This window comes from Pistacia vera, unplaced genomic scaffold, assembly GCF_008641045.1.
Source record: "Pistacia vera cultivar Batoury unplaced genomic scaffold, PisVer_v2 Contig1146, whole genome shotgun sequence".
In the NCBI taxonomy this organism is placed as follows: domain Eukaryota; kingdom Viridiplantae; phylum Streptophyta; class Magnoliopsida; order Sapindales; family Anacardiaceae; genus Pistacia; species Pistacia vera.
The window spans coordinates 971-145,149 of NW_022195189.1; the positions used below are offsets into that span (position 1 = coordinate 971).

At 35.5% G+C, this 144,179-nt stretch overlaps 3 protein-coding genes and 3 pseudogenes across 3 annotated transcripts; 4 read left to right on the forward strand and 2 right to left on the reverse strand.

The window, feature by feature from the left end:
- Nucleotides 1-6,070: 6,070 nt before the first annotated feature.
- LOC116146005 (formin-like protein 7) lies at nucleotides 6,071-7,552 on the reverse strand. Its single transcript, XM_031431420.1, has one exon. It carries the CDS (start codon nucleotides 7,492-7,494, stop codon nucleotides 6,625-6,627), a length of 870 nt encoding a protein of 289 aa, XP_031287280.1. The 5' UTR covers nucleotides 7,495-7,552; the 3' UTR covers nucleotides 6,071-6,624.
- A 1,133-nt stretch (nucleotides 7,553-8,685) lies between these two features.
- On the reverse strand, nucleotides 8,686-17,107 carry LOC116145967 (probable E3 ubiquitin-protein ligase ARI7). Its single transcript, XM_031431390.1, has 15 exons — nucleotides 16,746-17,107; nucleotides 15,193-15,317; nucleotides 15,006-15,111; nucleotides 14,790-14,880; nucleotides 14,234-14,406; nucleotides 13,256-13,360; nucleotides 13,083-13,171; nucleotides 12,852-12,959; nucleotides 12,537-12,627; nucleotides 12,325-12,414; nucleotides 11,074-11,121; nucleotides 10,466-10,537; nucleotides 9,777-9,876; nucleotides 9,550-9,676; nucleotides 8,686-9,222 (listed from the first exon to the last, which is right to left on the reverse strand). Exons 1-15 carry the CDS (start codon nucleotides 16,920-16,922, stop codon nucleotides 9,042-9,044), a joined length of 1,683 nt encoding a protein of 560 aa, XP_031287250.1. The 5' UTR covers nucleotides 16,923-17,107; the 3' UTR covers nucleotides 8,686-9,041.
- An 8,841-nt stretch (nucleotides 17,108-25,948) lies between these two features.
- LOC116145976 lies at nucleotides 25,949-59,107 on the forward strand (annotated as a pseudogene).
- A 9,435-nt stretch (nucleotides 59,108-68,542) lies between these two features.
- LOC116146055 lies at nucleotides 68,543-75,839 on the forward strand (annotated as a pseudogene).
- Nucleotides 75,840-85,640: 9,801 nt separating this feature from the next.
- LOC116145986 lies at nucleotides 85,641-122,543 on the forward strand (annotated as a pseudogene).
- Nucleotides 122,544-142,135: 19,592 nt separating this feature from the next.
- Nucleotides 142,136-143,590, forward strand: LOC116145994 (exopolygalacturonase clone GBGA483-like). The gene is made up of 4 exons (XM_031431415.1): nucleotides 142,136-142,180; nucleotides 142,323-142,631; nucleotides 142,743-143,258; nucleotides 143,360-143,590. Exons 1-4 carry the CDS (start codon nucleotides 142,136-142,138, stop codon nucleotides 143,588-143,590), a joined length of 1,101 nt encoding a protein of 366 aa, XP_031287275.1.
- Nucleotides 143,591-144,179: the final 589 nt, after the last annotated feature.

Sequence of the window (144,179 nt, forward strand, 5' to 3'; positions counted from 1 at the left end):
AAAATAAGAAACGTGAGTCTATAAGAAAGAAACAAGAAGAACTTCCCTCTATTGCGAATCAAAGCTTTAGAAATTCTGACACTTTTCTTCTCTACAGGTTTTCCTTTTCTTATTGTCCCCAAAGAATTCACAAAATAATGCTAAAAGACTTCTATTTATATCCCACAAGGGTTAGAGTTTTATTTTCTTTAATTCTATTTAATTTAGGACTCTTAACCCTATTTTCCTAATCAAAAGTGGAAGAAAAATTCCTAACTATTGTGACTGTGCCCCAGCACTATGCTACGATGTGGTCGATTCTGGTCAAAGTGTGCTATGGCACAGTGATAACTTCCTCTTCTTTACTTCAACTCTCGCATCATTCCTCAACACTCTAGAGATGGTGATTTTTGAGTATGATAACTATGGAATCTGGAGAAGTGGTAAACGTATTAAATGTAGCCCTTTGAATCAGCTTTCCAACAGTTGAAGAATTGTCTTAATTTGAGGTCTACAGTTTGATTTATTGCCAAAATACCAAGGCATGCTCAAACTGGAGTGTAATCTAGAATCTCCTCTTTACTTCAAAGCTCCATAACTTTTTCAATTCAACTCCAATTCTCGATCCGTTTGTTTCTACTCGTCACTCATTCCATTGTCAACATGATTCTTCATCCGAGCATAACATTTAGCACTAATAGCCTGAAAAACACTCAAACACACCTATGATCCCATAAAAGACAATTATGAAAATATTAAGCAACTTTACCAAATTAAACCTAATTTCTCACAAATAATCCCAATGAACCACTATGTAAATGTGTATTTTCAAGCTCTTACCAGTGTACGGGCACGACGTGTGAACGGGGTCATAAAAGGGGCTTGTTGTATGAAAATATCTTCCTACTTGGATAGATCATCTTACCATGTATAAGCTACACACCATGATTAGCGACATGCGGAAATGCAAAATCCACGTGCTCTCCATGCAGCTCAGTTAAGAGGAGAACTGTAAAGACACTTGTTGTCAGAGGAAACACCATTATTAGCTATGGCATAGGGGCATGTGAGTTTCAAACTACTGTGCGATATCAGACAACGTGGCTGATGCACTTATCATCATAACATTCTGAAGCTCTCTCTCTCTCTCTCTCTCTCTCTCTCTCTCTCTCTCTTTAAAAGTGGCAACGGCCAAAGGGAATGAGAAGAAGAAGAAGAAGAAAAAAGGACCAAACAAGGAGAAAGAACAGAAAAAATTTTCTCTAGTCCAAACATCAACTCCAAAGAAGAGAAACAAGATGGAGAAATCCCCCCCAATCATCGAGGGAAACCCATCTTTTGTATCCCAATATCGTATAGTCAAATAAAATATCAGTGGACGTAGGCCTTATTCATTTCTAGGTCAAACCATTTTAAAAATGTCTAGTTTTCACGCCTTCCTTCGGGAGGCGCATTACCACCTTGGCCATCACCGCATGCAAGTCAAGTCTTCTTTGTTGGTTTTGATGAGTGCTTGAAAGTGCACTTAAACTTTTTGATTTTAAGGTTATGTTGTGTGGGAATTAGGTTTAATTTGCTAATTTTACTTAATTTCGATACTTCTTTTGTTTTCTAGAATCACACATATGTTTTATGAATTTTCAGACATTTAGGTACTGAAAAATGAGGATTTCGAGCATGCACGTTGAAGAGTAAAGAATCATGCAAGAATAAACGGTTTGAGAATCGGAGCTCAAACGAAGAAGCTATGAATATTTAAAGATTGTTCACGGTAGAGGATTTTTGTGCCACGGCGTGCATGAACATGCAGCATGAAAATGGATGTAACTTGAGTTACACAACTCCGATTGACTTGATTTTGGTGGTGTTTGAAAAATAAGAGACAAAGATATAACTTTCATGGTTGTGATCTAGTTCAACATGGAAGATGGTTAAAAATGGATCTAAAAGTTGCATCAGTGCATGGAAGACAAGCAAACACACATTCTAGAACATGCCTTAGTGTTGCTAAATAACTTGAGCTAAAGACCTCAGATTGTGATTATTCTTGGACCATTGGAAATCTAATTCGAATATCTACTATTAATGTGCTCATGTCTTCGTCATATTCAGAATTTTGCATGCTAAAATGTGGAAGTCTTTCGGCACACAATTCTAACAGCAACTGTTAACGAGAAACAAACAAAAAATGGTAAATTTGCGAAGCTACCATAAATTTCTCAGTACAAACTGGGAGCTTTTACACATATTTTTGTAAAGCTTTGGAAGTATAGTTTATGTAGAATTTTACAATTCATATTCTGAGCTTTCTAGAGGAAGATATTCTAGTTTTAGTACCAAAGGGTTGGCATAGGAATCCTAATTCTACAAGGACTCTATTTGAGATTAATCCGAATTTTATTCTCCTATTTTGTATAGGATTTTTCCCATTACTTTCCCACAACCCTAGCACTATAATAGGATGTCTTTAGGTATTTTTTGGAGAGACTTCAACTTTGAGAGAAGCAAGTAGAGGAGATCTTACTTATGGTTTTCATCTTTTCTCTTGTACTTCATGTTTTTGAAGGTTTTGAGGTTTGATTTCTCTATATTTATGTGTAACTAATTTCCTTTTTAAGGATTCGATGTAACCTAGCATGAAGGTTTTATGCTTTGTTTAATTTTATTATTCTATTGATTTAATATATTTCTAGTTTCATTTATTATACTTATTTCAATCTTAATGTTTTGTATGAAATAAGTATGCTAAATATCATATGCTAACTTTGAAATACAAAACAATTGATGGTTTGAGACAAGGTAAGGTAAACATCATATGCAAACCTTGAATAACTCTTTTGAATGATTGGATTGTGTTGAGGCAAACATCAAGCTAGATACAATTTGGTTCATATTTTGAGTACTTCTTGTTCTTAATGGATTCTTGATTGTTAGGTTTTACTAAACATCCTAGTGAGTTTAATGGTTAAGAATATTTGGTTAAACCCGAACATCAAACGATAATATCATAATGATGGAAGACTGAACCCTAGGAATTGGATTGGGATGACAATAAATAATTAGTAGAGAATCGGATTGTTATGGTGAAATTGGATACCTAGGTTTTTCTTGCATTGGTTTTCAGTTAAGTTTTAATTGTGTTATTTAATTCAGTTGGTTAAGAATTTATTTTGCTTTCTTAGTAATTAGTTCCATTTCTTTTGTTTACAGTTTTGTTTATTTTATTTGTTTAATTAAGGCATTGTATATTAGGATTAATTGAGTGCTTACAAATCTTTATGGGATGGACCCTTGCTTTTGCACACTATACTGTGCTATCGATTCATGCACTTGCGAGGAATTAAAATTGTTCATCAGGTTCCCAGAAATCACACACCCATCCTACTTGGTTCTCCCCAGAGTCAACCAAGTATCTCTGGTTGATGTGTGTCTTCATCTCGACGCTTTAGTTAGTGCAGAAATTCGCATTAGCACTAGATCTTCAATACATGACATCACTATTTTAAAACCTGGCCTGGCTCGGCTTGGCCAGTTTAACCGATCAGGAGCTTCACCCGACCGGGTTAACAATTTCTCTATTCACCCAAAACCCTAGAATTTGGGATGATGATCGGTGAACAAGTGAAGGCTGGGATGTTGGGGCTTTTGAAGAGAAAGTGTTGGTGAATGCAATGGTGGCAATGAAGTTGATTTCCGGTGAGTGCAACAACCAAATTTTTTTTTTTTAAAAAAAAAAAAAATAAGGCAACAGCAATAGCCTGCTTTTGCCGGCGATTGGCGAGGTTAATGGTGATGGGGTGAGGTGGGTTTGGTTCAGAGGAAGAGGGGAGTATTTTCGGGGTAATGAGGGAGGGTTGTCGATGTCGGCCTCAGTGAGATCTGGCCTAGAATGTCGATGTTGATAAGATCTGACCTAGAATATCGACGCCAGTATCGCTATTGATTTCAACCAAATCTTGGTTAGATTTTCTAGGGAATTGGCTCAAGAGATGATTGGGATTGCATTTGGGGTGTCGTCGTCGCCAACCAGTTGCCAGCCGATTTGTATTTGAGGTGTGTTTTCTAAATTTCAAACTTGTAGGGACTTAACTTAATTTTTAGGGGTGTATTTGCTGAATTTAAAAGTCTTGTCACCCGGTTAAACCAGTTAACTCGAGACCTAGCAACTTTGTCGAGTTTCACCCCAGATTGGTTATTAAAACGTTGTATGACATGTCATATCACTGCCATTAATGAATTTTTTAATCAATCACTTTTCTTTGAAAACAACATTACTCTCTTTTTGACTTGTTACCCTTGGTTTATTTCTTGGAAAACATCACTCTTTTTTTTACCTTATTACCCTTAGTTTATGATAGTAAACCCGGAAATATACAAAGGTTTTTTTGTCATTCAGATACGATGATGTCATTGGTCCAGCCCACCAATGGGACTGGTTGGACTAATCAACCCGAGACCCAAGCCTTTGACAGAGTCAAGGCCCAGGCTGGGGCACTTCCAAGTTTTGACAAATTAATATTTTCATCCCAACATATAGATTCTATCGGTAAAAATATTATTGTTTAAGGGAAAAACAAAAAAGATATTTCGAATAAATATCTAACCATATTTCATATTTAGAAAACAAAAAAAGTAACAATTTTGCAAACCAATAATTGTTTGGGCAAACAATCACTCGTTTAGTAAAAATAGACAATCAATTAAAACTTTCAGTCGCTCGTCCAAAATTGTCAATTATTTATTAAAGATAATTTTTCTAACCCTTACACTATTATATTTAACTAACAAAAACATCATTCAACTTTAATACCAAACCTCTTAATAATAAACCAAAAAGAGTGATAATATACTTGTAAAGTCTATGTCCCAAAATCATTTTATAAACTTTATAGTTAACTCCAGATTTTGACTTAGATGCATTGTTTTAAAACTCGGATCGGACTTGTTGGTCCAACTGGTTCTACCAAGACCCGGTCGCGTGTCCGATCTGGGTTAATATAAAACTCGGTTATGCTCCAAAAGCCGCTTTAACATGCCATTAAACCTGATGAACAGTGTAACTTGATAAATCGGTTTACTATTTCACAAGTAAAAAAAAGCCCTAAATCTATTCATTTTTCAGTTTCTCTACACAGCCACTCTTTGAAATCACCCCTCAATCTCAATCAACTCCACCCTCCAAAATCGATGATGCCTCCCTCCCTTGTTGGAAATTGACGATAACGCTTCCCTCCTTCCTCGACGACGACAACAATTTGAAGGTACATCTGGTTTATTTGATTCTCTTTTTATGGATTTGGAAGTATTGTTTTGATTATTTGATTGGAAGTTTTGTTTTGATTATAATGCTTGGTTTATTTGATTGGAATTTGATTTTTTCTTTTTTGGCATAATCCTCTAGATTTAGAAGTTTTGTTTTGATTATTTGATTGGAAGTTGTAGAATTATTTTACTCGAATCTGCAAGAGAAATTGAAGGTACTCAGATTATTTGTGTTTTCTCCCTCTGGTTGAATAACCCAGATTTGTCCAAACCTGAGAATAAAGGGATATAATGCTTAAATTAAAAGTTAAGGTGCCTTTTGGAATAGCATTCTGTTTCCGCATTTCAAGCATGTTGTAATCTATAAAAGTTTTTGTCATTTATAAATTTTTGGTGGAACTATAACATATAATATTATACATTGATTTGAAAGTTGAAACATGAAGACTAGTAAAAAAAAAAAACAATTGCACCAAATGTTTTGTTATTAATTATTATGTGACTATCTTTTCAATATCTTGTCATTTAATTTGTAATGGATGATCACGACATCATGTTAGGATTGTTATTAAATTTGAATCATGTCGTTGCAATAATTAAGTTGTTACTGAAAATTTGAACCTTGTTCAAAAATGAAAAATCTGAATTTTTTTGGAACTGCTTAAGTCAGCATGATGACATCATCGATCCAACCAGTTGGATCGGTCGAGACCCGGACAGCAAAACGATTGCCCTCCAGTCTCGGTTTTAAAACAATGCTTAGGCACTAACAGACGCACAAAAGAAAATGGTAAGAGTGCAAGCTGTTGCATCATATATTACAATTGCAACAGTCAGTATTCTTATTTTCTTCCAGCATGTCGTTATAATTTACCAAACAGCTAAATCCAAGAAAGCAGGATGAAAAAGGCATTCAAGTTCAACATTTGAAGCAATTGCTGGATGCAGAGAAAAAAGGTGCCTAAAACAAGATATAGAGGTGCCTGCAAATATTTTACGGCTAGATATGATGACCCCCCATGCTACTAAACACGTACATTATTTTGCGTTAAACAGTATAGGGGTCGTACTGTCAGGTCTCGTTTCCGTCAGGTAATACACAGATACAATGCAACATTGCAAGTAATCATGGATTTGGGGGGTATGATGAATCCTAAGGTGGGGTGTCAGTGAAAGGATTTCATATTAAGTCTACATGCACATCTAACTAAATTTCTATTAATTTACACAATAGCACAGATCATGAAGACCCGATGAGTTTCATGATTTTAAGAAAAACTCCATGCCGAGGTTGGATAAGTACTGGTTGATGGCTTTGCCTGAAAAACCCAATACACAACAGCCTCTTTAAGGACCCTGTCACCCGTGAGTTTTGAGGGTAGCTTACTGCCGAGGTACTGGAGGCGTTGAAGGCTGGCTCTGCCCATAAAATCCAATGCCTGGCGGCCGATAATATCCTCCTCCAGCTGGTTGCTGCTGCTGCTGTTGCTGTTGTTGCTGCTGCGAATGCTGGGGCTGTGGCTGTGGCTGAGGCTGTAGTGACTGGGAACCAGGTCGTCCCAAACCCATTGCAATATGTGGAGGCAGCAGAGGTGGTGGTGGTAGTGCATTTGCTCCATAACCATATGGCATGACACCAACCATCATACCAGCAGACTGAACATATTGACTAACTGGTGGATTTACGGGTGATAGAGGGGGTGGAGGAGGTGGTGGCGGAGCTGGAGCAAATGGTGATTGCATCTGGTTTGATTGGGCCATTGGTTGCATACTTGAGGATGGTACAACTGGCATATTGGTCATTGGTTGCTGTTGTAAAGAGCTAAAATAGGTTGAGTTGCCCACATCAGAATTGCTGACATCAGAAATGGCCATTGGTTTCTCAAGTTTGGGCCGTTTTTCTGGCGGGAATATGGATAAACCTGCAGTGAATCCACCAGAGTTTAAGCTACCATTCAATGAGGCAGCTTCTTCTGCAACAAGAGATGAAAGAACCGAGGTAAGCATCTGGGCAGAGGATGTAGAGGCAGCAAGCTTAGCAGCAACAGCAGCTGCCGCTGCTTTCTTGTTATCTTCTTCAGTAGCTTTCAATGGTGCAAATGAAAGGACAGGTTGGTTGAGAGAGTGAGGTGGAGCGCTGGTTGGCTGAATAGAGGGAATAATGGACTCTACCACCTTTGCAGACTCTGTTGCTGGAATATTATTGCCAGATGGAAGACCAGGAACTGGAGGAGATGTTAGCCTTTTCCTCATATCACTTGCTCGCTCAATCTGACCTCGAGCAACCTGTGCATTATAACCAACAATTATACTTCATCTCAGCAAAGCAGCCACTAAATCTTAAAGTTATTTACTCCAATCATTAATAAATACAACGAAATAGAAAAATCTTCAACATTAATAAGAAAAAAACAACAATAGAAGTATATTGGCATACTTAAAACAACCGAAAAATTCATGAGGCATAAAAAGCCAACATTTTAAAATCCCTATCTTGGGAAATGGATGTCAGGATCTAAAACATGAAAGAATATTCAACACTTCTAAATCCCAAAAAGCCAAAGGCCGCTATTGTGCGTAGGCATCTAACATACAGGTATATATATGTAGGCAGCATTTGAGCACCGAAATTTCTGTTTTCCTTCATTTTTCCTCTGTTTAGTGAGTCGTCATGCAAAATTTTGTAAGCCATGGTGTCCAATACCACTCAAAGCAAAATTCTCTTTGACTCAGAAAAACTTCCAACATAAAATGCCCCAGTTTATTTTGCTCTCTTTTTCCAAGATATATTAAAGATTACAGATTAGCAACCAGAGGCACATGTCTGACTCTAACAAGCAGTTAGTTGTCTCTTCATTAAAAAAAAAAAAAAAAAAATACACATGCTCTGTCCCTACATCACCAGCAGTCCAAATGAGACAATTTCAATCTGCAAATCCAGCCTAAACCATCTAAACCCAAGTATANATCAGCAACACTTTCTCTAATACAAATTATGCAACAATCAATAAACAATAATACTATACTTATAAAAAAATCTTATAAAGATTTTCATACAAAATAAAATGATAAAAAATAAATAGAATAATAAAACTTATTATATTCACTCTTCTATTCATTTTTTATCACATCACTTTTTATAATAATTTTTATAAAATTTCTTTGTAAATATAACATTATTCAATTAATGAACAATAGATTTGTAATATTGAACAACCACTAACTAGAACTTTCATGGAAAAGTATCGTTTGAGTATTGGAACAAAATCCTTCATATAGAATAGGGGAAGTACAACCATATACAATAATTCATTGGAAAGCAACATGTATGAATGCAATACTTATAAATCTAAAACATGTAAGGGAACAAGGATTATAGAAAGCAGATAATTTAGGCTATTTATATATATTATTTTATACATATGAGTAGTTTCCGGTACGGTCAAATATATAATATATTAACACAACTTGCTGAAGCTCATTATGTAGATATATATACATGAGAAATCACAGATTATGGTGCTCTCCAACACACGATTGAATAGAAAAAGAGGCTCATTTTCTTCACTCCGTTCATGCCTACATACTTCTACATGTTAAACAGCCTCCGGAAAGAAGGAAGAGATCAAACCCAAGAAAAAAGATACACAACAAACGATGGAGCCACCATTACCTACACCAAGAATTCCCTAACTAGAGAATCGCCGGAAAGGTTTCTTTCCGAGTAGAGCACGCAAGATGGGATGTTCTAAACAACTGCTGACACAACTGGGTATGTTGAAGGTATAACAGATATAAGATTATCTACCCGCATCGTGAGAACCACTGCTTCTACCACTCCCTTTTCCTCTCCCACTTTTACCTTTGCTAGCCGGTGGAGGTTTTGAGATACCTGCCTTGCTGCAAGCTGCGTGGGAGTCGACATCTGCTAGGCCATTCTCTAGGGCTCTGACCAGGTTCTCAAAGTAATTTTTAGTCACACTGTTGCAGTTGAAAATGAGAAGTGCGTAATCAGAAGGTTTTGACACCAAGTAATAAAATAATTCACGCAGAAAGAATAGATGTAGGGATTTTCTATTGGCCAAAATAACCTCTGTGGTGCTTTTTAAATGGAATATTTCATGTTATACTAAAACTGAAACCCAGTTCTAAGAAGAAAGAAACAAGAATAAAATAAAAAACAGTAAATGTTATTCACGATGATGGAATCAAAATTAAAACCAGTTACACATCCTTTATATGTTATAACATGAAACATTACATATCTATATGTTGGTAACATTAGCATAGTTTCAATGTGATAGGTACCTGGTCAGCCCTGCTAACTTTGTACGGAAGTCATTAAACTCTTTTGATGGGCTATCATCATTGAGGAATTGTTGTAGTTCCTTCTCCGCACATTGATGAAGCCTTTCCAAACCTGATTCCGCCTCACCTATATAGAACCAAAGGTCATTGCATAGCAAAGTAGTCAAAATAAAGCACAAAGACAATTTTCATTCAATTCCCACCACTGTTTTTAGAAATATAGATACCTTGCAAGTACTCAAAAAACTGTCTCTTAGCATGCTCATGCTCAGGTAGATAATATCCATATGCATAGGTCCATTTCAGAACTCTTCGACATTCGACTATCTGCAAATGTATATTATAAGATCGTAAGTTTAACAACACATTTAACTATTTGCGTAGTAGAAGAATGCTTTGATAAGTCACTCCCACTTTCTTAATACCAATTTCTAACCATAAATTAAAAATATTGCTAATATGTGTATCAATATTCTCAAGTGCAAATGTCCTAGTCGCTGAACTTCGGTCCACTCATCAAAAACTTCAAGAAGTCAGCACCAGAGATTGACTATATATATATATATATATATATAAAACAGATTGTTCGCTAGAGAAATAAGGACTTGGGACAGTTAATTGTGTGTGGTTCAGACCAGGTTCTGAGGAAATGACCAATGTCACAATACAAATATAGCATATGATATATGATACAGAGGCCGAAAGCCCAAAAATGCCCCAATTCTCTAAGAACTAACAGTATCTAAAACCAAAACCAAACAGTATTTAGACAAAAATTTTCAAAATTATGATCTTTTCATATTTTCTAATTCAATCGCAAGAATACAGAAAGTAATTGAAAAATAACACCTTCAATTTTTGCAGAGAAAAAGAAGCAACGGTTTGCACATGACTGATGATGAAATGCTAGATTTACCTGAAGCCAGGCCTCAATGATGAACTTCAGCTGTGATTCAGGTGTGCATTGGGTGTCACTCAGCTTCTCAAGCTGGCAAAAAACAAACATTTAGTCATTAGAAAACCCTGTGGAACAGAACATCCAAAAGTCTAAAGGGTCAAACTATTAAATAGTATAAAGGACCCATCTGATGCTCCTTGATAACAGAAACTCAACCCAATGTTCAGTAAGATGCATCCATCATGAAAATTAATGCTCCATATAAGTTTCCATTGTTTTTTCTCTTGACAAATCTCAAAATTTCTGCACAAGGCATCTCCCCATACTACCATAAACAGATGATAATAAATTCATTTTGGAGTTCAAAGATGAATACCATGAATTGGCTAAGTTTTTATTAGAGGGAAAGCAATGATATACACCAAAAACATCTATCATAGATCACTTCAATCTACAGAATAATTCCAGAATATCAGTAATTTTCAAAAGAGACAAAGACCTTTATCAGAAGTTGACACAATAACAGATGTCGGGACCACAAAAAAGGAGGAACTAATCTTGATTGTGTAGACACCTTAACAATATGAGGTTGATGATTGCAACAATTATGAAAATTAGATACTTACATGCACAGTCTGCATTTGATGTAAATCCGCTAGAGCTTTTTGCCTCGACTGTCAGATCAAAACACAGAACCGATGTTAGTTAGATAAAATTCAAATGCAAAATCAAATCCCAATACTAACAGGGAAGAAGGTGATAGACAAGGAAATTTTCACTTAATAAAAACATTGTGTAATGTACGACTCTCTAAATGTTCTAGCGAGAGGGAAGAAGGTACTAGATGAATATATTTTACTTGACCAAAATATCAGAAGTCTAACAGCCTACAAATTTACACTACTAATCGTGTAAGATCTTAAAAATAAGTCATCTTCCATATGTATAAATATTGTTTTATTTTATTCTACCAAATCTCTTGTCTATTAATAAGTTTCAATCAAAAGTGACATTGAATGGATTTTTACAATTTAACTCACAACTAAATCATGCAGGTTTGGTAAAAAAGAACACTCCCAAAGTTTCATAACTTTTGGAGCATATTCTTCTATGAAATTTCCCCCCTTCCTCCATTCCCGATAATTTTCAACTTGATATGATTACACATTTAATATAATCTGGCATCAAGTTTTAAGTATGCTACCAATAAACTATGAACACATTTGACGAACTCACACTTGTAGGATGTAACACAAATACTTAAAGTGAATTTCACAGTTTTTCAGATATCTAGTGTTTGAAAGTATTTTTCAACATTGTTTACCCAAAAAAAATTTCAACATTAAGAAAAGGAAAAGTGATTTTTAAGAAAATTTTATATGTACCTTCTTAAAACTCACTTAGATAAGAAAAACACTAGAAATGATGATTTAAAGAGCACCAACAAGATGATTTTCCAGAAAATATTTTAGAGGTTTTGAAGAAAGTACTTTTTTCAAAAGGCAATGTCTAATAAAGTGCTCCCAATCCTGAAGGCTCCCTCACTTATTTACGTATATTTGAAAAGCACTACATCAAACAACAAAAACCTTCAATACAAGAAGTGTACATGGTGGTCTTCTGTGGACCCAAGAAGTTTAGTTCTATTGTGATATACAATATGGGTAGTAATATATTTCCAGTTTAAAAATTTGCATCAAAAACACTTTATGACAAGAACAATACGTTTAGGTGTCAAGAAAACTTTGGTTGGGAGAAGTAACGGTGACAACAAAATAACTTAGAAAAAAGAGAGAAAGAGAGAGAGAGAGAGAGAGAGAGAGAGAATCAACTCATATCATAGCATAGAAACTGAATCAGGAAGAAAATTTACTTACTGATTGATTGCTCGCCCACCGTTCATAATAATGAGTGTATTTCTCCAGAGAATTCTTTGCCATCTCTCTTCTCCTCTCAGTCTCATCATACTAGAAGCAAAGATGTGAAAATTGTAGGTCAAAGAGCACAAAATCAGCCACTTTCAAATTGCTAGCTCATATTTGCAGATACGATAAGCAAATTATTAAAAAGAGATCAATATTTCTCTTACATCTCCCTGTTGCTTAGCTGACTCATAACGGTTACAAGCATAGAAACCACCAGTCCTTTCACCATGGTCTGACCATGCACCAAGGCAGAGCCTGCATCCAAATAACAGGAGTCAAATAATATGTGCACATAACAAAATGGTAGCTATAAATGGGGAAAAAAGGCACTCTTTTTATATTTATGGTTTTCTAGTATATACAACATAAAGTGCCGAATATTTCACAAATAAATTTCTTGATATGTCCAATTCAATGACAAAAATTCATTAAAATAGAGGCAAGCATACTTATGAATTAGCTTTGGTTTAGAAGCTTACCAACAGAATTCAAATTTACAAGGTGGTGAGCATGTCATGTGCATGCACCCTTGATTTTTTTCAATTGGTCGCTTACACTTTGGACAGGGCTTAGAATTGGCTAGTATCCTGAAAATTATCACATCAAAATTAGTGTAGTGCAACAAAAGTTAGACATCAATATATCAATAATTCTATCTCACTAAATTTCCAATGAAACAAACAATTCTTAATGCATTATAAATGCTCAACCAGTTCATGTTCTCAGACTCGGCACAGTTCTTCAGGATCCACTTCGACACAGTGCCACAGTCAACTGGACGATGAGCTTCTTCAGTGCACTGCAGTTCAATAACATACATCCAATAATTCTAAGAATATAATCATAGTGATTTTTTGAGAGGAAAAAAGAAAATGAAACTTACATTCCAGCAAAAACTATGAGAGCATAAGCAAGAAACATCAAAAGTTCCACCTCCAGCAGCAAAATCAATAGCATAGTCACACCCTGGAGCAGGACACCACTTGGTCTGGCAGTAAACAAAGTGAATATAACAGCAGTCAGAACTACATGGAAAACAATCACAGGAAACATGGAAAGAAGCAAACTTGGGTTATATTTGGGGCGAAAATAGACAGTAAGACAGGCTGAAGATTAATGTTAGATTAATATGATGCACAGAAATAATGTAGATACATAATATTTGATTGTAGTATTGCTTATAGCAAATAAGGCTCATGCTTCAAGCGATATCTAAGACAACCTTCCAGATTTAAATGTATTGGAGCATCCACTATCACAGAGGATATCAAACATTCAGAGAACAAATTGAGTTGATATTTTAGATTAATCTGATGCACAGAAATAATGTAGATCCATAACATTTGATTCTAGTATTGCTTAGGGCAAATAAGGCTCATGCTTCAAGTGATATCTAAGACAACCCTCCAGATTTAAACATATATGAGTATCCACTATCAAAGAGGATATCAGACATTCAGAGAACAAATTGAGTTGATACTTAAATGTACATGATATTCAAATTGTAAAGGGGAAATTCTGTACACACATGAGTACATAATCAAAATAAGATAGAGTAGAGTTGGTGATAAAGTTACAACAAATTGAGTAAAGAAGAAAGATAGAGAACCACCAATGACTAGTAGTATAATACAACAGAAAGTGAGACACAAAGATCCACATATATGTTTCTTTGAGTTCATGAACTTGATTGTTTGATGAAAACTAAAGGGGCTGAATGCTTTTCCGGATCAAAGTAAAAGGAGTCACAGTGTGGGCTAAATAAAATAAGTTGCTTCACTTCCGATCATTCAGAAGTCAACCAGTACTTGTAGAGGGGTTAGTGATAATAAAAATGAAAAGCTTCTAATTCCATGCATACCTTCCTGTTGTCTTCAACGTAAGATCTACGAAGGTAACGAGTATACTTCTCCTTATCATCAGCAGAAGCCAACATGTTGATCATGTCTTGACCAACAGCAGCTCGGCAAGATGGATCAGGGCATCTCAACATCAAACATCCAGGACCATCATTAACCGTTGCACTAATATAACCTATCACAAAATACAAAAGTAGCATAAAAACCCATAGGAAAAAGGACTACAGGAAGTGGAAAAGACTTAGAGAAGGATAGAAGAAAGATTTGAATTCTACAGCAATCGTTTGATTAGATGCATCAACTAACAAAATGTAGTTGATACATGAATATGACTAACACCAGCATGTTCATGATAAGACAAAAGAAAAGAAAAAATCACTAAGGCAGAAGTATAAAGTTGCCTACAAAAGCAATTTGTAAGAGAGAAAACATTAACGAACAATTAGAAAATATATATATGAAGATTTGATACCGTAAAAAACATCATACAGATTTGTGCGGGAAAACAAAGAATAGAATATCAGCAACAGGATTTAAATAATGGCATAAAAGACAAACCTTTCCAGCATGTACAACAAAAGGGATGACCACAAGCAGCTGACATGACTTTGTCACGAGTATAGGGCTCAAAACAAATCCCACAAGTTAGCTGACCAAAGAAACAATTAGTGTATTGTCAGTAAGGAACAAAAAAAAAAAAAAAAAAAACAGAGCAAGAAAGTGAGTAACACAATCAAAGTAAAAACTTCGCACTCATAGACACAGATGGCATACTTCTTTAGCATTGGAAAATTGAAAAACTGGTTTGTCCAACAAGCCAACTGATTTTCGCACTCCATCTTCATCAGCAAACCATGCATCATGCACCCTACTAACACTCCTGAAATGACCACCACTTTTTTCAGAATATCAACCCAAAAAGAAATTACAGCTGACAAGCACCAAAAGGGGCATGACCTACCAATTATATTGACGTAGTAAGATACTAGCATCTACCCTTGATATTGAAAGGACAGTAGAAACTCTTGTAATGTCATCCTCCTGACGTTGTTGTATATCCTCTTCTTTTAAGACTGTGTAACTTTGCTGAAACAGAAAACCACACGTGTAAAATTTGAAAGAGACAAAAGGAATACAGCAGAACCAATCAACCAGGGTCAAGCATTAGAGTTTAAACGAATAAAAGTTATATTGCATAATTTACAATAAAAAATTAAATTCGTGATTTTATCTAAATCAAGGTTTTCCTCTTAATACATACTTCACTTTTTCAAGATGTATCCAAAATAACTCAACTGAACCGAAAAAATCATTCCTACTGCTCCTCATATTATGAAAGATATTTAAAAAGAAAAAATCCAATGCCATTTTCTCTTTCTGCTTCTTTCTTTCCACTGCTTGGAAACAAAACAAACATTTTGAAAGGGCAAATGTAAGGGAGTTGTAGGGTGACGAGATATAACCCCAATTCAAATCTCTTTGTATCTAATTTATGTTTGTCAGATTCTACATTCACCCAATAAAGCTTGAAACAGAACAATTTGAATACATAGAACTCAAAATCCTCATAAAGCAAACAGAGAGAATTAGTCAATACAGTTTCAACTCCAAACCCAACCATATTACCCACCTAATCCAGAACTTCTTTATAACACTCAAATCAAACAAGGCACACCAAACCAAACTTACACAAAGCAGATTCACTAATCCAGTTTCTCATTCCATTCCATAAACACTGCAATAGAGATAAAAAAACAATTGCTCTTCTACCGCAAGCTCTTTTCACTTGAAAGTACTCTCTGCTGTTTTCCCCAAGACCGAAGCCCTCACCCAATTTTCCATCATACAACAGAAAAACAGCCATAACAGACACCCAACAACCCAAATCACAAGCAAATGCTATCTCAATCCCAACAAGTGAAGAAGAAAAGGAATTTCTCCAAAATTCCTTGAAGTTGAGACCCAAAGAATGTCCAATTTCCAATAAGAACTGTTTCTGTTTACCTTAAAAGACTCTCCGGCTTATTTCCTACCAAATACCCAAAGAACAGCCACAACCACACACATTCATGGCACAGTTACCTTCTTTCCTTGACGAATCCTCTAGGCTTCTAAATCAGCATAAAAACACAAGAGAACAGCACAACCCAACTCACCTTACCAACTCAAAAAGCAGAAATCACAAATTCCACACAATGGAGCAATAATAATAACAATAAATAAACGATTTCCCCTTGCATCCTCCACATATCAGACCACCATGATGCCCTTTCCCTTCGAATCAAACAACAGGAATAATCTTTCCACGAAAAAACCATCAACGAAAAACCAAAAAAGTTAAAAAGAAGAAAGAAAAAAAATATATTCAACCACCACTCAAATACCTAAACCAATTAAACTTAAAATTCCCGCAATCATAACCACCAAAGCAACACTAAGTTCAAAACCCTCATTTTCTCAGCAACCAAACAAGAAATTCGAACTAAATAAAAAATTCAACAAACCAAGCCAAACCTGCTGACGACTGACGTATTCCTCATCGACCTCCTCCATGAACTCGTAATCATCATCGTCGTCGTCCTCATCCTCATCATCGTATCCGTCTGCGTAAGCGGCGTCGTCGGTGTTGTAGTAGTCGTTCTCGTCATCCATTGCCTCGCCGCTGTAGAAATCGTCGTCCTCGGAGTCCATGGCGCGCACGATCGGATAAACCCTAGAGAAATAGTCTAAACGAGTGTTTGGATGGCGAGAAAACAAGAAGGGAAAGAAAAAGAATTAAAGAGTAACATTAAGAGAATGTTAAAAGTTTGGTACGGTTGTTTAAAATAATTAAAAGGAGTTCGTGATTTTTATTTTTTTTTATTCAATTAAAATTTATAATTATTAATTAATTTATTTGTTATTTGTTTCGGAATTGAGTGTCCCGAGTGGAGGGTTGGTTGGGGGGTTTATATATGCTCAACGACGACTCAACTACGAATTTGAATGGGATTGAAAGATTGAGCGAAGATTTGAGGGCGGTAGAAGAAATTACCAAACAGGGCCTGCCGAACGTTCTGCCTTAAAAGCCCATTAGGCCCAATAATGCAGACCGGGTTGGCCCCCTGTGGTCTTTTGACCTTTTTTTTTTTCAGTGTGAATTTATATATAAATTTTAAGAAAGTGTGTTTAAAAAGAAAAAAAACATTATACAAATATGATTTTTATTATGAAAGTGAATACTAATTTTAAAATAAAATGTTATTTAAAATTGATTTCCTAGTGACGTTAGTATTAGAAATCTCATCTATTCAAGAACAAAAATAAATTATTTTGAAATATGTTAAATTATGATGTTCTTGTGGATGTTATGTTTCATATATCATATGTTATTTATTTATTTCATCTGTTATTTATTATGTTTGTATAGATTTAGAAAAAAAAATGTACCCTCATGATAAGCTACTAATATGGGTGTTACGTTACAATTTATATATATTATATATTACTATTTTAGTATCAAAATAATATCAATTCTTTATTACCTTGTATATATCATATATTTTATAAATACAGTATAATGATTTTATATAAAATTATTTCATGCTAATTTTGTAAAAACCTATTATCTGATACATGTTACATTCAACCTTATAATTTTACAAGTCAAAATGCATTCGGTTTATGTCTTTACACGTTGAGGTGGTTGTCAAAGCTAAGAAAATAGGGGTTTACACTTTTGAGCTCTTTCTTTTACCATATACGATGTTTCTTTCTCTGTATTTTTTTTTTTAACCTCCATTTACGATCCTTGTTTTCACTCTTCGTTTACTCTATTTCATCATCCTTCATCCATAGCAAATCCATTCGTGAACCTCTAATAATCGTGGATTTACATAGCTTTTTTCACATGTTACTCTTGAAGTGCATAGGTTACAAAATGGTCTATCACATATTCTCTATTTTTCTAGAAATAACTTATTGAAACAGTTTCATTGGGAGTTATTTTACAAAAATAACTGATTGGAACGAATGTTTTATCTGCGTAAACGATCATTTTACCTGAAAAACTATATTTTTATTTTGGTTATGACTTATGTCATATATTTACACACTTGTTAGTTCTTTAAACATTTTTTTGATTAGTTTTTGTACATCAAAATACACACGAAGGTTCAACAAGTATTGATTTTGGATGAACTTATTAAACTATATTTATATTTGAATAATGAACAAACTTCTTTTTTTTCTAATCTTATTTTATTCTAAATTAATGGAAGGTTTCTTATTTTTCTTTCAATGTTGACTTCCATGATAATTCAATCAAATTGCACAAAATAAAATACCTTTTTGAAAATAGATGGCGTGCATGACATTTTTCAATAATTATTTGGTACAATTTGTGTTGCCTATTACATTGTTTTCAATCAAACTGCATAAAATAAATACTGCTTTTACTCGATAATAAAGAGAAAAAGCTATTACATTGTCTTCTTTATTTCTAGAAGTAATTTTCTTCAAAATTTGAAATTATTATAAATATTACTAAGTTATTTATATTGATAACATTATATGTTTTCCTTTAAAAAAAAACACTCTACCAAGCACGTCTCTTTGTTTTCATTTTAGGTATCATTATCAAACATTGAATGCCTAATCAATTATTGAAAATAAGATGACAGTCTAGATGAGCAAAGGTGAACATTATCATTATATAATTTCTTTTTGTTATTTTTAATATATAATAATCACTTTAATAAGGGTTATTATCAATTGGAGAACACCTTTTTTTAAAACTAAATAAAAAGGATACAAGTTTTAATTGTATCAATTAATGGACACTTTTATCTATCAACAGATACTTTTCTAGTAATAAACATACATGTTTTCAGAAATTATATCAATAAACAAACACTATTTTACTAAAAAGTGTCATTAGGGAGTGTTTGTCTGAGCTTATAAGCTGGTCAAATTAGTTTATGAACTCTAAAATTAAGCTGACATATTTGTTTATAACTTTTTTGAGCTTATAAGTTAGCCAAAAAAAATAAGTTGGGGGAAGGTATTTTTTTTTTTTTTTTTAAGCACTTTGCTTATAAGTTATTTTGACCAAATATATTACTACATTATTTCTATTTTATTTTAAAATTCCATATTATACCCTTATTTTTATATTTAAAACAGGTTATTTTGCTATAGTATCATTTTTAGTCATTGTAATAATAAAATGTACTTAAAACCACATATAGAGTGATGCTTTTGATATTTTATTCCAACATAGCAGTGTCATATATTGATATGGATCAAACACTACACCAAGTATGAATAGCCAAAGCTAATCAACACAGCCAAATGAAAACAAGGATAACAAAACAATGAAATTAAAATAAAGGGGACTTGCCTAAAGTTTATACCATTATAAATAATAAAATCAAAGGAAAAAAAAAAAATGACAACAAAAAAGATGATGGCTCTGTTTGGTTCACAATTTTGTGTTTTTGGGAAAAGTTTTTTTAAAAAAGTTAAAAAAAAAGTTGAATTGGGCGGGTATTACGATGTAGGATTTACAAATTTTAAAATACCCCCTATGTTTATTTTTTTACAAAACACCCCTTATAATAAAACATTAAAAGTTAATAAAAACACCCCCAATCTACCCTCAAATACGGACAGCCGGCCACCACCACCGAAGGGTGACCGGAGTCGCCGTAACAAAAACATTAAAAATATTTAGGGGTATTTAATTGAATTAACAAATTTAAGGGGTTTAAAAAATGTTGAATAAAGTTGAATAATATTGTGAGTTTTTGGGTATTTTACTGTTTAACTTTTTTGAGAATACTAAAAGTAGCATTCCCAAAATCCAACCAAACGAAGCCGATACCATTTACAATAACAAAGATAGTAGATCCCGGCAAACATATCAAGCTAGTTGCCACCTCAATGAAATAAACCCCACTGCACTGGAAAATGGTAAACAAACAAAATTTTCCATCATTCTATCTTTTTTGAAGGCGTTAGGCCGTTGAAGATGCGCTTCAAACTAGGGCATGCTGCAGGTAACCTCTAAAAAGGCCAAACGACATCCTCCCACCCAAACTTTGCCTTAAAGACATTTAACTACCCCAAAAGTTTGGAAATGACAAACACCTACCTTCAGTCAGGTTTTGTTAGTGAATTTCATCTCCCAACAAGATATAGTAACGAAAAAGACTAAAATGCCCTTAAAAGTTTGACTTCATTTTTTTTTATTAATTTATACAAGTCAACTAATTCAATTACATAAATACCCACCTCCTTTAAATTAAATTACTGGTTTGAGTGAGTTGAGTTGACACAACACAAAACGCTGGTTGGGGCATTTTATCAAACAATTGGGCACAGGTGGTTGTGGTGGGCCAATGGTGAGGGTGGAGGTTGTTGGCGGCACGTGGTGGTTGCGGGTTGTCTTAAAAACAAATCAACAACAATCAACCTCCAATCCCAACTGCAAATCAAAATCCAATCTCCAATCCCAACTTAAAACAATTAACCAAATCAAACCTTAAAACGCTTTTTGTATTGTATGTACAGAACAAAATACAGAAGAAGAAAAGAACAAAATACAAAGAAGAAAAGCACAAAGAAAGCTCAACTTTTATCAAAATGTGCAAATGAAGAAGGTGAGGATGAAGTGGAAGTAGAAGACAATATGGGCGGTGATTGATGATGACAAGTACATTTAGGATCGTGAACAATCCTTTTCCCTGTAACGTCGAGTTTTGAGTAAAATACGCAATACCGCCTGCAAAATTCTTCGGTTTGCTTTTCATCGAAATCATCGTCGTCTTCATCTATGTTTTCATCTTCGAAATCTTCCTCTACTTCGATTCTTCTTTGATGAGATGTCTTGTACATCAACCCAAACATTGGGATCTCCCTTAGAAATTTGTCGATGATATTATCATTGTACCACTGGTTTACTTTGTCTTAAAACATCAGGGATGCAACAACTACTGCTGAACCTATCCCAAATGCAATTCCAATAACTATGAACTACCAACAAATTCTTTACTTAAAGTTGGTGTTGAACATTCTGACTTCCTGGAATTTGTTGTGCAATTATTTGTCAAAAAAGGGCCATATAATCATTCATTACCCATGAAAGATGTTGATGAAAATAATTTGGAGCTGAGTACCTGATGGTATCTTTCCCACAAAGTGATTATTTGCGGGGCGGTTGTTGGCAAGCAGATGACTGAAAAGGCGGGGAGAATGGAAGGGTTGTTGACTAGGAGATGTCGACTGTCAAAAAGGCAGCGAAATTCCGACGGAGATGCTGACGGCAGAGGAGGGGGAGATGAAGAAGAAGAAGATGGGAGGAGGAGGGGAGATGAGAAGAAGAAGGCTTTTTTTCAAGATTTTTCGGCTGATTGGAAAATGACCATATTATCCTTTATCAGACAAAATTCACTAACAGGACCTAACAGAAGGTGGGTCTTTGTCATTTCCAAACTTTTTTGGTACTAAATTGTCTTTAAGACAAAGTTTGGGTGGGACAAAGTCGTTCGGCCTACATAAAAAAGATAAATAAGCAAACACTGCTTTTACTTACACACACCACTTCCCAAAAAGTTTAATAATCACTCATGAACAATAAATAAACGAAACTTTTATTGCATGAAGAACTAATTCATTAATAATACACACAAGTTTAATCTCACCTTTGGACAAAAGCGCACATCCAAAGTCTCAAGCATGCTACATTGCGATATGACAATTTCGACCGCTTCCTCATTGATGTTACAAGACTAATAGAGGCCCCAATTGCAACACAAGATTAAGAATCAATGTCAAATGGTAACATATCATGCAATTCATTAAGATGCAATGAAAAAAAAATTAAGAGCACCGATTAAGAATAATGAACGCAATGAATGAATCTTAATAATGACTGAAATAAGGCTGAAGTAAAAATAATGCACATAAGTATATAAATATGACACTGATAGTAAGATAATTGAGAACAAAACATAGCACTTTTCACAAACAATTAGAATCAAAGTCAACATAAATTCAATTGCAAGAGGATTTGGGATCAGTATTGAGAGACTCACACTTCTCCGGCGAAAAGCCATGACGGAGGTAGCAGCAGAATTTCAGAGAATCCACAGCGGTCACTCTGTTCACTTCTCTCTTTTGGTTCCTCTATGAAATTCTATAAGCTTTGAAATGACATGGTTGGACTCTCTATGATTTTGGTTGTTAGGGTTAGGGTTTGGTTTGTTAGTGGGGAGAAGAGCGCAATGGAGATGAAGAGCTGATAGGAAAACTGAGTGACGGAGATGAAGAGCTGATAGGAGAACAAAGCGATGAAGATGAAGAGAGCGATGGAGGTGAAGAGAGCAATGGAGATGGAGATGAAAAGAGCGATGGAGACGGAGATGGAGAAGAGCTAACAAGAGAACTAGAGAAGAACGTGGAAGAGAATATGGCAATGGAGAAGAAGATTGAAAATTTGAAATTTGAAATGATAAAGTAAATAAAGAAATGAAAAAGAAGAAATAAAAAATTAGAATAAAAAAATTAATATTTAATGATGACATGGCAAGTGATGATGTGTTAGCTGATGTGACATTACCACGTCAGCTGCCACGTCACTTTGTACAGCCCTCTTTGTATTTATGTTTGTAAGACTAGTATTACTCTTTTAAGAATTCAGATGAAAACAATTTAGGGATGATTTTTTTCTATCCTTAAACTATATGTAATCATCTTTGCCCCTCTCATATTGGGATTTTGTCCTGTTTGATTCCAATTTAATTTTACATGCCAAATTTTGCCTCTAAATCAAGTTACAAAATGTCATAGGATGTGTTTGCGGTATGTACTTTATTGGATTGATTATTTTGTACTGGATTGAAGTGAATTAAATACAAATATTGGAGTGTATTAATTCTAATATAGTCTTGTTTTTCGTGTGCAACACTGGACTATATGTATAATTAATTATCTAAATGAAGATATGTTTGTTTAAAAAATTAAATTCTTGAAATATTTAAAAAAATTAGATAAATAATAATCGCTATGCCTAAAAAATGAAGATTGACGTAAGCTTACATCAGCGAGCACCGGTCAGAGTTCAGGAAGGCTTTGCGCCATCTGGAATCTGCCACGTTGCCTCAAGATAGAGTGAATATGACTGTTACCAACTTAGCAAGTTCAAGTTTTTTCTATGAATGAATAAGATCCGCACACCTGTCCAAGCCTCATATAATTTAAAGATATTTCCTAAGTTATTAGCCAATGGAATGCAAGGAAAGACTTACACGGTACCTACCTACTTGCAGACTTGTAATCCTTACCTTGAACTCAGCAGTTATAAATAGAGGACTCCCCCTCACAAAATCGCGATCTTTTGATTTTAACAACAAAAATAGCAAAAACAACCCACGAGAAAAAGACTAGCTTAATATTTTCTTTGAATACCAAGCTCTTGTAATTCTTTTCGCAGTAATATGACTATCACCAACTCAGCAGGCTCAAGTTTTATCTGTGAATGAATGAGATCCGCACACCTGTCCAAGCCTCATATAATTTAAATATATTTCCTAAGTTATTAGCCAATGGAATGCAAGGAAGGACTTACACGGTACCTACCTACTTGCAGACTTGTAATTATTACCTTGAACTCAACAGCTATAAATAGAGGATTCCCCTTCACAAAATCGCGATATTTTGATTTTAACAGCAAAAATAACAAAAACAATCTACGAGAAAAAGACTAGCTTACTATTTTCTTTGAATACCAAGCTCTTGTAATTCTGTTCGCAGTTTGTGACCTCTTGTAACTTGGCTAATAACCAAGAACACTCATATAAAAGAAAACAATAGATGTATGAATCGTTTTAAGTATCTGAACCACTATAAAAATTTACACTATTTTATTTATTATTAAGTCTTTGCATTCAACTGTGATCGTAATCCAAATCTCAAATTAAACTCGTATAATTTCTAAGATCTACTTAATATTTTACACATGAGGTTGTGATATGAAAATGAATCATCAACAATAATAAATATTTTAGACAAAAAATGGATCATGAGAGCTCAATGATTATCTACCCAACAATACAAATGGGGAAGCCGCCAACGACAGTATTTCGCCAGAAAACTTTCCAAAAATCTTCTTTAGTTCTTTGACGTTTTTTGGGGAAATGTCGCATCGACGACTTTCTGGTTTGCATCATTGGACAGATCACCCGACGGCCTATCCAACGACATTAGCGATAGTGCCCAAATGCCAAATCCTACCGTGGTGGCTGGTCAGTAATTCTATTGGCTAATTTTTTATTCTTTAAATTTTATTTTATAAAAAAAATTATAATTTTCTTTTGCAGTGCAAAGAAACCCGTCGGTGAATAAATTTATTTTTTAAATTTTAATGCACTACCCCTCTCTTAAATCAAACCAAAGTACCAAACACACGACATTTCCATAAAAACACAATTTGCTCGTTTAGTACAGTACTGCCAACCAAATATACCCTATATTGTTCATGACTAAAGTCTAAAACTAAAAGTATAATCGTAACCCATGCTTAAGCCACAAAAAATGAGAAACAACTCTGTCTTGTTATATATAATATCGTTTTCATTTTGTTGGTTGGTAGAAGCAAACATAAAAGATATATTCGATTATTTCAATCTCTCAAGTATAAGTTGACTTGTCTACCAATGAGTCTATTAAGTATATGTATTAAGGGCTTAAGGGAATTTGTGTAATTTCTCTTTTACTTGTAAAAAGTCTATAAAGACTTCATTGTATTTACACGGTGTCTGTGTGATGAATAAAAAAATGGAATTTTCCCCTTTCTTCTCTCCAAACACGAATCCAACATGGTATCAGAGCAATGATGCGATTCTTCAATAATCACAATAATCGGTCCTCATTTCTCTTCTTTTTCATAGCCCTAAAACACNTTTAAACCAGTTAATTAGGATTATATGACTGCATTTTTTTGGCCCAATTATGCATTATGGGCTACATTTTTCAGCCCAATTCGTTTGTTTTCTCTTTTTAACTGCTAATCAAGCAAACTAAACGTCCTTGTTCTGCCCAAAAACAACAAGAATAGCTATTTCTTTTCGCTAAATATTGTACTAATCAAGTAATTTTTCTATCATTTAATCTTGTTTTGCAATTTCCTTTTTGTTCTATTTGCCACACAAATTTGATATTAGCACTGAGAATTTCTATATCTACATATTCTATTGGGAGGTTTTGCATTTGCAGATGAAGAAACGAAAGCTTAAAAGCAGAGCAGAAGAGAATGGAACTTGAAGTAGAGAAAGACTGATGGTCCCAATACATATATTTTCCATGCATCATTTATGTCTGGCCGTGGCAGATGAGATTAGTGGTGTTGTGTTTGCTACACAAAATTTGATATACATTATACAAAATGTGTTGATGCTTCAATTTCAAAACCCAGCCATCAGTGCATATACAAATTAAAACCAAAATGCTTCAATGTCATAACCCAGATCTGAAAACAGACGACGTGACAACACATATCTGAAAACCTAGATCTAAAACCCACCAGAAATAGACGACGACGACGACAGCTGAGCGATGATGACGTGAGAACACAGATCTGAAAACGGAGAGACAGTGAGAGTCCGATAGAGAGTGAAAGATAGAGAATGAGACTAAGACTGAGCGTGAGAGTGAGAGACAGAGACTAAGACTGAGAGAGAATGCGAGATTTACTGAGGTCTAAGGTGAGTGAGCCGAGAGGTGAGTCCGACAGAGAATGAGAGACAGAGAATGCGGCTGCGGCGTGCAGCGTGCGGCGTGTGGCAGTGAGAAGTCTGAGAATCAGAGAATGAGTGTAGTGTTAGTCTGTTGTGTTAGTGTTAGACAAGAGTGACAAGAGTAACAAACGTAAAAACAATACCACATAATTTTTTTTAATATTCGGTTCAGAAAACCGGTTCCGGGTAACCGGATTTTATTTTGCCAAAAATCGAAACCGAACCGGATTTTCGGTTTTCTTAATAATCGAACCGAAACCGGGAAAAAATTGGATTTTCGGTCCGGTTCAGTTTTCGGGTTTTTTTTTCCACCCCTAATCTTTAGGGATTGGTTAACAATTGACAATATTATACAATATGAAACTTAAAATTTTTAATTATGGTGTTGTCAGTTTAGATGTTATAACTTATAATATGAGTGATGTAAATTAAATTAATTTAGTATTGTTACGTAAATAAGTAAATAATATATCATTAATATGATAATCACAAATAAGTGACAATTGAATCCCAAATAAAACAGACTTAATTTTGTTAATATTATGAACTTGGATGAAATTATAATTAATTTCTAAAAAAGATGGAAGCTGTTATAATTTCTCAAAATTAAAAAGTTTTATTCTCTTTCCAAACTAGAATGCATGTACAAACAAAGAGGCACGAAAAGGCGCGAACCATGCCGTTTCATTTTTAATTCTTCGTCAGCTCCTACTAGACGACCAAAACATTGTCGTTTTGGAAGCCATTGTTCTTACATAAGTTGCTTCAGTAGTGTTCTTGGAGATGTTCCCGGAGAGGAGAATGTGGTATTTTAGTGATTCGTACGTTCTTGGATTGACTGTAACTGCCGGCATTGGTGGATTCCTCTTTGGCTACGATACTGGTATTTTAGTACTTTTTCTTTTTATTAATTTGCTTCAATATCAGTAACAGTACCGGACTCTGTGAGTGATCCAAGTGCTCTTATTTTTTACCCTACTGGTACGTAATATTATGAGATACTATTTAGGTTTTGTTTGATATGACTTATTCGAATAAAATCTATTGAAGTAGAACTTATTAGAGTACAACTTATATATGAAAATATAGTTTTTTCATTAAAAAAAAAAAAGAACTGTTAATTGTTTGGTTAAAAAATGTAAAAGAGTTTTCCAAGTATTAATTAAAAAAAAAAAAAAAAGCTTTAATTTAGAAGAATAAACTAATTCATATATATAAAGTTAATATAAACATTGCTAAAATAATAATTTAAATAAACCTTAAAGAACTTATGAAAAAAGTTCAAAATTTGAGCTTCTCCTATAAACTACAATAGCTTATTTAAGATTATATAATATCCACAAGGACATGTTTTATGAATATGATTTTAGACTTGTCTGCATGATTTCCTTCTAAGAATAGTTTATGATGTTAAACTTTTGAATATTGCAGGTGCTATATCAGGAGCCCTTCTGCATATAAAATATGAATTTGAGGTGGTAAATCAGAGTTTTATCCTACAGGTGACAGACTAATATTAAACTCTCCCACTTTCTTTTTACATTTGATGAATATATATATTTCCTTCATTTTCTTTTGAAACATTCTCATTCTTTTTATTTCTCAGGAAACAATTATAAGCATAGCCCTGGTTGGTGCTATAATCGGAGCTGCCTCAGGGGGTTGGATTAGTGGTGGCTATGGACGTAAAATTGCTACTCTTATTGCCGATGTTGTATTTACAGGCGGAGCTATTATCGCGGCTGCCGCTCCAGATCCCTATATTATAATATTGGGAAGGCTTTTAGTTGGAGTGGGTGTGGGCGTAGCATCTGTAACTGCTCCACTATGTATAGCTGAAACATTCCCATCTGAAGTACGAGGTGGATTGATGAGCACAAATGTTCTTATGATAACTGTTGGCCAGTTTCTTTCCTACCTAGTAAATCTTGCTCTTACAGAGGTCAGATTTATCATGCTTTATTTACTCTGCTTTCATCAACATGCAGTATTCGTGTAGATTCAACAAGATAACCTGCAGAAGAAGAAATTACTTTGCTATATCACTTGATGTGTTTTTTCTTTTATTCAAACATGATTTTTTTTGGTAGAGAAATTAGGTTGGCAGTAATTGCCACATCCCACATTTTTAGAATAAGTTTGGAATTCAGTTTATAAGATTGAGTCCCCCTAATTAAGTAAACACGTTTGGTAATTAATGAGGCAGAGTTTAAATGCAGTTTTTTGTAAACAAAGGATATCTTATGAAAATGCTGTTGGTAAAAATGAGTTAAAATATTTTTGAATTCAAATTAACTTGGTTGGTCCTCTCTACATTCATTTGTCTATCTTACCACCCAATTCTCAAGTTTAATTTACTTTCGCGTAAAATCAAATTGCCTAATTTGGTCTCAGTTCTAGGGAGCGAATTGCTTAAATCTGCTTACCAGTATTTAGAAATGGGCTATAATATAAAAATTATTTGCTTAATTTGATGTATTTCCACAAATACTGTAGATTTTTTTTTTTAATTTTTTTTGTGAAAAGAGTTATTCCCTACTTCTCCCCTTGTGATCGGATGACAAACCTTTTAGTTACTAAAATTAGTTATACCTAAGGGTTTTATATATTTGAGTCGCTGGAAATGTAATTATCAGGTTTACCTAAAATGAGTTATTCCACAACTTCATAATCGTGTTCTTATATATAAAATTACACAGACATGTTAAGGCCATTCTTCAACGATGTAGAACACAATTAAAATTGTTGGATGCCTAAGTGATTATTAACTCACTTGCCAAATCATTCCTTAGTGATTATCAACTCACTTACCAAATCATTCCTTAGCAATATGAGACTCAATTAGGATCATTACAAAAAGTTTAGCGAGCGAGGTTAATTTTGAGACGAGAATCCTTTAAGGTTTTGACGCTCTTTGGGCTGAGAGAAGACCTGGCTGGATGAAGGTTTTGATTTGAGTAGAATTTACACTTTTAAGAAATTTTAGGCCATGATAGATCTAACATTCTTCGTTTTAAGGAATTTCACATATTGCTTTGTAAAGCCTTGTAACATGTTATTGTCTGGACAGATCCCAGGAACATGGAGATGGATGCTTGGAGTATCAGGTGTGCCCGCTATCATTCAGTTTGTCTTGATGCTTTTTATGCCTGAGTTTCCCCGGTGGCTTTTCATGAAGGTACAAACAATATCTATCAACTTAAATTTAAAAAATTCTGCTGCGGATTCTCTCGTTTTGGGATACATTATCGTATTAAGAATCTTAATCTACAGAGAGATAAAGATAGAGCCATTTCTGTACTTTCTGCTACTTCAGAGGAAGATAGCCAAAAAAAGAAGAGAGTCAAATTCTTGGAATTTCTCAAATCAAAAGAGATCAGAGTTGCTTTTCTGGCTGAGTCTGGACATCATGTATGAATATGTGTTGGCTCAAGCAAATTGATACAGCTTGTTTTAATACTGAGGTATACTTAGCTATCACTTGACCAAATAAAAAAAAAAAAAAAAAGGCATAATAAATCTAGATATCGTTATAGAATACAATTGAATCCACGAGCATTGAACAAAGGTATTCCATTTAAGAATATGTGTTGGCTCTTTGCTTTCCTTTTGGGTAGAGTTTTGCTGAGATTAATCATTGTTCTTATTTATTTTTCTTATGGGTTGTGATTATCAGAAATTTTCCTTTTGGGCATAAGTGTCTATGTATTAAAGGCGAGTTTGGTATTGTTGTGATTCATGAAATAATCATGGTTAATTGTGCTAAAAGAATAATCATATTCGACTAAAATTATGCTTTAATAATTGTTAAACGGCATCTTAAAAGTATTACTTAAGTGTTTAGTTATTTTGATTGTTAATTGTTGTGAATATTGTATATAATGACCAAATTATCTAGACATTACTATGTTCAATAAATGTTTTGATAATACTATATGTTTGCCAAAATATATCATTTATCTTTAAATCAATAAGGAAAAAAAATCATGTTAATTTTACCAAATAATCATATTAAACTTAAATAACAGAAAATATGTAATAAGAATATCTTTCTAATAAACCCAAAGGTGGAAAATAATAGATATATATTAATGTCAATAAAAAATATACTAGGTGTTAAAAAAATTGTATTTAATATTGATTTATTTCGTAATCAAAATTTAATGGAATAATTAAGTAAACTCCCATTGCATCAAAGTCTTTCAATTTTTGTGAAATTACCATTTTACCCTTAGAAAATCCTAGCTCATGCACTTTGTCATTGTTTGAGGATGAGTTTGGCCTCGCTATCACTGTAAGGAATCATTTCCAGCCTCAAAAGAAGTTGTTAGACCATCTCTAATCACAAACTTGGTGTAACTTTTACAACAAATTAGTATAGCTTTTGATGTAATTCACTATTGTATCTTCAATTCATTGCATCAAATGTTACACTAAAAAAATACTCTTTAAAATATTCTCTTTCTTTTTCTTAAAAAATACTCTTTAAAATATTCTCTTTCTTTTTCTTTCTATTAATAATCAACAATTAATTTATTTTATTAATTATTATTATATATATATATATATTAATAAAATATTGCGAATGATATTTTTATTAAATAATAATAATTTTAAAAATTATACTAATTTAATAAAATTAAGCATTTATTGGGAATGATATTTTTCTTTTAATTTTAGTATTTTTAAATTATTGTTAATTTATTTTGAGTTATTGTAGTTTAATATTCGTATTAATGAAGTTTTGTTTTTAATTTTTTATCATTTTTTTAATTATATAATTATTATGAATTTATTATTATAAATACTAATATAAATAATAATCAAATTAACATAAATACAAATTAAAAAATTAAATAAAAAAATAAAGAAATAAAATATATTCTGTGGTTGATGAATAGTAGCACACCAAATTGGTGTGGATGAATGGTGCTTGGTGTCCGGTTGGAGATGCCCTTAGAGATAGGAAGAGGCATTGCAACAACCATTTGTGATCATATTTGACCTAGTGGCAACCATGAGAAGTAGTACCAGGCCTCGTTGTAGCTAAGAGGGGTGAATTCAACTTCTTGCAAGTCAAGTCTCATTGTAGTTGTAAAAGCCTAGATCCGACCACCGTTCATGAGAAGGTCGACTCTAGTAGAGAGACACGATGATGGAGATGGAAAAGCGAAACAAATAGGGAGGAGCAAGGGAAAAAAAAAAAGTAGGGGAAAAGGGAAAAAAAACCATTGGGGCTTTGCTTGAAAATTTTATGAAGGTAAAAAATGCCCTCACGAAAAAATTAAAATCTCAGCTATCCCCCCTCCACCGGTTAACTTTAATAAAGAAAACTACGTTGCGTTTATTTTGTTATTTTGAGTAGTATTTTTAAAAAAGTTGAGTTGAGCTGTCATTTTGACTTTCTTAGGCCAAATTGACACACAACCAGCCAAATTCAATCAAACGTGCGCCATTACAGCAACTTTCGACCACCCTTCAGTGATGGTGGTCGACTACCGACATTAATTAATAGATGGAGGTGTTTTTTGTTAATTTTCAATATTTTATTGTAAGGAGTGTTTAGCTAAATTAACAAATCTATAAAATTTAAAAATAGTTAATAGAATATGATTAAATTTTGAAAATATTAAAACAAATATGTATATTCGCTAAGATAGAAATAAGATCGTAAAACAATCACACCTAGGGTGTGCAAATTTGTCGGGTATAACTTAATCGATGAGTAGTCAGGTGTCAGTTTCGTTTCCAAATTTGGTGGAACCAGTCCCATGCGGTTCGGTTCCACCATTCAAGAACCGGAACAAAAAAAAAATCAAACAAAAACACAAATCACAAAACCTCCTCTTCTTCTCTCTCTTCAAAAACCCAAAACAATCGATAAACTCCCATAGATTTCCACAAGCAATCAACTCCCACAATCAACACACAACAATCAACTCCAGCAGTAATTAACTCCCGCAACTGAGTCTAGCAAACAAATTTCCATAAGACAGTCATTCAGGCAACAGAGACGACTGCACAGTCACAAATCATGCGACAGTGCAAAGGGTGAGGAGTGTCACGGCTAAGAATAGCAAGGGATCCAGTCGCGCGAACCAATCACAAGCAACCCATGAATAGCGCGAGGGAGCGCAGATTTAGGCCACACGTGGGGGCCAACTGTGGTCAGTTGGAGAGGGAAAGTAGAAGAAGCCGAAGAGGAGGGAGAGAAGAGAAGGGAAGAGAAACAAAACTAGCACAAGTTTATACAAAAAGAGAAGACAAAGATTTAAGGAGGAAGCGAAGAGAAGGTGGAGAAATCAATGAGAAAGAAGAGAAGAAACTTATGGAATAAAGACCGAAGAAAGTTTTGAAAAGAACGAGAAAATGAAAGAGAAGAGAAAGATGGGAGAAAAATTAATAAAATATATACTTGTACAAGGTACATTTGTAATTTTGTAAAAAGACTTCATGGTGTATTTGTAATTTTCTTTAAATAGCTAGGGGTGTCTTGTAATTTTAATAGGGTATATTTATCATTTTTGTGAATAGTAGGGATTGTGAATTTTCCGGGAACTTGGAACAAGAACAGGAACCTAGGTATTTAGTGTTTATAAGAAGATTTTTGATAATTTCATGTTCATATTGGATTAAATAACCCCACCTGTCACAAAATATGAGTCATAAAAAATTCCTAATTGTCCCTAGGGCTGCAAACGAACCGAACAGTTTGCGAACATTCGTTTTTCGTTCGATTACTGTTCGATAAAGTTCGCAAACATTTGTTCGCAAACAGTTCGATATTCGTTCGATAATATGTTTGATCGAGTTCGAACAGGGGTTGTTCGTTTGATTATGTTCGTGAACACTATACGTTCGACTAATCCATCCGTTTGTGAACAATCGTTCGATTGTTCGTTCGTTTATGTTCGAAAAACATGTTATGTATTATTATAATTAAAATTTTTTTTTCATTTTTATATTATGTTTGATTTAGTTTGGATGAATTTTTTTTAATGGTAATCAATAATAAAATATTATGATACTTTTGTTTTTTTTATATATATAATATGTTTGGATTTTTTTTTTCCAAAGGTCATCAATAATGAAATATATAAGTATATAAAATTTTAATTAAAAAGTAATAAATTATTATGATAACTAGCATGACAAATTTAATAACATAATAGATTGTATAATCAAGTGATATATAATATAATAAATCCAATAACATAATAGCTACATATTTTTCTAAATGTAATCAATAATTAAATATCATAAGATATCATTTCAATTAATAAATAATAAATATAGTATGGTAAATTGATAAATATAACATATTGAATAATCAAGCGATGTATAGTATAACAAATTTAATAATATAATAGCTTAATTAAACCTAAATTAATCACACATTTGTATAAATCATATGTTACAATAAACTCTCATACCACTATGAATTTATAGGTGTTGGTACAAAATGTATATGTAGACAGTAATAATAACATATGTATTGATCATATATTACAATAGACTTTATTCCACTATAAATTTATGAGTGTTGATACAAAATATATATGTAAACATTTAAAATATTTATGATAATTTATGTAATGGAGATAAAATATGATAGGTAATGCTACAGTTACCGACTGGTGTGTACCGATTTTGTACACCGAATGACGTGGCACAATCCTGACCGTTTATTTTTATCAGTTAATTTATCATGGCCAGGATTTTACCACGTCAGTCGGTGTACAATCGGTACACACCAGTCGTAATTCTATCATTTTCCTATATGATAACCTATAATTTGGTAATTTCATAACAATATTTAACCTAATATATATATGTATGATAATAATTTTGTATATACACAATTATACATTATATAAACAATTAATCACACATATATGTTGATCATTATTTAATAGACCCTATTTCACTATGAATTATGTGTTGATACAAAATATGTATATGTAGACTAATAATATATATTATATATAACAATTAACATACATATGTATTGATCATTTTACAATAGATTTTCATTTCACTATAAATTTTGCGCGTTGATACAAATAATATGTAAACATTTAAAATATTTATGATAATTTATGTAATGATAATAAATATATATGTAACAAATTCTTTTTGTTTTGTCAGTTTGATATGGAACTAAATGTGTTTGAACGATTTTTGTTCTGTTTAATTTATTTTGAATTTATTATTTATGATGGTTAGTTTTTTTTATTTACTGAGTTTTTATTGATTTGTTTAAATATAAATATAGATAGAGAGCTGGTTTTTTTCAAATGTTGATTAATAGGTATAAATTATAATTGTTGCATATTTGTTTTTTAGAGCATCAATTGGAAAGTTGGTGCATATTTTTTTCAAACAGCTATTCAAACGAGTTATTTGAACAAGTATTTACAGTTATCGAACGAGTTTATTCACAAGTATTCCAAATTATCGAACGAGTTAGTCGAACGAACACGAACGAGTTACGAACGAACGCAATGAGCTTTTTGTTAATCGAACGAACCAAACACACTCCTGTGTTTGTTCGAACACGAACACGAACAATCGATATACTTATCGAATAATTTTTGATGGACCTGTTCATCATGTTCGGTTTAATTGCAGCCTATTTTCCCAACCAAGAAAATATTGTTCTTATCTTATCACCAACGTGATAGAATGAATATATGAGTTTGTCAACTTCCTTACTCATATGTTTAATCTCTTTATCAAATTTATGCTACAAATCTTGGCCATGTGCACTATTGAGCCTCAAACGTATTTCAACAACAAAATTTTCAAGGTAGACCATAAGACAGAGTGAAAAACATGAGCAATTTTGTCCTGATGTAATCATTCCTTTTAATTTTGTTGGTAGGTAGAAGCAAACACAAAGATATGCATGATTCTCTTAATTTGTGAATGGAAAATGCCACTTTCACAAACGTAAGTTGTCTATCTACCAGGAGTCATTAACTACAATGGTTTTAGTTCTCTAGATATTCAAGAGTTTTGAGTCTCTTCTTTGGAGAATCATTTAATAATATGTTAATGTCACAACTATAATGGGGAAATCCCAATTTTAAATAATATACATTGATTCTAGACCATCTATTTATTTTAATCCAATAATTAAGGGGTTGTTTGAGTCCACAATATATAATATAATATATTTTTATTTAATTAAAACATTGATAGTTTGACGATCACTTAAGATTCTTACATGTATTATTAACTTGTGGTTAATCTCCATAACTACTGATAAGGAATAGCTATGAGGCTTACTTGCTCGTTAACTTCAGGGCTTTGAAAGACTAATTAAGCAGTGCTAAGCTGATCCGAACATTTCCAAATACTGAAAAAAAAAAAAAAACGTTTTAGTTATAACAATTTAAAAAATTGCTAGTATTGAACTTATAATCTGTACTAAAAGAAAGAGTAAATAACAAGAAGGAAAGCCAACAACATGAAATAATTGAACCATATAACATGTGATTGTGGATTGAAGCCAATAAAATGGTGGCCAGTATAGGACAAATGCCAAATGGATTGTGAATTAGTGGCACTTTGGCATGCCATGTGCAATGTACATCACAGCAAAAGCTAAGTTCTCAACCTCTGTTGTTCACTTTTGTTTCGTAATGATAGAAATAGAATCATTTTAAAGTTCTAAATATTATAGGCAAAAGTGGAGCAACTTTATTCTTTTAGAATATGATTTTGACACAAGATATAGTGACTAACATTAATTTAACGCACTCAAGTTTCTATCATCTACAACATGAGAGATAAAAAAGTTTCAAACACCCATAGGGTTTTGTGAAAGTATTATTATCTCACCTCTCCTCTGTGCAACCTGATGGTAAAGACTGTGGTATTTTACCTAGAGGCTCTAATTTTGAGCTAAGATAAGTAGTCACTACATTTTGTTAATTACTTTGATTATTGAGGTTATAGGACGTTTCGTGGCCTTGAGGATCGATATGCTTCAATGTGAGCTCAAAGACCTCAAATATCTTTTAAAAAAAAAATATTGTATACCTCCTTGCATTATCATTTATCTCCTTAATATACATTTACGTCTTTAGGATTATCATTATCTCTCCTTACAAAGTATCAAAACACTTTCTCATAGCGGATATGTATTACTTTTCATAAACTACAAGTTTTAACTTAATTGGTATCTAGATTTTTAACATGTGTTTATATATTTTTTTCGAAAGCATCAAACATTTTTTTGCTATTTTTAAGATATATGAAATATGTAATAATATTATTTATAGCAAATGACATAACCCCCTAAGGTTTGGCTTAATCTATAGATGAAAAAAGATATTGAAGTTAATTGTTGAAGGGTAAATTGTAACTTCAATTTCAATTATTTACAAATATCTCATAAATCTAAAACATATGCTGTATAATTTTTCCATGTCACCATAGACATACCATATGTGATATAGTTCAAAAATTTTATTATTTTTTTTTTTAACTTCTATGGCACAAATGTCATTACTTAATCGATACTGTTATTATTTCTACATCAACAGATGCTAACTGTTGGAGATTAAGTAAATATTTGGACTTGTTTTCATTCTTTTAATTAAACTAGGTTAAGTTATTGTAACACAATTTTTGACACAAAACAAATTTTAGCCATTGATTCAATATAATCCAATAGATTGGGATGAGAAGTTAGAATTTGTTAATTTTAATGTCAACTAGACAATTTTTTAAGTCATTGGATCATCATGAATTATGTCATGAATTTGTGTTACAATATTGACCCTTAAACTATTCTTAAGAGATATATTGGTTATCAAAAACTCTATGAGATTATATTATATATATTATATATATATTATTATATATATATATTATATGAAAATGTCAAAAATATCCTCATGGTTGAATATTTAATAAATTAAAAGATTGTGACATTTGAAACTTATCCATCTCAAAATTTATGATAAGTTATGAATATTAAATATTTTTCCTTACGAAAAAGGTAAAGGCAATCAATGGAGATATATTGGTTCATGCGGCTTTGCACTTTGATCAATTTATAACATTCACTGTATAAAATAAAGATGTTCATATAAATACTTAATAATATGACCCACAAAAACGTACCATGACAATTTTGCCACTATAACAATGCGAGACTAACACACAACGTTAAGTACCAGACAGTATACTGAGGGCCATTTTGTCTGCCTTCACTGCCTACTCTTCTAGTCTTCTTATCATCTCCGCAGATGCCTAAAATTAGCGCGTGTACTTCACCTTCTTCTATGTTTAGATGTTATTTTTGAGTAAAAAAAAAAAATATTAAAGGAAGGACTCCATAGGAAAATTAGAGGTAAATGTAATGACTTTAGTTCTTTGATGTTTTTAAATAATAAAAATTCTCCACTGTTATAAGTTGTAAGTAAGTTTTAATTTATATTATTATGAATTAGTAAATATTACAAAATTGTCCTCTATTGTTTATTTAACACAATAAATTTCATTGAAGAATTTATTTATTTCAAAAACTTTAAGGGGATTTTGTTATTATGTCATACCTTAGGGATTAATTATTACTCTAAAATATGATAAGGTAAAATGATTTAATTAGCATTTTTCTGAAATTTGTTATGAATCAGCACATCATTTTCATTTTAAAATTGACTTTAGTTTGGTAAATATAAGAAGGCCAATAATAAAAGCTACCTAGTTTATATTTTTCAATATCAAAATGATCTTGAACGAATAATAGATAATATTTAAAAATTTGAAATTTGAAAAGATGAAATAAATATTTAATGTCCGTTTGGTTTGTTATTTTGGATAGGATTTAGAAATAATATTGGGTAGGGTGATTATTACCAGTAAATTTAAAAATTACAAAAAAAAGCCATAGGTTTGCTAATTTAACTAAACACCCCAATATCTAAAATTTTGTAAAATAACAAAAACACCCCCACTACCCACAGTGCCAATTCCGGCCACCATCATCTGAATCGGTCGAATATCGTTATGACCTAGACTGGTCGGATCTGGCGGAAAAGGCCGATCTGGCCGTCTTATGGCCGCAAAAGTGGATCTGGGCGAAAAAAGCCAGATCAGTGAATTAGTGGCCAGTTCCGTGTCGTTTTGTACACCGTTATGACAGATTTCGCCTACCACTAGTGGTGGTTGTCGATCTGGCAACTATGGTGGGTGGGGGTGTTTTTGTTAATTTTTAAACTTTTTTCTGGGTGTTTTAATTAATAATAAACTTAAGGGTCTAAAAGTAATTGAATAAATATAAAATATCCTATATAATGAAACAAACAGTTATTTTGAAAATATGATTGGAATAGGGTATGAAATAATAACCAACCGGACCCTATTTATTGTAAAATCTAAATTAAGCGTGTGTACTTCACCTACTTCTTTTAGACAATAGATTTGCAAATGAAACTTTTATATCATCATACATTATACAAATTATCCTCCACGGAATTTGATGTTTGAAAAGCAATATTGTTGGTACCCTCAAACCCATCAAATAACCATAACATAACGCCTATAAAAGTACTAATTTCTTAAAGATAAACTAATTCAACAAACCAATTAGAGTAATTTTAAGGTAATACGGAACCATAATTATTAGTTTAGGGAAAATATGAGTTTTATAATTTTTCTTAATATGTAATGAATTAATTAAATTTGTATAATATGGTATGGATCTTATTTATTTATACTAACTATTCCATTTATCTTATTTTTGCCATTTATCTTATTTTTGGCTTGTCTTGTGGTGATTTCTCTATCAAGCTCGGAGACGTCAGAAGTTAGTGAGATTATAGCTCGATCCAATCAGTTCGACTGAATTGATTGTCCGACCCAACATAAGCTCGCCGGATGTAGCTCGACCTAGCACAAGCTAGTTGCGACCAATCCCTATAGTTTGTTCAACCAGCTCACAGATAACCTCGGATCCGAATATCTCGAAAGGGTTCAGATCGACAGTAATCTCGACGCAATCTCAACGCTTAATCGCGAGAATATCGGAGTTGCATTTCAATCTTAATTTTAATTCTTTTATTTTCGCTCTTTCCATTGTACAAAATCTGTATATAAACCCCCTTCAATGATGAGAAAGGGGTCAGCAAATTATTCTAGGATCATTATTGAAACTCCACAGCAAGTACAAAAACATTGCATGTAGGCTCAAGAGTAAACCACTGGCCACTTAAAAACTCTTGGGTCACTTTTTTACTGCTTTGGTTCATTACATTGTTGGTTCTCCATAATCATGCACAAATGAGTTCCAATTCTGTTAAGATCATCGGATTGCTCTAGTTAGTGCAAATCTTGTATCAACTTTTGGCGCTAGAAGAGGGCCTCCGTCAATTTTAGAATTTCCGGCGAACAATCCCAGTGACTCGATCACTCAAGGCCTACAATTTTTTGTACAAGATTAAAAACAACCACCAGAACGACAACAACATGGAAACCGCTCACTAGGAGTTGCTCAAGATGCCACTAGTCGACCACTAGTGCCGCTGGTGCACAGGGGCAAGGACGTTGAATCCCGAGAATGGTCAACTGGTGGAGATGATCAGAACATGGTTGCACAGCGTGTAACAAAACGGGGTTAAGTTAGAAACCAGTAGCCACACCCCAAACCTTGATCGGTCGCAGTTCACCGATGTCACCCCAATAGGTCAGAATTCAGCCGTTGACTAAGCAAACAACCCATAAGGAGGATGAAATATGGTCACCGGAGGGATACTCGACCTGTTCGACAATATCCCCAATGTTAACGTGCCGATTTTAACCCATGCCAAAGGCGAACTAAACCTCGCAAGCTCGCGAGATGAGTCATACGCACCAATCCGACAATGATCGACGTTTCGATTTTAACTAACGTGCGCGAGCAACGCACTGATGAGTATGATACCACCTACCATCGCCCATCATGACTCAACCTCGCGCATCAGTGTGCACAATAACTCACAAGCAATGATTTGCAAACTCACCTGCTCAAAGTGAGGCTGAATAGAGCTCTAGGGCAATCCCCATAACGAAGACTTACATCGGTGCAAAGAATGCTCGAAGTTCTAAAGAGCCTAGAACAACAGGGTGAAGAAATAGTGAGCACCTCCATTCACAGACGAAGTTCGCCAGGCCCCGCTTCCTCAGTTTAAGATGCCAAAGAGCAAGTTTGACGGGAAAGGGACCCAAAGACCACTTAGACTTTTTCAACAACTTGATGGAGTTACATCAGGTCTGTGACTTGGCAAAATGTCGTTGCTTTGTTGTCACATTGGTAGGGGATGCCAATAGGTGGTACAAGAGGCTCAAGGTAAACTTGATTAGTCTTGGCAACAATTCTCTTCGTTGTACCCATAATATTCCAACGAGGAGACGGTTCGCAATGCCACTCAACCTACTTGAGCAATATTCGTCAGGAGAAAGATGAAACGTTGACCTCGTATCTAACGAGGTTCTAGAATGAACAGACAAAGGTCATAGATGCATTTGAAGAGTCAATCTAACTTTGCTAATTGCGGGTATCAGGCTATAGACGGAGATGTGGAATAGCTCCAAAGTGAAGACCACGTGAGCCTGACAAATCTACCAAATGGCTCCTAAACATTAGTGAGTGAAAGCTCGCTAGCGACCCTAGCAAAAGCTCGCCACGAAGAGCACCAGATGGAGACAAGATTGCTCATAGATAAATGAAGGGGCTAAGACCGCAATGAAGGGCTAGAACAGGTTCCAAAAAAGGCAAAAAAAAAAAAAAAATCATGGGAAAGGCAACCTTTTCCGCGATATGCAGAGTACACCCCCCTCACTTAAGACATAACTCATATATAAAGTCTCTTGTGAGGTTAAGAGATGAGAGGGGCTCAAGTAGAAGAGTTGATAGAAAACTTTCGATATCACTGGGACATCGGGCATATCACCAATGAGTGTTGGGCTCTAAAGGATGCCATTGAAGATCTGATCTGAAGAGGCCACCTAAAAGAATTTGTCAAGGAGGCACCAGCTCGTGAAAGTACAGGTGAGCAGAATAATCAGATCCACAAGCCCCGATCAACACGAAGTCTTGATAGGCATGATCTAGAGGGTCCCAACATTGCGGAAGCTCAGGCGCTTTTATGAGCAATATGGGTAAAAGGCTAGCAGACTCGGTCTCTCGAGTAATGAGCTGTGAACAGAAGCCGCCAAAGCCGCCTAGGAAAGAAAGTGAGGTGTAGGATTCCATGTGGAAGAGTTGTGAAGAGTCTCCTTGCTACAACCATGATCGATCGCGATCGCAGCAAGGATCGCAATGCCTGAGTACTCAGAGTGTGGCGTAATGGCAGTGCAATGAACATCATCTTCTTTGGAGCTTTCCGAGAAATGGATTCACAGAGCGAGACCTAAAGACGTGTCCATCTCGCCATGGATTCGCCGAAGATAGCCTAGTCCCAGGAACAATCGCCTGCCCTGACCTTGGGGGCAAAACCCATCAGGACGGTGATGATGGAGTTCATAGAGGTGAATTACCTGACTACTTATATTGTCATTCTTGGAAGACCGATCCTAGATGATTCGAGTGTAGTCCCTCTGTACGTTGCCAACATGAGGTTTCCAACTCCAGGCGGGTCAAAATGATCAGGAGTTACAAGATAGAATCTCGGAATGCTACACTGGCTATTCATGCTATCCTAAAATGGTCGCTCCGAGAACCATGGTCATCATAGTCATCCAAGCCAAACCTCGGACTTTGGAGGACACCATAGATCATCACATACAAGAAGAGCTGCGAGAGTATCTGTCAATGAGGAAGACCCAACTCGCGTGTTGAAAAATTGGCAGCAGTTTAGCAATGAACTGACAAACAATTTGGTGGGTTCCTAAAGAAAAACCTTGACGTGTTCGCCTGGGTACTGCAGATATAGTGGATAAGGTCCGAGTTAATGTGTCCCATAGTAAATGTCGACCTAGCAGCTCGACCAATCAAACAAAAAAGATTATCTATGGATGCAAAACGGTCCAAAGCGCTCAAGATGAAGTTGACAAGTCTTAAACATCAACTTCATAGGGAGTGAAATACTCGGATTGGCTTGCCAACCTACTCTTGGTGAAAAAGTCGAATAGCAAGTGGCGACTTGCGTCGCTGCACAAATTTGAACAAAGCTTGTCCCAAAGACAGATTCTCGCTACCTATATCTACCAATTAATAGATCGATAGCTGAGAACGCACTACTAAGTTTGATGGATGCATACTCGAGTATAATAAATCCTGATGTAGTAGCCTGATGAGGAACACACACACATTTATTACTGATCGAGTATTTACTATTACTGGGAATGCCATTTGGCTTGAAAAACTTGGAGCGACCTATCAGCGTTTGGTGAACAAAATGTTTGTCGAGCAAATGGCAAGACAATAGAGGTGTACATGACGACATGCCGTCAAATCAAAAGTCACCGAAAGCCACATTGAGCACCTTAGGAAATGTTTGACATCCCCAGAAGGTACAGAAGAGACTCAACCCTTTAAAGTGTGCTTTTGGAGTAAGCTCAGGAGTTTAGGGGTTTTCTTTCAATCAACGAGGTGTCGAAGCCAACAGACAAGATTCAAGCTCTCTTGAACATGAAAGCCTGACCAACATAAAGCAGGTTTAAAGCTTGACAAGGTGTGTAGTCATACTTAGCAGGTTCGTCCTCCGAGCATCAAACAAGTGCTTACCTTTTTTCAAAACCCTAAAGGGAAACAAAGCTTTCAAATGGTAGAGAATGTGAGAAAACATTCTAGAAACTAAAAGAAGCACTTGGGGCAGCCCTCTTGGCCGTCAAAGCCTATCCAGGCGAGCCTTTACTTCTGTATTTATAGTATCTAAGTCCGCATTAGTGTGGCTTTGGTATGCAAGAGGGGGGTGCAATGACGGTGTATTATGTGAGCAAGAGGTTGCTCGACACTGAGACAAGATACCCTGAGAATGGAAAAGCTTGCCTATGCACTGGTCATCATCGCTTGGAAGCTGTAGCCCTATTTCCAGGCGTACTCATGCATGTGTTGATGAACATTCCACTAAGAAAAATAATACAGAAGCCCGAGGCATCGGTAGATTGATTTAGTGGACGATGGAGATGAGTCAGCATGATTCAAGTACATCCCGATGATAGCAATAAAGGTCAAGCTTTGACATATCTTATTTCAAAGTTCCCCTATTAGCTCGAGGGAGAAATGAGCCCGTCAAAAGCGAGCACCTTGGAAGCAAGTGACTCTAGAGGACCAAGGCTTGATAGTCTATGTCAGTGGACTCTATATGTAGACAGGTCCTCGAATGAGAAGGGGTAGGAGCGGGCTCTTGCTCGAAAACCCTAATGGGAACCTAATTCGAGTTGAAGTCGATTCACGTTTGCTGCCTCAAACAATAAGGCTGAGTATGAAGCAATGCTCATGGGGATCCGTCTCACCAATAAGTGGGGGTAGAGTCCATAGATCTATAGCAACTCTCAGCTCGTGGTCAGTCAGATTCATAGGAATATCAGCAAAGGGGGCACTAATGACATCCTATCTTCGATAGGTTTTTTCTGAGCTCAAACAATTCAAATCTTTTGTTGTTTTTCAGATCCTGAGAGAGAGAATTCAGTGGCTGATGCGTTAGCTCGCCTAGCTTTGGTAATGAGTCAAGAAAAGACTGATTCAATACCTGTCAAATTTCTCCCAAGTCCTAGCATCCTCGCTTCATAGGAATAAGTTTTAGTACAGGATAGAGATACAATTGAATGGATCAATAATTCTTACCTAAGAGATGAAATAGTGCCTGAACGAAGAAGTGAAGCCAGACACTTCGAGCAAAGTCAGCTTGGTACACACGCTCATCAATGATAAACTACAAAAAAGTGGTACATTTGCTGCTCTTCGGTGTGTTGATCACGAGGATGCACATATGTCTTGAGAGACATCCACGAAGGCATTTGTAGAAATCGTGCAGGGGGCAGATCTCTAGCATGCAAGTGCTCACCAGGGTTATTATTGGCCGATAGTCTTTGACGACGTAGCAGACTTCGTAACAAGTGCGACAAGTGTCAAAGATTGTAATCTCTGCAAGCTCCCTCTAAGAGTTGACCACGTTGACAAATTGTGGCAATTTCCAATCTGGGGAATCGTCTAATAGGCCCTTTACCTCAAGGAAAATGAGGGTTAAGTTCGCAGTGTTGTAGTGTACAACTTCTCCAAATGGGCATAAGTTAAGTCTTTAGCACCATTTGCGTCGAACAAGCTAAAGGATTCCTCTACAAGAAATCATTTGTATTTCGAAATTCCTCATACTATAATAACTGATAATAGGAAGCATTTTGATTGCGAAGACTTCAAATCTTTCTACAAAAGGCCGGCATCAAGAAAGCTTCAACGTTTTTATCGGCCTCAAGCGATGGCCAGTAGAGGCTGTAATAAAATGATCAAGCACAACATAAAAAAGAGCTTGATGCCCTTAAAGAAGATGGGATGAGGAATTGCCCGAGACCTTATGGTCTTACAAAGGACAACCGAAGCTCGCCAGGAGAAACCTCGTTATCAATTTCATACTGGTGTGAAACAATGACCCTAGTTGAAGTGGGGATTAGTTCGTTTCGGAGAGAGGTCCTTAATGAAGAACAAACGAAGATCTCTCCCTGAGACTAGAAACTAATCGAAGAATGTTGAGTCAGTCTCAGCTAAGGCTCACCTTCTACCAGCACGAGCTAACATACTTCAACTCCAAGGTCAAAACAGGGACTTTAGAGTGGCACCTGATCCTCAAAAAGTTTTCCACGGAACACAAAACCTGAACTTGGGGTACTTGGGCCCAATGGGAAAGTCCTTTCAGGATCTTGGAAAGCTCGCACTAGGACTTTCCACCTAGAACACCTTAATGGTGAAGCGGTATGTAAGTATGGAACGCCGAGCACTTACGAAGGTATTACCAATAAGCAGTTTGGGTTTCAACTATGTTTTGTGTTTCTTTCATATTCAATGTAAGGTCTTTTATGGCAAATTTCTTTCAATAAAAAAGGTATTATTCATGAACTCTATTTTATTCGTCACTTTTTATTTATTGTATTTGTTCTCATTTATTATCTATTGTTTCAAAATCTCTTCCTATACGACACATCCAAAACTCAAGTCAAGAGTTAGAAGGCAGCTAGCTTATAAGCCCGCCAAAATTCATCTCATGATGGAAATCCCCCAAATCAATGAGTTAACTTGGAAAAACTCGAGTAAAACACGTGAAGAAATCGACTATAACTAGTGACCAAACTCGAGATAGACAACTAGGCTAAACTCGGAGTTGTCGCACATAAGATTTTCTCATATGTTTGAAAAGTTCCTCAAGTCGCGGCTACACATAACTTGAGCAAATTCGAATTTTCTGTTAAGTCCAATTAGGACAATTGAAACGACTCTGCAAAATAAAAACATTGCTCGATAGAAATGGGCAATGAATTTTTCATTAATTGATTTTGTTTAGTTACAAACTAAACTAAAAACAAAATAATAATAATAAATAATAATAATAATAATAATAATAATAATAATAATAATAATAATCTCTAAGTAGTAGGAGCAGGGCTCATCGCCAGCAAGACCGGAGAGATCATCGCCAATGGGGAGTAGGATTATCAACAGGGGAGTCTTGGCGACCTCTTAAGGGGCAGGAGCTGACATTCCTTTGGAGTCTCGACCTGGGGAAGGTCGACAACATAGGCAGAGAGTAGCTAAGGAGGGGATCCTCAACCTTTTGCTTAACATCCGCATCTCCTCTCCCTCCTTTCCTTCTTCTTCATTTTCGCTGTTAGGCTCAAAGTCACCGAATAGACATACTCCATGCCCCTGGTCCTTAGTTTTCATCCTGTCGACCTCTTTCTCATAAGCTCTTGAAGGAAGGAAAATTCGAGCGAAGGGTGAGCTTCCCATAACTTTTGCATAGAAAGACCGACGTTCCCAATCACGACTCATGATGGTCGAGTTCAGCCTCCCCGATATGGCCTGAGTTGTTCAACCTCCACCTCGGCCTTTTGCAACCTTCCACCTCCTTGGTAAGCTCGAGCAGGCCTTCTCATACTGCCTCCCAGTCCGAGGTAGCCTTCTTAGCCGAGATAACTTGGAATTCAGTTGTGTTGTTGGTACCCCGTTGTTTTGCCAAACTTTTTCAACCTCGTCCGTTTTCACTCAGCCTTTGCTCGAGTGGTTCGCTCGCGCCTTGATTCTCAAGGAACTCATTTCCTTGACTTCAGAGGCATTGACCTCTTCCTTGAGTTGCTCAACACTTGGCCTGCTTTAAGTCCTTCTCTTTCTCTACCACATCGACGTGAGCTAAGGCATCCTCATTGCTTCTCGCCTTTGGCCACCTAGGTGAGTACCCTCCAAGGGGGGGTAGTCTCATCGAATAGAAGCTTGGTCGCCACGCAAGCCTGAAAAAGAAAGGAAAGTCAGTGAGAAGAAGGAAAACATATAAAAAGGAAAAGAGGCGAACTGTTTACACCTTGTCACGTAGCTGCATGCTCTGCAGCTGCTGGTGAGGAGATGAATCTTTAGACCCATGAAGTCCGTGGGTGATGACATTCCTGATCGTTGTGTGGCCCCAACACCAATGTGCCGAGGAGCTTATTGATTAGTGTGTCGAGCGGGACTTGAGTTGCCTTATCCTCATTTTTCCTTCTTGTTGAGGTGAGCTTGATTTACTTTCCACGGGAAGGGCAGCTTCACTCGTGGAACAAACTTCTTTTTGGCCAAGCCCTTGGTCACAATTTCTTAGGGCCTACGCTTGCCCACGACCTCCTGCTCGAGCCACCTTCTTTGCTCGACGTCCTTTTACTTTCCCAAGCCCTTCGGCGCTTGGTCAATTTCTTTCTTCCTAGAGTCTTCTTGCTACTCCAACACCTTTTCTGTCTGAGCCATGCACTACTGACATCTTCTGTTTCCCCTAGCCTCCAATGGACTTGGGGTTTTCTTCGCCAGACCCTTTGGAGCTCGGGGCAACCCTTTTCCTTGACTGCCTTAGAGGCAGTCGCGGGCTTTTGGCACTTGGCTTTCCTCAAGCTCGCCACCATTGCACTTGAGGACTGGGCGTGAGACACCCTACCCAAGTGTTTGACACAGCATCAGGGCTGCTTCTTCACCAGAGTGACCGACAGTTTTTTCTTGTAGCCATAGACGTTGTTGTCTTCTTCTTAGGCCCTGGGGATTTTTGGCCCACATATCTGTGAAAGGAGAAGCAAACAACAGTCAGCGACCTAATAGAGCAAAAAAAAAAAAAAAAAAAAGAGCAATTAACCCCTTACCTTTCTCAAGAATGGTGTTGAATTTGGCTTCGCCGGCACAGAAGCCGCACTCTCTCAAACGAGGAAGCATGATAAGCTTAGTAACGCTACCCTATCCTTAGAGAGAATGTTGAAACTTTGAAGTCGCTTAAGCTTGCTTCGAAGAAAGTTTGTCTCGACCTTTACTGTAAAACAAAGGAATTTGGTTAGTTCAGGTCGAGCTTCAAAGACATTCTTTACACGAAAGGGTCAGAATCTACTAGCTTCTGGAGCAAAAATGTCGGTCTCCCTGGCCTCGTAGAAAAAATATTGAGAGTCTCAGTGCGAAACTTTCTTTGGACATTGACCAAACGTTAAAATATGCTTTTCTCTGTCTTGGAAGATACTACATTTGTGTCTGACTTTTTTCAATCTATACAATGGACAAGCTCCTTACAATAGCTCGCCAAGTTAGCTACTCGTACACTATATACATTCTACTATAATTTGTACGAGTTCGTGACAACTGAAGGGGAACATACCGAACCGTTCCAAATGTTAGCGACGAAGTAATGAGAGGGAATGAACATTCCATACTCAAGAGGTATCAAAGACCCCACACAACTGGCAGGGGGATTTTGTGGGAGAAGCCTTCGGACCTTAGGGAAAGTTGAGGCCATAAACTCAATTATGTGCCTTATATCCTCGGCCCCAATTGAGAGTGGTTCTTTCGGGCCTATGGGCTGGAGATTTCTGCAATTGAGAAATCTCTGAACGTGGTCAGAAGAGCCCCGCATCTGGGGTTCCAAGCTTCGTGCAACAACATCCTAATCTAGGATTACATCCCTAGAACCGTTGAGCCCTGAGAGTCGAAATGCGATCAATACTATGACTACTCGACGAAGACTGGTGAAAGCTCGCCTTGGGTACCTGAAAAAAAGAACAAGTCTCAAAGCTCAAAAATTCGGCACTATCCACACTTTGCTTTCGTTCAGGCACCAAGGTAGCTCGTGTCAGACAACAGGAACAAGCAGCTACCAGATTCCGATGATTACCATCGTAAACCTTCCTTAAACCCCAAAACCGAGGGAAACACACTCAAAAACCTAAAAAGCTAAAATTGGCCAGACAATGGCCACCCTCAACCGCAAAAAGGTTAAAAACAAGTAAAGGAGGAGAAAGAGCCTTACTGAAGTGTAAGGTGGAAGAAACTCATCTGAAAAAGCACCGTGAAATCGAAAGAGTAGTGACAGAGTAAGAAAGAAATCTGGAAACTTTTGCAAAGTGTGTAGATTTCTCAACGAAGTTGCCCACTTTATAGTGTTTTTGGGAGACTAAAGGGCGGATTCGACTATAGTCGTCAATCTAGTATACTCTCACCTCCATTCGTCAAGCAATCTGGCCATTGGCGTGGCCACATGTCAATCATCCATGATGGTCGATCACACGGTCACTGCCAAATTAACCGTCATCACACGTCACTTACTTCGCGGTGGATAACTGTAGTTGCCCTGTGCGATGAAAGTAACTGCCAAGACTGCTGCATTTAATGCGACATGACGTGTGGAAGTTACACATATGCCCTCATTTCAAATTCTGAGTTTGTTAAGAAATTCACAACAGAGGAAAACCAAGTGTTGAGTAGTGACTAGAGATAAGTCAACACATGAAGCTTGATAGATCTGCATTCGCGCACAACTAGGGTCAAAAAAAAACCAAAAAAAAAAAAAAAAAAAAAAAAAAACTGAAACGAACTTAATGGGAAACCGGACAAACTCGAATAAAAAACTGTTTTCGGATTAATTGGTTTATTTAGTTTTCAAAAGTAACCAAACGAATTTCGATTCAGTTAATGTTAAGGGCAATATTAAACCGTTTTTAAAAAAAAAATATCCCTTTTTTTTCTCCACTTTTTCTTGGGTATTGGTTGCATACTGCATTCTGCTTCTCCTGCACATTTTCTTAGGTCTGCTTCTCATCATTATTTTCTTTTCTCTTCTTCTCCTTTCACTCTTCTCTTTCTTTCACTTTTCGTTTTTCTTTCTTTTCTTCTCTCTTTCACAATTCCTTTTTCTTTTTCTTTTCGTCTTCTTCTCTCCTCTCTCTTCTCCATTTTTCCTTTTCTTTTCATCTTCTTCTCTTTCACTTTTCTGTTTCTTTTTCTTTTTCATTTCTCCATTTCTTCCCTTCATACTTTTCTTTGGATTTGGATAAGAGGCGGAGAGAACGCCATGATTCGGACTTCAGTTGTTCTTCTCGATGGTTTGGAAGCTCTACGTCTGCGTTTTTTGTTATGAGATGTCTCAATCTAAGACTAAGTGAGACTGATTCTATGTGTCTTAGGTGTTGGTTTTTGTTATGTAAGCGTTGGATTGTGATTTGGGATTGTTTGATTCGACAGCTGTGAGGCGCCCATTTGGTGTCCTTGCTATTCTAAAGAGTCCAACTTCAAATTTTATTAAATCGTTTATAAACGGTTAAACGATAACTCAAGCGATAATTCGTTTGGTAATAAGTTCAAGGATAATATGGTTCGGTTACTGTCGGTATCTCTTTGAACCGAAAAACAGTTTGTTTGAAAGTGTGTATCTGTTTTGTTAACCGGATTTCCATACCCCTACGCAACGACGAAGTTCGAGCTTGTATCAAATCAAGCAATAGTCTTTAAGCTTGAAATGCACCAAACACTAGGGAGCAATGTTGTGTGTGATTTTTCATCAAGCTCGAGAGAAGTAAGAGGTCAGCGAGGTTATAGCTCAATCAGAATCAGTTCGATCAATCGATTGTCTACCCAACATAAACTCGTCGAGATGTAGTCTCGACTAGACAAGCTGTCACAGACCAATCCTATAGTTGTTCAACCACTCATGATAACCTCAGATCCCGAATATCTCGGAAGGGATCAGATCAACAACAATCTTGGTGCAATCTCAATGCTATCGCGAGAATATCGGAGTTCATTTCAATCTTAATTGTAATCCCTTTTTTCGCTCTTTCTTTGTAAAATCTTATATAATCCTTCCAATGATGAGAAAGGGTTAGCAAATTATTCTAGATCATTATTGTAAGCTCTCACAAAAATACAAAAACAGTGGAGTAACTCAAGATATATTCAACCGACCACTTTAAAAATCATTGTGTCATTTATTTTACTGTTTTTGCTTCATTACATTGCTGTTATCTGTAATCACGCACACATCAGTTTTGATCCTTAAAGTCAATCGCATCGCTCTAGTTGTGCAAATCTTGTATCAAGACTGCTCATTGGATCGAATAATTTATACATTTCTGATTGATTAGGGTATAATTGTAATTTGTAAAACTTGTACATTTTAGAAAAAGTATAAATACAAATATTTCAATTAATAAAAAGTGTTGGAATTCAATTAATATTCAATGTCTCATTATTTTTTATATTTCATAGTGATTATATTTTAATAATACAATTACAAATGTCATAAATATACATATAAAATATTTTTATAATAATTATTAATAATAATAAAATACCATAATGTATAATAGTAAAAAAATTGTAGGTCACCTACAAAGCACAGGCCACCTCGTGTGCTAGGCCCAGTACGCTGTATAGCGGCCTGCCGTGGGCTTTAGATTTGATGGGCGACATGCACGACAAGACAAATTTCTGCGGCATAACACAACACGACGAGCCTTAATTTTAGGCAGACAACCCCCACACGCTCTAGCTAGTGGAATTTTAATATTTTCTAGAAAATCTTGGAGACTTTAAATCTCTCGACCAATAAAATTTACCCCAAAATTAATTACTTTGATGTTCGATGGTTCGATAGAGACTCTTGAGTGTATTACCAAGAGTCTTGAGTTCTAGTACTAATAGGTAGCCATTTAGTTCTTAACTATTCGTTTCTAATCCCAAAGATTAGTTGAAGTGTGATACAGCGACCAGATATCCGCTTAAAAAAAAAAAAAATTACCCAAATTTGTAAGTAGAAATTCTTAAAGACCAAGAAAAGCGAGTAAAACAACGACGAACAAACGCGCGTAAGGCTGTTGTAATCTCGTGAAAAATGTTGTAGAACCCTTATCTAGAACGCCACGTTGTAAAATTACACGGGTGAGTCGAAAATAATAATTAAAATGATAAAATCACAAGGTACAGATTCCTCCACAATGTAAGACTTTATTGGTGCCTCGTCACCTAGAACAACCTATCATTTTATATATAAAATTACTTTCAAAATTTCCTTTTAAGTTTTCTCGCCGTCTGGGCTCAGTTTCTCACAACAACCTCTTCCCTTCTTCTTTCCTCCCAGTTCCCCATGAAATTTCCCAAATTTCGGAAAATTCGTCGTCTGATGAATCGAAATCCTTTCTCAATTCATTTCTGATTCTTCCTGCCCTCCGTTCTCTCCTCTAGACACCAAACGTCGTCGTTGGGAAGACATTGTTGCTCTAAAAAAACTGCTTCAGTTGTCTTCTTTCGAAGCTTCTCCACAAAATTAAAATAATCATTTGTTTTTGCGTTTTTGAATAGACTGGAGTAGTAGCTTATTTTGACCTCTTTGACTTCCGTGATTTCTGATAGTTTTAACCGTCGAGAGTCTTGAAGCAATAATCGTTTTTATATCGTCAAGAATCTTGAAGTGATCAGTTTTGATTGTTTGTTTGTTGAAGTTAATTTCAGTGTAAAACGATGACGTGGATTCGATTCCCGGTAGTTCGGGTTACTTGGACGCATTCCCGAGAGGAGAATGTCGTACTTCAGTAACTCGTACGTTCTTGGATGACGGTAATTGCCGGCATAGGTGGACTCCTATTCGGCTACGATACAGGTATTCTACTTTTTCTTTCCTTAATTTGCTTCAGTACCAGTAACAGTACCGGTTCTGAGAGTCTCGTTTTTTAAATATTTTCGTACTGGTCGCGTAATGTTACATAGTGATACTTACGGTAGGATTTACAGTTAAGTTTGTTAGTGATGTTAAGCAACACATTAGCGGTTAGTGTTCTCACTTTGATGTTAATAATATAAAAGTCTACTAATATACATTCCGGTGCTTTATTTTGTGCTGTAGGGGGGTAAGTTTGCCACATTCAGCCCTTACATCAACTCCAAAAAAGTGATTGGGAGTTGATCCAAGGGCTGAGTATGGGGTTATCCTTACCACTCCAGCATGGCAGCTTCCACTTATTTTAGTGATTTCATCAATTAATGTACAGGGGCGACAGTGATTTGGTCAAGTCACTTTCAAAGATGTTGCTAAAGATGGTTTTATACTTTCTTTCTCTTTTTGACTAACATACGGGAGGGAAAGCTAGTCGCCAACTTTTCTGATTTGAAAATGGATTTTAGTTATGTGACATGTTGATAATTTGTGGTTTTTAATGTATTTGATAATGAAAGTAAGAAATTGGTCTCAAGAATTTAACCTAGTTCTGTTTGGACTTTAGCTGAAGGGGCTGTTGGAATAAAATTCTTTGTTTTTAGAATAAGATAGATATTTCTTTTGTAAAAGAACAATTCCGTTGTTTTTGGAGTTCCAAATTACTTTTCAATAATCAAGTAGTTTAATCAAGTTGTTAGCTATATAGAGTCTTAGATAGAATAGTATCTTAATTCCAGATAACTTTTTTCAGATTGTGAATGAACACCCTGACAATTTAATTTTAATATGAATTCTCTCCCTGCCTTTCCAAATTTTGGATTTGGCCAGATTTATGTAATATATATATGGTTCTTGTAGGTCAAAATTTTACGAAATTGGTGTTTATAATTAATGCCATAATTTGCTTAATTTGGGATTTCTCTATAGGGATGGAAGGTGGCTTTAACATGGTAATCCAATTGAACTTTAGACATTCCCACTAGATAAATGAGCAGCCATGATTCTACTGGTGGTGCTCATTTATCATCGACTTCCAGTATTAGTTGGTGATGAGTATTGTCATTCTAGAAATTCTTATTACTTTAAAAACGAGAAGGTAATACCAAGTCTTAGGAATAGATAATAAGCAGACCGAATTATTGTAACTTTGAGTTATTTATGCTTCTGCTTTCTTTGGATAGTGAGACCTTTCTTTCTTACTGAGTAAATTATGAATTTGATTTTAGGTGTATATAGCTCATCCTGGTTGAACTTCTCTTCATTATTTATTCTAAGAATGTTATCCGATTTTAAACTTTTTATGCAGGTGTCATATCAGGAGCCCTTCTGTATATAAAGATGATTTTGAGGTGGTAAAACAGAGTAGTTTCCTGCAGGTAACAAGCTAGTAGTTTCCAATTTTGTTTTTCTTCTTCTGATGAGATGGTAGAGTTTATTTTACCTTTGTGTATATATTGCATTTTGTGGTTATCAAGGAAAGCAGAAAATAATATATATATATATAAAAAAAAAAAAAAAAAAAAAAGTTTTTCCTCTATTGTCTTTGGTTGAGTTGGGAAAGCAGAGACTAAATGATGTTATGATGGCAGTAATGATTGGTATTGATGGGATGATGGCAATTGAAGCTTGTTATCATAGTGAATGCCGCAGGATTATTCTTGCAGGAGTTGGGGTGCTTGGATGGGTGTTAGGCATGTGGAGTTGTGTTTGTTTGTGGGGTTGGGAGAGAGGAGGAAGGCAACCTAGAATTTATCCTGCCAGTTCTATGATTTCCTTATTTAATTTTGTTTGCTTTTTCTTCTTTTGAAACATTCTATTCATTTAAGTTGTCAGGAAACAATTGTGAGCATGGCTTTGGTTGGTGCAATAATTGGAGCTGCATCAGGTGGTTGGATTATGATGCATTGACGTAAGAAAGCTACTCTTCTTGCTGATATTGTATTTACACTGGAGCAATTGTCTGCCGCTGCTCCAGATCCTATGTTCTAATATGGGACGGCTTTTAGTTGCCTGGTTGGTGTGGCATCTGTAACTGCTCCAGTATATATAGCTGAAGCAGCCCCACAGAAGTAAGAGGTGGACTTGTAGCACACAAATGTACTTATGATAACTGGTGGACAGTTTCTGTCCTACCTCTAATTCTGCTTTTACTGAGGTCAGATTTACCTTGGCTTTATTTACTTTGCTTTCATCAACGTGCAATATTTCTGTAGATACAACAAATTCCGTGTATAAATTACTTTGGTTACATGATGTCTTTGCTATCATTTTGTGTTTTTTCTTATCAACCTAAAGAGGTCTAATAGCACTGTAGAAAAAGAAGTGATATTATACTTTTTTTCTTTTTTTGTAGAAATTAAATTGAAATTAGGTTGGCAATGTTTGCTAACTAGTGTTTGGGCATTCATGCTAGTCAGTAAAATGAAATTTTTGTGAGGAGCTGAATAAATCCATTTAGCCAGAGATTGAGAAATAAAAAGACCTTTTGTTCTTATAGATAAACTGATCTTCTTTTAAAAAGATTGTTGAAAAGCTATGTACAAACCTATTTATGGAAAAGGGGAATGTTGAAGAAGGTTTTAGTAAAATAACCTTACACAGTAAACTTTGGGGATATTATATGTTTTCTAATTTAAATGAGCTAGGCAGTAATTCGCTTTCCTATTTCTACTTGGTTCAAATTATCATGCAGCTCCTGGTGCTATATATCATTGAATACTACAATGTGAAAGGGGTTATCTAAATTATTGGTAATAAACATTTTTGTCTGAAACTAGTGTGATAGATATAACTTTTCCTTTTTGCACTTTTTCCGTTATTAGTGATGATTTTCTGCTTCTTGAAGGAATTGGTTTTCTAAGTTATAGATTGTTCTTCTTTTCAATGTGACCATTCTTGCTGGAATTTGTGTCATGTCCCTGCTCATTATATCTCAGCTGTGTGAAAGGTTTCTATTTTGCGTTTTAAGAGGCACTACCAAGATAAAATTTCGGGTTTGCATTTTAAAGAACCCCCCTTGACACATAATTGAAGAATTCTCTCCTGTTTTCTGGCATATTTTAGATTAACATAACATTGTGATGTAAATAGCAGTGCATGGAATGGATTCCTCTTTAGTTAAGTTATTATAATGCTGGCTAATGGCAGTGTAAGCTTTGATTTTAGATAAAAAAGAAAATGACATGCAAGTGAGTTAATTTTCCATATTTTCCATTAAGTTGTTTTGGTTAGCCTTTAAATTTTGGTTGTCTCTTGAATAGAGTTGTACAAAAGCTAGAAAGAGCAGTTTTGTTTCACTGAAGCAAAAGAAAAAAGATTTTATTGCTTTTAAAACCAAAACTTTAATTTGTTGTAGAAGCAATGTTCTACTTGGATTTTGGAGTGAAAATGCTGGTGATACTCTCTTTCTCATTCTTGTTTCACTCTTTCATTTTCTTTTTGACATATGTACGAAAGACTAAGAAAAGTTGCAAGTTGGTACTATAGTGAGAGTTATTGTTTTTCTCTATGTTAGAGAAGGAGAGTGACACAAATAGTGAGAAAATGAGTGTTGCTAACATTTCTCTTATGGTTAATGTTAGGATCCTTGAAAGGAAAGGGTGGGCATGTGGGTTATAAAGGGTTTGGCCACCTCCCTTGGCACGCCTTTTTCCAAGGAGAGTTTTACTCACGCCCACAAAAGGCCCACTACCAGCCCAATTGTTTGAGTTGTTAGAAGGTATCATCAGTTAATAGGTTAATATATCATGATGTGGAAGATTTTTGATCCCTTATCAATTTGTTGAATGTTGATAATGCCGGGTCTCTGGTGCACTGCCTTTATTGGGTAATGGTATCTAAGGCTTGCATTAAGTAAGTATTTGCTTATTCTTTAGAAATATAGCTTGGTTAGTTAGCTCTACATTCATTTTTATATCTTACCACCCCATTCTTAAGTTTTACTTTGCTGCAGTTTTTCATGTTCCAGCTTTGGCAGCTTTTCTGTTTCTTCGCCAACATGGAAAATTATTCTGTCCTTGGTCCTACAAGGTCACACTTTGTTGGTCCTCTGCATAAGTGTCTCGTTTTTGAAATTTTTTCCTTTTTTTTTTTTTTTTTTTTTTGTTTTTGGTAATCTTGTTTAGTCCGAAAGCTGTTCTGGAAATAAAATGAATAACAGGAAGTCATCACTCTGTAGCATAAAACGGATTGCATAATTTGGTCTCAGTTCTAGGGAGTGATTTGCATAAATCAGTGCTATACCACTTATTTAGAATGACTATATCAAAAAAAAAATATTTGCTTAATCTGCTGTATGTCCATAAATTCGTAAGAAAAGTAATGTACTGAAAAGACTTATTCATAGTGTGCAAAATTAATGATGTCTTAACTTAAAATTAATATTTGGAAGTTCTGAGATGTTATATTGACCAAGTTAATTACATAAACAAATTGCTTGCATCCTAGATGGAAGTTTTAACTACGAGAAATGTTGGGATGAATTCCTTTAGGTTTTATTCCTTAGGGTTGAGAGAGGGCCTGGCTGGATGAAGGTTTTGATTTGAGTAGATTTTAGTTTTCTTAAGCATTTTGGCCAAGAAGACATTCCCTATTTTAAACAATTTCACCTTATTATTTGCATATCATTCTCACTATATTGTTTGGACAGGTACCTGAACATGGAGATGGATGTTAGGAGTATCAGGTGTGCCAGCTGTCATTCAGTTTGTCTTATGCTTTTTATGCCAGAGTCTCCCGGTGGCTTTTTATGAAGGTACAAAAAATATCTGTCAACTCTTATAAAGTTAATTCTGTACTTGGGAATTCTCTCTTTTTCGGCACATTATCATATTAACATTCTATATGTACAGAGTGATAAAGATAAAGCCCTTCCATTCTTAATGTACAGAGTGATAAAGATAAAGCCATTTTTCGATTCTTAATGTACAGAGGGATAAAGATAAAGCCATTTCCATTCTAATGTACAGAGTGATAAGATAAAGCCATTTCCGTGCTTGCTAAATTTATGACATTGATCGGTTAGAGGAAAATTGATCACTTTCTGCTGCTTCAGAGGAAGACGCCAAAAAAGAGTACTGTCAGATACTTGGAGTTTTTTAAAAGAAAAGAATCAGACTGCATTTCTGGCTGGGCTGGGCTTCAGTACGAATTCAGAGTTTACGGATTTCCTCATTAATTGTACACCACTGATTTTCTTTCTACTGCTAATCAGAGACGTAGTCAGAATTTTTAGTGAGTGAGTTCAAAACATTTAAGTTGATAAATCTACAAAAAAAAATTTGGGGTCAATATGAATTTAAGTGGGGCCAAATTGTAAATATATAAAATATATATTTTTTTTATTTTTTCAAAGTTTGAGTGGGTTCAACATGAATCAGTGGGGTCAGAATTGTAAATACTATAAATATAAAGGTTTTTTTATTTTTATTTTTTTAAAAGTTCGAGTGGGTTCAATTGAACTCATATGTTATGTGGCTACGTCCTTGCTGCTAATACAGGTTGGAGTTATGCATCATCAGCTGTTAAGATGTATTGCCTCTTTTCTTCCTTTGGGTAGAGCTTTGTGGATGATTCATTGTTCTATTTGTTTTTGATTCTTTTACTTTTCTGTGCAGTATGATGTGAAGCTTTTAATTTATTGCCATCATATCTCCTTGGTATGATGTGTTTATCTCTTGTTATGGACTGGATTATCAGAATTTCCTTTGCATAGTGTTAGATGGTAAGGTTAGGCAAACTCGCATTAAATGGTGTTAGAGTTGAATAAATAGACAACATACTACAGACGATTGTTTTGAATTGTTTACATTTCCATTTGGGTTTCGATTCTTAAAGAGAAGCTGAATGTTTGAAACATTTACTAAGATGAGATGTGAAATATCAACTCAAGTTGGACTAAAGCAGCTCCAATCTTGTGATGTGCATCTTAGTTTACTTCATGCTTCAGGTTCATATTTTTCTCCAAGAAAGATCTTTTTAATACCAATTTGTGAACACTCGGGCATGATTATTATATATGGAAGTGATGGTTTAAATTTTGTGCCAATGCCTGCTATTTTGTTTTTCATACCCTTACGCTACCTCCCAACTCCAATTTTTACGGCTGAGTATTTTGCATATAGGTCACGGTCTCCATTCTTTTTCATTATTAAATTAGTAGAGTATATAAAAAATGTTAACAAAATTGTCAGAATTATGTATGCACTTTGAAATCTGTGATTACTCAGGCTTTTCACAGTTCACGGGTAAATACAGTTATGTACTACAGCCCAACAATTGTTCAAATGGCCGGCTCGAATCAAACCAGCTCGCACTTCTCCTATCTCTCCTATTGCCGCTTTAAACGCAGTTGGAACAATTGTTGGGATTACCTAATTGACCTTTTGGAAGGAAAGTTGGCCCTCTCAAGTTTATTTGGTGTAGTTTTATCCCTTGTCCTCTCGCTTGGATTCTTTTCCGAATCATCTGGTCCTCTAGTGGGCTCTATGGGGGATTGCAGTTCTTGCATTGCACCTATATATTGCTTTCTATTCACCTGGAATGGGACCTGTGCCATGGACTGTGAACTCCGAGGTGTTATCCTGAGCAATACCGAGGGACTGTGGGGTATGTCCGCTACTGTAAATTGTCGCCTCAAACTTGATGTAGCCCAAAGCTTTCTTCAGTAGCTGATGCTGTTGTACCGGAGCCACTTTCTTGATTCTCGCTTGCATTGCTGTACTTCGCAATGTGTTTGTGATCGTATTGTGCCAGAGACTCAGGGATTGACATTTCTTGAAGTGGACAGATTTGGAAAGAGAGAGCTTGGGCACTATTCCAACACGAAAGCCTCCTGAGCATGGAAATGACCCCTAAGGTTCGTACACCCAACCGGTGTTTCGAGTTTACAGTTTCCAACAGCGTAAAAGTTGTGATAAGGTTGAGTAGCATTTTAAAATTAGTACTGAATTTAGATATCCGAACATGGTTATAGATCATTGATTGACATGTTGGATACATAAGTTAGTTTTACTGAAGACCGATCCACGCAGACCATGAAATCACTTTTATGTTCCATGGTTTAAGAATGTCATCATGACGGCATATACCCTTGGGATGTCCGAGAGACTAGTACTGTTGTGTTGATATAAGGCTTGTGTAGTCATGTACTCTCGAAAGTGATTTGTTGTACCCTCTAGTAAAGGTACATTGGATTTGTTTATATTGAATTTGTTATTAGATCCTTTCTTGATACGATTTTTTTAAATCTTAAATCTCTAAACTTTTAATGGTTTCTTCTTAAGTTGAAGAAGCTTTTGAAATTTGAATATTTTGAAGGAAAGATTGTGTTTCTTTCAATGAGATTTGCAATATGTGATCAAAACCTAATTCATATCTATTTTTGGGAGTCTCTTATTTTTGCTCAGTGTTATTATATAACAAAATTTTAATAAAATTTAGGACACAAATTCATGATTATGGATTCATGGTAATTCAATGCTTAGAAATTGTTTTTTTGTATAAAAAAAATATCATTCTAACTTTAAGCACCCCATTGAATCAAAGGTGAAGAATTTGTTCTCAAATTTGTGTTAAATAGTTTGACGATTTGCATTTATGATTTAAACGTTAAAATTCTTAATATCAGTCTGCTAATCTTTTCACGGGATAAAGGAAAAAATTCAATTTACAAAGATAAGTATGGTATTCTTTCTCTTCAAGGGTTATTATCCCACCTTCTCTGAGGTTTCGTTTTAGTCACTCACACCCCAAAGGCATAAAAATTAGCCCTTACTCTCCATATTTGAGAAATATCCAATACCGCTCCTTATTGGCATTAATTGATAATTTCTTTCGTATGGTTTATTTCGTTTAATCTTATGAGATTGATTGATATCAAACCCATCCATTTTATTGCGAAAGTTTAAAAACACCTATATGATTTGTTAGGGTTCATTCCATTTTAAAATTAAAGTCTATTATCCCTTCCATCACTGCCAACTTAAAAAATATTTTTTAATTCCTATACTTTTTTGTTTTCGTAAAACATTAAAAGGTTATCCTACCACATATTTATTATTTATTTATGATTTTTTTTAAAGGAACTTTACCAAAATTCATTTTTAATTTAATTTTTTTTTTTTTTTCCTCAATGTTTGTTTAAATGTGTTTATAAATTATAAACCGTCCATGGGAAAATATAATTATAAGTTTAATGTTGATTTTGTAGATTAATTTGGATATTTCTTGAGGAAGGATTTAGAAAATGTGTTAAGTGATGGAAGGATAAATAGACAGTTAATTTAAAAATTGATGGAACCATAACATATCACTAACACAGTGATGTTTTTATTATATTAAAATAAAGTGGATGAGTGTGACAAAATTAATCTCATAGGGGGTAAATAAGGTACCAAACATAGAAATCCATTGATTAGACACATGAGGAGAGGTATTGATACTCTTTAATGTAAAGGAGGTCAGGGATAATTTTTCATACTTTTGGGGTGTCCTAAACCTCGGGAAGTGTGGGATAACATATCCTTAGCATTCAGTCAATACATTTATATACATCTCATTAACAACTTTTCCTTAAGAGAAATTTTTTTATAATTTTTTTTAATAAAAATAGTTAATTTCTACAGGTTAACCCGTCAGAAATTGTTGCATTTCAATTATCATTTTACATAAAAAATTACCTTAGCTGTATAAATATACGTACATTTCATGTTCAACAAACTTTTCCCGACAGCATCATTAATAATTATATACACACGGCTGTACCTTTGTTCTAGGACACAATACAAAATTAATGATCTCAAAAGCTACAACATCTGAAATCGTTACATCATTGATTGAAGTGCTCCCTGAATAATCTTTGCTGAAGAATTATTTATAGTCACTTCGGTGAAAATTAATCGTTAAGTTCCAAACTTGATGGCTAGTTGAACTGTGTCTGCATTTCCTTAAAAATCTATGAGATTGCACCAGGTCTATTTAACTGGAGCTCGGACTTCGCTACACACTTGCATTTTGAATAAAAGTTCATCTGGCTGTTCATCACTATTACAGAAAACACACTGAAAACATAGAAATAATAATTATGCAAGAAATTATTCAATCCAGGGATGTAGCTAAGAACTCGTTCTAGGGGAGTCAAGACGTTAATTAAACTAAACAATACAATTGTAAATAAACTTATAATAAATAATAGTCTAGGGGTGAGCACGGGTAGCGGGTAAAACCGAAATAGAAACCGAAACCTACTCCGAACCGACAATGTACGGGTAGGTTCCGGTTCCATTTTTTTTTTTGGAACCGACACTGTGCAATTCCAGTTTCTACATGTGAAGGAATTGGAATCGGAACCGGAACCTAGAAAAAAGAACCTGCAACAGATACCTGGCTTGGAACCTGCAGCGAGTATCCTGTTAAGGAACCTGTTTTGGAACTTAGGCTGAAATAAAATATCTTTGAAGAATGAGAGGTCTATGTAATTTTACATATAAAAAAATTAAAATGGAAAAAGTTAAATTTTTACAATAACCTAATTAAATAAATATACAATTATATTTATTACATATAAACTATACCATATAAAAAACTTTAATATATTATAATATATTACGAGTGCTCTTTATTTTAAAGAGCATATTCATATAAATAAAGAGCATCTTCATTAATTTCTAAATATAAAGAACAAATTTTTTATTCAAATCCAATGAACTCTTTAAATTTAATAAAGATGCTCTTTATTTTCAAGAAAGTGACTTAATGGGAGAGAGAATTAATAAATAAAATGCTTAGAAACTTATATTTTATTAATTTAAATTATGATAGGGAGTGAAATTTGACTCTCTAGATATGGAGAGTCAAACTCACTCTTTAATTTATATTTAAAGGATAAAAAGTCTGTTGGACTCTTGTGTTTATGGATAGACTCTTTATAATAAAGAGTTTGAGTCATATAAAGAGTCATTTGGAGATGCTTTAATATTAAAATTTTGATTAATTAAGTGTATAAATGGAATTAAAACCAATTAAAAGTAATTTAATGTTATTAAAAGAATTATTTTTGAATAGAATAGTGTATTTGATTGAATAATAATATAATATTTAGTTATTTACCTCAATTATCAAGTTCTAAGTATATCTGTAATAAATTAGTAATTAATTAATTATATAAAATAAATTGATAAACATTAATAGATTACTAGTTAAATGATTACTTAATTAATTATAACATTACATTATAGTTAAATGATTACTTAATTAATTATAACATTCCATTATAAACATTAGTATAATACTTAATTAAATGATTAAAAATTTAATTAATTATAATATTACATTAAAGATTTATAGTATAATTACTTAATTCATTATAACATTATGAGATCAGGCCTAAGGAGGAGGACCCGATCCTTCCATTGAGCTTCCTCCAAGGCCCGGGCCTGGGACCAAATTTTTTTAAACTTTTTCGTTTTAGTCCTTTGTACAATTACTAAAACCCCATATAAATTTTGAAATAAACATAAATTATAGGGGTTAAAAGAAAATTTTACAAATTATATATATATATATATATATATATTACTTTCTTTACCGGCCTTAGTTCACCGATGTCACCCCAATAGGTAGAATTTACCCAATGACCAATTCGGTTCTTTGGCACCGAGGAATGGTCAACGATCTTGGCACCGCGGACACATTCCGCCCATGAATGAGAATCTCGCAGGAAACTAACCTCGAGAGGCGACGGGCAAACAACCTATAAAAGAGGATGAAGATAGGTCGCCAGAGGGATACTCGACAATATCCCCAACGTCAGCGTGCTGGTTTTAACCCACACTAAAGGCAGACTCAGACCTTGCAAGCTCGCTAGATGAGTCATGCCACACCAATCCAACATGATCGACGTTTCAGTTTTAACCAACGTTGCAAGCAAAGCACTGATGAGTGATAACACCTACCAACCCAGCCATCATGACTTAACCTGCACAATCAATGTGCACAATGGAGGGGGCTTATAAGTAACAGATTTGCGAACTCACCTGCTCGAAGTAAGGCTGAATAGAGCAGCCAGGGCAATCCCCATAACGAAGACTAGAGAGGGTGCAAAGAAGCTCGAGATCTAAAAGCCCGTTAGAAACAACATAGTGGAGAAATAGTGAGCACTCCATTCATAGACGAAGTTCGTCAAGCCTCGCTTCCTCAAGGATTAAGGATGCCAAGAGAAGTTAGATGAGAAAGGGGACTAAAGACCACCTGGACTTTTTCAACAAATGATGAGTTGCATCAGGTCTGTGACTTGACAAAATGTCATTGCTTTACTCACATTGGTAAGGGATGCCAAGAGGTGGTACAAGAGGCTTAAGGTGAACTTGATTGGTCTTGACAACAATTCTCCTCACGTACCCACAACAATTCTAAGCAAGGAGAGTTCATAATGTCGCTCAGCTACCTGAGTATATGTCAGGAGAAAGATGAAACGCAGACCTCGTATCTAACGAGGTTCTAGAATGAATAGGCAAAGGTCATAGATGCATTGAAGAGTCAATCTAGACTTTGCTAATTGCGGGTATCAGGCTATAGACGGAGCTGTGGAAAGAACTCCAAAGTGAAGACCCAGTAAGCCTGACGAAATTCTACCAATGACTTCTAAAACATCAGTGAGTGGAAAGCTTGCTAGCGACCTAGCCAAAAGCTTGCCACAAAGAGCTCCAGATGGGCGACAAGATCGCCCAGCAGATAAAGGAAGGGCCAAGATCGCAATGAGAGGGGCCGAAATAGGTTCAAAAAGGAAAAAACAAAAAAGGCAAGATCACTCTAAGCTTGCTTAAGGAAGAAAGTTTTGTTCGAGGTTTACTACAAAGCAAAGGAATTTGGTTAGTTCGACGGTCGAGCTTCAAAACATCTTACACGTATAAGGGTCAGAATCTTACTAGCTTCTAGAGCAAAAATGTCGGTCTCCTTGGCCTCGTAGAAAAAATATTGAGTCTCAGTGCGAAACTTCTTTGGGACATTGACCAAATTGTTAAAATATACTTTTCTCGCCTTGGAGAGATACTACATTTGGTCCTGACTTTTTTTCAATCTATACAAATGGACGAGCTCCTCTACAAATAGCTCGCCCAAGTAAGCTACTTGGTACGCTATATACATGCTACTATAATTATGTTGAGTTCGCTAACAACTGAAGGGGACAATACCGAACCGTTCCAAAATGTTTGCGACGAAGATATGAGAGGGAATGAACATTCCACACTTAAGATGGTATTAAAGACCACCACACAATTGGCGGGGGGATTTGGGGAGAAGCCTCCTGAAGCCCTTAGGGAAAGTTGAGGGCATAAACTTCAATTATGTGCCAATATCCTCGGGCCAATTAAGGAATGTGGTTCCTTCTGGGCCTATGGGTTGGAGATTTTTGCAATTGAGAAATCTCTATGGAAGTGTGATCAGAAGAGCCCGCCGCATCGGGGTTTGAGCTTCGTGCAACGACATCCTGGAATCTCAAGGATTACATCCCCGAGAACCGTTGAGCCTACTGGAGAGTCGAACATGCGATCAATACTATGATACTCGACGAAGACATGGTGAAAACTCGCCTTAGGGTACCTGAATAGAAGAAAACAAGTCTCAAAGCTCGAAAATCGACGACCTATCCACACTTTGCTTTCCGTTCAGGCAAAGGTAGCTCGTGTCAGACAATAGGCACAAGCGAGCTACCAAGATTCTGGCGACTGCCATCATAAACCTTCCTTAAACCCCAAACCGAGGGAAATACACTCAAAAACCTTAAAAAGCTAAATATGGCCACGACAATGGCCACCCTCAACCGCAAAAAGGTGTAAAACAAGTAAAGGAGGAGAAAAAAGCCTTACTGAAGTGTAAAGGTGGAAAACTCATCGAAAAAGCACTGTGAAATCGAAAGAGTAGTGACAGAGTAAGTAAAGAAATCTGGAAACTTTTGCAAACTGTGTAGTATTTCTGGCAAAGTTGCCCACTTTTATAATGGTTTGTATGGGAGACAATGGGGTGGGATTCGACTATAGTCGTCGATCTACAGTGAACTTAGCCCTCCATTCGTCAAGCAATCTTGGCCTTGAACGTGGCCACGTGTCAATCATCACGAGGGTCGATCAACCGTCAGACTGCAACACATAACTGTCGTCACACGTTACCTCAACTTCATGTGTGGATAACTGTAGTTGCCATGTGCGATGAAAAGTAACTGCCAAAGACTGCTGCGTTTAATGTGACATGACCCGTGGAAGTTACACATATGCCCTCATTCAAATTTCGAGTTTGTTAAGAAATTCACAACAGAGGAAAGCCAAGTGTGAGTACGTCGACTAGAGATAAGTGCAACACATGAAGCTTGATTAGATCTGCATTAGCACAACTAGGCTAAAAAAAAAAAAAAAAAAAAAAAACCGAAACCAAACTGAACTGGGAAACTGGACCCAAACCGAATAAAAAACTATTTTTCGGATTAACCGATTGGTTTTAGTTTTCAAAAATAACCAAATCGAATTTTCGATTCAGTTAACGGTTTAAGGGAATATTAAACCGGTTTAAAAACAAAAAATATCCCTGTTTTTTTTTTTCTCCATTTTTCTTGGGTATTTGGTTTGCAAACTGCAGTCTGCTTCTCTGCACATTTTCTTAGGTCTGCTTCCACTCAATTATTTTTCTTTTCGTCTCTTTCCTTTCACTGCTTCTCTTTCTTTCAAACTTTTCAGTTTTTCTCTTCTTTCCTTTCTTTCACCAATTTCCTTTCTTTTTCGTCTTCTTCTCTTCCTCTCCTTCTCACTTTTCCTTTTCTTTTTCCTCTTCTTCTTCTTCACTTTTCTGTTTCTTTTTCTTTCCTTCTTCATTTCTTCACCTTCACTACTTTTCTGTTTGGATGGATAAGAGGCGAGAAGAGAATGCCATGATTGGACTTCAACGTTCTTCTTCTTCGATGGTTTAGTATATTTTAACTTTAGGTTTGTTGGGAGCTCTACGTCGCGTTTTTGTTTGAGATGTCTCAATCTGAGACTAAGTGAGACAGATTCTGTGTGTCCAGGTGTTGGTTGTTGTTATGTAAGCGTTGGATTGTGATTTGTTATGTAAGCGTTTGATTGTGATTTGGGGTATTTGAAATCGACAGCTGTGAGGTGCCCATTTGGTGTCCTTGCTATTCTAAAGAGTCCAACTTCAAATTTTATTAAATCAGTTTATAAACCGGTTAACCGATAACCAAAGCGATAATTTGGTTTGGTAATAAGTGGTTCAAAGGATAATAAGGTTCGGTTACTATTTGGATTATCCTTTGAACTGAAAAACTGTTTGATTTGAAAAGTGTGCAATCCGGTTCGGTTAACTGGATTTCCATACCCCTACGCACAACTGATGAAGTCTGAGCTTGATATCAAATCGAGCAATAGTCTTGAAGCTCGAAATGAGCACCAAACAATAGGGGGCAGATGTTGTGTGTGATTTTTCCATCAAGCTCGGAGAAGTCAAGGTCAGCGAGGTTATGCTCAATCCAAAAAGTTCGACTCAATCGATTGTCTGACCCAACATAAACTCGTCGAGAGTAGGTTGACCTAGCACAAGCTAGCACAACCAATCCTATAGTTGTTCAACCAGCTCACTGATAACCTCATATCCCGAATATCTCGGAAGGGATCAGATCAACAACAATCTTGGTGCAATCTCAACGCTCAATCGCGAGAATATCGGAGTTACATTTCATCTTTTGAATCCCTTTATTTTCGCTCTTTCCTTTGTAAAAAATCTATATAAAATCCTTCCAAGATGATGAGAAGGCGTTAGCAAATTATTCTATGATCATTATTGTAAGCTCTCACAACAAATACAAAAACAGTGGACGTAGACTCAAGAGTATAACTTGCCGAAGCACTTTAAAAATTCATTGTGTCATTTATTTTACTGTTTTTGCTTCATTAATTGCTGGTTATCCGTAATCAGCACACATCAGTTCTGATTCCATAAAGTCAATCGCATCGCTCTAGTTGATGCAAAATCTTGTATCAAGAGCATGCTCATTGGATCGAATAATTATACATTTCATGAATTGATTAGGGTATAATTGTAACTTTGTAAAACTTGTACATTTTAGAAAAATGTATAAATACAAATATTTCAATTAATAAAAGTGTTGGAATTCAATTATATTCAATGTCTCATTATTTTGTTATATTTATAGTGATGATATTATTTTTAATTATACAATTACAATTGTCATTAAATATAAAATATAAAATATTTTTATAATAATATTAATAATAAATTAAAACTACCATAATGTATAAATAGTAAAAAAATTGTAGGTCGGCTACAAAGCACGCGGGCTGCCCCGTGTGCTAGGCCCACAGCAGCGTGTATAGCGGGCCGTGGTGGGCTTTCAGATTTGATGGGCGCACATGCATGACAAGTTACGAATTTCTGCGGCTATAGCACACACGACGAGCCTTGAATTTTAGGCATGCACAGCCCACTATCGGTCTACAATAGGAGCATTTATATTTTCTAGAAAATCGTTGGAAGACTTTAAATCTCTTCGACCAATAAATTTACCCCAAAATTAATTACATGAATGTTCGAGTGGTTCGATAGGAGACTTGAGTGTATTACCAAGAGGTCTTGAGTTCTAGTTACTAATAGAGGTAGCTATTATAGTTCTTATCAACAATATTCTGATATCCCAAAAGATTAGTTAAAGTGTGCATAAACAGACCAGATAACCAGCCTTAAAAAAAAAAAAAAATTACCCCAAAATTTGAAGTAGAAATCTTAAAAGAACCGAAAAGCGAGTAAAACAACGCGAACAAAACGCGCGTAAGGCGTTGTAATCTCGTGAAAATGTTGTAGTAACCCTTATCTAGAACGCCACGTTGTAAAAAATTACAGGGTGAGTGCGAAATAAAATTAATTAAAATGATAAATCACACGACAGTCAAAGATTCCTCCAACAAATGTAAGTACTTTATTGGCGTGCCTCAGCACTGCAAGAACAACCTCATTTATATATAAAAATTACGTTTCAAAATTTCCTTTTAAGTTTTCTCGCCGTCTGGGCTCAGTTTCTTTCCAACAACTCCTTCCTTCTTCTTTCCTCCAAGTTCCCCATGAAATTTTTTTTCGCAAATTTCCGGAAAATTCGTCGTCTGATCGAATCGAAATCCTTTCTCAATTCATTTCTGATTCTTCCTGCCCTCCGTTCTCCTTAGACGACCAAAACGTCGTCGGGGAAGACATTGTTGCTCTAAAAAAACTGCTTCAGTTGTCTTCTTTCGAAGCTTCTCCAAAATTAAAATCAATCATTTGTTTTTGCGTTTTTGAATAGACTGGAGTAGTAGTAGCTTTATTTGACCTCTTTGACTCCGTGATTCTTGATAGTTTTAACCGGCGAGAGTCTTGAAGCAATAATCGTTTTTAATATCGTCAAGAATCTTGAAGTGATCAGTTTTGATTGTTTGTTTGTTGAAGTTAATTTCAGTGTAAAACGATGACGTTGGATTCGATTCCCGGTAGTTCGGGTTACTTGGACGCATTCCCGGAGAGGAGAATGTCGTACTTCAGTAACTCGTACGTTCTTGGATGACGGTAATTGCCGGCATAGGTGGACTCCTATTCGGCTACGATACAGGTATTCTACTTTTTCTTTCTCTAATTTGCTTCAGTACCAGTAACAGTACCGGATTCTGAGAGATCTCGGTTTTTTAATATTTTTCGTACTGGTCCGGTAATGTACATGAGTGATACTTACAGGTTAGGATTACAGTAAGTTTGTTAGTGATGTTAAGCAACAACATTAGCGGTTAGTGTTTCACTTTGATGTTTAATAATATAAAAGTCTTAACATAATCACACATTCCGGTGCTATTTTGTGCTGTAGGTGTGGGGTAAGTTTGCCACCATTTCAGCCCTTACATCCACTCCAAAAAAGTGATTGGGAGTTGATCCAAGGGCTGAGTATGGGGCGTTATCCTTACACTCCAGCAACATGGCAGCTTCCACGGTTATTTAGTGATTCATCATTAATGACAGGGGCGACAGTGATTTAGTCAAGTCACTTTCAAAGATGTTGCTAAAGATGTGTTTTAACTTTTTCTTTCTCTTTTTGACTAAGCATACGGGAGGAAAAGCTAGTTTCGCCAACTTTCTGATTTGAAAATGGATTTTAGTTATGTGACATGTTGATATTTGTGTTTTTAATGTTATTTTGATTATGAAAGTAAGAATTTGGTCTCAAGAATTAACCAGTTTCTGTTGGACTTTAGCTGAGGGGCGTTGGAATAAAAATTCTTTTTTTTTAGAATAAGATAGATATTTCTTTTTGTAAAAGTAACAATTCCTTGTTTTTTTGGAGTTTCCAAAATTACTTGTTCAATATCATGTTAAGAGGCTTTAGATAGAATAGTATCTTAATTCCAGATAACTTTTTTCAGATTGTGATGAAAACACCTGACAATTTTAATTTTAATATGAATCTCTCCCTGCGCTTTCCAAATTGGATTTGGCCAGATTTATGTAATATGATATATGGTTCTTGTAGGTACAAAATTTTACGAATATTGGTGGATAAGTTAATGCCATAATTTGCTTAATTTGGGATTTCTCTATAAGGAGATGGAAGGGCTTAACATGGTAATCCAAATTGAACTTTAGACATGTTCCCCACTAGATAAAGAGCAGCCAATGATTCTACTGGATGGTGCTCATTTATCATCGACTTCCGTATTTAGTTGGTGATGAGTATTGTCATTCTAGAAATTCTTATTACCTTTAAAACAAGAGAAGGTAATACCAAGTCTACTTAGGAATAGAAAATAGCAGACCGAATTATTGTAACTTTGAGTTAAATTTGCTTCTGCTTTCTTTGGATAGTGAGGACCTTTCTTTCTTCTGATGAAATTATGAATTGATTTTAGGTCGTATATAGCTCATCCTGGTTGAACTTCTCTTCATTATTTATTTCTAAGAATGTTATCCGATTTTAAACTTTTATTGCAGGTGTCATATCAGGAGCCCTTCTGTATATAAAGATGATTTTGAGGTGGTAAAACAGAGTTTCCTGCAGGTAACAAGCTAGTAAAGTTTCCAAATTTGTTTTCTCTTCTGATGAGATGGTAGAGTTTATTTTACCTTTGATGATATATTGCATTTTTGGGTTATCAAGGGAAAGAGAAAATAATATATATATTATAAAAAAAAGAAAAAAGAAAAAAAAAAGTTTTTCCTCTTATGTCTTTGGTTGAGTTGGGAAAAGCAGAGAACTAAATGATGGTTTGATGGCAGTATAGATTGGTATTGATGGTGATGATGGCAATTGAAGCTTGTTATCATAGTGAAATGCCGGCAGGATTATCTTGCAGGAGTTGGGGTGCTTGGATGGGTGTTAGGCATGTGGAGTTGTGTTGTTTTGTGTGGTTGGGAGAGAGGAGGAAGGCAACCTAGAATTTATCCTGCCAGTTCTATGATTTCCTATTTAATTTTGTTTGCTTTTCTTCTTTTGAAACATTCTGATTCATTTAAGTGTCAGGAAACAATTGTGAGCATGGCTGGTTGGTGCAATAATGGAGCTGCATCAGGTGGTTGGATTAATGAGCAATGGACGTAAGAAAGCTACTCTTCTTGCTGATATTGTATTTCAGCTGGAGCAATTGTCATGGCCGCTGCTCCAGATCCATATGTTCTATATTGGGACGGCTTTTAGTTGGCCTGGTGTGGGTGTGGCATCTGTAACTGCTCCAGTATATATAGCTGAAGCAGCCCCATCAGAAGTAAGGGTGGACTGTAGCACAAATGTACTTATGATAACTGGTGGACAGTTTCTGTCCTACCTCGTAAATCTTGCTTTTACTGAGGTCAGATTACCTGCTTTATTTACTTTGCTTTCATCAACGTGCAATATTTCTGTAGATACAACAAATTCGTGTATAAAAAGTACTTTGGTTACATGGAATGTCTTTGCTACATTTTGTGTTTTTTCTATCCAACCTAAAGAGGTCTAATAGCACTGTATGAAAAAGAAGTGAATATTATACTTTTTTCTTTTTTTGGTAGAAATTAAATTGAAATTAGGTTGGCAATGTTTGTGCTAACTAGTGTTTGGGCATTCCATGCTAGTCAGTAAAATGAAAATTTTTGTGAGGAGCTAATAAATCGCATTTAGCCAGAGATTGAGGAAATAAAAAGACCTTTTGTTCTTATAGATAAACTGATCTTACTTTTTTAAAAGTTATGTTGAAAAGCTATGGCATAACCTATTTATAGGAAAAAGGGGGAATGTTGAAGAAGGTTTTAGTAAATAACCTTAGGGGGAATGTTGAAGAAGGTTTTAGTAAATAAACTTACAAGTAAACTTTGGGGATATTTATATGTTTTCTTAATTTAAATAGAGCTAGGCAGTTATTCGCTTCCTATTTCTACTTGGTTCAAATTATCATGCAGCTCCTGGTGCTATTATCATTGAATACTACAATTGTGAAAGGGGTTATCTAAATTATTGGTTAATAAATCATTTTGTTCGAAACTAGTGTATAGATATAACATTTTCATTTTGCACTTTTTCGTTATTAGTGATCGATTATCTGCTTCTTGAAGGAATTGGTTTTCTAAGTTATAGATTTTCTTCTTTTCAATGTGACCATTCTTGCGGAATTTGTGTCATGTCCCGCTCATTATATATCTCAGCTTGTGTGAAAGGTTTCTATTTTGCAGTTTTGAAGAGGCACTACCAAGATAAAATTTCGGGTTTGCATTTTAAGAAACCCCCCTGAGACACATAATTGAAGAATTCTCTCCTGTTTTCTGGCATATTTTAGATTACAATAACATTGTGATGTAAATAGCATGTGCATGAGAGGATTCCTCGTTTAGTTAAGTTATTATAATGCTGGCTAATGGCAAGTGTAGCTTGATTTTTAGATAAAAAGAAAATGACATGCAAAGTGAGTTTAACACTTTCCATTAAGGTGTTATTGGTTAGCCTTTAAATTTTGGTTGTCTCTTTGAATAGAGTCGTACAAAAAGCTAGAAAGAGCAGTTTTGTTCACTGAAGCAAAAGAAAAAAAGATTTTATTGCTTTTAAAACCAAAACTTAATTTGTGTAGAAGCACATGTTCTACTTGGATTTTGGAGTGAGAAATGCTGGTGATACTCTCTTTCTCATTCTTGTTTTCACTCTTTCATTTTCCTTTTGACATATGTACGAAAGACTAAGAAAGTTGCAAGTGGTACTATAGTGAGAGTTATTGTTTTTCTCTATGTTAGAGGAGAGGAGAGTGACAAAATAGTGAGAAAATGAGTGTTGCTAACATTTCTCTTATAGGTTAATGTTAGGATCTTACATTGAAAGGAAAAGGGTGGGCATGGGGTTATAAAGGGTTTGGACACCCTCCCTTGGCAAGCCGGTTTTTCAAGGAGAGTTTTACTCACGCCCACAAAAGGCCCACTACCAGCCCAATTGTTTGAGTTGTTTAGTGGGTATCCATCAGTTAATAGGTTAATATATTCATGATGTGGAAGATTTTTGATCCCATTATCAATTGTGTTGAATGTTTGATAATGCCGGGTCTCTGGTGCTAACTGCCTTATATTGAGTAATGGTATCTAAGGCTTGCATTAAGTAAGATATTTGCTTATTCTTTAGAACTATAGCTTGGTTAGTTAGCTCTACATTCATTTTTATATTTTACCACCCCAATTCTTAGTTTTACTTTGCTGCAGTTTCTCATGTTCAGCTTGCAGCTTTTCTGTTTCTCGGCAACATGGAAAAATTATTCTGTCCTTGGTCCTGACAAAGGTCACACTTTGTTGGTCCTCGCATAGTGTCTCGTTTTTTGAAATTTTTTCCTTATTTTTTTTTTTTGTTTTTGGTAATCTTGTTTAGTCCGAAAGCTGTTCTGAAATAAATGAATAGCATGGAAGTCATCCTCCCGTAGCATAAAAACGGATTGCATAATTTGGTCTCAGTTCTAGAGAGTGATTTGCATAAATCAGTGTCTAAACTATTTAGAAATGTACTATATCAAAAAAAAAATATTTGCTTAATCTGCTGTAGTCCAAAATTCGTAAGAAAAGTGGAATGTATGAAAAGACTTATTCATAGTGTGCAAATTAATGATGTCTTAACTTAAAATATAATATTTGGAAGTTCTGAGATGTTATATTGACCAAGTTAATTACAAAACAAATTGCTTTGCATCTAGATGGAAAGTTTTAATCACTGAGTTAAATGTTGAGATGAATCCTTTAGGTTTTATTCTCTAGGGTTGAGAGAGGCTGGCTGGATGAAGGTTTTTGATTTGAGTAGATTTTAGTTTTCTTAAGCGATTTTTGGCCAAGACAGACATCCTCATTTTAAACAATTTCACTATATTTTGCATATCATTTCACATATTTGTTTGGAAGGTACCTGGAACATGGAGATGGATGTTAGGAGTATAGGTGGGCCAGCGTCATTCAGTTTGTTTTGATGCTTTTTATGCCAGAGTCTCCCCGGTGGCTTTTATGAAGGTACAAAAATATCTGTCAACTCTTATAAAGTTAATCTTTGTGACTGTGGATTCTCTCTTTTTCGCACATTATCATATTAACATTCTATATGTACAGAGTGATAAAGATAAAGCCACTTCCATTCTTAATGACAGAGTGATAAAGATAAAGCCATTTTTCGATTCTTAATGTAAGAGGGATAAAGATAAGCCATTCCATTCTAATGTACAGAGTGATAAGATAAGCCATTTCCGTGCTTGCTAGAATTATGACATTGATCGGTTAGGGATGAAATTGATCACCTTTCTGCTGCTTCAGAGGAAGAACGCCAAAAAGAGTACGTCAGATACTTGGATGTTTTTAAAAGAAAAGAGATCAGACTTGCATCTGGCTGGGGCTGGGCTTCAGGTACGAATTCAGAGTTTACTGGATATCCTCATTAATTGTACACCACTGATTTTCTTTCTACTGCTAATCGGGACGTAGTCAGAATTTTAGTGGAGTGAGTTCAAAACATTTAAGTTGATAAATCTACAAAAAAAATTTGTGGGGTCAATAGAATTTAAGTGGGGCCAAATTGAAATATTATAAAATATAATATTTTTTTATTTTTTTCAAAGTTTGAGTGGGTTCAACATGAATCTAAGTGGGGTCAGAATTGTAAATACTATAAAAATATAAAGGTTTTTTTATTTTTATTTTTTAAAAGTTCGAGTGGGTTCAATTGAACTCATATGTTTAGTGTGGCTACGTCCTTGCTGCAATACAGGTTGAGAGTTATGCATCATCAGCTGTTAAGATTTTAGTGCCTCTTTTCTTTCCTTTTGGTAGAGCTTTGTTGTGATGATTCATTTTCTTATTTGTTTTTATGGCTGTGATTATCAGAATTTCTCTTGGCATAAGTGTTTAGATGGTAAGGTCTAGGCAAACTCGCATAATGGTGTTAAGAGTTGAATAAATAGACAACATACTACAGACGATGTTTTTGAATTGTTTACATTTCCATGGGTTATCGATATCTTTAAAGAGAAGCTGAATGTTTGAAACATTTACTAAGATGAGATAGGTGAAATACTAAGCTCAAGTGGACTAAAGCAGTCCAAATCTTGTGATGTAGCATCTTAGTTTACTTCATGCTTCAGGTTCATATTTTTCCCAAAGAAAGATCTTTTTAATACCAATTTGTGAACACTCGGGCATGGATTATTATATATATGGAAGTGGATGGATTTAAATTTTGTTGCCAATGCCTGCTATTTTGTTTTTCATACCCTTACAGCTACCTCCCAACTCCAATTTTTACTGCTGGAAGTATTTTGCATATAGGTCACGGTCTCCATTCTTTTTCATTAATTAAATTAGTAGAGCTATATAAAAAATGTTGCACAACAAAATTGTCAGAAATGTAGTGACTTGAAATCTGTGATTACTCAGGCTTTTCAGCAGTTCACGGGATAAATACAGTTATGTACTAAGCCCAACAATTTTCAAATGGCCGGCTCGAATCAAACCAGCTCGCACTTCTCCTATCTCTTGCTATTGCCGCTTTAAACGCAGTTGAACAATTGTTGGGATTTACCTAATTGACCATTTTGGAAGGAAAAAGTTGGCCCTAAGTTTATTTGGTGTAGTTTTATCCCTTGTCCTCCCGCTTGGCATTCTTTGCCGATATCTGGTTCCTCTAGTGGGCTCTATGGGTGGATTGCAGTTCTTGCATTAGCCCTAATATATGTTTATTCACCTGGAATGGGACCTGTGCCATGGACTGTGAACTCCGAGGGTATCCTGAGCAATACCCGAGGACATGTGGGGGTGTCTGCCGCTACTGTAAATTGGGTCTCAAACTTGAGTTGTAGCCCAAAGCTTTCTTTCAGTAGCTGATGCTGTTGGTACCGGAGCCACTTTCTTGATTCTCGCTGCATTGCATGGTACTTGCAATTGTGTTTGTGATCGTATTTGTGCCGAGCCAGAGACTCAGGGAGACATCGAAGGGAACAGATTTGGAAAGAGAGAGCTGGGCACTATTTCCAACACAGAAAGCCCTCTGGAGCATGGAAATGACCCCTAAGGTTCGTGACAACCCAAAACCGGTGTTTCGAGTTTACAGATTTCCAACAGTGTAAAGTTCGTGATAAGGTGAGTAGCATTTTAAAATTAGTACTGAATTTAGAGATTCCGAACATGGTTATAGATCATTGATGTACATATGGATGCATAAAGAAAGTTAACTATGAACCCGATCCACGCAGACCATGAATCAACTTTTATGTTCCATGGTTTAAGAATGTCATCATGCACGGGCATATAAACCTTAGGGATGTAGAGAGACGAGTAGACTGTTGGTTGATATAAGGCTGTGTAGTATGCATATCGAGAGTGATTGTTGTACCCTAGTAAAGGTACATTGGAATTGTTTATATTGTTTGTTTTTGTATCAATGAAGTGTTATTTTGGCTTGATAAACAACGACCAGAGATGGGATTGGAGTGACCAATCTTAGAGTAGTAAGGTGAAAAATACTTTATTACGAGAAATTAAGATCCTTTCTTGATACGAGTTTTTTTAATCTGAATCTCTAAACTTTTAATAGGTATTATGTCTTTTAAGTTGAAGAAGCTTGAAATTTGAATAATTTTGAAGGAAAGATTGTGTTTCTTTCAATGAGAATTTGCAATATGTGAAATCAAAACCTAATTCATATCTATTTGGGAGTCTCTTAGTTTTGCATCAGTGTTATTATAAACAAAATTTTAATATAAATTTAGGACACAAATTCATGATTATTGATTCATGGTAATTCAATGCTAGAAATTGTTTTAAGTATAAAAAAAATAATCAATTCTAACTTTCAAAGCAAACCCATTGAATCAAAGGTGAAGAATTTGTTCTACAAATTTGTGTTGAAATAGTTTGACGATTTGCCATTATGATAACAGTTAAAATTCTAAAATATCAGTCTGCTAATACTTTTCACAGGATAAAGGAAAACAATTCAATTTACAAAGATAAGTATGGTAATTCTTTCTCTTCAAGGGTTATTATCCCAGACCTTCTCTGAGGTTTCAGTTTTAGTCACTCACACCCCAAAAGCATAAAAAATTAGCCCTTACTCTCTCCATATTTGAGAAATATCCAATACCGCTCCTTATTGGCATTAATTGATAAATTTCTTTCGTATGGTTTATTTCGTTAATCTTATGAGATGATTGATATCAAACCCATCCATTTTATGCGAAAGTATTAAAAACACCTATAATGATTTGTTAGGTTCTATTCCATTTTAAAATTAAAAGTCTATTATCCCTTCCATCACTGCCAACTTTAAAAATATTTTTAATTCCTTATACTTTATGTTTTCGTAAAACATTAAAAGGTTATCCTACCACTAATTTATTATTTATTTATGATTTTTTTAAGGAAACTTTACCAAAATTCATTTTTTTTAATTAATTTTTTTTTTTTTCCTTCAATGTTTGTTTAAATGTGTTATATAAGTATAACCGTCCATGGGAAAATTAATTATAAGTTTAATGTTGATTTTGTAGATTAATTTGGATATTTCTTGAGTGAAGGATTAAGAAAATTGTTAAGTGATGGAAGGATAAAATGACAGTTAATTAAATTGGTGGAACCATACATTCACTAACAACAGTGATGTTTTATATTATATTAAAATAAAGTGGATGAGTGTGTAAAATTAATCTCATAGGGGGGTAAATAAGGTAGACCAACCATAAGAATTCATTATTAGACAATGAGGAAGGTATGGATCACTCTATAATGTAAAAGGAGGTCAGGATAATTTTTCATACTGTTTGGGGTGTCAATAACAGCCTGTATGTCATACCTTAGGGATTAATTTTAACTCTAAAAATTATGATAAGGTAAAAATGATTTAATTAGCATTTTTCTGAAATTTGTTATTGAATCAAGCACATCATTTTCATTTTAAAATTGACTTTATCACAAGTGCTTGTTAGATTGGTAAAATATAAGAAAGGTCAATAATAAAAAAGCTACCTAGTTTATATTTTTTCAATATCAAAAATTGATCTTAGACAAATAATAGATAAATATTTAAAAATTTGAAATTTTGAAAAGATTAAATAAATATTTAATTATTGATAAAATCTAAAATTAAGCGCGTGTCTTCACCTTCTTCTATGTTTAGACGAATAATAGATTTGCAAATTCCGAAAGTGATATACTTAAAATATTGAAGGGCGTGTTTGGCTTATTATTTCTGCTCATATTCTCAATCCTATTCTCCAAATAATGTTTGGCACATTATTCCAGAAATATTACCCTATTTTTTTAATTACTTTTAGACCCCATAAGGTTATTAATTTTATTAAATACACCCTTGAAAAAAGTTTAAAAATTAGCAAAACACCCCCATGACCCATACTTGCCAGATTCTGGCAACCACCATCGGTGGTAGCCTGAATCTGTACAACGGCCTACTTGCCGACCAGAAATGGCCGAAAGTTCATCGATTTGGCCTTTTCCGGCCAGATCCACCACAGATCTGACTAGAAAAGGCCAGATCTGGCCGTGAACGATGGCCAAAGAAATGGCCGTCATTGAGGTCAACGATAGTCAAATCTTGGCCATCGTTGACCGAAAACGACGGCCATCTCTTGGGCTGACAGCCAAAGATGGCCGTCGTTTTGGCCTTTTCCGGCTGTCACGGCCACAGCAGGTCGTAGATCTGGCCTTTTCCGGCCAGATCCACCTACGACCTGCTGTGGATCTGGCCAGAAAAGGCCATAACAACGCGTTACGACACAGATCCGACCGATTTGTGTCGTAACGCGATTTTTCGGTCAGATTCCGGCGCTGGTGGCCGGAATCTGGCACTGCAGGTGGTGGGGGTGTTTTTGTCATTTTATATATTAGGGTATTTAATTAAATTAGCAAACCTAGGAGCTTTTTCATAAATTTTTAAATTTTACCTCATAATACTCTCCATTCCAACTACCCAATATTATTCTCAAAATCATATCCAAAATAATAAACCAAACGCACCCGAAACATTTATATTATCAATACATTATACAATAACAATTATCCTCGACAGAATTTGATGTTTGAAAAGCAATATTGTTGGTACCCTCAAACACATCAAATAACATAAATTGGTACCCTCTAACACATCAAATAACATAAATCATATAATATAACGAAGCACATAAAAAATACTAATTTCTTAAAGATAAACTAAATTCAACAAACCAATTAGAGTAAAATTTTAAGGTAATAAGGAACCATAAATTATTAAGTTTAGGGAAAATAAGAGTTTTATAATTTTTCTTAATATGTAATGAATTAATTAAATTTGTATAATATGGTATGGATCTTATTTATTTATAATCTAACTATTCCATTTATCTTATTTTTGCCATTTATCTTATTTTTGGCTTGTGTTGTGTGTGATTTTTCTATCAAGCTCGGAGAAGTCAAAGGTTAGTGAGATTATAGCTCGATCCAGAATTAGTTTGACTCAATTGATTGTCTGACCCAACATAAACTCGCCGAGATGTAGCTCGACCTAGCATAAGCTAGTTGCGACCAATTCCTATAGTTGTTCAACCAGCTCACAGATAACCTCAGATCCTGAATATCTCAGAAGGGTTCAGATCGACAATAATCTTGCGCAATCTTAGTGCTTAATCGCGAGAATATCGGAGTTGCATTTCAATCTTAATTTTAATCCTTTTATTTTCGCTATTTCCTTTGTACAAAATCTGTATATAAACCCCCTCCAATGATGAGAAAAGGGTTATCAAATTATTCTAGGATCATTATTGTAAGCTCTCATAGCAAGTACAAAAACAATGGATGTAGGCTCAAGAGTATAACTCGCCGAACCACTTTAAAAACTCATTGTGTCATTTATTTTACTGCTTGTGCTTCATTACATTGTTGGTTATCCATAATCATGCACACATCAGTTCCAATTCTGTCAAGGTCAATTGGATTGCTCTAGTTGGTGCAAAATCTTGTATCAATATTTTGGCGCTAGAATGAGGGCCTCCGTCAAATTTCAGAATTTTCGGCAAACAATCCCAGTGACCCGATCACTCAAGGCCTACAATTGTTCATACAAGATAAAAAACAACCACCGGAAACCACCACAACATGGAAACCGCCTACCAGGAGTTGCATCAAGACACAGCTAAGCGTCGACCACTAATGTCGTCGGTGCAGCAGGGGGCAAGGACGTCGAATCCCAAGAATGTTCAACTGGTAGAGATGATCAGAACAATGGTTGCACAAGCGGTGTAATAAAACGTGGCTGAGCTGAGAAACCAACAGCCGGCCCCCCAAGACCTTGACCGGCCTTAGTTCACCGATGTCACCCCAATAGGTTAGAATTTACCCAATGACCAATTCGGTTCTTTGGCACCGAGGAATGGTCAACGATCTTGGCACCGCCGAGCACATTCCGCCCATGAATGAGAATCTCGCAGGCAAACTAACCTCGAGAGGCGACCGGGCAAACAACCTATAAAAGAGGATGAAGATAATGGTCGCCAGAGGGATACTCGACAATATCCCCAACGTCAGCGTGCTGGTTTTAACCCACACTAAAGGCAGACTCAGACCTTGCAAGCTCGCTAGATGAGTCATGCACACCAATCCAACAATGATCGACGTTTCAGTTTTAACCAACGTTGCAAGCAATGCACTGATGAGTATGATAACACCTACCAACCCAGCCATCATGACTTAACCTCGCACATCAATGTGCACAATGGAGGGGGCTTATAAGTAACAGATTTGCGAACTCACCTGCTCGAAGTAAGGCTGAATAGAGCCAGCCAGGGCAATCCCCATAACGAAGACTTAGATCGGGTGCAAAGAATGCTCGAAGATCTAAAAGCCCGTTAGAACAACATAGTGGAAGAAATAGTGAGCACTCCATTCATAGACGAAGTTCGTCAAGCCTCGCTTCCTCAAGGATTAAGGATGCCAAAGAGCAAGTTAGATGAGAAAGGGGACCTAAAGACCACCTGGACTTTTTCAACAACCTGATGGAGTTGCATCAGGTCTGTGACTTGACAAAATGTCATTGCTTTACTGTCACATTGGTAAGGGATGCCAAGAGGTGGTACAAGAGGCTTAAGGTGAACTTGATTGGTCTTGACAACAATTCTCCTCACTGTACCCACAACAATTCTAAGCAAGGAGACAGTTCATAATGTCGCTCAGCTACCTGAGTAATATTCGTCAGGAGAAAGATGAAACGCAGACCTCGTATCTAACGAGGTTCTAGAATGAATAGGCAAAGGTCATAGATGCATTTGAAGAGTCAATCTAGACTTTGCTAATTGCGGGTATCAGGCTATAGACGGAGCTGTGGAAAGAACTCCAAAGTGAAGACCACGTAAGCCTGACGAAATTCTACCAAATGACTTCTAAACATCAGTGAGTGGAAAGCTTGCTAGCGACCTAGCCAAAAGCTTGCCACAAAGAGCTCCAGATGGGCGACAAGATCGCCCAGCAGATAAAGGAAGGGGCCAAGATCGCAATGAGAGGGGCCGAAATAGGTTCCAAAAAAGGCAAAAAACAAAAAAGGCAAGATCACTCTAAGCTTGCTTAAGGAAGAAAGTTTTGTTCGAGGTTTACTACAAAGCAAAGGAATTTGGTTAGTTCGACGGTCGAGCTTCAAAACATTCTTTACACGTATAAGGGTCAGAATCTTACTAGCTTCTAGAGCAAAAATGTCGGTCTCCTTGGCCTCGTAGAAAAAATATTGAGTCTCAGTGCGAAACTTTCTTTGGGACATTGACCAAATTGTTAAAATATACTTTTCTCGCCTTGGAGAGATACTACATTTGGTCCTGACTTTTTTTCAATCTATACAAATGGACGAGCTCCTCTACAAATAGCTCGCCCAAGTAAGCTACTTGGTACGCTATATACATGCCTACTATAATTATGTATGAGTTCGCTAACAACTGAAGGGGAACAATACCGAACCGTTCCAAAATGTTTGCGACGAAGTAATGAGAGGGAATGAACATTCCACACCTTAAGATGGTATTAAAGACCACCACACAATTGGCGGGGGGATTTTTGCGGGAGAAGCCTCCTGAAGCCCTTAGGGAAAGTTGAGGCGCATAAACTTCAATTATGTGCCTAATATCCTCGGCCCCAATTAAGGAATGTGGTTCCTTCTGGGCCTATGGGTTGGAGATTTTTGCAATTGAGAAATCTCTATGGAAGTGTGATCAGAAGAGCCCGCCGCATCGGGGTTTGAGCTTCGTGCAACGACATCCTTGGAAATCTCAAGGATTACATCCCCGAGAACCGTTGAGCCTACTGGAGAGTCGAACATGCGATCAATACTATGACTACTCGACGAAGACATGGTGAAAACTCGCCTTAGGGTACCTGAAATAGAAGCAAACAAGTCTCAAAGCTCGAAAATTCGACGACCTATCCACACTTTGCTTTCCGTTCAGGCACCTAAGGTAGCTCGTGTCAGACAATAGGCACAAGCGAGCTACCAAGATTCTGGCGACTGCCATCATAAACCTTCCTTAAACCCCAAACCGAGGGAAATACACTCAAAAAACCTTAAAAAGCTAAATATGGCCACGACAATGGCCACCCTCAACCGCAAAAAGGTGTAAAAACAAGTAAAGGAGGAGAAAAAAGCCTTACTGAAGTGTAAAGGTGGAAGAAACTCATCGAAAAAGCACTGTGAAATCGAAAGAGTAGTGACAGAGTAAGTAAAGAAATCTGGAAACTTTTGCAAACTGTGTAGTATTTCTGGCAAAGTTGCCCACTTTTATAATGGTTTGTATGGGAGACAATGGGGTGGGATTCGACTATAGTCGTCGATCTACAGTGAATCTTAGCCCTCCATTCGTCAAGCAATCTTGGCCATTGAACGTGGCCACGTGTCAATCATCCACGAGGGTCGATCAACCGTCAGACTGCAACAGTCATAACTGTCGTCACACGTTACCTCAACTTCATGTGTGGATAACTGTAGTTGCCCATGTGCGATGAAAAGTAACTGCCAAAGACTGCTGCGTTTAATGTGACATGACCCTGTGGAAGTTACACATATGCCCCTCATTTCAAATTTCGAGTTTGTTAAGAAATTCACAACAGAGGAAAAGCCAAGTGTTGAGTACGTCGACTAGAGATAAGTGCAACACATGAAGCTTGATTAGATCTGCATTTAGCGCACAACTAGGGCTAAAAAAAAAAAAAAAAAAAAAAACCGAAAACCAAACTGAACTGGGAAACTGGACCCAAACCGAATAAAAAAACTAGTTTTTCGGATTAACCGATTCGGTTTTAGTTTTCAAAAATAACCAAATCGAATTTTCGATTCAGTTAACGGTTTAAGGGCAATATTAAACCGGTTTAAAAAACAAAAAATATCCCTGTTTTTTTTTTTCTCCACTTTTTCTTGGGTATTTGGTTTGCAAACTGCAGTCTGCTTCTCCTGCACATTTTCTTAGGTCTGCTTCTCCACTCAATTATTTTTCTTTTCGTCTTCTTCTCCTTTCACTGCTTTCTCTTTCTTTTCAAACTTTTCAGTTTTTCTTCTTCTCTTCCTTTCTTTCACCAATTTCCTTTTTCTTTTTCGTCTTCTTCTCTTCCTCTCCTTCTCCACTTTTCCTTTTCTTTTTCATCTTCTTCTTCTTTCACTTTTCTGTTTCTTTTTCTTTTTCGTCTTCTTCATTTCTTCACCTTCACTACTTTTCTGTTTGGATTTGGATAAGAGGCGAGAAGAGAATGCCATGATTGGACTTCAACGTTCTTCTTCTTCGATGGTTTAGTATATTTTTAACTTTAGGTTTTGTTTGGAAGCTCTACGTCTGCGTTTTTGTTTATGAGATGTCTCAATCTGAGACTAAGTGAGACAGATTCTGTGTGTCTCAGGTGTTGGTTTGTTTGTTATGTAAGCGTTGGATTGTGATTTGTTATGTAAGCGTTGGATTGTGATTTGGGGTATTTGAAATCGACAGCTGTGAGGTGCCCATTTGGTGTCCTTGCTATTCTAAAGAGTCCAACTTCAAATTTTATTAAAATCAGTTTATAAACCGGTTAACCGATAACCAAAGCGATAATTTGGTTTGGTTAATAAGTGGTTCAAAGGATAATACGGTTCGGTTACTATTTGGATTATCCTTTGAACTGAAAAACTAGTTTGATTTGAAAAGTGTGCAATCCGGTTCGGTTAACTGGATTTCCATACCCCTACGCACAACTGATGAAGTCTGAGCTTGATATCAAATCGAGCAATAGTCTTTGAAGCTCGAAATGAGCACCAAACAATAGGGGGCAGATGTTGTGTGTGATTTTTCCATCAAGCTCGGAGAAGTCAGAGGTCAGCGAGGTTATAGCTCAATCCAAAATCAGTTCGACTCAATCGATTGTCTGACCCAACATAAACTCGTCGAGATGTAGGTTGACCTAGCACAAGCTAGTCACAACCAATCCTTATAGTTGTTCAACCAGCTCACTGATAACCTCATATCCCGAATATCTCGGAAGGGATCAGATCAACAACAATCTTGGTGCAATCTCAACGCTCAATCGCGAGAATATCGGAGTTACATTTCAATCTTAATTGTAATCCCTTTATTTTCGCTCTTTCCTTTGTAAAAAATCTATATATAAATCACTTCCAATGATGAGAAAGGCGTTAGCAAATTATTCTATGATCATTATTGTAAGCTCTCACAACAAATACAAAAACAGTGGACGTAGACTCAAGAGTATAACTTGCCGAAGCACTTTAAAAATTCATTGTGTCATTTATTTTACTGTTTTTGCTTCATTACATTGCTGGTTATCCGTAATCACGCACACATCAGTTCTGATTCCATTAAAGTCAATCGCATCGCTCTAGTTGATGCAAAATCTTGTATCAAGAGCATGCTCATTGGATCGAATAATTTATACATTTCATGAATTGATTAGGGTATAATTGTAACTTTGTAAAACTTGTACATTTTAGAAAAATGTATAAATACAAATATTTCAATTAATAAAAAGTGTTGGAATTCAATTAATATTTCAATGTCTCATTATTTTGTTATATTTCATAGTGATTATATATTTTTAATTAATACAATTACAAATTGTCATTAAATATAACATATAAAATATTTTTATAATAATTATTAATAATAAATTAAAACTACCATAATGTATAAATAGTAAAAAAAATTGTAGGTCGGCCTACAAAGCACGCGGGCTGCCCCGTGTGCTAGGCCCACAGCACGCTGTATAGCGGGCCGTGCCGTGGGCTTTCAGATTTGATGGGCCGACATGACATGACAAGTTACGAATTTCTGCGGCTATAGCACAACACGACGAGCCTTGAATTTTAGGCATGACACAGCCCACTATCGGCTCTAGCCAATAGGAGCATTTTAATATTTTCTAGAAAATCGTTGGAAGACTTTAAATCTCTTCGACCAATAAAATTTACCCCAAAATTAATTACTTATGAATGTTCGAGTGGTTCGATAGGAGACTCTTGAGTGTATTACCAAGAGGTCTTGAGTTCTAGTTACTAATAGAGGTAGCTATTATAGTTCTTATCAACTAATAATTCTGATATCCCAAAAGATTAGTTAAAGTGTGCATAAACAGACCAGATAACCCAGCCTTAAAAAAAAAAAAAAAAATTACCCCAAAATTTGAAGTAGAAATCTTAAAAGAACCAGAAAAGCGAGTAAAACCAACGCGAACAAAACGCGCGTAAGGCTGTTGTAATCTCGTGAAAAATGTTGTAGTAACCCTTATCTAGAACGCCACGTTGTAAAAAATTACACGGGTGAGTGCGAAAATAAATTAATTAAAATGATAAAATCACACGACAGTCACAGATTCCTCCAACAAATGTAAGTACTTTATTGGCTGCCTCAGTCACCTGCAAGAACAACCTATCATTTTATATATAAAAATTACGTTTCAAAATTTTCCTTTTAAGTTTTCTCGCCGTCTGGGCTCAGTTTCTTTCTCAACAACCTCTTCCCTTCTTCTTTCCTCCCAAGTTCCCCATGAACAAAAATTTTCCCTAAATTTCGGGAAAATTCGTCGTCTGATAGAATCGAAATCCTTTTCTCAATTCATTTCTGATTCTTCCTTGCCCTCCGTTCTCTCCTCTAGACGACCAAAACGTCGTCGTTGGGAAGACATTGTTGCTCTAAAAAAACTGCTTCAGTTGTCTTCTTTTCGAAGCTTCTCCACAAAATTAAAATCAATCATTTTGTTTTTGCGTTTTTGAATAGACTGGAGTAGTAGCTTTATTTTGACCTCTTTGACTTCCGTGATTTCTTGATAGTTTTAACCGTCGAGAGTCTTGAAGCAATAATCGTTTTTAATATCGTCAAGAATCTTGAAGTGATCAGTTTTGATTGTTTGTTTGTTGAAGTTAATTTCAGTGTAAAACGATGACGTTGGATTCGATTCCCGGTAGTTCGGGTTACTTGGACGCATTCCCGGAGAGGAGAATGTCGTACTTCAGTAACTCGTACGTTCTTGGATTGACGGTAATTGCCGGCATAGGTGGACTCCTATTCGGCTACGATACAGGTATTCTACTTTTTCTTTCTCTTAATTTGCTTCAGTACCAGTAACAGTACCGGATTCTGAGAGATCTCGGTTTTTTAAAAATTTTCGTACTGGTCCGGTAATGTTACATGAGTGATACTTACGGTAGGATTTACAGTTAAGTTTGTTAGTGATGTTGCACCCATTAGCGGTTAGTGTTCTCACTTTGATGTTTAATAATAAAAAGTCTAACATAATCACATTTCCGGTGCTTTTTTTGTGCTGTAGGTTGGGTAAGTTTGCCACCATTTCAGCCCTTACATCAACTCCAAAAAAGTGATTGGGATTTGATCAAGGGCTGAGTATGGGGTTATCCTTACCACTCCAGCAACATGGCGCTTCCACAGGTTATTTTAGTGATTTCATCAATTAATGTACGGCGACAGTGATTTGTCAAGTCACTTTCAAAGATGTTGCTAAAGATGGTTTTATTACTTTTTCTTTCTCTTTGTGACTAAGCACTACGGGAGGGAAAAGCTAGTTTCGCCCAACTTTTCTGATTTGAAAATGGATTTTAGTTATGTGACATGTTGATAATTTGTGGTTTTTAATGTTATTTTTGATAATGAAAGTAAAATTTGGTCTCAAGAATTTAACCTAGTTTCTGTTTGACTTTAGCTGAAGGGGCTGTTGGAATAAAATCTTTGTTTTTTAGAATAAGATAGATATTTCTTTTTGTAAAAGTAACAATTCCTTGTTTTTTTGGAGTTTCCAAATTACTTTTCAATCTATGTTAAACAGTCTATTAAAGGCTTAGATAAAGTATCTTAATTCCAGATAACTTTTTTCAGATTGTGAATGAAACACCCTGACAATTTTAATTTTAATATGAATTCTCTCTCCTGCGCTTCCAATTTTGGATTTGGCCAATTTATGTAATATATATATGTTCTTGTAGGTACAATTTTTACGAAATTGGTGTTATATTAATGCCATAATTTGCTTAATTTGGGATTTCCTATAGAATGGAAGGTGGCTCTAACATGGTAATCCAATTGAACTTTAGACATTTTCCCCACTAGATAATGCAGCCAATGATTCTACTGGATGGGTGCTCATTTATCATCGACTTCCGTATTAGTTGGTGATGAGTATTGTCATTCTATTCTTATTATTTTAAAAGAGAGTAATACCAAGTCTAGTGAATAGATAAATAAGCAAACCGAATTATTGTAACTTTGAGTTAAATTTATGCTTCTGCTTTCTTTGGATAGTGAGGACCTTTCTTTCTTACTGAGTAAATTATGATTTGATTTTAGGTGGTATAGCTCCCCCTGGTTGAACTTCTCTTCATTATTATTTCTAAGAATGTTTCCGATTTTAAACTTTTTATTGCAGGTGTCATATCAGGAGCCCTTCTGTATATAAAATGATTTTGAGGTGGAAACAAGTAGTTTCCTGCAGGTACAACTAGTAAGTTTCCAATTTTGTTTTTCTTCTTCTGATGAGATGGTAGAGTTTATTTTACCTTTGATGTATATATTGCATTTTGTGGTTATCAAGGGAAAGCAGAAAATATATATATATATAAATATAAAAGAAAAAAAAAAAAAAAAAAAGTTTTTCCTCTTATTGTCTTTGTTGAGTTGGGAAAAGCAGAGACCTAAATGATGGTTATGATGGCAGTAATGATGTATTGATGGTGATGATGGCAATTGAAGCTTGTTATCATAGTATGCCGGCAGGATTATTCTTGCAGGATTTGGGGTGCTTGGATGGGTGTTAGGCGAGTGGAGTTGTGTTTGTTTGTGTGGTTGGGAGAGAGGAGGAGGCAACCTAGAATTTATCCTGCCAGTTCTATGATTTCCTTATTTATTTTTGTTTGCTTTTTCTTCTTTTGAAACATTCTGATTCATTTAAGTTGTCAGGAAACAATTGTGACCAGGGCTTTGGTTGGTGCAATAATGGAGCTGCATCAGGTGGTTGGATTAATGATGCATATGGACTGAAAAGCTACTCTTCTTGCTGATATTGTATTTACAGCTGGAGCAATTGTCATGGCCCTGCTCCAGATCCTATGTTTCTATATTGGACGGCTTTTAGTTGGCCTGGTTGTGGGTGTGGCATCTGTAACTGCTCCAGTATATATAGCTGAGCAGCCCCATCAGAAGTAGAGGTGGACTTGTAGCCCAATGTACTTATGATACTGGTGACAGTTTCTGTCCTACCTCGTAAATCTTGCTTTACTGAGGTCAGATTTACCTTGCTTTATTTACTTTGCTTTCATCAACGTGCAATATTTTGTAGATACAACAATTCCTTGTATAAGATATACTTTGGTTACATGAATGCTTTGCTATCATTTTGTGTTTTTTTCTTATCAACCTAAAGAGTCTATAGCACTGTAGAAAAAGAAGTGAATATTATACTTTTTCTTTTTTTGGTAGAAATTAAATTGAAATTAGTTGGCAATGTTTTGCTAACTAGTGTTTGGGCATTCATGCTAGTCAGTAAAATGAAATTTTGTTGAGGACTGAATAAATCCATTTAGCCGAGATTGAGGAAATAAAAAGACCTTTTGTTTCTTATAGATAACTATCTTACTTTTTAAAGATTATGTTGAAAAGCTATGGTACAAACCTATTTTAGGGAAAAAGGGGAATGTTGAAGAAGGTTTTAGTAAATAACCTTACAATTAAACTTTGGGATATTTAATGTTTTCTAATTTAAATGAGCTAGGCAGTTATTCGCTTTCCTATTTCTACTTGGTTCAAATTATCATGCAGCTCCTGGTGCTATATATCATTGATCCTACATTGTGAAAGGGGTTATCTAAATTATTGGTTAATAAATCATTTTGTTCTGAAACTAGTGATAGATATAACATTTTCCTTTTTGCACTTTTCCGTTATTAGTGAATCGATTTTCTGCTTCTTGAAGGATTGGTTTTCTAAGTTATAGATTGTTCTTCTTTCAATGTGACCATTCTTGCTGGAAATTTGTGTCATGTCCCTGCTCATTATATATCTCAGCTTGTGTGAAAGGTTTCTATTTTGCAGTTTTGAAGAGCACTACCAAGATAAAATTTCGGTTTGCATTTAAGAAACCCCCCTTGAGACACATAATTGAGAATTCTCTCCTGTTTTCTGGCATATTTGAGATTACAATAACATTGTGATGTAAATAGCATGTGCATGAGATGGTCCTCGTTTAGTTAGTTATTATAATGCTGGCTAATGCAGTGTAAGCTTTGATTTAGATAAAAAAAAATGACATGCAAGTGAGTTTAACAACTTTTCCATTAAGGTGTTTTTGGTTACCTTTAAAATTTGTTTGTCTCTTTGAATAGATGTACAAAAAGCTAGAAGAGCAGTTTTGTTTCACTGAAGCAAAAGAAAAAAAGATTTTATTGCTTTTAAAACCAAAACTTTAATTTGTTGTAGAAGCAATGTTCACTGGATTTTGGAGTGAAAATGCTGGTGTACTCTCTTTCTCATTCTTGTTTTCACTCTTTCTTTTCTTTTTGACATGTCGAAAGACTAAGAAAGTTGCAGTGGTACTAGTATAGTGAGGATTGTTTTTCTCTATTTTTAAGAGAGAGGGAGAGTGACATAGTGAGAAAATGAGTGTTGCTAATTCTCTTATGTTAATGTTAGGATCTCATTGAAAGGGAAAAGGGTGGGCATGTGGTTTAAAGGGTTTGGCCACCCTCCCTTGGCAAGCCGGTTTTCCAAGGAGAGTTTTACTCACGCCCACAAAGGCCCACTACCAGCCCAATTGTTTGAGTTGTTAGATGGGTATCATCAGTTATAGGTTAATATATTCATGATGTGGAAGATTTTTGATCCCATTACAATTTGTTGAATGTTTGATAATGCCGGTCTCGTGCTACTGCCTTTATTGAGTAATGGTATCTAAGGCTTGCATTAAGTAAGATATTTGCTTATTCTTAGAACTATAGCTTGTTAGTTAGCTCTACATTCATTTTTATATCTTACCACCCCAATTCTTAAGTTTTACTTTGCTGCAGTTTTTCATGTTCACTTGGCAGCTTTCTGTTTCTTGTTCTTCGCAACATGGAAAAATTATTCTGTCCTGGTCCTGACAAAGGTCACACTTTGTTGGTCCTCTGCATAAGTGTCTCGTTTTTGAAATTTTTTTCCTTTATTTTTTTTTTTTTTTTTTTGTTTTGTAATCTTGTTTAGTCCGAAAGCGGTTCTGGAAATAAAATGAAAGCATGGAAGTCATCACTCGTACATAAAAACGGATTGCATAATTTGGTCTCATTTCTAAGGAGTGATTTGCATAACATGCTATACCACTATTTAGAAATGCTATATCAAAAAAAAAATATTTGCTTATCTGCTGTATGTCCATAATTCGAAGAAAAGTGATGTCTGAAAGACTTTTCTAGTGTCAAATTAATGATGTCTTAACTTAAAATATAATATTGGAATCTGAGATGTTATATTGACCAGTATTACATAAACAAATTTGCTTTGCATCCTAGATGGAAAGTTTTAACTACTGAGTTAAAATGTTGAGATGAAACCTTTAGTTTTTATTCCTTAGGGTTGAGAGAGGGCCTGGCTGGATGAAGGTTTTGATTTGAGTGATTTTAGTTTTCTTAAGCGATTTTTGGCCAAGAAGACATCCCTATTTTAAACATTCCCTTATTATTTTGCATCATTCTCACATATATTGTTTGGACGGACTGGAACATGGAGATGGATGTTAGGAGTATCATTGTGCCGCTGTCATTCAGTTTGTCTTGATGCTTTTTATGCCAGAGTCTCCCCGGTGGCTTTTTATGAAGGTACAAAATATCTGTCAACTCTTATAAGTTAATTCTGTGACTTGTGATTCTCTCTTTTTCGCACATTATCATATTAAACATTCTATATGTACAGGTGATAAAGATAAAGCCACTCCATTCTTAATGTACAGAGTGATAAAGATAAGCCATTTTTCGATTCTTAATGTACAGAGGATAAAGATAAGCCATTTCCATTCTTAATGTACAGAGTGTAAAGATAAAGCCATTTCCGTGCTTGCTAGAATTTATGACATTGATCGGTTAGAGGAAAATTGATCACCTTTCTGCTGCTTCAGAGGAAACGCCAGAAAAAGGTACTGTCAGATACTTGGATGTTTTTAAAAGAAAGAGATCAGACTTGCATTTCTGGCTGGGGCTGGGCTTCAGGTACGAATTCAGAGTTTACTGGATTATCCTCATTAATGGTACACCCTGATTTTCTTTCTACTGCATCATAGACGTAGTCATAATTTTTAGTGAGTGAGTTCAAAACATTTAAGTTTATAAATCTAAAAAAAAAATTTGTGGGGTCAATATGAATTTAAGTGGGGCCAAATTGTAAATATATAAAATAATATTTTTTATTTTTTTCAAAGTTTGGGTGGGTTCACCATGATCTCAGTGGGGTCAGAATTGTAAATACTATAATATAAAGGTTTTTTATTTTTATTTTTTAAAAGTTCGAGTGGGTTCAATTGAACTCATATGTTATGTGGGCTACGTCCTTGCTGCTAATACAGGTTGAGAGTTATGCATCATCAGCTGTTAGATGTTAGTTGCCTCTTTTCTTCTTTTGGTAGAGCTTTGTTGTGATGATTCATTTTCTTATTTGTTTTTTATACTAATACATATTTTCATACATTTCTCATAATTTGTGGCAAATTGATTGGGTAATTATGTAATAAGATGCTATCTACCATAGGTAAGATGTGTTGTATGTTTCTTTGTTTATGGTATTATCGAAATTTCCTTGCATAGGTGAAGTTAGCAAACTCGCATTAAATGGTGTTAAGAGTTGAATAAATAACAACATACTACAGACGATTGTTTTTTGAATTGTTTACATTTCCTTTGGGTTATCGATATCTTAAGAGAAGCTGAATGTTTGAAACATTTACTAAGATGAGATAGGTGAAATATCAGCTCAAGTTGGACTAAAGCAGCTCCAATCTTGTGATGTAGCATCTTAAGTTTACTTCATGCTTCAGGTTCATATTTCTCCCAGAAAGATCTTTTAATACCAATTGTGAACACTCGGGCATGGATTATTATATATATGGAAGTGGATGGATTAAATTTTGTTGCCAATGCCTGCTATTTTGTTTTTCATACCCTTACCGCTACCTCCCAACTCCATTTTTTTACGTGCTGGAAGTATTTTTGCATATAGGTCACGGTCTCCATTCTTTTTCATTAATTAATTAGTAGAGCTATATAAAAAATGTGTACAAAATTGTCAGAATTATGTAGTGACTTTGAAATCTTGATTACTCAGGCTTTTCAGCAGTTCACGGGTATATAACAGTTATGTACTACAGCCAACAATTGTTCAAAGGCCGCTTCGAATCAAACCACTCGCCACTTCTCCTATCTCTTGCTATTGGCCGCTTTAAACGCAGTTGGAACAATTGTTGGGATTTCCTAATTGACCATTTTGGAAGGAAAAAGTTTGCCCTCTCAAGTTTATTTGGTGTAGTTTTATCCCTTGTCCTCCTCGCTTGGCATTCTTTCCGAATCATCTGGTTCCCTAGTGGGCTCTATGGGTGGATTGCAGTTCTTGCATTAGCCCTATATATTGCTTCTATCACCTGGAATGGGACCTGTGCCATGGACTGTGAACTCCGAGGTGTACCTGAGCAATACCGAGGGACATGTGGGGGTATGTCCGCTACTGTAAATTGGGTCTCAAACTTGATGTAGCCCAAGCTTTCTTTCAGTAGCTGATGCTGTTGTACCGGAGCCACTTCTTGATTCTCGCTTGCATTGCTGTACTTGCAATTGTGTTTTGTGATCGTATTTGTGCCAGAGACTCAGGGATTGACATTTCTTGAAGTGAACAGATTTGGAAAGAGAGAGCTTGGGGCACTATTCCAACACAGAAGCCTCCTGGAGCATGGAAATGACCCCTAAGGTTCGTGACAACACAACCGGTGTTTCGAGTTTACAGATTTCCACAGCGGTAAAGTTGTGATAAGTGAGTAGCATTTTAAAATTAGTACTGAATTTAGAGATTCCGAACATGGTTATAGATCATTGTGTACATGTAGGATGCATAAAGTAAAGTTTATTACTGAACCCGATCCACGCAGACCATGGAATCAACTTTTATGTTCCATGGTTTAAGAATGTCATCATGACAGGCATAAAACCTTAGGGATGTACAGAGAACGAGTAGCTGTTGTGTTGATTAAGGCTTGTGTAGTCATGCACTCGAGAGTGATTTGTTGTACCCTAGTAAAGGTCATTGGAATTGTTTATATTGATTGTTTTATAGATCCTTTACTTGATACTATTTTTTTAATCTTAAATCTCTAAACTTTTAATAGGTATTATGCTTTAAGTTGAAGAAGCTTTTGAAATTTGAATAATTTTGAAGGAAAGATTGTTTTCTTTCAAAGAATTTGCAATATGTGAATCAAACCTAATTCATATCTATTTGGGAGTCTCTTAGTTTTGCTCAGTGTTATTATAAAACAAATTTTTATATAAATTTAGGACACATTCATGATTATTGATTCATGTAATTCAATGCTTAGAAATTGTTTTATTGTATAAAAAATAATCAATTCTACTTTAAGCAAACCCATTGAATCAAGGTGAAGAATTTGTTCTCAAAATTTGTGTTGAAATAGTTTGACGATTTGCATTTATGAATTTAAAAGTTAAATTCTTAAAAATCTCCTGCTAATACTTTTCACAGGAAAGGAAAATTCAATTTACAAAGATAAGTATGGTAATTCTTTCTCTTCAAGGGTTATTTCCCAGACCTTCTCTGAGGTTTCAGTTTTAGTCACTCACACCCCAAAGCATAAAATATACTATCCCTCTCTCCATATTTAGAAATATCCAATACCGCTCCTTATTGGCATTATGATAATTTCTTTCGTATGGTTTATTTCGTTTAATCTTATGAGATTGTTGATATCAAACCCATCCATTTTGCGAAAGTATTAAAAAACACCTATAATGATTTGTTAGGGTTCATTCCATTTTAAAATTAAAATGTCTATTTATCCCTTCCATCACTTCCAACTTAAAAAAATATTTTTATTCCTATACTTTTTGTTTTCGTAAAACTTAAAAAGGTTTCCTACCACATAATTTATTATTTATTTATGATTTTTTTAATGGAAACTTTACCAAAATTCATTTTTTAATTTAATTTTTTTTTTTTCCCTTCAATGTTTGTTTAAATGTGTTATATAAATGTATAACCGTCCTTGGAAAATATAATTATAAGTTTAATGTTGATTTTGTAGATTTTTGGATATTTTTGAGTGAAGGATTTAGAAAATTGTTAAGTGATGGAAGGATAAAATAGACAGTTAATTTAAAAATTGGATGGAACCATAACATATCACTAACAACAGTGATGTTTTTAATTATATTAATAAGTGGATGAGTGTGAAAATTAATCTCAGAGGGGGTAATAATGTGACCAACATAAATTCCTTGATTAGACAATGAGGAGAGGTATTGGATACTCTTCTAATGTAAAGGGTCAGGGATAATTTTTCATACTTTTGGTTGTCCTAAAGCCTCGGGAAGTGTGGGATAACAATATCTTAGCATTCAGTCAATACATTTATATACATCTCATTAACAACTTTTTTTAAGAGAAATTTTTTATAATTTTTTTTAATAAAATAGTTAATTTCTACGGTAACCCCAGAAATTGTTGCATTTCAATTATCATTTTACTAAAAAATACCTTAGCTGTATAATATAACGTACATTTCATGTTCCCGACGCATCATTAAAATAATAATACACACGGCTGTACCTTTTTCTAGGACACATACAAATTAATGATCTCAAAAGCTACAACATCTGAAATCGTTACTCATTGATTGAAGTGCTCCCTGAATAATCTTTGCTGAAGAATTATTTATAGTCACTTCGTGAAAATTAATCGTTAAGTTCCAAACTTGATGCTAGTTGACTGTGTCTGATTTCCTTAAAAGTCATTACATTGCACCAAGTCTATTTAACTGGGCTCGGACTTCGCTACACACTTGCATTTTGAATAAAAGTTCATCTGGCTGTTCATCACTATTACAGAAAACACACTGAAAACATAGAATAATAATTATGCAAGAAATTATTCAGTCCAGGGATGAGCTAAGAACTCGTTCTAGGGGAGTCAAGACGTTAATTAAACTCAAATCAATTGTAATAAACTTATAATAATAATAGTTAGGGTGGCACGGTACGTAGAACGAACCTGAAGCCGAATAAACCGAACCTACTCCGAACCGCAATGTACGGGTAGGTTCCGGTTCCATTTTTTTTTTTGGAACCAACACTGTGCATTCCGTTTTACATGTGAAGGAATGGAATCGGAACCAAACCTAGAAAAAAGAACCTGCAACAGTACCTGGCTTGGAACCTGCAGCGGTATCCTGTTAAGGAACCTGTTTTGAACTTAGGTTGAAATAAAATATCTTTGAAGAATAGAGGTCTATGTATTTTACATATAAAAAATTAAAATGGAAAAGTTAAATTTTTACAATACCCAATTATAAATATACAATTATATTATTACATATAAACTATACCATATAAAACTTTAATAATTATAATATAAGTTCAGTGCCTTTATTTAAAGAGCATTTCATATAAATAAAGAGATCTTCATTAATTTCTAAATATAGAACATATTTTTATTCAAACCAATGAACTCTTTAATTTAATAAGATGCTCTTATTTTCAAGAAAGAACAATGAGAGAGAAATATAAATAAAAATGCTAGAAACTTTATTTAATATTTAAATTAGATAGGAGTGAAATTTGACTCTCTAGATTGGAGAGTAAACTCACTCTTTAATTTATATTTAAGGATAAAAGTCTGTTGGACTCTTGTGTTTATGGATAGACTCTTTATATAAAGAGATTCATTTGGAGATGCTCTAATATTAAAATTTTGATTAATTAAGTGTATAATGAATAAAACCAATTAAAAGTAATAAATGTTATTAAAAAGATTATTTTGAATAGAATGTGTATTTGATTGAATAATAATATAATATTAGATTATTCCTCAATTATCAAGTTCTAAGTATATTTGTAATAAATTAGAATTAATTATATATAAATAAATGATAAACATTAATAATGTCTATTAAATTTCTTAATATATAACATCACTTATAGTTAAAATGTAATTAATTAATTATACATTCTATTTAAACATTGGTAAAATACTTAATAAATGATTAAAAATTTAATTATTATAATATTACATTAAAGATTTATAGTATATTACTTAATTCATTATACATTATGAGATCAGCTAAGGAGGAGGACCCGATCCTCCATAGGCTCCTCCAGGCCGGGCCTGGGACCAAATTTTTTAAAACTTTTTCGTTTTAGTCCTTGTACAATTACTAAACCCCATATATTTTTGAAATAAACATAAATTTAGGGGTTAAAAGAAATTTTAAAATTTATATAAATAAAAATATAATATTTTTTACTTCTTTAAACCGTTGCGTAGTAGCCAACGTCATTTGTTGAAGTCCATTCCCCTACCCTACCCCCCCCCCCCCCCCCCCCCCCCCCCCCCCATTACCTTAAAAACCCTAAAATCTTCATTTTTTCCACACCACTCACTCTCACTCAATCTCTTACTCCAAATCTCCAATCAAATTCTCATTCAATTTATATTATATATATATTTATATTATCAATTTTTTTTTTATTTTTCAATATCATCTCTTATTCATATTTTATTTAATTTCTTTTCATTTTAATTATTTATTATTATCATAAATTCATAATGATTCCCAAATGATGCATTAGAGATCATCCCAAATGAGTTTTACGTTCCATCCACCGAAGAAATGGAAGGGTTCAATCCATTTTCACCTTCCTCGAGGAAGCAATTGCAATTCCACACCACATTCAATGGGTTGTAGCCAAACACATGCGAGCTGCGATTACGGGCACGGGCATAGCCCAACCCCCGACCGTAAACAGGGTGTGTCCATGTATGACTAACTTCACCAATCAAAACGGCCAAAACAATGAGGAGGGGAAGAATCGTGTGGGATATGTAATTTCTGTGAACCATTATTGGCGTGAGAAGGGACTTCGATGATGTGACGACACGTGGAGAAGAACACCCCCAAATAATGCAGTTGCTCGTTACATTTCATACATCAGTAGACAAATTCAAACTCAACTTAATTTTAATCCACAATCCTTAACTTTCTCAACATGGCAATATAATGCAGATGTTGCCGAAGGAATAGCAAATTCATAGTTGCTACGGACCTCTCCTATTGTTTACTGAAAATCTTTATTTTATTCACATGATTAAAACTGCATTTTGTCCAACATATACCCCTGTTAGTAGAAGTACAAGTAGAAATATAATAAAACTTTATAAAAATATAATAAACTTAAAAAGAATTTCAAAATTTTAGATATATCTATTGGCTTCAATCAGACATATGGGCTTATAGATCAAAAACCGATTTTTTAACTGTTACAGTACATTTCTTAGATCATAATTGGGGTTTACAACAAAAATTGATAGGTTTTAAACCATTATATGAAAAACATAGTGCTAAAACTATTTATTTTACAATTCTTGAAGTTTTGCAAGAATATTTATTAACTGATAGAGTTGTAGCGCTAACGCTTAATAATGCAATTGCTAACACCGCGACAATCTCTTTATTTGAAAAGAGATTGGATCCGCGTGGTGAAGACAATTTTTTTCACCAGAGATGTGCTTGCCATATCATCAATTTGATAGTTAAAGTAGGTTTAGATGATATACATTCGAAGATGGAGAGGGTGTGTGAGGCTATCGGATTTATCATCGGCGGTAGCAATAAAAGATGGCAGGAGTACGTCAAATATTGTAAGCAAGAGGACCCACCGGTTCAACCTTTGAAGTTATGTACGGATATGCCTATCCGTTGGAACTCCACCTACTTGATGTTGAAAAAAGCTTTGCCAACCGCAAAACAAATTACAGATTTTGTCAACCGAAAGCACTATCCAGAGGAAGTTGTCAGCTATGATGATTGGGCGGTTTGTGAACTTTTTTATTCATTTCTTAATTTTTTTTATGATTCTACTAATACATTAAATGGTATTTATTATTTGACTACTAATTTAGTGTTAGATATTTTACTTCAAATTGCTAAAACTTTTGCAAAATATAAATATAATAACGTTTTAAGGGAAATTGTTTTAAAGATGGAAAAAAAATATGAGAAATATTGGTTAGATATTCAATTCTTATATGGATTAGGCCTTGTTGTAAATCCTAGGTTTAAATTACATGTAGTTAACTGTATAATTACTGAGTTAGGCCAGCATTTAGGACATGATTATATGTCTTATTTGACTGACTTTAAACAAAAATTGGATAGCCTTTTTTCTTTATATGAGAACAGGTACAATGGAAGTGGAAGTGGAAATGGAACGTTCAGGAGAGACAATCAGGACCCTGATGCAGACCTCCGTCAAGGATCGAGCAAGTGGATGTATATGGAACATAATGGAAGTAGCAACTTCAACTCGTACATACATGGACCAAATGAGCTGAATCGCTACCTACAAGTGGACATGTCCTTTATGACGATGAAGGAGAAACGTGACATGGATGTTCTTCAATGGTGGAACCAACATGAAAGTCGGTTCCTCATTGTAGCCCAAATGGCATGTGACATTTTATCTATGCCGGTTTCTACAGTTGCATCCGAGTCAACATTTTCAACGAGTGGCCGGGTTGTTGAAGACAGAAGATGTTCTTTAACCGATGAGATAATTGAAGTGATAATGTGTTTATGAGATTGGACTCATGTAGAAAGAAGACTACAATAGCATCCTGAAGATCCCGAACTACTCGAACTCTTTAAGAATACAGATTTGAATGATGTAAATATTGTTGATGATGGAGATGGATAATTTAATAAAAAAAATTATTTAATTGTTTATTTGTGAAGCGTGAATGTGTGAAATGTGAATATTACATTTATGTTAAAATTAACTATTACTTTTTTTATTATTTTTTTATTTTTAAAATTAATTAAACTTTTAGAAACTTACTAATCTACCCCTGAAAAATACTAAAAACCCCCTACAAAATTTTGTTTCGCCACTAAAATATAAAAAAAGATTTTGGGGGGGAAAATAAAATTTTTCAGGCCCATAGCACCGGTCCCAAGGACCAGTCCGGGTCCTAAAATTGCTCATGGGCCTGGGACCGGTCCCAGGCTCGGGCCTGCTTGGGACTGGTCCTTGACCAGCTCTACATTAAAGTATGATCACATAATTAATTATATATTAAATAATGAAATGATTACTTAACTAATTATGACATTATATTATAAACATTAGTAATTTACTATATTAATACAATACTTAATTAAATAATTAGAAATTTAATTAATTATAACATTACATTATAAATTTACAGTATGATTACTTAATTAATTATAACATTACGTTATAAACAAATGATTACTTAATTAATTATAACATTCTATTATAAACATTAGTACAATATTTAATTAAATTATTAGAAATTTAATTAATTAAAACACTACATTATAATTAAATAATTACTTAATTAATAATAACATTACATTATATTATAATCACTTAATTAATTATAACATTACATAGTTAAATGATTACTTAATTAATTATAAATTTATAACATTATATTATAAACATTAGTAATTTACTACATTAGTACATTACTTAATTAAATGATTAAAAATTTAATTAATTATAACATTATATTATAGATTTATCGTATGATTACTTAATTAATTATAATATTCCATTATAAATATTAGTATAATACTTAATTAAATGATTAGAAATTTAATTAATTATAATATTAAATTATAGATTTATAGTATGATTGTTTAATTAATTTAATTAATTGTTTGTGTTTTGGTTTTAATTGAGGAATTTTATGTGAATTGTGATGAATCCATTGAATTCAAGTGTTGTCTAGAGATCAGAGGATTTATGAGTCACATTAGATACAAATGAATGAGTAATCAAAATTTGTTAGGGGTGTATTTGTAAACTTTTAAGGTATTTTTGTCATTTTTTAAACTAATAGGGGGTAATTATTTTTTACAGGGTACCAAGTAAAGGAACCGGAACCTGCATTTTAGGTTTCGGTTCCTTGAATTTAAGAACCTGCATTGTGCGGTTCTGATTCCGGTTCCTTTTTTTGGGAACCTGCACTGTATGGTTTCGGTTTTGGTTCCCTCAAAAAATACAGGGTATGCAGAACCGCTCACCCCTAAATAATACATTGAGTATCAATTATACAAAAATATAAGTATTTATTTATAATGCTCTTTATAATTAATAAATTTATGATTGTGTTTGAAGATATGGAATAAATTTATACCATTTTGACAAGTGTAAAATAAAACCAAGAAAATTTACTAATAAACAAGTTATTAAGCCAACACAAATAACAACATCTCCAAATTAAACTACAATAAAATTTCTATTAATAAAATATTCAAAGATTTATCTAGCTCTTATAGTAATATATTATAACTTTTGGGGGCCGTTTTGTTCGGGGCTAAATAAGATAACGAGGGTAATTTTCGTTTATTTTGCAAAATTCATGTGTTTGGTTTGTAAGTAATAAAATATTATGGGAATCTTTTATTGCAAATAGTAGTTATTGTTGGTAATGTGGAGGATAATTTTATTACCTTACTAGGGGTTGTTATTAAAACATTACCGAGGTAATATGATTTTTCTACCTATTTTGCCCTTAATTGAACACCATTTCGGACACAATTGCCCTCAAATGTCTACCAAATAACAATTACCCAACCCCCCCACATTTGAGAAATTAGCTAAAACACCCCAACTACGAAAAAGTTTAAAAGTTAACAAAATACCCACAACCACTCAAGATCACCACCGGTCGTGACTCACCACCGTTGGCCACTGGCGTCAGTTGTCGTAATGGTGCACGACCAACGAGATATGGTCGATTGTGCCCCGGTAAGGCCAGATTTGGTGTTTCTATGGCCGTTTCACAGCCAAAGATGTGGTCGTGAAATAGCCACAAATTTGGCCATGAAATGGCACGGCCAAAGATCTGGCCTTTTTACGGCTACATCTGTGGCCATTTCACGGCTATATCTTTGGCTCTGAAATGGCCGTTTTTGGGCCATGGATTTGTGATTCATGGCAATTTTCGACTTTGTCGACGCACGGTTGGCCATATACGGCCAGTTGTGTGCCATTCCATCGACTGTCGACGACGGCCGGCGGTGGTGGCTGGCTGCCAATAGTGGCTTAGGGTGGGTGGGGGTGATTTTGCTACAAATTAAAGTTTTATATGATTGGGTGTTTTAGCAAAATTTCAAATGTAGGGGGTTAAAAAATGATTCAAAAAATAATAATAAAAAATCAATAGTAAACACTATTTGTAATAAAAGATTATAGTAATATTTATTGCTTGCAAACCAAACACAGGAATCTTGCAAAATAAACGAATATTACCCCGTATGTTATTTACCTCAATCCAAACAAACCCCAACAAATGAATGAGTAATCAAAATTTGTTAGGGGTGTATTTGTAAACTTTTAAGGTATTTTTGTCATTTTTTAAACTAATAGGGGGTAATTGATTTTTGACAGGGTACCAAGTAAAGGAACCGGAACCTTCATTTTAGGTTTCGGTTCCTTGAATTTAAGAACCTTCATTGTGCGGTTTCGATTTCGGTTCCCTTGAAAAATGCAGGGTATGTAGAACCGCTCACCCCTAAATAATACATTGAGTATCCGTTATACAAAAATATAAGTATTTATTTATAATGCTCTTTATAATTAATAAATTTATGATTGTGTTTGACGATATGGAATAAATTTATAACATTTTGACAAGTGTAAAATAAAACCAAGAAAATTTACTAATAAACAAGTTATTAAGCCAACACAAATAACATCTCCAAATTAAGCTACAATAAAATTTCTATTAATAAAATATTCAAAGATTTATCTAGCTCTTAGGGTGTGTTTGGTTGGAGGTAATGTTGGATTGCTAAGGTAATTTCATCTTATATTACATGATTACCACGTTTGGTTATCAAGTAATATAAGATTCCGGTAATCTTCCAAAATCAATAGTAATTACTATTGGTAATATAGGAGACAATCTGATTACCTTCATTTTCTTAGGTATTTTAAGATTACCTGGTAATCTTATTTTTGTTATAATTTTACCTCTCATTAATAATTTTTGGACAATAATAACCTTATTTTGAAATTAATTTACATGAATTTGCCTTTACAATTTTACGCTTATTTAATGAAGTTTTTGGACAACAATGCCCTTATATTGAAAACAAATTGCTGGCTACCCAAGACCACCGTCGCCCACCAACCACCACCATAGGTAATTGGCCAACCACCGCTGGAAGTCATCAGGAGTCGTCAATATGGCTGTTTCCGGCCATATTGATTGCTAGAAAAGGCCAAATGGCCATAGATATGGCCATTTTCGACTAGATCTATGACCATCTAGTCGTTTTTGGTCATTAATATGGTCGGAAATGGCCACATCGATGACTCGTGACAACTCTCGGTGATTTCCAATGACTTTCGACAACAACAGGCGGGGAATGACAATGGTGGCTAGCGGCCGACAGTGGCTTGGGGTGGGTGGGGATGATTTAGTAATTTATATTATATTAATATTAAAAAATGAGAGCAATTTAGTAATTTATATAATATACCCATCAATTTATTCCTCTCGACCAAACATATTCATATAACATACCCATTAATTTATTCCAACCAACCAAACACATTTCCCTAAAGATTCCTAGTAATCTTTAAGGCAATCTATCTTTCCATTAATATAACATTCCTAGTAATCCAACATTCCCTAAACCAAACACACCTACAGAGATAACCATTTGAAGTCTCTATTCAACTTGCGTCCATAAATATTCTTTATATATATCAATCCAAGGCACCTAAAGCTACCTATTAAATCAAATGATGTTTTGTTATTGACATATGCCAACTACACTACTTATTTTGTTACAAATTTGATAATATAGAGGAGGCTTTTGGATCATATAATGTTTTATTATAAGGGTATATTATATTTACAGAAAGAAAGATTACATTGAAGATTACAGGGAATGTTTAGAAAATGTGTTTGGTTGGTTCAAATAAATTGGTGAATAATATGTTTGGTTAGGAGGATAAATGGGTGGGTATGTTATATAGATTACTAAATTGCCCTCATTTTTAAATATTTATATAATAGTAATTTTTATTATTATTTCTTTTAACCCCCTACATTTGAATTTTTGCTAAAACACCCCAACCATATAAAACTTTAATTTATAGCAAAATCACCCCCACCCACCCTAAGCCACTACCGACAGCTAGCCACCATTATTGGCCGTCGCTGGCAGTCAACGGAATGCACAAAACTGGCCATATATGGCCAGTCGTGCGTCAACAAAGCCGGAAATGGCCATGGATCACAAATCCATGGCTGGAAAATGGCCAGATCTATGGCCATGAAAAGGCCAGATCTTTGGCCGCGCCATTTCACGGCCGAAGATCTGGCTTTTTCATGGCCAGATCTGTGGCCGTCATCTTTAGTTATATAGAAATGCCTGATCTGGCCATTTCCGGCCATGGAATCCAGATCCATGGCTGGAAAAGGCCTTACCGGCGAATGACCGGCCAGATCCTGTTGGTCGTGCACCATTACGTCGATTGACGCCGACGGTCAGCGGTGGTGAGTCACGGCCGGCAGTGATGTTGGGTGGCTAGGGGTATTTTGTTAACTTTTAAGCTTTTTTGTGGTTCGGGTGTTTTAGCTAATTTTTCAAATGTAGGGGGGCTGGGTAAGTGTTATTTGGTAGACATTTGAGGGCAACTGTGTTCGAAATTGTTTTTAATTAAGGGCAAAATGGGAAGAAAAATCATATTACCCCGGTAATGTTTTAATAACACCCCCTAACAAGGTAATAAGATTACCCCCTATATTACCAATAGTAAACACTATTTGTAATAAAAGATTATCGTAATATTTTATTGCTTGCAAACCAAACACAGGAATCTTGCAAAATAAACGAATATTACCCCCGTTATGTTATTTACCCTCAATCCAAACAACCCCATATAGTAATATATTATAACTTTTGGGGGGCCGTTTGGATCGGGGGTAAATAAGATAATGAGGGTAATTTTCGTTTATTTTGCAAAATTCCTGTGTTTGGTTTGTAAGTAATAAAATATTATGGGAATCTTTTATTGCAAATAGTGGTTATCGTTGGTAATGTGGAGGATAATCTTATTACCTTGTTAGGGGGTGTTATTAAAACATTATCGAGGTAATATGATTTTTCTACCCATTTTGCCCTTAATTGAACATCATTTCGGATATAATTGTCCTCAAATGTCTACCAAATAACAATCACCCAACCCCCCCACATTTGAGAAATTAGCTAAAACACCCCAACGACGAAAAAGTTTAAAAGTTAACAAAATAGCCCCAACCACTCAAGATCACCACCGGCCATGACTCACCACCGTTGGCCACCGGCGTCAATCATCGTAATGGTGCACGACCAATGAGATATGGCCAATTGTGCCCTGGTAAGGCCAGATTTGGTGTTTCTATGGCCGTTTCACAGCCAAAGATGTGGTCGTGAAACAGCCACAAATTTGGCCGTGACAAAGATCTAGCCTTTTTACGGCTAGATCTGTGGCCATTTCACGGCTATATCTTTGGCTCTGAAATGGCCGTTTTTGGGCCATGGATTTATGATTCATGGCCATTTTCGACTTTGTCGACGCACAGTTGGCCATATATGACTAGTTGTGTGCCATGCCATTGACTGTCGGCGGCGGCCGGCAGTGGTGGCTGGCTGCCAGTAGTGGCTTGGGGTGGGTGGGGGTGATTTTGCTACAAATTAAAGTTGTATATGATTGGGTGTTTTAGCAAAATTTCAAATGTAGGGGGTTAAAAAATGATTCAAAAAATAATAATAAAAAATACTATTATATTAATATTTAAAAAGGAGGGCAATTTAGTAATCTATATAACATATCCACCCATTTATCCTCCCAACCAAACATATTATTCACCAATTTATTCGAACCAACCAAACACATTTTTTAAACATTCCCAGTAATCTTCAAGGTGATCTTTCTTTCCGTTAATATAATATACCCCTATAATAAAACATTATATGATCCAAACGGCCCCTTGTTGTAATCTCACTTTTATGTTTCGACCCTTTAAATAATTCATCAAAATACAGATTTTTGATATTTTTCTCCTAACTTCAATATTTTGATGTGAACGATCGTGGGTAGTCTAGATGGTTAGAACAAATTGAGGATAGTGTGAATAGGTACACGATCTCAGGTTCAATTCTCCATCTGAGCATCTGCAATCCCTTATATATGATTTTTTTTTTTAAGTAAGAAGTATTGAAACACAAAACAATTGACTGTAGTTTAATTTGACAAACAAATTTTAAAAATGATATTTATTTTATAAAATTTATGAAAAGATATACAAACTCTTTCTTCATTTTGTTTTTTGTACAATTAAATAATAGATATAAAATTCATTATATAATTTATTAAATGTATTTATGGGATTTTTTTTTTTTTTTTTTTGGTAAAAACTAAGAATTTAATTTGATATATTTGATGAATTTAAAAGTTAATTCCATATACATATTTGATAATTTTCCAAAGTCAAGGAACGTTAACTGATATCTCCCACCCCCCCAAAGTCCTTGATTCAATCTTTCCTTGCTTGTTAGTCATCATCCATAACTCAGAAACAAAATCATTAATTTTAGTGTCACTAATCAATAGAATGATACAAAAACTGACATGTAATTGTATGGACTAAAATTCGTAATGAGCCTTATCTGGCCCAAACATGAAGCAAACATTGCATGGCCCAATTGTGATTGGGCCCATGCTAAAGTCTGTTCCAAGATTTAGCTCATTCCATACATTAGGCTACTTAAACAAGTAAGACCACTATAGTCAAAGATCTCTTACGATTTGGGCCTTGTCATAATCCCACTTGGGCTCCGACCCATTGGTCCATGGCTGCTCGAAAGGACTTAGAGTCTCATCGAACTTCCTAGTTCATCCAAGATCTTGAATCTTATATGAATTAGTATTCCTAAACTGATAAAGGCAAGCAACACGAGTTTTTTTCTAATTCGAACTCTTGTACTATGTAGGACTCAGAGTCCTACTACGACTCAAGCCTCATTGGCTCACTATATAAGTAGAGGCCTGTCCTCTCATTAGAATTCAATCCCAACACTCCTCACCTGCTCCTAAAGTTCTTGCTCTCTAGGACCTTTGCCTTCTTTCACTATAGTTCTAAACTCTGACTAGATTTTGGTAATCTTCCCTTCTTTAAGCCCTCACTAAATCACCCTTGAACCTTATTAGCTTGCGCGTTAGAGTGCCAATGATAGACACCACACTGGTGTTCCCTATGAGCTTCATTCTTATTTCTTTGTGTGTGCATGTTTAGAAGATCATAAGTGCCTCAACCTCACAAGATCAATCCCTTCCATTAATCGTAGATTTTACCGTTTATAGTTTGGCGTCCATCGTGGGGCCTTGACAATCATTCGACAATCAACGACTTGTTATATGCATCTAGCTCTCAACATGACTAGAACCCCCAAAACTGCTTCATCAAACCTTGCGGCTTAGGTTACGGCCCTACCACCTTAATGCAAGAACACATTGATAAGGTTAGCGTTGGAAGCCAAGAACGCCACCATCCAAGTAGAAAATCAAAACCTACGGCATATAGTGAACTAGTTTTACTCCATCGACTTCCAATTTTGCATCCCGTTAAACTCCTTGCAGCCCTTCATGATGCCTGACCCCAAATCCACTCTCCCAGACCCACAATCTTCAACTTTACAATCAACCTTAAACATTGGTTCGACCTCGCTCGGCTCGTTTCCAACCATAGATAACTATTCCAACTTGACCTGCAAACTCAACCTTTGTCCACTTACCTCTCTCATACCACATACCTTTTCGTTCAAACAACACCACTCAAGTCGTTTCAAGCTTCCACAACCTTCAGGCATCCCATCCATTAGCATATGGTTGGCTCGCATGCTTTTTCAACACCACTCAGTTTGGCTCATCCCAATGGGCCGAGTGGCACCCCAAACCCCTAAATAACCCTTTCCATTGGCCAAAGCATCCACTCGATCCCACTTGGCTTGACTCGGCTCATCCTAACATGCTAAGTGGCACTCCAAACCCACAAGTAACCTTCAATGTAAACTTGTTGTCTAGTAGCACCCTCTTGAACGAGTGTTGGCTCAAAGACTAGTAGACATAAAGGTCATGATATAACTTATACTTAGATTACCTACCTCAATCAAGAAAAGCTTACCTTAAAGCTACGTTGAATCGCCCTTTGTTGACTCCATCACCGTCGTAGAGATGCTAAGAAAGTTCACCTTCCCAATCATGAAGCTCTACGATGACACCACTAACCTAAATGATCACATAGGTTCTTACAAACAAATGATGTTCGTCGTTGTTGTTTCCTGAGACTTAAGGGAGGCATACATGTGTAAGAGCTTCGACTTAAGCCTCATGGGACCAGCCTTCCAATGGTATACCAATCTTCCTAACAACTTCATTGTCTCATTCGCTCAACTCATAAACACCTTTGTTGAACAATTTACCAGTAGCACGCATCTTGAAAAGTTATCTAGGGACCTATATAAGGTCTATCAACACTGTGGAAAGCTGCTTCAAGAGTAAGTGAACTGTTTCAAGAAAGAAAATATCTCCACCCCCTACTGCAACAAAGAAACGATGGTAGATGTGTTCAGAAAAAGACTCCTCCTTGATAATGAGCTCTATAAAGAACTCACTAAGTTCCATTGCAATATTGTGGAAGATGTCTTAGCCAGGGCTTTGTTTGAGACAAGGTGGGAAGAAGATGAAGGTAACCCAACAAGACACTTCGCATACAAGGATCATCGGTCTAAGCAAACCGACATGCACCAAGGCACTCAACCATTCGAGCCATACCCTACTTCCTCCAAAAGGGGACCAATAGAGATACCAGAAGACCACTCAATCGTCAGTCAGCTCTGCCTATCGAGTGAGCACCAGTCCCTATCAGTCGAACAAGAATCCCTCAGTATAATCTTAGTGTCGAGCCTGCTTAATTTGTAGCTATCATGAAAAGCATGGGTACGTAACACTATCAACTAGTCAACCAAATTCAAGAACACCAAGGTGAAAAGAGACACCTCTAATGATGCAAATTCCATAGGGATCATGGCCACCATATCGCCAACTACATCGCTCTTCGAATCGAAGTCATAGAGTTACTTAAGAGAGGCCACCTGAAAGACCTCTTGATTAAGAAAGGAAAGAACATTGCCAAGTCATGCCCCCACCAAAGGAACCAACACCAAATGGGACTTGCAATGTCATATCTAACGACTTCAAAGTTAGTGACATTAGCTACTCATCAACCAAATGAGACATTAGAGCCATTGCCAACCTCGAAGCATGTACATCCCTTCCACCATCATGAATACCAACCGATCAAACCATCAGCTTAGTTGAAAATAAGACCTTGACCCTTATCAAACCCCACCACAATGCTCTTGTCGTTCCCTTCCAAATAGCAAACATCCTCGTTAGAAGAATGCTTGTAGATAATGGTTCCTCGGCCAATATTCTATTCTTAGAAGCACTCAAAGAAATGGGTATAAACGAGGCAAGCTTCCATGAGTGATCAACCATCTTGATAGGGTTTAGCGCAGAGCAGAAGTACACAATTGGGGAGGTCACCCTTTTAGTCTAAACAGGTGGAGTCAACCTCTAAACAACATTCATGGTGCTAGATAACTAATCCCTTTGCAACGTAATTCTTGGCCAACCATAGATCTATAGCATGTGAGTCGTCCCTTCAATCTTTCACCAAACAATTGTTCCCTACCAAGGGGAGAGTTCGAGAAATAAAGGCTGATCAGAAAGCCTCACGAGACTGCTATCAAAACACCTTCAAGACTAAGTCCATATTATAGCAACTATAGTTCCACTCGGTTGGTTGAGCCGAGTTGGACCATCTAACCATGGCAGAACTAGATGAAGTTCAAATTCACCCTAATCATCCAGACCGAAAGACTCAAATTGTGGCTCAATTAAGACTAGAGATACGAGAGAGACTCATCGAATTCCTCAAGAAAAACCAAGATTGTTTTACATGGTGTCACTTTCACATGACATGGATTAGCCTCAAAGCAATTGTTAATCAACGAAGAGGTGGATAAGTTAATAAGAAATTGGTCAATCCATGAGGTACATTACCCTAACTGGCTCGCAAATGTCATCATTGTCAAGAAGAAGAATGAGAAATAGAGTCTGCATTGACTTCACTTATCTAAACAAGGCTTGCCCCAAGGACTCCTTCCCTCTGCCTCACGTCAACATGTTAGTCTATGCCATCACTGTTCATGAGCTACTCAGCTTCATGGACGCTTTCTCAGGCTGCAACCAAATGCTCATGCATCTAAACGATCAAGAAAAGAATTCCTTCATCATCGAATGAGGCATCTACTACTACAAAATGATGCCATTTGAGCTCAAGAATGCTAGTACAACCTACCAGAGACTAGTCAACAAGATGTTCGCCAAGATGTTGGAGGACACAATGGAAGTTTACATAGACAACACGTTTGTAAAGTCTCTCATCGCCAAGCAACACATTGATCACCTCAAGCAGACCTTTGATGTTATTTGTAAGTATAATATTAAATTGAACCTGAAGAAGTGCTTGCTCGGGGTTTCATCTAGCAAGTTCCTCGATTACCTGGTGACTTAGTGCGGTATAAGAGCCAAACTAGATTATATCTGGGCAGTACTAAATATTCCATCACTGTCATGCGTCAAAGATGTCTAATGGCTTGCTGGATGGGTCATTGCGCTGAGCCGATTCATCTTAAGATCTACTGACAAATGCCATCTCTTCTTCATCACTCTTCATAAGTCCAAGAAGTTCAAATGGACCCTAGCTTGCGAGGAAGCTTTGCAACAATTGAAAAGGTATCTCACTTCACTTCCACTCCTCTCTAAGCCCAAAACGGGAGAATGACTATTCATCTACCTCACAATTTCTGAAACGACCATTTTCGTCGTATTGGTTCGAGAGGAAGATGGAAGACAACTTCCAGTCTACTATGTTAGTAAGTCCTTACTAGATGTAGAGACTCGATATAGCTCATTAGAGAAACTTGCACTCGCCCTCATCAATGCCTCTAGGAAGCTTAGGCCTTACTTCCAATGCCACTCCATAGTTGTCCTAACCGCATTCTCACTGAAGTAGATACTACATAAACCATAACTCTCAAGTTGGTTCACCCAATGAACGGTTGAATTACGTGGATTTGACGTTTCCTTCCAACCACGTATTGCTATCAAGTCTCAAGTGTTAGTCGACGTCATTGTCGACTTTACACCCAATACTTCTGTTCAAGTGGAGAGGGAACTACTAGCTTAACAAAAGGTTCATCTTCCAAGCAGATGCTCTCAGTTGATGGTCAAGCAATGTCAATAGAAGTGGGCTACAACTCATCTTGATCTCACCAGAGGGAGACATTTGTTAAAGTAGGTGCCCTAGAGCCAATCCATTTTGTAAATGTTGACTCTTGTAAATAATGTTTATAATCAATAAAAGACATTTTTCTATATCATAGATCTGATAATATTCATATAAGAAAATGATATATGTCCTTAGGATGGTAGAACCATGACGAGGGTATCGAGCATTTCAAATCTCGATAGTGAGAACCCTATGAGCACAAATTGTGGCCATTCTAGAAATATCCGTAGCCCCACTATTATCCTGACTTAAGGAACAAATAATACGGTAAGACTATTATAGTGTTGAATGACCCTGTCGAAAGACAGTGACATATCTCACTTGTCAAGGTTGTTTAGTGATGACCTGGTGCAATACATAGGTGCTTACTGTAAGCAAGTTCACTAGACAAACCAACTAGAGGATTCCACATAGATGGTAACCCCAGTGTCTGTGGAATAAATCCTCTAACAGATGGTGGTGCATGTAATCCTTAGACTTGAGATCACAGGACCGCCTTGTGCACCAATTGGTGTAGTTTGACACTAGCCCAATGTAGTTTTATTAAGGACTATCAGAACGGTAGTGATTGGTTGTATCGAGAAGTGTATTGAGGCTATAGTGGATCAACATAAGATTCATCACTCCTGGGTACGGGAGAAGTTATCTCACTATGCAATTCGGTTAAATGGGCAATGGCAATAAATCTGTGGCCACAGTGGGATTGAGTTGTCGTTCAAACCAATTTATTATTCTAGTCGTTGGTCCAATAACCGGATACTAATATATCAAGGGTGACATCTGAGGTAACTATTTCTATACCTCAGTCTTGATGAGATAATAGATGATGAAAGGATTTGATTACACGGTAACTATACCATTGACATGTATTAGTACTTCGCTAATCCCTATGTGTTGGGTGACCATGATGCTTGGCTAGAGGCAAATCTTAGTATGTGCGTCGTGAGACGATTAATTGGTGGTTAATTGTGATATTACTCACTGCCAACATATTAGGGGGCCTATAGGTCACACACATAGGAGTAGTTTGAGGATTTTGGAGTAGTTTGAGGATTTTGGTTTAAGGGGTATTTTCATCTTTTAAGACGAAATGGTATTTTGGTAATCTCATAGTGTAATTAAATTTATTGAGGTTGTTGCCTGTATTCAGTTTTATATTGAAATTAAAATTGGTGAGACTATATTTAAATATATGTGTGCATATATTTAAATGGATTATTATTATTATTATTTAATATTAATATATATTTTAATATATTAATATTTGTGGATTTTAATAATAATAATAATTATTAATTAATTAACAATATGGCTTGTTTGGTTGCAAGGATGGATTAATAATAGAATCCATGGCTATTCCTAAATGGAATAGGGTTTTAATTAGTTGCACTATATAAGTACAACTTAAATTAAAACACATAAATAAAAAAAAAAAAAATTTTGCTTTTACCAAAACTCTAGCCGCACACGTCCTTCCCTTTGTGAGAATTGTGTTTCAATTCTTATGAAAAATCCAAAGAAGCAATTGAATTAATCTAGCCAATTAATTCAATTGTGATTGTTCCTGCCTTTGTGTGGATATCATAAGTGCAATCCTTTTCTTGGATTGATTTGCAAAGAACTCCATTAAATAGTAATCACGGTGTGAACAGTAACCTGTGAACAATGTCGATGAACAATATGATGAACAGTCTCGACGAACAGTACTGAGAATAGTAATTGATGAACAGTGTCAGTGAACAGTATTCATGAACCGTATGATGAACAGTAAAGATGGAGCCTCCAAACGTGGGTATGAACTGAATCCTTGTATGGATTTGTAGTTTTTGAATTAAAAGCATGTAAAACATATATTTATCAAACCCTGATCATGGGATTTGAGTAATTGACAAGCCAAAATTTTTGTTTTATCTGCTGCCATGGTTCACCAATTACTAACAACATCATCCAGCAAGGCATTCAGTGTGGCTTCAAGATCACGAACAATAAAGCTGAGTATGAAGCTTTGATAGTTGACCTCTCACTTGCTAAAGGAATGAGGATAACAAAAATTGAAGTCAAGTTTGACTCACAACTTGTGGAAAATCAATTCCAAGGTTCCTACTTGCCTCGAGACTCCAAGATGACAACTTACCTCAACCTGGTTAAAGAACTCCGGTCACCCTTTGAGGAATTTTCCATTGCTCAGGTCCCACGAACCAAGAATACTCATGTTGATGCATTGGCAAATCTCGGCTCTACCCTTCAATCATCTTCATCAACATCCATTCCTTTACTGTATCGACAATGGTCGACCAGTTGGAAAAATTCTTCATTCGAAATTTCAGCTAGCAGTAAGGGTCACCTATCTAAAGTTTCAATTATAAACTTTATAGACTCATGGATGACACCCATTCTTCAATACTTAGAGAATGATGAACTTCTACTTGATAAGAATGAAGCACATCGACTCAGATTCAAGGTAGCCAGGTTCACCATCCACGAGGGTCAGTCGCTTAAGAAGTCTTTCTTTGGTCCATACCTTAAGTGCATCACCCCAGAAGAAGCTAAGTATGTGCTTGTTGAACTTCATGAAGGCGAGTGTGGAGATCATGCTGGGGGATGCAACCTTTCCCACCAAGTGATAATGTTAGTGTATGCCCTAGGAACCAATCATGTTGTCGGTTTCAGGACATTATATCTTGTAAATGTATTATGAATAAAATTAAAGAAAGTGTTCTTATTTCACATGTTGATTTTCTGCTTCATTTATATTATATTATATTTAATATTGCATGTGAAATGTTCGGATGACATGAATCTTCAGAAGATCAAATCATCAAAGAATTCCCTACGCAAGTAATGTTAATTGGGCAATAACATTGCATAGTAGGCATGTTGAATGTCTCCATTGAATATCATGTGATGGTATTAGTGTGGGTGATTATAAGAGGTATGTTACTAAGGCATTAGCATGGATAAATGGTTAGTGAACAATTTATCAAATACGACTAATTACGATGAATCACATGGATGTGGTCAATGATGCATCGTAGGATCGTGCTAGTGTACCACTGATCCTTAGACTTGAGACATCACAATTGGATTCAACATAGGATGCATATGGTTCATATGGTGTATAAGCACAAGACTAGTTATGTCTTGTGTAATAAGCCGGTTTGGTCATATGTTATTCATGTGCGAGGACAAGTGATGGTCAAGATGGGATCCGTTAACTCAAAATAGTCAAATCTCGAGTTTCTAGACGTATGTCAATAAATATTTGAAAAGGTAAATCTCTGGCTAGAGTATAATGAATGTCAGATGAAAAGTAGTTTCATGTTTACGAGTTCCATTGTATCGATTGATAATTCGATTAAAGATTAAGTTAAGGGTTTTGACATACCATGAACCATTCTTAATCGAGATTAGATAATGGAGGGATTTAAGTACACGGTACATACGATCAGAATAGGTTCATTGGAGTTTACACTTCATTGTTGTTTAGGGGTTATGGAACATTATTAGACATCTACCATAATCAGTGGGAGTTTCGATTATAAAGAGTTATAACGAAACATATCAAAAACTGATATTGGGCCCACAGCTAGATTACAGTGAACCAAAATGGTCACACATAAAACCAAGCTCAAGAAGAGAGAGTAATACATATTATTAATCAGATTAATGATGTTTGGACGTAAACAGTGCATCCGAATTAATGTATTGGTGAGAAATGATTATCCCTGGATAGCTAGCACTAACCAAGGGTAATAAGAATTTATTAAATATTATTATTGAATCGGATTCAATAATGGGAACAAAAATGCATTGGTTTTATTCTAAAGAGTTAGAATATTTAATGGGATTAAAATTTGGGCTAATTATGAATTAACCATAAAACCAAGGACTATACATAAATGCTCTTTTCCAAGATTAATTTTAAAATTGTTTGAGGACTTCCTAAGACAATTTAAAATTACACTTTGTGCCCATGGTATATAAACCAAGTGTTATACCATTTTCATAGAATTGAAAGAATTGAAACAAAATCACTCTCTCGTTTTCTCTCTCACTCTCTCGGCTCTCTTTTCCTTGACTTGTGTGGATCACATTTTGAGGTTCTTCAAGTTCACTTGAAGAACTAAGACTCCAAGAAAGAAGATTCAAGTGTTGAATAGCAAAAAGTAGGTGATATTCCATCCTTACCTTGAAATTTTTTGGGCTTATGTGTTATGTTTGTGTTCTACCTTGCATCCATCATCTTGTCCATGATTTCTACACCTTTTGCATGTCCAAAATGCATAAATTCTAGCAGAAAATAGTCGACTATTATTGACCCACCATGCGATTGGACTTATCTACTTACGTAAAAAAGTGCAACAGTTGCTAAAGATTCGCTCAAGTATCCCACATTCCACCAGAGCAACTCAATTCCATCCTCATTCATTAGCCATTCATAGAGTGGGGGATGGGCATTATAGGGAAGCTTCCAACCGCACTAGGGTAACAAGTATACATGCTCGCTGTTACTGATTATTTCACCAAGTGGATTGAGGCAAAAGCATTCACTCAAATCAGGGACCAATAGTAAAAAACTTCATATGGAAGAATGTCATTTGTTGGTTTAACATACCGGAGGAAATAGTCACTGACAATGGCTCCCAATTTATCAGCTTTGGATTCCAAGGATTCTAAGAGATGTGGGGGATCAAGCTAAGGTAACTACAATCGTTGCTTGGTTGTACATTTAACTGCTTCATGAGACTTGCACTCCTTCATGAGATTTGCACTCCACATTCCTGCGGTCAAGGTTTTCTGAACTTGAAGTTGGATCGATGAATTTCAAATAAGCTAATCAAGAGTGAAGACTAGGACCCCAAATTGATGACATCTGAATCAACTTGGTTTGGTTAATAATCATTTCCATGATTAAGTTATTGAGGAATCTTCGTCATTAATGGAGAAGCAACTAAGTGGTATGAAAACCCTTTTTTTTTTTTTTTTGGTGAACAACTCATAGTTGTTTATCACAACCATTTAATGTATAGAATTTATAAGGAAAATGAGAGAGAGAGATAGAGGTGGATGTATATATGTACACAGAGTAAGCAAAAATGTAAAAGCTTTTCAAGTTGAGCATAATTAAATCACTGAACTAATCTTTTTCTCTTGCATCTATCACAAATTCGGGTTAAAATTCGAGTACCCAGTAACCGAACCGAAAAGGTCAAAACCGGTTCGTGCACCTAGTTTTGAACACACTGTTAGATCAGGTGCCTTAGAGCCTATCAATTTAGTGTAATTGACTCTAATTTATCATGTTCATCTATTAATTAAGGCAATATTTATATTATGTAATTCGTATCTCATGTATGTTATAACCATGTCCTTAGGATGGCAAAACCCTAACAAGGGAATCAAGCATTTTAAGTCTTGATTGTGAGATCCCTATGAACACATATGGTGGCCATTCTAGAAACGTCCATAGCCCTAGTATTATTCTAACCTAAGTTACAAATAATACGGTAAGACTATCATAGCGTTGAACAACCCCACTAAAAGGTAGTGATAAGTCTCACATGTCAAAGTTGTTAAGTGAAAACTTGGTACAACACATAAGTGCTTACTAGATGCAAGTTCACTGGACTGACCAACCAAAGGATTCCATGCAGATGGTAAACCCATTGTCTATGGAACAAATCCTCTTACGAATGGTGGTGCATGTGATCTTAAGACTTGAGATCACCGGACTGTTGTGTGTACGTAGTGGTACGGTTTGACACTAGCCTAACATAATCCTTTTTAGGGTTATCAGTATGGTGGTGATTGGCTACATCATAAAATGTATCATGGCTATGGTGGATCAACAAAGGATTCATCACTCCTGGTTTCGAGAAAAGTTATCCCATTACGCAGTTTGGTTATATGGCAACGACCATAAAATTATTGCCATAATGGAATTGAATAGTTGCTCAAATCTAATTTAATTCCAGTTGTTAGTTCGATAACCAAGCACCAAATACATCAAGGGGATGATCTAAGGATGACACTATTTCTATACCTCAACTTTGATGAGATAATGAATGATGAAAGGATTGGATTGCACGGTAACTATACCATTGACAGGTATCAGTTCTTTCCAGATCTCTAATCATTGGGTAGCCATGACGTCTTGCTAGAGACTAATCTTGGTCTATGAATAATGAGACAATTAATTGGTTGTTAATCACGATATTACTTACTACCAACATGATAGGGAGCTTACGGGTCACACGCATAAGGAGAGCTGATTGCGGAATGTATATTTAGTCAAAGAAGGGTTAAAGGGTATTTTGGTTTTTTCACAAAGAAAAGGGTAATTTAGTAATTCTACATGGGTAGTCACCTATGTGTATTAATTGTGTAATAAATAAATTACCAAATTAATATTTAATATATTTATTAAATATATTAGTATTGATTGTATTAATTAAATTACCCTAAGTAATATTAAATGTTTATATTTAATATTAATTGAAAAATAAAATTCCTAATTAGTTGATTAATATATATAATATATAAATACTATTAGGAAACCTAATTAATAATATTCTTATTTGGTTTAGGATTAAAACCAAACAAGGAAAAGAATAGTATTGGTTTTAAATTGCCTATATAAGACAACTTAAATTAGGTTTAGAAAGAGAATTCATTCAATCAAAAATTGAGAGACCGCCTACTTCCTCTCTAGCAATTGAGATTTTCTTTGATTCTTCTACAAGCTCTCTGTGTGGATACTGAAGTGTGATTCTACCTTTGAATCTGTTTCTGAAGACTAAAGAGAAGGAGCCTCAAAATGAAAGTAAGTAATTCGCAATCCTGTATGTGAATTAACATATAAAATAATTAAATCAATACCCGGATCATGGGATATTTAAGGTTTAATAAAAAATTTAAAAGACTATTCCAGTTGTGTATTTCGATCATATTAAACCTTACACACCCCTAGCAGTAAGCATAACCTCATTTTTGAATTTCTCATATCCTTGTTTGGATGTTTTTGAAAGTTTCTTCACTGCTGTTTCCTACCTATCTGGTAGCTTTTTTAAATAAACTATTTTTTGTAAAGTTTCTAGCCTCCTAAAATGCTTACTACATTTTGATATTGATATTTCTTAGATTGATATATCTAGAGATTAATAAAATAGAGAGATAAATATTTAAACTCCGGAGGTTTGACTAAATTTAGATAAACCCCTACTAGTGCTGGCAAGTGGCAATCATCTAAACCCCTGTCGTCATGCTTCTAAAGTTTTTCAGTTAGTTTTAAATGAATCAAGGGTAAAAGAGTAAAAAGTACTTAAATTTTTATAATAAATAAGGGTTAATACATTTACAAACCCTAAAACTTTTAAAACTAAACTCTCGAAACTACCACTTGACGTCTAAAAGTATGGGAGTTAACTGAATTTGACCGAACACAATTACTAATTACCCTAAGATATTTTGAACTTGACTAATTTACCCCAATATTTACTATTAACTCATTTAAAAAAAATGTTAAATAACTAATGAAAATTTTAAAAATTTAAGCAACACCAATCCTTAACCTAAAAACACAAATACCAAATAAAAAAGCATTAAAAAAACTTTTGAAGATCTTAAAAAATTAGGAATACTTAAAAAAAACACTACAAAAAACTTAAAAAAAAAAAAAAGCTAAAATCTAAAAAATATTTGTCAAGTTCAAATGTGTTTGTTTTTTTGTTTTTTGTTTTTTCAGATTTGTATTAATTTTTTTAACTTTTCAAGTAAGTTTTTCAATTTTTAGATCATTTTATTTTTCATATATTTCTTATTCTTTTCATTGTTCCATTTTTTAGAAATAGTTGGCCGTCTCAGTTTTATCTGGTGTAGTATTATCCCTTGTCCTCGTGTGGGCATTCTTTGCCATATCATCTGGTTCTTCTAGTGGGCTCTATGGGTGGATTGCAGTTCTTGCATTAGCCCTACATATTACTTTTTACTCACCTGGACTGGGACCTGTGCCATGGGTTGTGAACTCCGAGGTGTATCCTGAGCAATACCGAGGGTTATGTTGGGGTATGTCCGCTACTGTAAATTGAAGACAAAGATAGATAAAGGTGATGATAGAAAGGCTAGCTAACAATCGGATGATCCACTCTCTTCATTTCAATTGGGTCTCAAACCTGATTGTAGCCCAAAGCTTTCTTTCAGTACCTAATGTTGTCGGTACCAAAGCCAGTTTCTTGATTCTTGATTGCATTGTGTTAGAATTTGAGGTAGGCTTCACTCCTCACCCAATAAGGTCTTGTTGAATGAGAGGATTACCCCCTCTTATAACCTAATAGGCTTGAGCGTGCCTAGTCGATGTGGGACTCCAACACTGCCCCTCACTGTCAAGCTCATATATTGGGTCATGCCTATTATTGGAGGTAGTTGTTGGCTCTAACTCCTCACTCGTTGGTCAAACGCTCAACTCAACAGAACCTAGGCTCTGATACCATGTTAGAATTTGAGGTGGGTCTGACTCCTCACCCAATAAGGCTTTGTTGAATGGGAGGATTACCCCCTCTTATAACAGTGTTGGAGTCTTACATCGACTAGGCACGCTCAAGCCTATTGGGTTATAAGAGGGGGTAATCCTCCCATTCAATAAGGCCTTATTGGGTGAGGTGTAACATCTACTGAAAACTGTACAATGCATGCATAATAACAATAGAAAATTGGGCCCAAAGTTTTCTTTTCATTACAATTCATGTGTCTTTTATACATAAAGAGTACTTTTTACAAAAATGTATTTTAAAAGACAAAACAGGGGAACAGTGTAGCTATTGCTCCTCGCTCGCCGACGCCCCTCTCCCAACCGCCTCAACACCTAGAACCTGCATCTACAAAGGAAAATAACGGGTGAGCACAAATAATGTCAGTAAGTAAAACCTCTTAACTGTCTGTCCCCGTGTGTGACTCTTAATTCTTTCTTTTCTAATTCTGCTTCTATTTCTGTTTCTACTAAATAACATGACCTCATCTTACTGGAGGTACGGCGGATGCGTTCACACAGCACCATCTCACTCTCCATAACTATCGGGTGGAATTCACATAGTACAACCCGTTCTTAGTGACTACCAAGTGGGGATCACAAGCTCCTACTCGGTTCTCCTAACTATCGGGTGGAGACCACTTAGCACCTACCCGTTCCTCATGACTTTTGGGTAACATCACCAAGCATTAACCCGTCTCTAGTCATTGTCGGGTGATGATCACAAAGCATCAACCCGCTTCTACTAACTGTTTGATATGATCACAAAGCATCACTCACTTATCTAATAACTAATCGGATAGTGATCACAAGCATCTACCCCATTTCTATTACTCATTGGGTGACGATCACAAAGCATCGACCCATCTCTCTAAGCGCTATTCGGATGATGATCACCAAAGCATCAATCCGATTCCCATAACGGTCGGGTGATGATCACAAAGCATCATCCCAACTATACTACTCTTCTAATTCATTCTATTGTAGCATTTTTCAATGCTCTCTACCCTTAGAGTAATTTTACCCACTAAGCTCTCTACTCATAGGTAATTGCTTACACCATTTCCTTACACTTTCTTAGCTCACTCTTCCATGTACAACTAGTGCCTATGGATGGTTCATCTTCACCAATGCACTTATGAGATGCCAACATGCAAGTTGCAAGAATTAAGGGTTCATTACTCACACTCAAACCTCTATTAGGCATTTCATCAAACAACTCATGTGCACTATAAAACTCATCATAGCCATGATTCTAAAACTTTTCCTAACCATCCAAAATGGGGAAAAACCCCTTCACAAAGCCATATAAACCTGTCAAACAAAACACTTCCAAAAAGGGTTCCATAACACCCCTTCAAATCCATCTCAACTACCTTGCCAATCAACACCCATTTCTCATGTTTGCAATGAAATAAACAATCACAAGGCATAGAAATCTCTATTAATCCTTCATAGACATATTACATGCACATCACTACATACATAAGTCTATCAAAACCCTAATCAAGAAATTTCATAAATCTCAACTTGGGTTGGGTTTTACTTACCTTGTTATGGAGAGATTTCACCAACTTTTCCTTTCACTTGTTAGCTTGATTTTCCTCTAATCTTAACCAAAAGAATGAAAACCTCAAATACCAAAATGACAAAACTCACAAATCACACAACTTAAGGAGAAATCCTACCTTAGGAAGCCTTAGGTTACTTTTCCACCCAAATCACTTCAAAACCCCTTGGAAAACCTTGATCAAAAGAAGAGAGAATGTGAGAGGAGTAAGGATGGGAAGTGCGTTTGAGAAGAAGAAATGAGGGGTTTCTTTGATTCTAATTCCTTTTAATGAAATAAACACACTCATTCCCATTTGCCCTTACTCTTCTTTGAGAATTCCATCCATATCCTTTGATTCATTACTAACTCACCCCCTATAACAACATATTCTCCAGAAAATCCTTACAAATAACTCCCCATTTTCCTGCTAATTAGGGGGTAGAAAGGTCAAATTGCCCTTAGGGAAGAAATATCTAAAACTCAACAACACAATTTAACGGCCTGTCGCCGTGGCGGAAGAAACTTCTGTCGCCGCGGCGAAACTGTCCAGCAGCTCCCCCGTGGCTTCAACACCTCTTCGCCGCGGCGAAGATTCTTCTTCGCCCGCGAAGACTGAAATACAAACTTCTTCTATTTTAACCAATTTCAGGCAAACATTCAACCCAACACTAAATCAAACAATAATAACAAAAACCAACTCGAATAAGGGCGAAAGAGGAAACAATAACAACGTACCTCATGTGGGGCGTTACATGAGAGTCAGCCCACCTCAAATTCTCACATGGTATCGAGGCCAGGTTCAATTGAGCTGAGCGCTTGACCACGGTGAGAAGTTAGAGCCAATAACTACCTCCAATAACAAGCATAACCCAACATATGGGCTTGACCGTGAGGGGGAGTGTGGTTGAGTCCCACATCGACTAGGCACGCTCAAGCCTATTAGGTTATAAGAGGGGTAATCCTCCCATTCAACAAAGCGTTATTGGGTGAGGAGTTAGGCCCACCTCAAATTCTAACACATTGTTGTACTTGAAATATTTTGTGATTCTTTTCGTGTTGAGATTTAATCTCATTAAAATCAATTTTAGTATATGATAGATTCTAATCTTAGACTTGCAAAAAATCAGAACCTTACTGCAAGAATTTGATCAAAAATAAGAACGAAAATTTAAGAGAGGAAATAACATAAAATCAACCAAGCATTACGTGGTTCAACTTTAATTAGTTTACATGCACGAAAAGAGTTTCTCAACCTTTACTATGAAGATGCAGATTTTAAACACTCAAGATCATCACTCTCATACTACAATAAACTCTCTCAAATTGTTCTTCTAATTGGACAAAGAAGATAAATGTTGTCTCTCCGTGAAAATTGGAAAAGAAACTAAAACTACCCTATTTTATAGCTTCTCCAAGTCTTGTAACTTAATATTGAGATTATTTACTGCCTTGTAATCATAAAAGAGGGTCACTTGTAACTTTAGAGTCATATGTTTACATTCGTTCAGAGACTCAGGGATTGACATTTCTTGAAGTAGAATAGATTTGGAAAGAGCGAGCTTGGGGCACTAGTTACAAACAAAAAGCCTCCTAGACAGGAAAGACCCCTAAGGTTTGTGATACCCATAACCAGTGTTCGAGCTTAAATATTCCGATCGAGAAGGTTGTGTAAGGTGAGTAGCATTCCAGAATTAGTACCGAATTTAGAGGTTTCTACAGGTTCCTGTTGATGCAAATCTACAAACTAGAAATACGTTATTGAAATGTAGAACCACGTAGAAGTGTGTTAATCCTAATGGATCAACAATGGGATATACACGATGAATACACAGAAATAACATAAATAACAAAGAATGAGGATTTTTAAAGTGGTTCGATGCTTATAATGCAAAACCTACATATATGTTATGTTATTAATGTATGATATCAACAATCTAATTTACAAAATTATATGATGTTCTTGTAACCTAATTTCACCGTCTCCCAAAAAAGATATATGGTACATAGTGTTTGTTACAAGTTGAGTTAGAGATAAACTTAAATTAATGAAACAAGAAAGTTGTCGATCACGGCCTTGATTATGGGATCAGTATTCATGAGATATTTCCCATACTATAGATCATGAGTATACGTGGATGAAAAAAGTAGTTTATATTATGAATCCGACCCACGCAATATAGAGAAGAGTAGATTGTGTTGTGGATATGAGGTTTGTGTAGTCATGTACTCTGACGTAGGCCCATAGGATGAATAGTATCGACAGTGCAAATGATATTGACGGGCACTCCCAACGGCCAAACAAGTTAGGCTTGTGACAAATTCACAAGTTTTGTCCTTTTTAGCCTTTTGGAATCGTTTAGATGGGTTTTTGGACGATTTTTTATTTTTAGACGTGTTTTCAAGTTTTTGAAGTTTTGACCTTTTAATCTCTGCGATATTGCTAATTTTCCTTCTCCTTTGTCTTTTTAGATTGGTTTTTTAAAAGGAAAACTATTTAAAGGCTGTTTTAGCCGTAACAGTGAGTTAGTTTTTTATTATTATTGAATGAATTATTGAGAACTTTTTGTGTTTGTTATATCCAATCCAGTATTGAATCTTGAAACAATTCGGCGGTAGTTTTTTGTATCACTTTTTGTTTTCAGGTGTCGATCATCTTTGTTATTGTATCAGTTGTTGCTTTTTGCAATATTTTATTTCTTTCCTCAATTTAAGAAGAAAGATAAAAATGACAATAACATTTTTTGTTATCTGAAGTATGCAGTTTCTTTAAAAAAGCTATTATTTTTTTTCGTATTTTTGTATAGTAGCTTCCTTATCCCCAAGCATCAGTAACCATAAGCCACTGTATTAAGTTACTCTTAAAATCATGCTACATAAACATGGGCCAATAATTCTATTTAAAGCCTAAAAATATACTGAGTGGGAGTTAGAGGAGAACCAATGGAGATAGAGTGCTATCGAAAATGTATAAATGCCTCTTAAAATCAATCTGGCTATCATAAACAAAGTGAAGCACACTAATTAATTATTAAAATTCACTCCATCAAGCTATATAATTATCGCTTCAGTTGGGCTTCAATTTCTACTCTCAAAAGTATTTTCTATCCTAATTGTGCTTATTTTGTCTAGAAATATTCATGCAATAAATGAATCGGTTTTCAATGTAATGGATTTTGGCGCCGCAGTGGATGGCGAGAACGATGACAGCAAGGTTAGAAAAATTACTAATAACTCATTTCTTTTGTTTTTTTTTTCTTCCTTTTCTTTAATTATGCTCTACTGCAGGTTATACTAGGCTTGACAGAACTCAGAGTCTTTTCTTATATGCAATATTAACTATTACGTTGACTATCAGGCTTTTATTACTGCTTGGAAAAAAGCTTGTGACTGAAATGGCAACAACAAGGTATTGGTTCCATGAGGAAAAAATTTGGTCAGTTCAGTGGTGTTTAAAGGTCCAATTTTATTTATAGTGAAGGGAATTCTGAAGGCTCCTGTTGACGTGTCAACGTTTGTTGATAAGGAAAGTTGGATTACCTTTGAATGTCTCAGCAACTTCACCCTCGCTGCAGGTGGAATTTTCCACGGCCAAGGACAAACTGCATGGCAACAAAATCATTGCCAGAAAAACTACAGGGGCCATATTCCTACCGTGAGTACTTTTTTCAATAATATGCCTTACATTTTAATCTGGTATCGCCTCTTAATAACCGAAACACAAAATTTGGTTAATTAGTTGCTTATTTGCTTTGCCTTTCGATAGTCTTTGCGATTCAACTTCCTCAATGACTCAACAATTAAAGAAATAAAATATGTTGATGGCAAGAAAGTTCATATCAACGTTTTTGCTAGCTACAACTTGAAGCTAAAATCTATTAAGATCGCAGCACCTGGGGACAGTCCCAACACTGATGGAATTCATATTGAGTCATCAAAAGGGATTGAGATCTATGATTCAGTGATAGGTACTGGTGATGATTGTGTCTCTCTGAGTCTTGGAAGTGAAAACATACTAGTCTCCAATTTTTTTGTGGACTAGGACATGGGATTAGTGTTGGCAGTGTTGGAAGGACTCCAAATGAGAAAGCTGTTAGCGTAGGTGCCCTAGAGCCAATTTATTATTGTGAGTTTGACTCTGTAATAAATGGTTATTCATCAATAAAAAGGCATATCCTTCTATATCGTGTAAATCATAGTTATATGTAATGATATATGTCCTTAGGATGGTAGAACCGTGATGAGGGGATCAAATGTTTCAAATCTTGATGGTGAGAACCGTATGATCACTTATGGTGGTCATTCTAGAAATGTCCATAGCCCCAGTATTATTTTGACCAAGGACATAGATAATACGGTAAGACTATCATAGCGTTGAACAACCCTGTCGAAAGGCAGTGACTGGTCTCACTTGTCAAAGTTGTTTGTCGACAACCTGGTGCAACGCATGAGTGCTTGCTGGAGGCAAGTTCACTGGACAGACCCACCAAAGGATTCCATATGGATGGTAACCCCAATGTCTATGGAATAAATCCTCTAATGAATGGTGGTGCATATAATCCTTAGACTTGAGATCAACAAAGCACCTTGTGCACCAATTGGTGTAGTTTGACATAGCCCAACGTAGCTCTATTCAGAGCTATCAATACGATAGTGATTGACTGCATCAAGGAATGTATCAAGACTATAGTGGATTGACAAAGGATTCATCACTCTTAGGTACGAGAGAAGTTATTTCACTGGGTAATTTAGTGAATGGCAATGACACTAAAGTTGTGGCCACAGTGGGATTGAGTTGTTACTCAATCCAATTTATTATTTCGGTCATTGGTCCAGTAACTGGATACATAGATATCGAGGATAACTGAGGTTGACACTATTTCTATGCCTCAGTCTCGATGAGATAACAGATGATGAAATGATTTGATTGTACAGTAACCATACCATTGACAGGCCACGATTTTGCTGAATCCGAATCTATCGAGTAGCCATGATGCCTTGCTAGGGGCCAATCTTGGTCTGTGTGTAGTGAGACGATTAATTGATGTTAATCGCAATACTACACACTGCCGATATGATGAGGAGCCTACGGGTCACACACTTAGAAGATAATTTAAGAATCAATCTGTGAGAAGGGTATTTTCGTCTTTCAAGACGAAAGAGTATTTTGGTAATCTCGCAGTGCAATTAAATTTGCTGAGGTTGTTGCTTGTATTTAATTTGATATTAAAATTAAATACCTGAGACTATATTTAAATATATGTATGCATATATTTAAATGAATTGTTATTATTAATTAAATGTTAATATATTATCATATATTAACAGATTTCAATTATGATAAGTTAATTTAAAATACCAATTACATGGTGTTTGGTTGCAAGGGTAAGCTTGGGTTGGTGCCCATGGGTATTCCTTATTGGAATAGGGTTTTAATTAGTTGCACTATATACGTGCAACTTAATTAAAACACAGTGTATGCTTTTATAAAAACAAAAACCCTAGCCACTCTCTCTCTCTCTCTCTCTCTCTCTCTCTCTCTCTCACGTTTTCACTCTTTGAGTGCAAAAGAAAATTTTTTTCTTTGATTGTTTTTTATTCTTGAAGTCGGCAATTGTTCTGGAAAAACAATTGTTGATTCTTCCGATTATCTTCGTGTGGATTTTCATGAGTGTGATCCTACATTGGATCGATTAGTGAACAGTGTCAGTGAATAGTAGCTTGTGAATAGTGTTTGTGAGTGAAGTCAAAGATATTCTGAGGAGCCTCCAAACATGGGTATGAACTAAATCCTTGTATGGATTTGTTTTTACACAACTTTTATTTTACGTTTTTGCAGGTGAACAATACAATCTGTGCCTGGATTTTAGGATGTGTAAGTGACTTTTTTGTTTGTATAATTACGTTTTTTCGCTGCGTGAATCTGGTCACTTACCAACAGTGGTATCAAAGCCTTGGGTACCAGATTGTATTGTTTAATCATCGTTGATTGATAACATGTGTATTTGCTTGATAGCATGGCATGTTATTGCATGATTTGAAAGTTTTTGAATCTAGAAAATTATGTATGTTGATTGTTTTAATTAATCAATTGATTAAATAATATGTTGATTGAATGATGTATTGATTGGTTGGTGTCTTGATCAAATGTTTGAGCATTCGATTTGATTGGATCCGTGTCATTACATGAAAAAACTGCAAAAAGGTGTCACTATGCGATTCATAGTTTTACGGCGTTTGCTGCGCCGCAACACAAAACTCTCTGGAACATTTTGTGTTTTCTGAAAGTTTACGATGTTTGCTATAGTAAAATAAAACTTTGCTGCAGCGACCATGTGTATGTGAACTTCGCCAGGTGAATAATTTCTTCGTCGCAACAAGAAACCTAATGTTCTGTTTTTGCTTTTCGTTTTTTGCACAGGGGCTAATTTATAGTTTTTGAACCTTTAAAGCCAATATTCATTCCGCACATTTAAGAGGGTAACTTGATATATCAACACAGCTTGTTCCAAAAAAAAAAAAAAAATTGATTGTTTTTTAATGTATGCAATGTTCTTGTTTGATAATTGCATGGTAACTGGTACATGAGCCTTAGACCTATTGTTTATTGTTTATTGGGTTTGTTTATAATTTTATAAAGATATAGGACCTGCGTGTCCCACCTCTCTCTCTTATATCTCCATGTATTTCTTCTTCTCATCTCACTCCCCTCGTATGTAACGCGAGGTTTCTTCTATTAATGTAAATTAGAATAAGATTTTTGTAATAAAATTCTTTATAATGATCATGAAGAAGAAAGGAATGAGCTATGAAGAGGAATAACTTGAAGACCCAAGATTAACTTTTAAACCCTAGGTTGACCAATCGATTCCTTTAGGCTCAAGGAAATCGGTTTTAGTTGGGTCATGTACCAGCATGTTTATTTTTTGTTTAGAATGCATGCTAAGGTTGAATGTTCAATAACATGCCAAACAATGTCATTCTAACAAAGATAATAATCTAGTGAGACATTAAATAAAAACCCTCAAATAAAGTATATTAAGTCATGTATGTCTTCCATCACCATAACTTTAATCAAACCACTGTTCGTTGGAACCTTGTTTCCCAAAGCGAAGGGTACACTTCTACCAGTAGGAGATTAAAGCTCATTGGAGTTTTCCATAATGGTGATGGGTCGACTTAAAATGATGTGTTTTGCTTGTCCGCTAAAGCGAAGGTTGATAAACATGTCATAGGCATAGTAGAGAAGTACACTTGTTATGTGTACGTGGTGACATGTAGTGTCCACTCTATTGATACTGAGAATCACACTTGAGGACAATGGCTTTGGTCATCGTATTGTGTGATTGGTTTGTTGGCTTACTTCACATTTGAGGTTGGTAGTGGGAGCTATCAACTGGTGTGGATTAAGTTTGTTGGCCTACCTAATCAACCCATTTTGGCTTGTTTGCCAAAGCGAAGGTTTGAAATGGGCTAAATGGGATCTCAATCTACTAGGAAAGCCAATGTGCTTTTCCAAGTTAATAGCGAAGGCTATTGGCTTGAGGAAAATAATAGGAGTGTTTTAAAAAGATCATATTAAAAATAATAATAAACATTATATTGACTTTACTTTTATGTATTATAGATTCATTTAAAAATGAGCAATATCAACCCATGATCGATAATTGAGAAAGACAACAAGCTGGATGGATCTAATTTCTCAGACTGGTATCGAAATCCTCGGATTGTACTGAAGCCCGAAAAGAAATTATATATCCTTGGCAAGCCTTATTTGGCTGAGCTTGATCCTGATGACACTCAAGAAGTAAAGAAAACTTACCAAAGGTTCCTTGACAATGTGGATACTGTTCAATGTCTTATGTTAGCATCGATGGCACCTGATTGCAAAAGCAGCATGAGAATATGGACGTTGCTGACATAATTATACACCTCAAGTAGCTTTTCGAAGGAAACGCTTGACATGAGAGGTACAAAATGCTGAGTGCGTTGTTTATAAGTCGTATGACTGAGGGATCCCAAGTTGGTCCTCATGTACTTAAGATGATTGGGTACACAGAGAGGCTTGAGACTTTGGGATTTGGGTTGAATGCAGAATTACAAATGGATTTAATTCTGCAATCCTTACTTGATTCCTTTTCATCGTTCATAATGAACTTTAATATGAACACCATGGTGAAACCTCTGTTAGAGCTTTTGAACATGTTGAGGACTGCAGAGCAGGGTATGAAAAAGTCCAAGCATGTTTTATTGGTTGTTGCTAGTAAAGGAAAGAGTAAGGGCAAGGGAAAGGCCAAGGCCAATCCCAAGCCCAAGCCCAAAGGATAGGATGCTCTCAAGCTTGAGGGTGACGTTGGAAAAGGTAGGAAGGTAGTCTACTTCTATTGTGGCAAGCCTGACCACTGGAGGAAACATTGCAAGGCTTTCCTCACAAACAAGAAGAAGTTAGACGCTTCGACTTCAGGTATGTACATGATTGAGATTAACTTCTCTCCTTCAACATCTTGGGTCATTAACACATAGTGTGGTACTCACATTTGTACTGATGTACAGGGACTAAGGCAGAGTAGAATGCTCGCCAAGGGAGAAGTGGACCTACGAGTTGGAAATGGAGCATGTGTGGCTGCATTAGCTGTAGGGACTTATTGTTTATCTTTGCCTACGGGCTTATTATTGGAACTCAAAGATTGTTATTTTGTACCTACAATTTCTAGAAACATTATTTCAGTATCCGCTTTGGATAATATAGGATATCATTCTGAGATTTCTAATGGATTGTTGTCCTTTAGTTTGAATGGTATTCTATTTGGAATTGCAAGGTTATATAACGGATTATATGTTCTTGATTTAAATAATAAGGATATTCTTAATGGTGAAACTAAGAAAGCTAAACATAGCGATCAAAACTATACATACCTCTAGCATTGTAGATTGGGTCATGTTAGTCAGACCCGCATTGCAAAACTTCAAAGGGATAGAGTTTTGGACCCTTTTAACTTCCAGTCATTTAAGGTATGCGAGTCATGCCTTTTAGGCAATATGACCAAGTCACCTTTCACAGGACTAAGTAAAAGGGCTATTGAACTGTTAGGCATCATCCATAGTGATGTATGTGGTCCACTAATAGTTGAAGCCAGAGGTGGATATTCCTACTTCATCACATTTACTGATGATTTCAGTAGATATGGTTATGTCTATCTTATGAGACATAAGTCTGAAGCCTTTGATGAGTTCAAAAAGTTCAGGAATGAAGTACATAATATGTTGGGCAGAAGTATTAAGACTTTTCGGTCTGACTGAGGAGGTGAATACTTGAGCTTAGGGTTTTTTTAATACCTGAAGGAGTATGGGATGGTATCACAACTCACCCCTCCGTATACACCTCAGCACAATTGAGTGTCTGAAAGGAAGAATATGTCCTTACTTGATATGGTTAAGTCTATGATGAGTTTTAGTGATCTTTCCACATCATTCTAGGGTTATGCCCTGAAGACTGCAACTCACATATTGAACCGTGTGCCTTCAAAGTCTATAGATAAGACTCTATATGAACTATGGAGTGGGCGAAAGCCCAACTTGTCATATCTAAGGATTTGGAGTTGTGAAGCTTATATCAAGAAGTTGACTTCGAACAAGCTGAGCCCGAAACCTGACAAATGTATCTTTGTGGGGTATCCTAAGGAGACCAAAGGATACTATTTCTACCACCCAGAAGAGTGCAAAATTTTTGTCGCTCATACTGGTGTCTTCCTAGAAGATGAATTTTTCCTAAGAAGTACTAGTGGAAGAAAAGTAGAACTCGATGAAGTTCCAGAACCACAAGATATATTAGACTAAAGAAGGGAAGGTGTGCCATAAGAGATGGTCGAACATCGTGAGGAGGTTACTCCACAATCTGTGGATCAAAGTGAACCACCTCAAGTAACATAGGAGCTACGTAGTTCTAGGAGAGTATGCCATGAGCCCAAGAGATATGGTTATCTCGTGACTCAACATGGTGATGTACTAGTCTACCAAGATGATGAACCTAGAACCTACAAAGATGTTATATCGGATCCAGATTCCGCTAAATAGCTTGAAACCATAAAATCTGAGATGGACTCCATGTACCAGAACCAAGTATGGTCTTTGGTGGAACCACCTGAAGGGGTAAAAGCTATAGGGTACAAATGGGTCTTCAAGAAGAAGACTGACATGGATGGCAAGGTGCACACTTATAAGGCATGACTGGTTGCCAAAGGTTTCAAACAAATTCATGGTATTGACTATGAAGAAACCTTTTTTCCGATTGCCATGATTAAATCCATCCAGATTATGCTTGCGATTGCTGCATATCATGATTTTGAGATTTGGCAAATGGATGTCAAAACAGCTTTCCTGAATGGAAACCTTGAAGAGGATGTGTATATGACACAACTTGATGGTTTCATTCTTGATGGGAAAGCTGAGAAGGTATGCAAGTTGCAGAGATCCATTTATGGACTCAAGCAAATTTCAAAGAGCTGGAACATTCATTTCGATGAAGCCATAAAAGAATTCTGTTTTATCAAGAAAGAAGATGAGGCCTGTGTTTACAAGAAAGTGAGTGGGAGTGCAGTGACATTCCTAGTGTTGTATGTCGATGACATACTTCTGATCGAGAATGATATACCGAACTTGCACTCGGTAAAGACTTGGTTATCCAAGTGCTTTTCCATGAAGGACTTAGGAGAATCAGCCTATATCCTTGGAATTAAGATCTATCGAGATAGATGTAATGCCCCACTTGAAGTACGTAGTAAATTATGTTGTATGCTTGAATGTTTGTTGATGTGTTCTCTTTTGAGCTTGCATGTTGTTATTTTGGTTGAGTTTTTGCCTTCATTTTGGTTGAGTTTTGGCAAATTTTGGAATTTCAGTCTTCGCCGCGGCGATGTTGGCTTTGTAATTTGCAGTGTCGGTTCTGTAATTCTTCGTCGTGGCGACGGGCCAGCTGAAAAGTTTAATGAAGTTTCTAGATATTTTTTCATAGGGGCAAAATAACCATTCTACCCCTAATTAGCAGGAAAAGCGGGGAGTGAATTGTAAAGAAATTGTATGGAGAATATGTTAGAGTGGGGGTGTGATTGTAATGAATCAAAGGACAATGATGAAATTTCCAAGAAAAAGCAAGGGCAATATGGGAATGAATGAAGATATTTTGAGCTAAAAAGGGATTAAGCTTAGTAAACCCTTCATTCTTCATCTTCCACCGCCTCTTCCATTCTCCATTTCCTCTCAACTTTCCCTTCAACCTTTCAAGAATTTTAAAGGGCTTTTTGAGTAGTTTGGGGTAGAAAATTAATCTAAGGCATCCTAAGGTAAGGATTCTTGCATTAGATGTGAAGTTTTGCATATATTTGTATATTGAAGTTTGATCGTGTTATTGTTTAAAGGGTAGAGAAGAGACAAGCAATCTAAAGGAAAGGAAAGTGCTAGTGAGATCTTTCCATTATAAGGTAAGTAAATCCCAATCCAAGTTGATATTTGAGAACTCTTTTGAGGAGAGATTTAATAGAAATTATGTATGCATGCTAGATGATATGTTATTGAGAATTGAGATGGAGATGAATAATTGCTTTGTGGTTGTTAAATACACTTCAATTATGAGAAGTTTGATGTGTGATGAGAATGTAGTTTGAGATGAAATTGGAGGAGATTGAGAAATCTCTTTGGAATGTTATGTTATGACATGAATTATAGCTTGGTGAGGGAGTTTTCTCCCATTTTGGATGGTTCAAGAGAGGGATAGAGCTATAGATAAAGTAGAGTTTATGTATGCACACTAGTTGTTTGATGAAATGCCTAAGAGAATCATGAGTAGTAAACATTAATTCTTGTAACATTGCATGTTGGCATTTCATGAGTACATTAGTGGAGATGAACCATCCATATACATTAATTGTGCATTGAGAAGTGGCTTGAGAAAGAGTAGAGAACTGTGTAAATGAACTACTCTAAGAGTAGAGAGAATGAGAAGAGCACTAAAAGCAGGTTGGTGCTTTGTGATCTCCACCCGGTAGTCACTAAGAGCAGGTTGGTGCTTTGTGAACTCCATCCGACAGTCACGAAGAGTGGGATGGTGCTTTCTGAACTCCACCCAGCTATGCCTCCGGTAAGATGAGGTCGTGACATCAAGTGAGAATGAATGAGTAAATATCAGAAAGAACAAATAGAGAACGAGTAAAGTCACGAAGAGTGGGTTGGTGCTATGTGAACTCCACCCGGCCGTGCCTCCATTAAGATGAGGTCGTGACATATAGCAGAAGTTAAGTAAAGAGAGCTGTGTGAAAGAGAAAATAAATGAGATGAGAAAAAGTGTAAGGAAAGAATTAAGAGAAAGAGTTACGGGTACAATCGAGTAGAGGATTTACTTACTGAGCATTATTTTGTGCTCACCCCATTGTTTTTCTTTGTGGTTGTAGGATCTAGGTGAGAAAGCGGTCGGATGGGCGTCGGCAAGCGAGGAGCAATAGCTACACTGTCCATTGTTTTAATGGCATTTTGTAAATGATATTCTAGTTTGTATAAAGAATGTTTATATGTAATAAAAGAAAATTTTCGGGCCCAACTACTTTTAGCACAATACATGTATTTTATTGATGTATTTCTACGAGTATCTTAGTATTAAGCAGTCATTACAATAGATCACATAGGTTGTTTGGCCTAAGTCAGAGTACATACATTGACAAGGTACTGAAGAGATTCAGTATGAAAAAATCCAAGAAGGGATTTCTTCCGATGTCACATGGTGTCTATCTCTCTAAGGATATGCGTCTTAAAACAGACGATGAGAGAGATAGAATGAAGAGGATCCCGTATGCATCAGTAATTGGATTCATCATGTATGTCATGTTGTGTACTCGGATTGATGTCTCATGTGCATTAAGCACTTGTAGTAGATATCAATCAGATCCAGGTGAGCGTCATTGGATAGTTGTCAAGAACATCCTTAAATACCTAAAGAAGATAAAGACATGTTCATGGTTTATGGAGGGGAAGATAAACTCACTGTAAGAGGATACAGTGATGCTAGTTTCCAAACGGATAAAGATAATTATCGATCATAATCAGGGTTTGTATTTTGTCTCAATGGGGGTGTAGTGAGTTGGAAGAGCTCCAAGAAAAACACTGTAGCAGGCTCTAAAATGGAGGCTGAGTATGTTACATTATCCGATGTAGCTAAAGAGGTAGTCTGAATTAAGAAGTTCGTCATTGAACTTGGTGTGGTCTCTATGATTGTTGATCCAATAGATGTTTACTACGAAAACAATGAAGCAATAGCTCAAGCAAAGGAAACACGGTCTCACCAGAAGTCCAGACATATACTCAAACATTTTCATCTTTTCAGAGAAATGGTTGAGAGGAAAGATGTACAGATCAGTAAAGTGCATAGTAATGACAATCTCACCGATCCACTGACGAAGCCTCTATCGTAACAGAAGCATGAAAAACACTTAGGGTCATTCGGTATTAAATACATTAATGATCGGCTATAGTGCAAGTGGGCGATTGTTAGAGTAGGTGCCCTAGAGCCAATCTATTATTGTGAGCTTGACTCTTTAATAAATGTTTATTCATCAATAAAAAGGCATATCCTTCGATATCATGTAAATCATAGTTATATGTAATGATATATGTCCTTAGGATGGTAGAACCGTAATGAGGGTACCAAGTGTTTCAAATCTTGATAGTGAGAACCGTATGATCACATATGGTGGCCATTCTAGAAATGTCTATAGCCCTAGTATTATTCTAATCAAGGACACAAATAATACGGTAAGGCTATCATAGCGTTGAATGACCCTGTTGAAAGGCAGTGACTGATCTCACTTGTCAAAGTTGTTTATCGACAACCTGGTGCAACGCATGAGTACTTGTTATAGGCAAGTTCACTAGATAGACCCCACTAGAGGATTCCATATGGATGGTAACCACAGTGTCTATGGAATAAATCCTCTAACGAATGGTAGTGCATGTGATCCTTAGCCCAAGGTAGTTCTATTCAGAGCTATCAATACGATAGTGATTGGCTGCATCAAGGAGTGTGTCAAGACTATGGTGGATTGACAAATGATTCATCACTTTTGGCTACGAGAGAAGTTATCTCACTAGGTAATTTAGTGAATGGCAATGACACTAAAGTTGTGGCCACAGTGGGATTGAGTTGTTACTTAATCCAATTTATTATTCCGGTCATTGGTCCCGTAACTGAATACATAGATATCGAGGATAACTGAGGTTGACACTATTTCTATACCTCAGTCTCTATGAGATAACAAATGATGAAAGGATTTGATTGCACGGTAACCATACCATTGACAGGCCACGATTTCGCTGAATTCGAATCTATCGAGTGGCCATGATGCCTTGCTAGGAGCCAATCTTGGTCTGTGTATAGTAAGACGATTAATTGGTGTTAATCATAATACTACACACTGCCGATATGATAAGGAGCCTACGGGTCACACACTTAGAAGATAATTTAAGAATCAATTTGTGAGAAGAGTATTTTCATCTTTTGGGACGAAAGGGTATCTTGGTAATCTTGCAGTGCAATTAAATTTGCTGAAGTTGTTGCTTGTATTTAATTTGATATTAAAATTAAATACCTGAGACTATATTTAAATATATGTATGCATATATTTAAATGAATTGTTATTATTAATTAAATGTTAATATATTATTATATATTAACAGATTTTAATTATGATTAGTTAATTTAAAATACCAATTACATGGTGTTTGGTTGCAAGGGTAAGCTTAGGTTGGTGCCCATGGGTATTCCTTATTGGAATAGGGTTTTAATTAGTTGTACTATATAAGTGCAACTCAATTAAAACACAATGTATGCTCTTATAAAAACAAAAACCCTAGCCTCTCTCTCTCTCTCTCTCTCTCTCTCTCTCATGTTTTCACTCTTTGAGTGCAAAATTTTTTTTTTCTTTGATTGTTTTTTATTCTTGAAGCCGGCAATTGTTCTAGCAAAACAACTATCAGTTCTTCGGATTATCTTTGTATGGATTTCCGTGAGTGCGATCCTACATTGGATCAATTTGTGAACAATATCTAGAGAACAGTAGCCGGTGAACAGTGTTTGTGAGTGAAGTCAGAGATATTCGGAGGAGCCTCCAAACATGGGTATGAACTAAATCCTTGTACGGATTTTTTTTACACAACTTTTATTTCACGTTTTAAGTTTATGCATGTGAACAATACAATCTGTGCCTGGATTTTGGGATGTGTAAGTGACTTTTTCGTTTGTATAATTACGTTTTTCCGCTGCGTGAATTTGGTCACTTACCAATAAAAGCTATTTCTAGTTTGATGGTGAGAAAATGAACCTTCATAGGCACCAATAATGGTGTAAGAATTAAGACATGGCCTGATTCTTATGAGGGCATACTTTCCAATTTCACGTTTGAAGACATTGTCATGAATAATGTGCAAAACCCCATTGTTATTGATCAAGAATACTGCCCATACAAGGCTTGTTACAAGAAGGTATATAGACATTATACTAATTGGTTTGTGTAGACGGTAAAATCTACAATTGATTTGGAAGGGATGGATCTTAAGTGAAGCGAGCCACTAACAATTTGATAGACCTTCAAAGAGAGGGAAAGGGAATGTGAAGGCTTAGATGACACTGATGTGTTGTCTACCGTAGGCCCTTCGACGCTCAAGTCAGTGTGATTGGAGGCAAATTCAGTGAGGGTTGAGGGTAAGAAAGAGTTACCGGAATAACGCAGTGGTTGAGGGTAGCAAAGATAGTTGGAATTAAGTTTTACAGCAGGAAAGACAGTGAATCTTGGGAGCAAGAATTTAGAAGCTAAAGCTATGGGTGATTTTTGAATGAATAATGAAAGGGTTTGTCTATGTTTTTATAGTGAACCCAGGTGCTTGGAATCCTAGTACGACTCTGAGCCCTCCTTGGGAGATAATCCCAATTAGAAAGGAAATATGATCACTTGCCTTTGTTAGATTAGGTTTACCACTTTGAGTAAGATTCATGATCTTGACACAAGTGGAAACAGAATAGTATTCTAATTCCTATTATAGACTGTTGTGGGCTGATGTGCTAGAACCCAGTTTAGCTTAACTTGTAGGGTAGCCCAACTCATAGAGTGGGCAATTCTCAATGTGGATTTAAGCGTAGGCCCAATCAAGATTGGGTTAAGGCATTGGGCCTCGTCAGGCTTAATACGGTTTTTGGCCTATACAGATTGTCCTTCACTCTCTGAGTTAAAGGGTATTTAACTTAGAGAGTATATTCAGTTAATCAAAGATGTTTAATTGTATCTCCATATTATAAGTAGGCAAGTCAGCTTTGCCCATAAATAATAATGACTTGGTCGAGTTAGACGGAGCTAAGACAACAATTCTAAGCAGGAATTGAAGTCAAGGAGACACAAGCATGAGCCCACTCGGCTCAACTCGGCTCACAAGGATGAGTGGCGAGCGCTGAGCCGGATGGTTTATGAGGATTTGTTTTGAATCAAAATTATTTTCTACATGCTGATTGAATCTGTATTCGACTAACTCTTAAGGCTTGGATCTAAACCAAGATCTTTGTGTCTCAAATTTTTTTAATTGTCTGTAGGTGTTTAATTTAATTGATTATTTGTTCAAAAGTTAAACGCATAAAAAAAATTAATTATCTTGTCAACAAATAATATATGACAAGTCTGTAGGAATCGTGTGGTGACAAGTGCGGAATAATAAAAATTTTCTTGCCATGCCACGATCCCTTTACCAAGATCACGACCCAATAAATTAATCCACAATATATATATTGATTAAACCATACAAGGTTAGTAATTTTATACCTTCATTGGTGGCTTATTCTCTGGATCTCGCCACATAGGATCGAGTTCGACTGATCCACATGAAAAGGCTTGGGATCACCCTAGGATTGATTACTAGACCAATCAAAGGGCTTAAGGAGATGTAGTGAAAATCAGAAAGAGAGTTTCTCTCTAGGGTTGGCAACGGCTAGGGTTTTGGGAGAACTATTTTTGCTATTCAGTTTTGCAAAAACAAGTTATGAGAATTGCTCTACTAAATCAAAACCCAATGACCTTTTATATAGGCAATCCCAAATAAGAATCCGATAATGATTGTAAATCCTTAATTCTTATTTAGATTGGATTACAATCCTTTTAATTCCTATATGAATTGGATTGCAATCCTTGATATAAGGGATTAGAATATCTCTTAAAGATATTCTCCTTAAATATGAATCCTAATTAAATAAATACCCCTTTTTATTTAATACCTATATAAATACATATTCTAATTAAATAAATATTAGTATTTATTTAATCCATATATTTATATATATATTTATCATATTTAATAAATGGGTTTTAATACATATTTAATTAAATTAAATATATATTATCCAATTTAATTAAAGTTAATATGATTCCAATTTTGCTAAAAAAAACCTCCCAATAAATTGGATAATGGCGTCAACCCCTTAGCAAAATTACCAAAGTGCCCTTTTTGCCCATAATGACAAAAATGCCCCTAGATTCCCAAATTACATAAATACCTTTTTTAGCCCAAGGACAAGATTGTCCTTCCATTTCCATTTCTTACTTAACTATCTTCTATGTATGTGACCCGGAGGCTCTTTACTTTGCCAGCAGTATCTTGGTAACTAATTAAGCATCAACCAATTAGTGTGTTCGTACACCAATCAAGATTGGCCTCTAGCAAGGCATTATGATTCCCCGATAAGTCAAGATTAACAATTTAGGCTTACCTTTTCTACGGTATGGTTACCGTACAATTCGATCCATTTCATCATCTTATATCTCATTAAGGTTTGAGGTACAGATATAGTGTCTACCTCCAAATGCTACCTTGACATGTTTAATATTTGGTTCTCGAATCTAATGACTATGTAAAACTGGATTCGAGGACCAACTCAATTCCACTGTGGGCACAGATTTGAGGTCGTAGTTTTTAACCAAATATCTCGTCGAGATAAGATCTCCTGTAACCAAAAGTAATAAATCCTTTGTTGATCCACCATGGCCATAGTGTACTTCTCGATGTAACCAATCACCACCGTTCTGGTAATCCCTAAGAGAGACGACATTAGGTTGGTGTCAAATCACATCGATATTTGCACATGGTGTTTTGTCTCAAGTCGAAGGACCACATGCACCACCATCCGTAAGAGAATATATTCCACAGACACTAGGTTTACCATCTTATGTGGAATCCTCTAATGGGTCATTTTAGTGGACTTGCACAAGCAAGCACCCATGCGTTGTACCAGGTTGATGCCCACAACCTTGACATGTGAGATCTGTAACTACCTTTCGATAAGGTCATTCGACGCGATGATAGTCTCTCCATATAATATGTGCGCTTGGTCAGATTTATACTATGACTATGGACGGTTTAAGAAGTGCCATCATTTGTGCTCATAGGGTTCTCACAATTATGATTTATAACACTATTCCCTCGTCACTGGTTTCAACTTTTCTAAGCAAAGCCTTTTATTCACTTATTAAAATGAGTTTACAAGAGCTAAAACATTGGCTCTAGTGCACCTACTCTAACAAAGTTGTTTAATTGTGAAAGAAGAAAATGACAAGTTGGTTTTATCGATCAACTTTGACGACCGAAACGAGTCTTTTTCCATTTAAAATTGAAGTGCTTGTCACTTGATTTTTTAAAACACACAAGCTTTTCAATCTTTTTTAACAATATGTATGACAACATGTGATACTTTGCTTATAGTAAACTACAACACATTGCCATTGTGTTCAATGAAACAAACATGAGAGGACTATGCAGTTGGCATGTCAGTGTCCCAAGTAAAGTTTGTAATAGCTAGTCTAAAGACCAAATATGCAAGTACTATTAAGAATGGAAAACTGTTGGGATTCATGCATTTTTGACATGGAAATAGTGTAAAAATGATGAACAAGATGATGGATGCAAGGTAGAAGACAAACATAACACATAAGCCCAAAAAATTTCAAGGTAAGGATGGAATATTACCTACTTCTTTGCTATTCAACACTTGAGTCTTCTTTCTTGGAGTCTTAGTTCTTCAAGTGAACTTGAAGAACCTCAAAATGTGATCCACACAAACCAAGGAAGAGAGAGCCGAGAGAGTGAGAGAGAAAATGAAAGAGTGATTTTGTTTCAATTCAATGAAAATTGTATAACTCTTGGTTTATTTACCATGGGCACAAAGTGTAATTTTAAATTGTCTTGGAAAGTCCTCAAACAATTTAAAATTAATCTTGGAAAAGAGCATTTATGTCAAGTCCTTGGTTTTGTGGTTAATGCATAATTAGCCCAAATTTTAATCACATTAAATATTCTAACTCTTTAGAATAAAACCAATGCACTTTTGCCCCCATTATTGAATCCGATTCAATAATAATATTTAATAAATCCTTATTACCCTTGGTTAGTGCTAGCTATCCCGGATAATCATTTCACACCAATACATTAATTCAGATGCAACTGTTTATGTTCGAACATCATTAATCCGATTAATGATATGTATTACTCTCTCCTTGAGCTTGGTTTTATGTGTGACCATTTTGGTTCACTGTGATCTAGCCGTGTGCCCAATATCAGATTCTGATATGTACTGTTATAACTCTTTATAATCGAAACTCCTACTGATTATGTTAGATGTCTAGCAATGTTCCATAACCCCTAAACCACATGAAGTGTAAACTCCAATGAACCTATTATGATCGTACGCACCATGTAGTAAAATCCCTATGTTATCTAATCCTGATTAAGAATGGTTCATGGTATGTCAAAACCCTTAACTTAATCTTTAATCGAATTGTCAATCAATACAATGGAACTTGTCAGCATGAAACTACTTTTCATCTGACATTTATTATAATCTAGCCAGAGATTTACCTTTTCCAATGTTTATTGACATTCGTCTAGAAACTTGAGATTGGACTATTTTGGCTTAACATATCACATCTTGACATCACTTGTCATCGCACATGAATAACATATGACTAAACCGGCTTATTACACAAGACATGACTAGTCTCATGCTTATACACTATATGAACCATATGCATCCTATGTTGAATCCAACCATGATGTCTCAAGTCTACGGATCAGTGGTACACTAACACGATCCTACGATGCATCATTGACCACGTCCATGTGATACATTGTAATCGGTCGCATTCGATAAACAGTTCATTAACTATTTATCCATGCTAATGCCTTAATGAAATACCTCTTAAAATCACCCACACTAAAACCATCACATGATATTCAATGGAGACATTCAACACGCATACTATGCAATGTTATTGCCCAATTAACATTACATGTGTAGGGAATTCTTCGTTAATTTGATCTCCTGAAGATCCGTGTCATCCGAACATTTCACATGCAATATTAAATATAATATAAATAAAGCGGTAAAATCAACATGTGAAATAAGAACACTTTCTTTTATTCATAATACATTTACAAAATATAATGTCCTGAAACTGACAACATGATTGGTTCCTAGGGCATACATTAACAAAAACTAGAAGCTTAACTATTTTCTAAATGTTTATAGAGTTAGCGTTTGCAATTAAATGAAAATTTTGTATGATGAGTTTGTAAGGAGACCAATGACAATTACCTCCGTAATATTTTACTTCTTTCCTCAATTTGACAACCAAATAAAAATGACAGTGACATTTTTTTTTTTATTATTTGAAGTATGCTGTTTCTTTAAATAAAAAAAAAAACTCTTTTTTTTCCTATTTCTATATAGTAGCTTCCTTATCCCCAGGCGTCAGCAACCATAAGCCTTATTTATATAAGGAAGTTACTCTAACTTATTAGCGGCCACTGTATTAAGTTACTCTTAAAATCATGCTAGATAAATACGGGCCAATAATTCTACTTAAAACCTAAAAATATACTGAGTGGGAGTTAGAGGAGAACCAATGGAGACAGAGTGCTATCGAAAATGTATAAATACCTCTTAAACCATAAACAAAGTGAAGCATACTAATTAATTATTAAAATTCACTCCATCAAGCTATATAATTATCGCCTCAGATGGGTTTCAATTTCTACTCTCAACAAGTATTTTCTATCCTAATTGTGTTTATTTTGTCTAGAAATGTTCATGCAATAAATGAATCGGTTTTCAATGTAATGGATTTCGGCGCCGCAGCAGATGGCGAGAACGATGACAGCAAGGTTAGGAAAATTTCAAATAACTGTTTTCTTTTGTTTTCTTTCTTCCTTTTCTTTAATTATGCTTTACTGCTTATTATACTAGGCTTGACAGAACTCACAGTCTTTTCGTATATGCAATATTAACTATTACGTTGACTATCAGGCTTTTATTACTGCTTGGAAAAAAGCTTGTGACTGGAATGGCAACAGCGAGGTATTTGTTCCACAAGGAAAATACTTGGTCAATTCAGTGGTGTTTAAAGGTCCATGCAAAGGTCCGATTTCATTCATAGTGAAGGGATTTGTGAAGGCTCCTGTTGACGTATCAACGTTTGTTGATAAGGAAAGTTGGATTACCTTTGAACGTCTCAGCAACTTCACCCTCGCTGGAGGTGGAATTTTCCACGGCCAAGGACAAATTGCATGGCAACAAAATGATTGCCAGAAAAACTCCAAGTGCCAGATTCCTACCGTGAGTACTTTTTTCAATAATATGCCTTACATTTTAATCTGACATCGCCTCTTAATAACTGAAACACAAGATTTGGTTAATTAGTTGCTTATTTGCTTTGCCTTTCGACAGTCTTTGCGATTCAACTTCCTCAACGACTCAACAATTAAAGAAATAAAATCTGTTGATAGCAAGAAAGTTCATATCAACGTTTTTGCCTGCTACAACTTGAAGCTAAAATCTATTAATATCTCGGCACCTGGTGACAGTCCCAACACTGATGGAATTCATATCGGGTCATCAAAAGGGATTGAGATCTATGATTCAGTGATAGGTACTGGTGATGATTGTGTCTCTCTGAGTCCCGGAAGTGAAAGCATTCTAGTCTCCAATGTTTTTTGTGGACCAGGACATGGGATTAGTGTTGGTAGTGTTGGAAGGACTCCAAATGAGAAAGCTATTTCAGGTTTGACGGTGAGAAATTGCACCTTCACGGGCACTGATAATGGTGTAAGAATCAAGACATGGCCTGATTCTTATGAGGGCGTACTTTCCAATTTCACGTTTGAAGACATTGTCATGAATAATGTGCAAAACCCCATTGTTATTGATCAAGAATACTGCCCGTATAAGGCTTGTAACAAGAAGGTATATAAACACAATACTAATTGGTTTGTTATTGATTCTTTAAGTTGTAATGTAACCAGACAATTGTTTGCTAACTTGGTGCTTGTTATCAATTTGTATAGGTTCCTTCAAAAGTGAAGATCAGCAATGTGAAATACAACAACATTCGTGGCACTTCCTCCTCCAAGGTTGCAATTAATCTTCTCTGCAGCAAATTGAATCCATGCCAAAATGTGGAGATTGATGATATCAACTTGGTTTACAATGACGCTAAAGCAGCTCCGGCGACATCTTCTTGTTCAAACGTCCAGGCAATCCTCAAAGGAAATCATATCCCAATCACTTGTGTCTAGGACTGTATATCTATATTTGTATCATAATTGTTGAAGGCACTCTATAAAATGAGATTAGTCAATTCGTTATTGTGAATCTACAACTTTATAAAATTATACATTTAATTCACAGCCGACCACATATTTTCTTTTCCTTTTTTTTTTTTTTTTTTTTTTTTCCTGTTTCAAAGTTAGGGAAGTGGATGAAGTTTTTTTAAATACATATACTGAATAGACCTTTATAACATGAGCCTGCTTTAGAAAATAATTTTTTACCCTAAAACTGAGCTAAAATTTCTAAAACTATGTCCCAGGGGAACATATATATTTTTATAAATTTCTAGACTTAACTTGATATTATGAGTTTCTTTTTCAAGTAAAAAGCTATAAAAAAATCTAAAAAAAAAAATTGTTTTACCCTAAGTTTTAGGATCATATCATTAGGGATTATCCATGAAGTCAACCTCTTTGTATGTGGCATTTGTAAACAGCTCTGACAATGCCTTATGATAATAATAAATAAAAAAGATAGGAAAAACGAAAATCATTTGAGAAGACAACGAGATGAGATTTTAGGCATTTTTGGATCCCAAAAGAAAAGCAACTGCGG

Bases quoted from the DNA above. Each gene is read 5' to 3' on its own strand.
- LOC116145967 (XM_031431390.1), bottom strand. From the start codon at position 16,922: ATGGACTCCGAGGACGACGATTTCTACAGCGGCGAGGCAATGGATGAC. The intron at 12,628-12,851 runs GTAAGCTTCTAA...ATTTGGATGCAG, and splicing joins TGTAAATTTGAATTCTGTTG to GCTCTGCCTTGGTGCATGGT. The intron at 12,415-12,536 runs GTAAGAGAAATA...CTTTGCTTCTAG, and splicing joins CAGCTAAGCAACAGGGAGAT to TATGATGAGACTGAGAGGAG.
- LOC116145994 (XM_031431415.1), top strand. From the start codon at position 142,136: ATGGATTTCGGCGCCGCAGCAGATGGCGAGAACGATGACAGCAAG. The intron at 142,181-142,322 runs GTTAGGAAAATT...GTTGACTATCAG, and splicing joins GCGAGAACGATGACAGCAAG to GCTTTTATTACTGCTTGGAA. The intron at 142,632-142,742 runs GTGAGTACTTTT...GCCTTTCGACAG, and splicing joins CCAAGTGCCAGATTCCTACC to TCTTTGCGATTCAACTTCCT.
- LOC116146005 (XM_031431420.1), bottom strand. From the start codon at position 7,494: ATGAGGAAAAGGCTAACATCTCCTCCAGTTCCTGGTCTTCCATCTGGC.